Here is a 144,179-nt window from a genome sequence, read left to right as displayed (position 1 = left end):
CAATCTTTGATGTGATATCAGAGGAGTTAGTCAATGTCTCCACCAATGTTTGTCTCATGGTGTGGAGATGCTGTGGGCAGGGGGCATAGGTAGCAGTGTTTATTGATAATGCCAGGTGAAGTCTAGTGTGGAGGAGAGTAGAATTTGGGGTAAATTGCTGTCTCTACCATATTGTCCCTTTTATATTATGGCACACAAAGCAAACTTAACTGTATAGAGCGGATGCAGAATTTTAACAATAAAATCAGCCATTGGCAGATCTTTCCCAGGTATGTGGTAAATTCTCCATCACCGGGACACTTTATATCAAGACTGGACATCTTTCTAAAAGATAAGCTATGGCTCAACCAGGTGTCATTGGGCTAGATGTAGGAATTAATGCAGGAGATTCTATAGTTTGTTATGCATGAAATCAGACTAGATGATCATAGTAGTCCCTTCTGGCCTTAAAACCAACGACCCATCATTTCTGCTAAAAACAGGGCATTGTTCAATTAAGACACCAAATTTCTAAACCAGGTAGTGATGGGTGAGTCTGCAAAAAGATCCATGCACCAGCCAAGCCTGCAGAAACCTGCATTTCCACACAAAATCAGATATTCATCAAAGCAAATTGGCTAATTTAGTCTTACCTTCCATCACTCCTGCCTTTAAACATTTTCCAGTTAATCAGTCAGGGCCTGATCCAAAGCCCACAGAAGTCACTGAAAAGATTCCTATTGACATGCCTGTGCTTTGGACCAGTCCTCCATAAGCTGAGGAGAAAGGAGTCTCTTGAGGTTAAGAACCTGAGTGGAAGTCAGGAGAGATGGGTCTTATTCCTCACTCTGTAACAGGTTTCCAGTGAAGCATCTTGCCTGTACCCCATCTTTCCCTACTGGAAAATGGGGATGAAACATGTCTACTCATGTCACAGGCATGTTTTGCAAATTAATTAGCTAACCTGGTAACAGGTAATTGGCCTTTTCTTCCACTGCTTTGTCCCTTATTAGTTATTTACACCTGTGACAAGTGGGTGTAACATGAGACCAAATCAGCATGTTACTATTTTACCCCCATTCTGCTCTCCTATTATAACAATGTAAATTCTGACACCGAGTGTAAGGCCATGACAAATAAGGCCAAACAATATTTGTAGCAATGGTACTGCAAGTGTTTCTGTCCTTTGGACTATTCTTTCTTTCTGTTCTAATACAATTAGCTTGAAAAGACAGAGGGAGATTTGCTGACTTTCAAGGATCTTATGCACTGGTGGAAAATATTTCCTCTCCCATACTGAAAAGTCCTAGAGAATGAGGATATTTGAGCCCACTTCATCATGGCTCTGTGTCCCTTGCAATCTTTTATACCAGTGCAAAGTGAGTGCAAAGCAGCTGCAAAGAGCTATCATTTTGATATGGTAGCATTTTTCACTGCATAGGGGCAGCTTTCACATATGCTAGTGATGGAAGACCTTCTCCTTCCCTCCCCAGACTCACCTATCTTCCCTCCCTTGATCCACCCTCATCTCTCTTCTCCAACCCCAAAACACACCCTCTCCTTCCCTGACATGACCCTGCCAGGCAGTGCAGCTCCAGCAGAAGAGGCATCAAGGGATGGAGTTGGCAGAGCTCCCACTCCAAGTTTTACACCCTTTGGACTTTCCCCTACACATGAGCAATTCTCCAGGGAGGTTCTTTCAGCTGGTGCAAGTTCACTTGACACAGGGCAAAGTGGCCTTCGCGAAGCAGAGACTCCCTCCCTAAGAATATCAAAAAACCCGCAGTGACGCAGGTTTCTGAGCACTATTTTCTATTACCTACTCTTTTTTTTTGCTTTTAATTCGCTATTGAGCAAGAATAACCAGCCTAGTCGGCACAGTTATAGCAGCAACACTGATTAATAATGTTTGGGTTTATAGCCACATGAAAGCACTGGTAATTGTCCTAGGCACACTCTGGAAACAAGACGTGGAAATAGTAAGGGGTCTGGAAGGAAAACGGTAAGTTCCAATATTTTTTTCTCTCTGTTGAGATTTTTGGTTTGTGTCTTACAGTCGTCATTGACTTATGTGCCACTTCAGCAGGCGTTTTGATGTCATCTACTGGGAAGTGTGGCTTGATGGGCCTTTTTATCGAGTTACACAATGGTGTTATTTACAGCATTAGCAAGTATTACTCAGCATGCAGACAGCTGGAGGGCAAGGAAGAGAAAAAGGAAATCTGGCAACAAATGAGAGGTACAGCAGCGATATCTGAATAGAACCCCCTGCAAAGTTACCTGACCTGTTGAGTATGAAAGTTGGGCTAGATCCCCTCAAGTCTCCAGCCAAGGCTACACTAATGTGAGAAGCACATAATTCCTGCGGATGCACAAATGGCTGTGAGAATGAAACGGGAAGCCATTGCTTTGATTTTTGTTTCTGAGATTGTCAAAGGCAGAAAAGAGCTCTGTGCTTTGTGAGGGCCATTCTACTCCAGGTAAAGGTCACCCTGCTTTGTACCAATGCCAGTTTGAACTTCTAGTTATCTGACTGACCCGTCACATCTAATAAATACCTTGTAGCGCTTAGAGAACAAGGTGGGTGAGATAATATCTTTCATTGGACCAGCCTGTATTGGTGAAAGAGAGACATTTACAAGTGACACAGAACTCTTTGTCAGGTCTGGGAAGAGATTATTCTGTCCTTGCAAGCCAGACATTTTGTTTCTCTGTACAGACCTGATCCAGAGACCACTGAAGTCAAATGAAGGACACACGGTGAGTTCAGATCAGAGCCTGTATGTCTGATTTGAAAAGCTCAGAATCCACCCCAACATCTTGGTTGTCACAGGGGAGTGAACCAAGGATCTCGGAAACAAAGAGCACGAAGTCTATAGCGTTAGCTAAAAGGTAGATTCACAGGGTGTTGTCACACCTAACTTTTAGGTGCCCCGCGTCCAGTGGAATTCACAATCCAGATTAGGCACCCTGGCTCCCTACACAATGCACAGGGTGAGTTAGGAGCCTAAAAGAGAAATTACAGATGCTTCCACACTGAGCAGGGAACTCCCTAAACTAGCCAGTAGGAAATGCTGAGGAAACGGGGGTAGCCTAAGAAACCATACCTCTCAAAGGGACTCAGGCACCTAGCTCTGGACTGGAGGGAGGCTCCTGTCTCCACTCAGGATTCACTGCCATGAACCTTCTCCTGGAGTGAGGCACCTAAGCTAGTTCAGCCCTTTCTGAAGAAAAGCCAAGGGAGAGGTGGTAATGATCCCCCTGTTCTCCTGAATAGCCACGTGGTTAAAGCACTCACAGACGATATGGGAAACCCATGTGCAAATACTCACTTGGTGTAAATCAGACCAGGGATTGGAACTTAGGTTTCCCATGGGAGTGCCTTAACCTCTAAGCTATAGAGTAATCTTCACTGCCTTCCTGGCCCAAAATGGAAAAGCATCAACGGGCGAGACTGAGAGAACGCAGAATACCCTATAGCCCGGAACCTCTTTAGCATTCATATCTTGGGGACAAGTTCTCCATAGGAAGAAGGCATTGTGAAGAGCTTTTGAACTACCAGAACTGTAACTCGTGGAGGAGAGCAAAGACTCTCCTGGCAGCTGAATGCTCAGCCAAGACCCTTCCCATTGTCCCTAAGTGTGCCACAGTGCAAACAATATGAGTATACAGGCACAGCAAGACAGGCAAGAAGCATTAGAAGGAGTAGGGTTTAGGCAGCTATCCTGCACTACACCAGGATGAGATCACCAGCCCATTTCATTTAGACCATCAGAAGGTTACAACTTCCAAGTATCTGCCAACCTGGGCTGATTTAAGTCAGTAGCAACCTAGGGGTAAAAGGATCTTTACCCCATTTCCAAATCCTGGATCTTCTAGGGCTCCAGAAAATGCCTATTATAAAATACCTAAAATGGGTCCAACATTTTGGCTGGTTTAAGTGTGTGCCAGTCTCATTAGGCCTCCTGTCCTATGCCACTGGGCTGGGTCCGTTTGTGGATGGAAGCTCTCCAGAGGACATGCAGGCCCTGCAGGCAGTGATGTCAGCGATCCAGTCCTGAGCAGTCAGTAACGAGCCAGTGAACCAGCAGGGTGTTAAGGAACAATTTGCTTCTGGAGAAAGTTTCTTTCAAATGAGAGTTAAAAAACAATGGGTAAAATCCTGCCCCCGCCCCCTGAAGTCAATGGCAAACCTTCTCCTGACATCAGTGGTACCAGTTTTTTGCCCAGGATCCTGACATATATAGTCACTAAAGATCCCTTTTGAAGAAAAGCAGGGGTGTTACTTCAAGTATTGTGGCTGAATCCCTACCAGGGTAATTATATCCTGCATGCAGTTTCAATTAGATATGACTTTCATGTTTACTTCCTATCCCAAACTGTGGTATAGTGTTGTTGTGTGCTATTAAACAGCTATTGCATTCCACCCCAAAGAGAGCCCCATTTCAGTGGTGTCTGAAGAATTTTCTATATATTCTTATGTCTACCTGTGCTATATGAATATTAAATCATTGGTTTACACAATACCCCAGGAGTTAAGTGTGTTAGTATTATGATCCCCATTTGCAACTAAGGAAACTGAGGCAGAGAGCTAAAGTGATTTCACAGAATCATAGGACTAGAAGGGAACTCAAGAGGTCTAGTCCAGTCCCTGCACTCATGGCAGGACTAAGTATTATCTAGATCATCCCTGACAGGTGTTTGTCCAACCTGCTCTTAAAAATCCCCAATGATGGAGATTCCACAACCTCCCTAGGCAATTTATTCCAGTGCTTAACTTTATTCCAGTTAGGAAGTTTTTCCTAATGTCCCACCTAAACCTTCCTTGTTGCAATTTAAGCCCATTGCTTCTTTTCCTATCCTCAGAGGTTAAGAAGAACAACTTTTCTCCCTCCTCCTTGTAACAAGCTTTTATGTACTTGAAAACTGTTATCATGTCCCCTCTCAGTCTTCTCTTCTCCAGAGTAAACAAACCCAGTTTTTTCAATCTTGCCTTATAGGTCATGTTTTCTAGACCTTTAATTATTTTTGATGCTCTTCTTTGGACTTGCTCTAATTTGTCCACATCTTTCCTGAAATGTGGCGCCCAGAACTGGACACAGTACTCCAGTTGAGGCCTAATCAGTGCGGAGTAGAGCAGAAGAATTATTTCTTGTGTCTTGCTTACAACACTCCTGCTACTACATCCCAGGATGATGTTTGCTTTTTTTTGCAACTCTTTTGACTCATAGTTAGCTTGTGATCCACTATGACCCCCAGATCTCTTTCCGCAGTCCTCTTTCCTAGGCAGTCGTTTCCCATTTTGTGTGTGTACAACTGATTGTTCCTTCCTAAGTGCAGTACTTTGCCCAAGGCCACAAAGGGAGATGGTTTCAGAGCCAGGATTGGAAGTCAGGAGGTCCTGGTCCTGTGCTCTGCGTGGTAGAGCGCAAAGAGTGTTTGTAAAATATTAAGAAATCCTAAGAGGAAAGGTGCGTTGTAGTAGTATCTACTCTTCCGCATATCTACTCTTCTCTACTACCTTCATGTAAAAACCTACCCTCAAAAGAGTGTATTGCCATAAGAATATGACTGTGGTCAATCCTTATGGGTCTGAAAGGGCCTATCCAAAAGGACTAAAAATGTTATCTTGCTGTTTTGAAAACTATGGCATCAATTTATGTGCTCGAGTTCCCGTTCCTTGCACAGAAAAAAAAAAAAAAAAAAAAGGAGGACTTGTGGCACCATAGAGACTAACCAATTTATTTGAGCATGAGCTTTCGTGAGCTACAGCCACTTTCGTGTAGCTACAGCTACAGTATGCATCCGATGAAGTGAGCTGTAGCTCACGAAAGCTCATGCTCAAATAAATTGGTTAGTCTCTAAGGTGCCACAAGTACTCCTTTTCTTTTTGCGAATACAGACTAACATGGCTTTTACTCTGAAACCAGAAAAAAAAAATCGAAACTTCTCTGACACAGGAGACTTGGCAGCTCTTCAATAAAATGTATCTCAGTAAAGCTCCTTGTCTGTGAACATTGTAAAGTAAAATAAATGGGAATTAAAATTAATACTTCATTAAGTTTTGATGAAGATTCTGTCGTTGAGCTGTAAATCCAGGGCACTTGCTTTCTGAAGAACTGTGTTCACCTGCAGGCCTTCTTGGTTGTTGGGAGTGTTATATGATGTGCTGTAGATCAGGGGTGGCCAACCTGAGCCTGAGAAGGAGCCAGAATTTACCAATGTACATTGCCAAAGAGCCACAGTGATATGTCAGCTCCCCCCACTCCCAGCGCCTCCCACCCACCAGCAGCCCCACCTATCAGCACCTTCCCACTCCCTACCCGCACCTCCCGATCAGCTGTTTCGTGGCATGCAGGAGGCTCTGGTGGGGAGGAGCGAGGGCACGGCAGGCTCTGGGGAGGGGATGGGAAGGGGTGCAGTGGGGGCAGCGCCTGTGGCAGAGCCAGGGGTTGAGCAGTGAGCACCCCCCTGGCACATTGGAAAGTTGGCACCTGTAACTCCAGCCCCGGAGTCGGTGCTTATACAAGGAGCTGCCTATTAACTTCTGAAGAGCCGCATGTGGCTCCAGAGCCAGAGGTTGGCCACCCCTGCTATAGATGGACCTCTTTCTTAAATCTCCTGCTGTTGTTGCGTCACTCGGTACTGCACTCAGCTGCAGCACTGAGCATCTCAGAGGGCCAAATCCAGCCTTTAGTTACACCCATGCCACCCCATTTAAGTCAGTAAGAATTGTAAAGCAATGGGGAATATGGTCCATTGAGCCATGGATTGTCTATCCCAAGAGCATGTGGACGACCACAGATGCTCAAGGATGTAGTCGACAGCACCATGCAGTCTCTGCTGGTGAGAGCGGTGGGAATAGCAGGAGAGTTAAGAAAAGAAGCAGCCACAATGACCACTGACTTCACTTGGAGTTGTAGGTGCCATGCTCAGCCCAACAGGCCATTTGTTGTCTCTAAATATGAATGTAACAGCCTGATTTTGGCCTGCATTTATTCAGCTAGTCATTTACAAGTTAGCCAGGGAGGCCGGGTATTAGTGTAGCTGGGCAGAAGGGGAGCTTAAACTTTCTTTGTGTGAGAGTTGGAACTTTACACATTGGCAAAGGAGGAAGGTAGTATAGAAGGGTGGGGAAGAGGAAAATGGCTAGAGCCAGAAGCTGAGGTAAATCCATCAGCATCCTCCATTCTGCCCAGCTGTGAGCTGACTTTAGTGGGACTCTGGGCTTGCACATCCAATTGGGGCCTTAAGGCTTGCTCCTGTTCACACTGAAGACAATGGCAAAAATCCAATAGACTTAATAGGAGCAGGACTGGACCTTTGGATTTCAAGCTTTTTCTTCTGTTGTAAGTTCCTTGGCACAGGGATTCTGTGGCTGGGACATCGTGGCTGGGACAATGGGGCCGTGATCTTTACTGGAGCTTCTATACATAGCTGTAATATAAATATGAAATAATATCATCATCGTTATTAATGGAAATTGAGGACACTCAGCACTGCACAGGATGGGGCCCCAATGCAGCAAGGAGTTCCTAGACTTGGACTTGCTTCTCTTCACCATCAGAGATGAAAAGCATTGGCTTAATGAATGCTGAGAAGAGTCAGCCGGGTATAAGATTCCCTGTGCCTGCTCATTCCTTTGGAAATAATTCATTAACAAACACATCTTCACTTTGCAACAGTGGGTTTGCCATTCCCCCCTTCTTTCCTCCCCGATGATGAGTGCAAATGCCTCCGAGCGGCTAATGGATTCTGCAGCAGTCACTCCCTTTGCAAGGGTTGTGATGACAGGAAAAGAGGCTGATGAAAACTGTGACAATTCCTCCTTCCCCCAGCTGATTTGGAACAGTGAAGGCTTGTGTTCAAATGTACAAATGGTTCAGCATGCAATTTTAATATGATTATCATAAGAGGAAAAAGAAAGACCATCTGTGGAGGCTGAAAAATCTTAATGGAAGATTTAATTGACTTCATTCATCTAAGGGGAGATACATGAGTCTCAGGACCTCGAGATCGGTTAGGCAGACGCCTTTGCAGTGCTGGAATTAATGGCTCACTTGACGGTGAATGCAGTTTACCTGAGAGATCGTTGCTGTCATATCCCTCTCTGAACAGGAAAAAGCAAGGTTATAAATTACCTTTATCGCCAAGCAGGTGATAAAGGTTGGAATGTAACATTTTAACATAAGCAATGAATGGCTGCCACAAAACCCAAAGGCCTGAGAGCATAAAACAAATAACTGTGATTAAGCTGATCAAAGGCCTTTAACTTATCCAGAGTCGTAAGGACTGTATTAAAACCATTTAGGAAACGGCTTTTGTAGCACTTCTTGTCACAAGTACCTTGGCAGGTGTTCAGGGAGAGCATTAGGAACCAGGAGCAACAAGTCCACTTTAGTGAGTCCTAAAGATCCCATTTGTTTTGCATTTATTATTAATTGAAGGGAAAGTCACCAGCAAAGAAGACCCTAAGGCTTTATGTGAACATAACCCATCCAAAGACTAACTCCATGCCCAGCTATCATTCCAGCTCTAAATAGCTGCTTGAAGTCCTGACCCTCACAGCCCTTAGCCCCCCTCTCCTCCCTCCCCCGCTTCCCTGGCTTAGCCATGCTTGTCTTTTGTGCCCTCAATTTCCTTTCCAAGAGGTTTGCTTCTCTTTTTGCCCAGTTGTTGTTGGGTTTTGTGGGGGAGTTTTTGTTTTCACATTAGCCGAGGTCATTCATGGAGCTGGCTGGGAATTTGTTTGACCCAATGTTTTTGGTCAGAAAAAGCCGATTTGTCAAAACCAGAACGTTTCATGGAAAAGGCAGGTTTGGGTGAATATCTCGACTCAACTTTTTTTTGCGGGGGGAAACAGTTTAGAAATGATTGAAATGTTTCAATATTTCCAAAGGGAAAAAAATCTAGTTTTTCCATTTGAACTGGTTTTGAAATTTGAGCTAATTATAGTTTAAAAAAACCACAACAATTAAAATGGTCAAGGGAGAGGAGTTCTGGGAGAGGCTACACTACAGGGAATCAGTCACTCTCCCTGATTTCCCTGGCATGCATAGGTCCCACGCCCGTGGCACCATCCTTTAGGCCTGCTTACCCTGGTGCCCCCAGATTACTCTGTGAGCCATTGCAGAGAGGAAGGCAAGACCATAGACCCACTATTTCCCCTCCCCTCCTGTCCTCACTGGGGCTGTGTGTGCTCCCAGGAGTACACAGAGGGAGCAGTCCCATTGCTTCCCTGAGCAAAGAAACTGCAATTACGACTCCCTCTTTCATGAGTCTTAAACGTGAGTGGCCTTCCACATGTACACAAGGGGGGCATACCTCGTGCAGCCCACCTGCACCACAGGAAGAAAGGAGACACATGTAAGAGAGGTGAGTGGGTAAGCAGGAGCAGGGAATGGGCAGCTGATCCAGAGCCTCCATACCTCAGCACACCCACCCGTGCAGCTGAACCAGAGCCTCATGGGAATTGTCACAACACAGAGCCACTGCACCTGTATTCCCCCTCCATAGTCAGCAAGGGCACAAACTCTCATGCTTCCGGCTCCCCAGTTGTTGCCTCTCTAGGATGGAGACATGCACCTCCATCCCTCCTGGCCAGTGTATTTCCAATTTACACAGCTCCCTACTTGCTTTACTTTTCTCCTCAGAGGCTTTAAATAGTACGTTACCCCACAGCTCTTTCCAGGAAAGCACGTTTATTCTTAAGGTAAAAGCATGACAGAGAAAACATATTAAAAACAACAAAAGAACCTACACACATGCTAATAAGTTTACCAGAGATTACCCCAATTCCAAAAAGGTCTCTGGCCAGTGAATAGTCCTTCAGAACCCATCCAAGGTTTTTTCTGTGGTCACAAGTTCATAACAGCTGTTAGCTCAGAATAAGTATACAAACTGGCCCATGTCCTTCCCACCCTTCCCAGGTAGGATTGGGTCCTCTCTTGGACAAAAGGTCCTGTGTGGTTTCTCCAGGATATTGCCATATCTGTCACAGGAATGAATCTGCATCAGCTGTAAAACCAGTGCACAAGGGTGAGGAAACCTCCCCCTGGCTAAAGGCTAGGCAGAATATGGTCTAAAGGTATTTGTATGGTATTTTTCTACATGCTTCCAGCCCTAAAAAATGAAGCATGTTCCCAGTAGACTTTAAAGGTAGGGTTAATCGGTATTAACTCCAAAAGAAAATCTCTGTGAGAGAAGGTTTAAAAATCCCATTTGCAGTGCGAGCTTATCTGCTTTTATTTCCTACAGCACAGTCAAATAAAGTTCAAATAGAACCACAGCTGAATTGACTCATCCATTTGGGAATCACAGGCTCCAGGACCTTGTTGATTTTCTAAATTATCTACCTGTCTTGTAAGAGAACCATTATTTCAAGTTAAACAGTGTGACCATTAGTGAGGCAAATGATTTTGGTTATAAGTTCAGATTCATTTTTGAACCAAGGAAGTACTTGCTTCTTTCCACATTTTGGACCTAGCCTCCAGATCATTAGACAAAAGTTGATATATCAGGGTAACATTTGTTTCATGCATGCTAAAGTTGTGGATAAAAATTCCAGAGGAACTAGAATAAAAAGTCATTTTGAATTTGCATATGGGGAACCTACATTCCCTCTAACTGTGTATTCCACTGAGGAGTGTGTGTTACAGATGTTTCCAATCCACAGAGAATATGAGTTTGTTACAGGCCTCAGCTACAGAGCCTGGCTCTTTTGCTCAAGCTGTAGAGATTTGTGCTTGTAACTCTTAAATATCTTGATTCAATCCAAGATGGTGGTTGTCACATTTTGTCCACCTTAGCCAACACCAGGGATTGAACCAAGTACCTAGAGATCCCTTTCTGAGACCTTTCACAGATTCACATCCTCTGTGTGTTGGATACAGAGGGGGGGGGGGGCGGAAACATAATGCACAATCACCAAGGGACTGCATTTGTACCAGAGATAATGAAGCTAATCCATTACCAGAAATCCCTTAATCTTGGGCTTCCTGTGACTTGGGCTTCCCACCATAGCAGGACTCTGTTTTATGAGTGCCTTGTTTTGACACTAAGCAATCTTGACCAGGACTGCTGCTGTCACTGAAACCTTATCAAATATTCTTCTGCTTTGTGCAGGACATATAAGAAAGAGTAAAGGTCTTGAAGGAACCTATTTGTAGTGGTATAAATTGTAAGTGTAGGCCAGGCCTTTGTAGTATTGTGGTTGCACCTAGAGGCTTCAATCAGGGACCCAGAACCCTTTGTACTACGCAATTGTGATCCACCTTACACTTTTCCTTAGGTAGGGCACTTGGATCACAAGGTAGGAAGAGCCTCCATGGAGCCATTGGGGCCACTACTCCCCATCCTGAGCACGTGGGTTGGGAGTGGCCAGCATGGAATTAGCAGCACCTTGGCTCCACCACCTCTCCCATGCACCAGCCAGTGCAACTGAGCTATGACGCCACAAGAATGTATCATACCAGATATACACATGGTGCAAATTACTTCCCCATTGGAGTAAAGAAGGAACAAGAGCCTGATGGTGACTCTCAGCACCTCAGTCCAGTTCCTGGTCTGTTCCTAGAGTTTAGTCTGGAAAAGAGAAGACTGACTGGGGACATGATAACAGTTTTCAAGTATGTAAAAGATTGTTATAAAGTGGATGGTGTTAAATTATTCTTCTTATCCACTGAGGACAGGACAGGAAGCGATGGTCATATATTGCAGCATAGGAAATTTAGGGTAAACATTATGTAAAACTTTCTAGCTGTCAGGGTCATTAAGCACTGGAACAAATTACCTAAGGAGGTTGTGGGATCCCTGACATTGGAGGCTTTTAAGAGCAGGTTAGACAAACACCTGTCAGGGATGGTCTAGAAAATACTTAGTCCTGCCTCGGTGCAGGGGATTGGACTAGTTGCCCTCCAGAGGTCCCTTCCTGTCCTGTACTTCATGAAGTCAATGGACTGAGTCTCTTCAACGTTGTAGTAGCATATACCAGTGTTACTGTTGATTTCAGTGGAGTTACTCCTGATTTACTGCTGTCAGCAAGACCAGAATTTGCCCAATGGAGTTACATTCGTGTAAAATTAGAACAAGTGAGAGAAGAGGCCAATTTCCCTTTTGGGTGCTTATTTGTATGAAGGCAGTGTGGCCTCGGAGATAGAGCATTACATTAGGATTCAGGGGACTTGGCAGTGCCCTTGGGTAAGTCACGTCCCCTCCCTGTGCCTCAGTTTCCCTCATGAATAAGATGGGGGGTGATGATACTGGCCTCCTTTGTAAAGTGCTGTGAGATTTACTGATGAAAAGTGCTTGATAGGCGCTAAGTTCTGTTATCTGACCCAAAGCTATCTATCTAGTTATCCATCTATCGGTCCATTCATGTTCTTATATCATTCCCCTCCCTGAACTAAAAACATAAGCTCTCTGAGGTACACCTATCACAACATGTAATTGTAGACATTTTCAGAACCTCCTGTCTGGGAATAATGCTTTTCAACACCCAAACAAATAACAAATCCATTACAACATCTTTCAGCAACAGAGTAGCGAATGCAGTTCATGCATATGCACAGTACACATAGCTAGCATGCACTTATTACAGCAGTCTGTATACAAGCTGCCTATAAATCATTACTTTTTCAAGCTATACTTACAACATCGATTATGCTAGGCTGGGTTATTTTCTGTTGTGTGCTACCCTCTAGTGCTTCTACAAGTTAATTACAATGCAGCCTGTATATGTCTGTACTCGAGCATAGGGTACTAAAAGTGAACACTGTTGTTGAATAGTATAAAACTAAAGCCTGAGCTCATAAGAAAACCTGTTCTTTAACTACACAGTATAACAAGACTTCTCATATATTTTTTTGTTTGATTTTTGGTACAGATGTTATTCCCTAAACTCCTGTATTTGTAACTCAGGGGACCTGAAGTCTTTTCCTGTTTCTGACACTGGCCTTCTGGGTGACCTGGGGCAAGTCACTGGGTGACCTGGGGCAAGACCTGGGGCATGTCCCTCAGTATCCCCTTTGCCAAATAGGGATAATGATACTGATCTCCTCTGTGGAATACCCTGAGATCTACTGATTAGAAATGTTATTATTATTTGTTATTTTTAAATAATCATTCTACTATGATCGAAGCTAAACTGTGCTGTTTTCCTGACTTTTGCATGGGGTGGAATTGATGCCCCTTTGCACAGAACCTGAGGAAATAGGGGAGTGAGCTAGGGACTGAAAACATCCTGCCACGTTAGCATCTGAAACATCCATTCCGCTAATCCATAATATCTAATGCAGCCTCCAGCGCTGATAATAAACAGACGTTCACTGCACCTATCACAGATGCAGGGTTCTGAGCCAGTGGCTACATTCTGGAAGATAACAAGGTGGTGAGTATTTGTGAATATGTACAGTATCCAGAGAGTGCAGGGGAACGGTAATGGGCTACGCTGGAAGGCAGTCTCTCACTGATGTCAATGGGCTTTGGATCCAGCCCTCTAGGAGTTAATACTGTGGATCTCATGATGCCCAGAATGCTGACTGCCTACATCCCTCCCAGGTTATCCCCAATAATGCACTTATCTCCTTCACAGTCTGATGGCCCTCACTGTGCTCGTTGCTCCTGCATGTACCTCAACATGACATAGCTCAGACAGAAGTCCTGGGCGTGGTGCAGGAGTAACTGGGTGAAATGACACGGCCGGTGTTATGGTCTGACTAGATGATCACACTGTTCCCTTCTGGCCTCAGTTTCCCCCAGCCAGAGAAATAGCAAAGGGGGAAAGAGAAGAGAGCCATCAAACCCTCTCTGCAGCGACAGGAATGTTTATTTTCCTCACATACCATGTGAGTGTTGCTGAACTGGAGTGAGAGTCCTACATTTGACCCTGCTTTCTGTGGTGTCACTCAACTAAGCTGGCATCTGATTCCCAAGTGGAGCTGGTCAGAAAATTATGTAGGGTTTTCAGTTCAAATCTGAAACTAATTTTTGACAGTATTTTTACACCTCCTGTTTCCTGACCAACTCCCTTTATAACCTAGGCTGCAGAGAATCCTGGGAGCTGCTCTCAGGGCTGGTGCAAAGACAGAAAAGGCCACCTCCTCCTCCCTTTCCCTTGTCACTGCTCCCCTGCTGGCTGCCTCACCTCACTGGGGTGTGGCACCAGGGGCAGGCGATGGGGAGAAGGAGCCTGCTGGTGCCAGTTGCCTCACACACAGAACAAGGTCACACTTAAAACGCAGCATTGGTGCAGCTGCAGCACTGCAGTGCTTTAATGAAGATGATGATACATCGAGGGGAGAGAGCTTCTCCTGTTGGCCTAGTTAATCCACTTTCAAGAGAGGCGGTAGCTGTGTCAGTAGGAGAAGGTCTCCCGTTCACACAGCACCATGGGTGGCACGTGAGCACCCCCTACAGGAGGCTAGCCCCGCAGCCTCGCCCCTTCCACCCCTGACCCCCACCACCACTCCCAGTCCACCACAGCCCCTGTCCCAATGACCAGAAGAGTCCCAGAAGAACTGCCCTGGGCCACCGGCTGGCCCCAATATTGGCCCCAGCACCAGGCCACCGGCTGCCCCCCGTGTCGACCCCAGTGCCAGGCCACTGGCCTCCAGCCAGAGCTCAGCTCCTGCCATGGTGGGCACTGGCTTGCGGGAGAGGGAGGAGAACGGGCAGGGCCAGGGCTTGGCTTAAGGGAGGCTTAGCCTCCCCTGGCCTATTACACTCACCGCTCATGACCGGCGCTTAGGTTGGTGTAACTAGGTTACTCAAGGGTGTGAGTGACGTAGTTATACCGAAGTAATTCTGTAGTGTAGACCAGGGATCAGTCACCTCACTGCCTCAGGGTCTGTGCAGCAATAACTCATCACTCTCCTAGGCACCGGGCCATGAGGGGGCAATGTGTGTAAACAGAACTGAAAGGGGGGAACTGTGATGTGGGGGAGAGATAGGATTGTGGGGCACGAGCCAGAAGCAGAGGGGAGGCAAAGAAACTGGGGTGGAGGGGATTAGTTGCTGATCTCAAGAGGTCTGAAACCAAGCAGAAGGCCACAGTGTAGAAAGCCTTGCAGGACACCCAGATTTGATTCCTCATGGGCTTCCCTTGTTTTCCGAGGCTGAGGGGAGCAAGAACTGGGAAGGGAGAGAGTGCCTCATGGCGTTCATAGTAATACCAAGCATTTCTTTCACGGGGCTTCCTGGAGTCAAAGCTCTGCACAGACCGTGGGTATGTCTACAGTACAGGTGGAAGGCTACTTCCCCGTATGGATAGACAGACTCACACTAGCTCTGCTCAGGCCAGCATGCTAAAAATAGTAATGTGGCTGTAGCTTGGGCTAGCTGCACGACTACAAACCCACCCAACCTCATGAGTACATATTTGGGTGGCTAGCTCAAGCCATCACTGTGCTGCCACCACCATACTGTTGTTTTTAGCACCCTAGCTTGAGCAGACAATGTCTATCTACCCATGCGGGGAAGCACCTTCCCAACTGCAGGGTAGACAGGTCCATTGACCTATTAATCCTTGCGGCTTTCCTCTGATGGAGGGGGGCAAAGTATAGCTAGCCTTTTTCATACATGGGGAAGCGGAGGGGCAAAGCAACTTGTTAAAGCGCACACCAAGAGACAGTGACAGAGCCAAGATTAGAACTCCAGCCCTGGGCTTAGTCCTCCAGAGCCCACTGCAGTTTAATAAGCAGCGTGCTCAAAGATCAACCCCTCTCAGTCAGTTTGGTGCAGCTCTGGTAGCCTCAGAAATAAGTACCATGCCTTCTTCCTTGGAGGGAGGCTATCTGACTTATATAGATATAGCTTAAATACAGATTTGGAATTATAAATTTGGGGAGAATCTGCAGAGTTTGGGCAGAGAGATGAGTTGTTAAAAATAAATCCAGACATCTAGACTAACCCATTTGCAAATTCCTTATGCTTGCAATATATGCAGCTGAAGAAAACAATTATTTGTTAAAATCTTTGGATTGCTAAACCCCTCTGTAGTGATTATTCCTAATTGCCCTGGCATCTACCATAAGAAGAAAGCCAGGAAGTTGCCTGGTTCAATCCATCAACCAGCACTCGAGCAGATGTTCCTGTTTTTTAGGCCACTGGAAAGTCAATGGCCTGTTTTATTTCTTTTTTTCTCCCCCTAGGATCAAATGCCAGCAAGGACAAGATATTTCATTTACTTTTTAGTTCTAGATGGAGAAAAAAGTCTGCTGACCTGAACAATTGCATCAGGGAATGAAGCCTTTGTTTGTATTGCTCTAGCTATCCTCACGATGATGCTGGCCACAAGTTAGGCACCAGGGGAATGCTGGGCACTGATGCAGTGTCGGTTATGGACAAGAAGAACAAAGGATTTCACCTAACTCCAGTTCTGTCTTTGCTATTTAGTTGCCTTATTTGGACCCAGTCTTGCAAAGACTTATGCATGTGCTTAATTTTATAAACCGGGACTATCCCATTAAAGGCAAATGTGCTTTGTGTCCATGAGCAATGGGGCTATTCACAGAGCATAGAATTAAGCATGTGCATAAATCTTTGCAGGATCAGGGCTTTGATGGTTACAATAGTGATGGCAATTTAATAAATATCCTTTCCCACAGGGACAACAGCTGATTAGGGCCCGGTTCAAGAGAGTCTGATTTTTTTCCTAAATTACTTGGCTCAATCTATCATCTATTTATCTTTGGGTTTTAGCCTATTACCCATCATTGTAGTATCTGAGCACTTTCCATTTAATATCAATAGCAAGAGCGAACTCTTTTTGAGGTGGGGTTACTGTTTTTCACTATTTTGCTGGGGGCGAGGGAGTTGGTAAGGATGGAAGAGTGGAGGAGGGGTATCAGTAATATGAATGTCATTCTTTCACACGATGCTCTCTTTCTCAAGAGAGCTAAAATGACACTTGGTGTATTACTTGGAGCAAAAAAACTGTCCCATGGAGACAAAGCACATGTGGTCAGGAAATTCACTGACTGATGCTGGCATGGTTGAGGGGCAACTGGAGACAATCTATGAGCTAAATTTTCAAAAGAGCTCAGCTCCCATTTAAGCACCTAAATAGGAGATGGATTTTCAATAAGGCTCAGCACCAAACCTGCACCCAACACTTTGAGCTGTTTGAAAATCTGGCCCATGTCTACATCGTTTCACCTTGAGATGTCATGCAGGGCAAGGCCACTGTGGTGAGTCATCAAACAGCACGGAGCACTTAAGGATGGATTTCCATAAGGCTGGGGTGTAGAAGGGGACAATGCTGCAGCTCTTCATATTCATAGTGACAATGGACAGGATCTGGCTTCTTTCCACATGCCCTGGCAGAGAGGGATGATCCAGCCCTTTGGGCGTGAGACACAAGGTGTGTTTGACCTCATTGGAGTCAGCAGCAATCAGACCTGTGGTTCTGAGACCGAGAAGAGTCAGAGGAAGAAGAACGTTTAATACATATAAACACCTCAAAATCAAACCTTTACTGTGAAATTGCAGCAGTTCATTAGCTTTCCCTTTGCGAGTGCTGAAAACAATGACATCCCCAGTATGAAAGCCCCCGTCAGACACTGAAAAACAGCCAAAATGCTAAGGCTGGGATACTGAAGATCATCTGCTTCCCTGCCAAGCTGGGGGGAAGTTAATGAACAATGTAAGTTTCAAGCCAAGCAATTTTTACATTTAAATTTATTCATTTACTTGGCTTTGATGGTGACTTTTTCCTTTTGAGCATTAACGTTAAACTTGGAAAGGTTGACGGGGAGTCTGTAGGGTAAGAGGGAATGAAGAAGACACACACACACAGTGGGTATGTCTACACTGTAAGTAAAGGGTGAACTGTAGCATGGGTAGCCATACCCTTGTTAGATTAATCTAGCTGTCATGGATGCCAACAGTAGTGAAGATGTGGCATCTTAGGCTTCAACAGGACTAACCACCTGAGGACATACCCAGGGTCCCCTGCAGGCTTTTACTTGGATGGATAGCCTGAATGAAAGCCACGATGCCATGTTTTAACTACAATTGCTACCTGCCCTAGCTAGATTAAAGCTAGCATGAGTATGCCTACCCATGCTCCAATCCCATCTTCATTTGCAGTGTAGACATACCCAGGGACAAAGAGCAAAAGAGAGAATTCAGGTCAGCAATGCTTGATCACCATGACAAACTATTCAAGGGTTGCCGAAGTGTAACAGGAGAGAGACCCTTCAGGTTCCACAGTGCCTTTGCAGTACAGGTTCTGTCCCTGAGTCATTCCCGATTCAATGACGCACTATAATATATATCAGGCAGGTTTGGCTTGCCGGCATTGGTGGCATTGATTCTGCCTCCTGATTACACTGCCTGGAAAAGGTTCAGCCCTGCTTAAGCTGGTTTCTGCCAGTGTAGACCAGGGCAAAGGCCCCCGCTCTTAGAATTTCCACCTGGAGCAGGGATGCCATGATACTCAGTGTCCTCCATCTTTCCTTCACAGAGCGGCCTACAAATGGCCAGTGAGGAAGCCTGTTTAATTGCCTATAGTAAAAAGAACAGGAGTACTTTTGGCACCTTAGAGACTAACAAATTTATGTGAGCATAAGCTTTCATGGGCTACAGCTGCAGGATGGTACAGCCCACGAAAGCTTATGCTCAAATAAATTTGTTAGTCTCTAAGGTGCCACAAGTCCTCCTGTTCGTCTTGTGGATACAGACTAACAAGGCTGCTACTCTGAAACCTGCCTATAGTAGTAGCTGTTTGTACAATAAACATCTCCGGTTTGAGAGACTCTGTATATCATGACACCAACACAATATCAGTAAGATAAGGATGATTTAGTTGGGGGATTGATCCTGCTTTGAGCAGGTGGTTGGACTAGATGACCTCCTGAGGTCCCTTCCAACCCTGATATTCTATGATTCTATGATTGGGACACTTCTTCACACACTCCCAGGTGCTCTCTCCCTCCTGTAGCATCACCAGCCCCTGGTTCCCTTGAGCTCTCTCCCCCATCACTTGACTATTCAAGGCCCTCTTTAATTTCTCTTTCTGCTTCTCCTGGCTCCATGCGGCTTTTCTTTTATGATGTAATTTATGTCACTGCAGATTGATTCTATTATTCATCCATCAGAGCGGATTTTGGGAGGAGGGGTCGTGTGCCTTGTTTTAAATGCTGAGTATGCCCCTGAAAAGCTTTTTGGAACTAAGGGCACTTTAGGAAGATTAAAAGGTAAGTCATTATTCATTTCCGCTGCAGCTCCCAGGTTTCTTTCTCCAACCATTGATGAATTTCAATTACAAGAACTAATTCTTGTGTTTTATCTCCAGTTACCCCTTTCATCTCCCCAACAACATAATCACTGCTGGCCCACAACATACAGGTTATTATTTTTCTCTATGTGCTTCCCTCGTTAGAGTTTGCTGTAATGATGTGCGATGGGATGTCTATCTCATACAGGGGATCAAAGGGTTAATAGGAGGTTGAGAGCTCTGTTAGCCCACCTTGCTGCACCTGGAGGGTGCATCAGGCTTGATTTGTTCTCGGATGTGACCGGGGAGGAGTTAAGTCTTCTCCATAAAGGAAGGAAGTCATAGCTCTAGGGGGAAGGTCCAGGTGGGAGAGAGTTCCAGGGCCCTCACTCTGGGAAAGGAACCACAGGTGAGGAATTAGCCTCAGTGCTAAGCCCTGAGAAAGGTGCCAGGCTCCAGGAAAGTAGCCCTTGGGCTCAGTCTTCTGCAACAGGAGCAGGGAGCTGGGGGAAACCCAGAAGGAGTCAAAGCTCAAGCCCAGGACAGGTGGAGGTAGCGTGAGTTGTGTTTGCTCCGTTTCGGGTTTTCTGAGTTCTGCTGAGGGATGCTGTGAAGAAGCCCTGGCACTTCTTACTTAGAAAGAAGAATGGGCCTGCCAAGGAGCCCCAAATGGGCAAAAGATACTGTGTTGATAATTAGAGTTGGGGGCGGGGACACACTGTTTGAATGGAATACTAATACCCCAGGAGGGGTGAGGCTTTAAAGTGAGCTGGCTGGAGGGCTGAGTTACGAGAAGAAGCAGACCACCGCAGGGCCAGAATGGCAGTTGGGGGGGGAAGGGTGTACAAGAGAAGACCCTGCTATGCCACATCCAGCCATGAAAGGGCATGCTGGCTGGTGAATCATTCTTTGACATGTCAGGTTACCTATCCAGGAGGACTATTCAAGGAAAAGGACTAGAAGGAGTAGATTTGGACACCGTATGGGGAGATAATGCACTGAGACCCTGACACACCAGGGGTTGTGGGGTCCAAGAACAAACAGAGGGGATATAGAAGACATACTTGCAGCCTGGACTGGGTGGGTGTGGAGTATGGAGACCTTTTATGAGAACAAAGAAGGCAGCTGAGTCCAGGGCACTCTGCCATGAGCAAACAAAAAGGTGTAGACACTGGGCCTCTCTCTTATATTGGTTCTACAGCATTATTGACTCTGGTGGAGCTACTCTCAGAGGATTCACACTGGTATATGGGAGAGGGTCATCAGGCTCATAGATTCTGACCTGCAGCCTTAACGCTTCATAACATACATCTAGCCTCACCTAGTAGCTCTTCTCCCCCGCTGTCTTATTTTCAGCTATTGCTCTCCTTTCTCTCTCTCAAGCAGACTGTACATTGCTTAACTGCATCTTTAATCGGCATCAATAGGGCTATTGAGTTAGGAGCCAGTATGTCCCTGCGAGAAAAACCAGCTCTGCCCTTGGAAGGAAGAGCAAACAGATGCTGTCCACAGACCCAGTACTGCCAAGAAAACATAGAGTGGTTGAGAAGGGACTGCCACCTCCTCCATAACATGTGTCGCAGGGCTTCCTGCTGCAGCCCTTTCAGCTCAGTATGCCTAATACACAACTCTGTGCGTTGATTTTCTTTAATATTAGTATCCTTACAAGTGCCTATCGGTTACTGAGTGCTTTTTTTTTTAAGGTTTAACAGCAGCATAATAGATCTAGTCAACTACATAACAGCCTTAACCAGTGAGTCTGTTTTTCATAATCAAATGCTATTTCGCCAGTGCAATAATCATTTTATCAGTTTTTAAATGTTGTAAGTGTAACAGTGTCACATTTTGGAGCTCAGTCCAGACCAGTGAGGGGTTGTCACTGCCTGCCCTGGAACCCTGGGCATCTTAAATGCACTGCTACTGTGGCACCCAGCCCAGACACCAAGAGCCCAGCAGACCAACGTGCAGGTCCCTGAGTCTCTGTGTGCTGTACAGCCCCCCTCCCCCATCTCCACCAGCCTTGTTTACTAGTAACCAAGTAACCCCAACATACCCTCAGTCCCACTTCCCCAAAACCATCTGCCCTGGAACATGCAGTCCTGTCTTGGAACATTCAGAGGTATAATAAGGCCCATTGTCCCTTTAAAGAGACAGAAGCACAGCAGCTTAAGAACATAAGATCGGCCATACTGGGTCAGACCAAGGATCCATCTAGCCCAGTATCCTGTTTTCCGACAGTGGCCAATGCTAGATGCCCCAAAGGGAATGAACAGAGCAGGTAATCATCAAGTGATCCATCCTCTGTCGCTCATTCCCAGCCTCTGGCAGACAGAGTCTAGGGACACCATCCCTGCCCATCCTGGCTAATAGCCATTGAGGGACCTATCTTCCATGGATTTATCTAGTTCTTTTTTTAAACCCTGTTATAGTCTTGGCCTGCACAACATCCACTGGCAAGGAGTTTCACAGGTTGACTGTGTTGTGTACAGAAATACTTCCTTGTTGCCTTAACTGGCATTAACAATCGCTTCAATTCAAACACAGCAGCAGGTTGGTTTAGATCCAAAGTAAAACTAGTTGATTAACAAAGAGAAGTTTGTTATTCTTCCCTTCCCATGCACTTCCCATCCCCCTTCTGATTCATGTGTAAATGGTGCTTCTATATTTTTGGTCACACGTTGCTTAATTTCATTGGAGACAGATATCTAGCCTTCCCTTCTGTCTGGGAAGGAACCTGTTTCTCCCTTTGTTTGGTTACAGATTTAAAGCACAATATCAATGTTTTCATAATCCCTCATATAGTGTTAATAAATACAGTTTACAGTGATATTAAACACCAGTGTGTCGTTCGCTTTCATAAAAGACCTTACCTGATACAATTTTACAACACAGTACTATTGTATACAGTCACTTGATTCGATTTCTTATCATTGTTCAAACCCCACAAGAGGCTACCTTCCCCTACTTCCTAGGTGGATGGCTTTGTTTTCCTTTTATATAAATGTTCCTTCATTGTCTCGGCCAGATTACCAGCCAAGGAACTACACATTCTATTGTCTAGGGTGGACTGTTTGCCAAACACATGTTAAGAACATAATTCTAGCCTAGATCCATAACCCTTTGTACACACCCTGTGCATACATCATGCACAAATATTAATGACTAGAGTTTTTGGTTTTCCAGTGATATATTACATGCCACCTTTTGGCTATATATCATGACAACAGTGTGTTAGGTGTACTGAGTATGTCAGGCCATTCAAGAGCTGCTGACACAGAGTAGTAAAGCACAAATGGGCCTCTGTGTCACAAACAGCTAAACACAATCTTACTAAGGCTTGGCGATAGACAACTATCTCCTCATTGTAGTAACCCTCAGTACATAAAGGGTATGTCTCCACTGGAGATGGAAGGTGTAAATTCTGACTCGAGGAGACATACCCACACTAGCTCTGATCCAGCCATTGCACTAAAAATACAGTGTAGCTGTGGCCACGTAAGTGGTGGGAGGGCCTACCACCTGAGTACATGCCTCGCATTTCACATGGGCTTGTACTCAGGGCTGCTAGGCCCTCCTGCTGCTCACACTGCCACGGCTACAATGTCTTTTTAGCATGATAGCTCCATGACGGCTAGCCCAGGTATTTCCCCTCAAGCTGGCATGGACACCTCCAGCTCAAAGTGTTGATATATGCTTCAATAGTGTCCTGTGTTTTCATCTAGCCTCCCTCTGTTCAGGGGAATGATTTGCTTCTGTAACTTTCTGCCTACCAAGGGAGAGATTATGTCATCCTTATCCACACTAATAAACCTCTTATTGCTCAAGTACTCCCTTTGGTGGGATTAATGAGAACTTCAGTGGGACTACTCAAGGTACCAGGTACTGCTCAGTGCTGGTAGAATCTGGCCTTTGCAAAACTTAATATGTTTGTCTTTAAATACCTGCTTTGCATTAGTTATGCAGTAGTTACAAGTGCAAGTGCTCGGATTTGCTCATGAAATTCATTCTGTGGGCATAAAGCTATGGGCATTAACTTCATAGGTGAAGCTCTCACCTGCAAAGGACCAGGGAGATGTTCCTTTCAAAAATTAGCCCATAATATACTTTGAGGCCCAGATTTTCATTAAAGCAAGTCCTGAATGTGTTCATCCTTGTGCTGAAGTTGGTGAAGATAATGTTCATTTTCAAAAGCACCTAAGGGATTTAGGAGCATGAGTCCATTGAAAATCAGGGGTGCCTTTGAAATATTTCCCCTTTAAGCCTTTCAGTCCTTACCCAGTTCAATGGGAGCTGGAATCAATGGGAATTTTGCCTGTATAAGGACTGTAAGCCTGGAGTCCTATTTTATATACTAAGTTACAACTCTACAGCTTTCACTAATACCCATGATGCTCTGGGGAGTTAAAGAACAGAATTCCATAATGTAGGTCTAGATTAAACACCCACTACTTGTCTTGGTGAGCAGTTACTTACACAGCTAATCACGCTGAAGTCAATGGTCCATGATGATTAACAAGGTTTGGTTCAGGCACTTTTTATGGCACTTATTATGTATATACCCATAGCACCTACCAGCTCCAGCTGAGATCAGGGCATGCACCCATACCAAGAAGAGATAGTCCCTGCCTCAAAGAGCTTTCAGGCTAAAGAGACGAGACTGATGGAGAGTTAGATGGGAAACAGGCAGAGAGAAGTGATGTGTCCCAGATGGCACATCATGTTAGCTGGGGTCTCCTGATTCCCAGACCACTGCTCTCCTATTTTTCCCTCTTTCAGTCTTCTTTATGGGCCTGATTGTGCACCCAGAGAAGTTAATGGGAGTTTTGTCATTGGCTTCAGTGGGAGCAGCATTCAGCTCTGTCACTTCCCAAAGTCCCGGCTGCTCACGTTTCCAAAAGCGGTAGCAGTGGTTCTTATCTGTGACCTAGGGGGTTCATTTGATGTAATTTGTGTTTTCATTTTGTAACTTAGTGCCTAGCTGCCAGGCCGATAGGTGCTTCATAAATTAACAAAGTGCATACATAAATCAATTAGAGAGGTAAATAGCAGAGAGTGAGAAATGAAGCTTTAGGCAAAGGAGATTTCTTTGGCTCAGATCTGAAATGAGATGGAGAAAGTCATTATTGTCTCTAATTTTCTGGAAAACTTATTTCCCTCACCCCTCCCTCCAAACAACAGCTATTGTCCTTGGGCAGCCAAATTACAGGCCATAAAGCTGTCAAGAGGGGACAGAGGGAGAGGTAAATTTCCTTGTGCCCTGTTGCTGTGCTTTGCAATTGTTTATCTCATGGTTTGAGAAACTGTGTTGATTTTCACAGGCTTGTACTACAACTTTGCATTGCTTTTAATCCATGGCCAGCATTAGTCTGACCATTTGTATTAGTCATAGCTAGAGGTCCCCACTGAAATGAAGGCCCCCTGTGCCAGACACTCTCATTCACATAGTGAGTAACCCCAAACCCAGTCTCAAAAAGTTCCCAATGGAAATAGACAGGACAGACAAAGGGTGGGTGGAGAAACAGAGTGCAAGTGACTTACCCAGCGTCACACACAATATGTCTGTACTGCCCAGGGTTAGCAGGACTCGAATGAACAGACCCTGGGTTTGGTAACCTAGGGCTTGAGTGTCTACACTCGTTTATAAAACTCAGGTTGGGAATTGTTGAACCCTAGGTCTCAGCTTGAGGCTCCAGCATCTACATTGCATTGTGCAGGCCCAAGCCCAACCATCCATATCCCAGGCTTCCTAGCACCTTCCCAAACTGTGTCTGCTCTTGCCCTTTGTTCAGGGTGCAGGGTGTAGGAAAACTTGATTGTCCACCAAACTTGACTGGGCAGAGGATGAAGAATGTGAGCCCATGGGATTGTGGAACATTTTTGGCAGAGTGTCAGAGCATGAGTCCATTGGGGCTGTGTCTACACTGCAAAGCAACAGGGCTTGAACCCTGGGTCCCAGCTTGACTCAGACTCGTACCCTCCAACCAGTGGGGTTCTGAGACCGAGCCCTGGTTTAGTGCGATTTGTGTGTAGACAGAAATGGGGATAGATTTGAGCCTGAATTCAAACCCTGGGCTTACACTACAGTGTAGACAAAGCCACAACTGGTCTTAGATCCCCATATGCCTAATTTACAGCAAAAAATCAAAATAGATAAGAGGGCAAATCTAAAAGGCCAGTTCATGTCTTCCATTCTTCTGTGCAGGTGTTCCTCATATTGTTCCCAAACTGTGCCTGGTATATTTTTACTGGACTGAGATCTAAAAGTCTGTGTTCAATTGCAATCATGATTTCTGACCCACTATTACTGAGATTATCTCTTAAGGCAGAGGAGCTACTTAGTACCACAGATCCCTTGCGTTCAGTCACAGAAGCCGCCTAAGGGGTCTATCGTCTCTAAACCGAGCGATTATCTAAGAGAGCTAATTGCACTCTTCAGACCGACATGAGGAACAGACATATGGTTAGGAGAATGGCTCCATTCCCCCCTACCACCATCGCCACCTTTGTTCTGGCTGCTTCTTGATAAGGACAGTACTGCTGCTGTTTTCAGGTACTGAAGAAGGTTATGGAATCTGAAGGCGTCAGGGGAAAAGATTGTGCAAATAACAGCTTCCCTTGTCAGAGCCAGTGTGGACACATCATTTTAAGGTTCTTTGTGTATCAGTGAGCCAAGTTCAGTAATGGACAAGTCATTAGAAACTGGACTGGACAAAGCACTGAAAAATATACTGTAGGGGAAAAAATCTTGCATTGGCCATGAGACAAATGTAATGACCTAATAGGTCTTGAAATACAATGGTGACATCTAAAGAGTGTATTTATCTTATTGTAGTGAAATCCATCCCTGCAGAATTGTGCAGGAACAGAGTTTTTTAGAATGTTATAGCAATCTGGTCATCCATACTGTTCATTTAATGTCCTAAATGTAAGACACAGTTAGCACGATTACTTATCTGATGCCTTCCCTCTTGAGAAACCCTAAAGCACTTTATGAATGTGGGGCTTGATCCTGAATTCCATTGACTCCAGTAAGTGTTTTGGGACCACCAGTAACGCAGGATTTTTCCTTTAACATTCAACAAACATCAGACAAGGGTTAACATCAGCCCTTGCCAGCAATGTAGTTGTCACCTCTGGGGTGGACTGCAGATGTCTGGCAGGTTTAAGATAGGAAGTAAAAGACAGACAAGGTTCAGTTGAGACCTATGTGAAGTGTGTGTGTGGGGTGGAATTTAGGTGTCATACACAAAATAGAACTATGGCAATGACAATGTCACAGTTTCAGGGTAACTGCGCCTGTATCCCCTCTTCCGTAGTCCAATCCAGAAGTGCCCAGCAGGGACTCGGGTCTCCAGCTGTCACCTATCTCTGGGCAGGAACCCTTGTCCTACTCCTTTCTCATCAGAGGTTTTAAGGCTGCACAGCTCCCTGCGTTAGCTTGTGACATCTCCAGCAAGCCAGTCTGTCTAAGAGCCAGAGCCGATGCTTTGCCACACATTGCAAGTTACCACACAGCCCATTCCAAGCAAGCACATTTATTCTTACAGTCAAAGCATTACTGAGAAAACATATGAAACCTATACCAGCTTATGAGAGGTCACCCATCAGTCTTATGGGGTCCTAGTAGGCCAAAGTCTTTCCAACTCTTCTGCAAGAGTTAGGGTCCCTTTGGAGAGAAGGTCCTGTCTATTTGCAGGGTCAGAAAGAAGGCCCTGAATCAGTTGAAACACAGTTTTATGCCAAAGGCCCTTTCTCTGTCTTTTGGTCTCTGAACACCCAATATATGAATGCCTTCCCAAGGGATGATGCCTCTCTGGAGGTGTTTACAGACTGAGTGATTCACTTTTATCACACACACACACACACACACACACACACACACACACACACACACACACACACACACACACACACACACACACACACACACACTGTTTTTGCTTCCTGGAAGAGTTGTGGTAGCCCTCTCCCCCCTGGAATTGCTTACAATCTCTGACCCACAGTGAGGCATAAACTTAATACAATATGATCCCCAAAGATATTGCATGGAATTGCAATATCTGTCACAGACAGCAGGAAGCTAACAGTATTCAATAAGTATGGATATCTTTATCCATTGATCTCAAAACACTTCACAAGGAGGCATCATCACCATTTTACATATGGGGAACTGAGGCACACAGCGATACGGTGATCTGCGCAAGGCCACACAGCAGGCAAGTGATAGTGCTGGGAATAAAACCCAGGTCTGCCATCTTAGTTAAGTGCCCTCTCCCCTGAACCATACTGTCTGCCACTGTGGTAAAATGATCATCCCTATCATTCCCCACCTCTTTCATTCAGTTTCTAGAGGGAAGCCTCTGTTCCCCTTTAACGGCTTGTTCATAGAAATAAGAGACTACTAATTAGTGGCATTACTAATTCAACTTCAGTGGTAGTACCTGTGCCTTGGTACTGAAGGTTCCAACCCTCGTGATGACCCTTTCTGGAGTCTTTTACTCATGCACTTATTAGTTCACAGTGATACACTCTGTAAGTCATGCAGTAGCTTTTTGTCATTCCATTTCAAGATGCAACATGACTTGGATGAAAATATTGAATGACTGGAAGCCAGAAAGTAAATGCTTTAGGGTTTGGTCATTGGCTCAATAGCAATCTTTAACAATGTCCTTTTAAAAATCAATGAAACATCCTCAATTCCTGGAGCACAGTGCTCAGGAGAAACGCCTGCGGCCATGCAAGAAGTGTTGGGTCTGGAGGAAACTCCTTTCATCCCAGGACACCATAATGCACCATGAGGGAAGATGGGCAAACCCTCCATTGAAAAAAAGAGATGGTGGATAGAGGACAGATAAGAACAGCTCCTTGGCTGTACTGGTTTCCATCCCATTGAAGTGCATCCTAAAGGATAAGGGCCTAATCCAGAGCCCACAGAAGTTAACAGGAGTCTTTCCATTGACGTCAAAGTATTTTGGATTGAGACTTAATGAACAACAGCAACCTTCTCGTCGTTATGTATTAATTTCACTATGCTCCAGAAGTAGAACTAGCTTGGTCTATTTCAGCACTGGTTTATGTTGGTCAAGTGATTCCCTTTCAAATGTGTTTATCTCACTTTCTGTTTCTTAGATCTTGTCTACTTGGGAACATCCAGCAAAATTAATCCAAAATAATTAAAGGTGTGAATTTTAAGAGGATTAGTTAAATGTCATTAAATCCCTGTGTGGCCGCTGTTATTCAGAATTAAAGTTTATTATTAAGTTTAAGCTTAATTTTAAACTAAACTGAATTAAGGCTACTTTAATTCTGAGTAACAGTTGCCACACAGGGATTTAATGACATTTAACTACTCCCAAAGGATTGTGCATTGCTTCACAAGCGTGGCTCCAGAGATAAGAAATATTTATCAGCACTCATGGCAAGTGAATTTAATTTCAGTAAGTTTTATCTTTTATTTTGCTGTTGTGTACCTGGTACCTTGGCTAGATGGATTTTGAGGGAGATATCACAATGCCATTCCTGACAATGTAAAACCTATATCAGGAGATGAAAAACCGAAGCCTTGCTGCATAGATTAACATTTATTGCTTTATTGTAAGAGGCTATTTTCTTGGGTTGCACCGGGAGATATAGCGATAAAAATATTGAAGGAAATTACTTTATGTGTTCATCATTTATCTAACTTTGCATTGATTTGATTTATTTGGGTTTGGCCCTGGTCTTATTTCAGTGTTTGGAGGCCTTGGTTTTATTAAGTATCCATTACATGATTTTGTTTCTAGAAAAAGCAGTATGAGAAGAGCCAGAAGACAGGCAGACTAAGAACAAAAATAAAGGTTTTTAGCAAACACCTTGAACAGTCACGCAGCCTCATTAACGGCTACCTTTAAAGACTTCCTTTGGCTGAAATACATCTCAGACACCTTTGATGGTATTCCACTGAGCACTAAGGTGATAAAATGAGACGACATTTAAATTAGGAAACGGTATCCTTTGTAAAAAGCACACATAGAGAGATCCTGCCTTGTTCCCCTTGGACAACCTATAAAAAATGCTGCCAGAGAGAAGAGATAAACCTTCGTTATAATGAATTTAGAGGAATCTTTCCTGAGACTGTTGGATACAGATAAAACCTGTGGTTCCCCCTGGCTCTCTGGCTCCCCGACTGACTAGCACAAGTCAGATTGTGGCTGGCCCTTTGTAGGTAGAAGAGTGAATACAAGGAGTCTTCCCTCAACCCCGCCTTGCATCCCTGCACAAAGATATAGTCATTGCCAGAGGATGCTGTGAAGGACCAAAAGTATAACTGGGTTCAAAAAAGAACTAGATAAGGTCATGGAGCATAGACCTATCAATGGATATCAGCCAAGATGGTCAGTGATGCAACCCGTGCTCGGTTTGACCCTAAGGCTCTGACTGTCAGAAGCCAGGAGGGGATGACTGGGGTGGATCTCTCTGAAATTGCCCTGTTCTGTACACGCCCTCTGAAGGTCTGGTACTGGCCATTGTCAGAAGACAGGATACTGGGTTAAATGGACCATTGGTGTGACCCAGTATGGCCGTTCTTATGTTCTAGGAGTCCTGGTACTCCCTGAGCTCAAGGAATGGGTATCACAGATACTACCACCAGCTCTAGACTCCACATAGAAAGTGGAAATGGTGTGTGCCCCTATCCCCCCCTCCTCCCCACCTGTTCTGCACAAGCCTGCAGAGGTGGACCAGTGCAGGGGGAAACACACACTACACCATATAAACAGTGTAGGGGCAGGTCTTCCACTCTGGTGTGCACTCCCCCAGAGCTCGTGGAGGAACCCTATCTGAGTTAGCCCCAATGCATGAGCTTGGTATAAATGTAGAGGGTTACTAGATGATCCCACAACTACATCCTATAATATACCATTCTCCCCAAAGCACACTCACAGAGCCGGACACGCACGTCTTGAATGGGTTTGGAAAACATGCCTTATAATTATAGTGGTAGACTCAAGGAGCTTAATCTATTTAGTTGAACAAAGAGAAGATTAAGGGGTGACTTGATCAGTCTATAAGTATCTACACAGAGAACAGAAATTTGATAAGGGTCTCATCAGTCTAGTGGACAAGTTATAACAAGATCCAATGGCTGGAATCTGAAGCTAGACAAATTCAGACTGTAAATGGGGCACAGATTTGTAACAGTGAGGGTAATTAATCATTGGAATATTTTGCCCAGAGTTGTGGTGGATTATCCATCACTGGCAATTTTTCAAACAAGAGTTAATTCAGGGAAGTCCTATGTCCTGTTATACTGGAAATCAGATGAGATCATCATAGTGGACCTTTCTGGCATTATGATCTATGAACTCACATGGTTTTCTGACTACAGAGAAATTATCTTGGATCTTCTATCCCTAAAATCCCCTGATCCAACTCCTATTGGAGGCAGTAGTCTTTTCTATTGACTTCATTGGGACTTGGCTCTTCACATACAGTACAATGGGACAGGGTGGGTGAAAGTGAGAACATACAAGTTCCCAGTGGCTATTTCTGCCTCCAAGACAGTGCCTTGAATGGGAAATCATTACTGCTGTCCTTTATCAGCTCTGTGCTGCTGGTGTTCTGTCCTGTTCTCCGTGTTATTTCCTTGTACTAAGTTTTAGGTATTTAAAGTGCAATATCTGTTAATTAGTAGTTTAAGGGGGATTGTAAAGAAATAATTGAAAGAATCTAGTTAAGCTGATTCACGTTCTCCTTTCCTTTGGCACTTTGCAGTGTCTGTAAACTTTTCCAGCCAACTAAAATCCGGTGCCTAATTACATGATTTCTTTACACTTCCACTTACACTGTTAATTAGATGATGCTGGTATCTTTAATACCCCACACTTAGTACAAGTAATTAATGTGGAGACAACAGTGTAGTGCACGGTAGCCCAGCAATCTTCCATCTTCTCCCCGGTTATATTTTTCCATGCACAAGAACAAAACAAATGCTTTCAGACAGAACAACCTTTATTTATATTGTTCATAGCTGTCAGCAAGGGGGTCCTTGATCCAGAGGCAATCACAGACCTCATTAAAGCAAATGGCTTTGCCAAGCACCCTCCTTCAAGATCAACAGAAAGTGCTATCAAGCCCTTGTGTAGTAAAGGCAGCTGCAAACAATGGAGGTGACAGCTCAAATCACTAGGCCACATGGCAGGCAGGTCGGACCTAAGCTTTTGGGGTTTGTAAGCGCATGGGTTAGGGGATGGGGTTCCAGCCTGTATGTTGGACACAGAAAGATATGAGAAGGAGTTGTGAGCATGGCCCTGCGGCCATGTCTACACTACAGACTTTGGCTGGCATAGCTATGTCGGTTGTGGCGTGGGGCCCTTCTTAGAATACTAATGTTGTAGGAGCATAAATAAGACAATAAGAATACACGTTACTCGTATTACCAGTTTATCCTCCTAATGGAAACAATCCTGCAAGGCCCCAATCGCTCAGGGCAAATGGGCAATAATATTAAGAGAACACCGAAAAGAAGAAAGAACAAAAGTCATGTCTCCAGGAGGAGGAGTATGGGGGAGCGTCTTCTCCGACAGTCTGCACTGAGTTTAACATAAAATGACTGCCTGTCTCTCTGAACAGACTGATTTACACAGTACACAGGAAGGCAAAACAGAGCCATTCCAGTACACAGCTAAAGATACCACAGCCCCGCTGTGGGTTAACCTTTGAGGGCATCTGTAAATATCTCAATGATGAGACAATAATATTGAGAAGAAGCAATTTTAGATAGCAAATACAGGAGTGGGTTTTGATGAGTCCTCAGTTATCAAGAGTAGGGTAAACAATTCCAAATCTCCAGTCTCGTGGTGACATCTTGGATTTAGCCAACTCTATTTCATTTCTTGTTAGCTCCCTCACTGTTTGTTTTCTCTTCTTGGTGCCTCAGTTGGCTTTTTCCTATGCAGACATGTTAGTGGGCTTCCTGACAACTCTCATTTCTTTCCAGTCACTCTTCAAAGGTCCCTAATCTCTTTCACCCACTTTGGTGACTCCCCTTAGCTATCACTTCTTTCTGTCACTTCAACACCTCACAAAAGGTTACCGTGTTTGGAACACTCTTGTGAAGAACTGAATTGTTATTTGTAGCAGCCAGAGGCCCTGAGAACCTTCTGGGGCTAGGTGCGGTGCAGTCACAGTCTCTGCCCTAAAGAGCTAGCCGCTTAAGTAGACTCAACAGATGCACAGAAAGGTTAAGTGAATTGTCTAAGCTCACACAGCAGCTCAATGGCAAAGCTGGGAATAGACTTTAGCCAAGACTCCAGACTTTCAGCACAGTGTACAACCCACTGGGCCACATTGCCCTTCACTATGGTCAGCTCATTCTCTCCTGACGGCTGATACTATGCTGAAACAAGGTTTGTGGTCAGTATAAATCAGGACCACTCACGTACAGTACCATGCCCGCTAATCGTGATTAAACCCTGAGGTTCAGGTTTGTTCAAAGCCTGACAATCTAATCACCATTATATTTACTAGGATTTATAGAAAAATTAAAAAGCTAAACCTGATTTGGCCTACACTGAGTGCAAAAATGCATATCTGTGTCCTTTAACTCCATTCTTCACAACTGTCCGCAAACGCGGTGGTTCTCAACCAAGGGTATGCATAGGTCTTCCTGGAGGTATATCAACTCATCTAGGTCAGTGTTTCTCAACCTAGGGGTTACAGGACTGGTTCAGGAGCATTGCAGGGCTGGCATTAGGGGGTGGCAAGCAGGGCAGTTTTGCAGGGCCCCATGCCAGAGTGGGCCCCGCAAAGCTAAGTTACATGCTTCAGCGCTGGGCGGCTGGACTCAGGTTTCAGACTCCTGAAAGAGGAACAGTAGCCAACGGCATATCATAGCAGCTGCTGAGAACTACAGCTCTTAAATCCATGACAAAATAAATCTCGTCTGCACATCACAGTCTGCAGCAGCAACCCCCGGGATTGTACAAAAGATTAGCGACAGTGTGTGAGGCATCCAAGCCACAAACGCACAGCAAGGCATGTGGTCTGATTCCACTGCTGCTGTAGCTGGCCCCAGGGACCACTCACACAGATGCAATCAGTGACTTTCCTACTGGTCTGCCTGTTCACAGTGAATTGAGCTAGTTGCATCCTTATCCAACACTCCAGCCGGCCCCTACGGCTGGATCCAGCATCCACTGAAGTCAATAGAAAGACTTCCACTGACATCAGTGGGATTTGGATCAGGTCCTTAGGGGGGGCAAAGGGTGACTTAATATCTATCACTGTGGAGTTGGAGCCACTGGCACCTGGGTTCCCAGTATCCCTACCTCCCTGTGGAAGTGCTGGCAATGTACCTGCACTAGCATAAGCAAGGGGGTATAATAGGTGCAGCTGATTGAAACTACTGAAACAAAGATTTTTCACTTAAAATGGGCATTATTTCGGGGAAGTTCTATGGCTTGTATTGTGCAGGAGCTCAGACTCATTGATCACAGTGGTCCATTCTAGCCTTAGTATGTATCAATAAAAATCACATTTTTTCCAAGGATTTTAATGCAAGATTATCAACAATGTGGATTTTTTTTTCATTCTTTGCCATTTTTTGTTGGTCTTTTTAAATCAAAATGGTTATTGAACTTGTTGCTGGAACTTGCTGGTTTCCAATAAATGACAAATTTTGCAAACAATAAAAAATGGAACGATTTCAACCCCTGCAAAATTAAAACCATGCTGACATTTTGTGTGATGCCTTTTTAATTGGTCCCAAACTTATGGCAGGACTGTGCAGTGACAATGACAATGCCATTCCCACTGCTGTATCGGGGGATTGGAAGAATGGAAAAGATACAGAAGATTTGGGGTACTTAAAGGCAGAGGCTCTTAAACGGGGCTCACGCAGAGGCACAGAACATACTTAGTGCAGACTCTTCCTCTGAGAAAGAGAACAGACACATTTTATTTCTGACTTTGTGAGGCACATGGGAAAGGCTCAGCCATTTAGAGAAACCGGAAGAAATACAAAGTGGCTTGAACTGCGCCACCTCCACTAAGTGACCAACCCAGCTTGAAACTGGAAATGCATTGTTAAAAATGTCCTCCATTTTTTGCTGATATCCAGGAAGTGTAAAATCTTTTGGGAAGGGCTGATTGAATTTTTCCCTTTGAAACTGATATTAGCAGGGAAATGGCTTTCCTTCAGAACTGAAAACTTCCATTTTCCAAAATTTCATTTGTCCCAAATGTTTTTGCCAAAGTCAAACACCTTGAAATGTTGTGGGTTTTGTTTTCCCCCTTTTCGTTCCTTTTTCCCACTGAAGGCAATAGAACAAATCATATCTAGGTGTTTCCCTCCACACACTTTTTCTTTCTTCTTTGCAATGTTCCTTTTACCCTTCTAGCTTTTCAAAATGTCCTCAACTTTGGAAAAAGTCACAGAGGGGCAAAAAGACAAATAGAACTAGGGCCTCGCCTGCACTTTAAAGTGTTTGCTGGCATAGATATACCATTGGAGCTATACTGGCAAACTCCCCCAGTAGGGATACAGCTTAGAACTCTTTTGCTGGTATAGCTTAAACCAGTTTCCAGAACAGCCTTAATGGCAAAAGGACTTTTTTATAACTGCATCTGCATTAAGAAAAGGAGTACTTGTGGCACCTTAGAGACTAACCAATTTATTTGAGCATAAGCTTTGGTGAGCTACAGCTCACTTCATTGGATGCGTACTGTGGAAAGTGTAGAAGATCTTTTTATATACACACAAAGCATGAAAAAATACCTCCTCCCAGCCCACTCTCCTGCTGGTAATAGCTTATCTTTAGATAAAGTGATCACTTTAGATAAGCTATTACTAGCAGGAGAGTGGGGTGGGAGGAGGTATTTTTTCTTGCTTTGTGTGTATATAAAAAGATCTTCTACACTTTCCACAGTACGCATCCGATGAAGTGAGCTGTAGCTCACCAAAGCTTATGCTCAGATAAATTGGTTAGTCTCTAAGGTGCCACAAGTCCTCCTTTTCTTTTTGCGAATACAGACTAACACGGCTGCTACTCTGAAACCTGCATCTGCATTGAGACTACTGCATTACAATGTCAGTAAGGGGCTGAGGGGGAAAATCACACCCATATACTGGCAAAACTTTTTTTGTTTTAAACTTTTAAAGTTTTGTAAGCAGGGTTCATAAAGCATATTTCTGCCTGGGTGAATGCATATTGCTCACTGCAAATGCTGTTTAACTGATGGTGCATAGGGGGATGTATGGATTCCAAAGAGCCAAAGTCAAAGCACATCACCCTTCTTTTAGTATTATTCATGAAGCCCATTCAGCGCACAGTTCAAAGGACGTTTGTAAGCTGCTCTCGAACACCCGGGTCCCCTATTGTAATAAATGAGTCATTTATGTGTGGGAAATGAAAAACCTACAATGTCAGCAAGACAAGAGCACAGAGAGGAGGTTGCAACAGGATTATGGGCTCTAAATACAAGGTTAAAATTTATGAAATTTACAGAGTGGTGGGAAGGGCAAAAGAGAAGAGATGAAAGAGTGGCAAATGGAAATAACAAGAGGAATTGCCTGTAAGGAGTTGTCCTTAACTAACATCAGAGTTTATAGATGAGTGGCGCTCATCTCATTTTACACAGATACTGTGCAGTGGGCATCACCTAACCTGACACTGAACTAACTGGGAAGATTGAACTAGTAAATTTAGAGGGTAAAGTTGATCTCACAGGGAACAATTTAAAGGGCCTGGCCTAATACAGACTAATTATGTATAAAGTAAAATTGCCAATTAGTGACTTTTTTAGAAGGCAAACTGGTCTTATATGCAGTAGTTCAGAAGGCAATTTACCTAGTAAGGACTGGTTTAGAAGTTAAGACAGTCTAGTTTAATGTAATCTCTTAGGGGAAAGGACAGGACTTTTCTCTATTCTCTACTGAGCCAAGCATACTGAGAGTCGTCAGCCAGTAAAAATGTAATAAAGGAACATAACAAACTTCCAAGCCATGGAAGATATCAGCCTTCCTTAAACAACTTAGCACTCTGGCACCAGGAACGAGCTGTCTTTAGGATCGGCGGTAATTCAGTTAAATCAGGGGTGGCCACCCTGAGCCTGAGAAGGAGCCAGAATTTACCAATGTACATTGCCAAAGAGCCACAGGAATACGTCAGCAGCCCCCCATCCGCTCCCCAGAGCCTCCTGCCTGCCGGCAGCCCCCACCAATCAGCGCCTACTCCCCCCTCCCACTGCAATCAGCTGTTTCAGGTGTGCAGGAGGCTATGGGTGGGTGGGAGGGAGGGGGGAGAAGCAAAGGCATGGCAGGCTCAGGGGAAGGGGCAGAGGCCTTGCGGGAGGGGGTGGAGTGCTGGCAGGGCTTGGGGCAGAGCAGGGGATTGAGCAGTGAGCACCCCCCAGCACATTGGAAATTAGCATCTATAGCTCCAGCCCTGGGATCAGTGCCTAGGTAAGGAGCCTCATATTAACCTCTGAAGAGCCATATGTGGCTCTGGAGCCACAGTTTGGCCACCCCTGAGTTAAATTATATGTGTGGACTGTAAAGCGGCTTTCAATTCTTATCCGTTACCCCACTGCTAAACCAAAGTAAGAGCACACTGAAGTCAGTGGAGTTACCCCAGATTTACACCAGGGTATTCAGATCATAGTGATACGGGGGAATCTGTAGCTGCTCTGTTTTGTTTTCAAGCACAGCACTGAAAAATACTGCTTTGCCACCATTAACTGAAAATAGAGGGAGAACCGAAATAAAATAGGGTAGGAAATAGGGTGGCAACAGTACAGCATAACACTGAGGTGCATTGGTTAACAATTACACATACAGTAAAGAAATAAGGTGGTGGTTTATAGTTTAAAAGTTTGGTAATTGTAAGCGTGCGCTCAATGTTGGCACCTGGAGAAGGATTTCTTGCCATCTGCAAGCAATAGCTCTGCTGCCTCATGCAGTGAAGCGTGTGGATTCATATCCCTGATATATTTTTGGCCTACCTTATTTAACTGTAGACACATTTGTTGTCTCTACAAACACTGAAGCCTTTCTTGAATTTGGCACAGCACTTTGCCTCAAAAATAACATGCGGCGGTCAGTTCCACAAGTAATTCAGTGTGGAGTCAAAAGTATATGTGTTGCCTTTCCATTTAATTGTCTCTTGTATTATGAAAAAGGGTATAAAGGAAAGTGAGTAACATGCTCCATGTCCTTCATTATTCTACCACATCCCTATTCTTCATCTGCTTATATGAAAGCTTTTTCATGCATCTAATCATTTTCATTGCCCTTCTCGGCCTTTTTCTATTTCTGCTATAACCTTTTTTCAGCTGGGGGGATCAGACAAGGACTGTATTCAAGCTGAGGATGTATCTTTAGTTTATATAATGCTATGATTATACTTACGCTATTGTTCTCTAAACATTTCTTAATGTAGTCTAACAACTTGTTTGCTTTCTGGCCCACCATTGCATATTGAACAGAGATTTTCATTGAGCTGCCAACAATGATGACAAAGTCTATTCCATGAGTGGCTCCTGTTACTTTAGAATCCATCAATGTGTATGAGTAGTTCAAATTGGTCTTTGCAACGTGTCTGGCCTTATAGATCAGAATCTGGCTCTGTGAATGCAACTATTTTTATTTTAAAGCCTCAGTTCTTTGCAATGAGCATTGATCCAATCCTTCACAATTACATGAAAGTGACACCTCTGTCATTCGAACGACAATTAATCTTGTTTCAGAGTAGCAGCCGTGTTAGTCTGTATCCGCAAAAAGAAAAGGAGGACTTGTGGCACCTTAGAGATTAACAAATTTATTAGAGCATAAGCTTTCGTGAGCTACAGCTCACTTTATTGGATGCATGCAGTGGAAAATAAGGTGGGGTGATTTATATACACAGAGAACATGAGACAATGGGTGTGACCATCCACACTGTAACGAGAGTGATCAGGTAAGGTTCAAAGAAACATGGGAAAACATTAAAGAAGAAAAAGAAAAAGGAAGCAAGGAAAGAGAAAAGTACATGGAAATTGTTTAAATTCTGCCTTGCTGTGGGTCTTATGCATTTCCCATCCCTCCCTTCTTCTTCTTGGAATTAAAAATATGATTCAAAAAGTCCAGCTATTTATCTGAGCGTTTAGAAGAGGATGACCAAGGCATTAAAACATATTCAGAACTGGATGTGGACCCACTGCAGAGTGTGATATGCTCTCACCAATCTATCACAGTCAAGACAATCTGAAGCATTGGAGCAGCAGGAACTTTCACGTGGCCTTCACAGCCAGCCCTATAAGGTATGTATACATTGCAATTAGACACCTGTGGCTAGCCCATGCCAGCTGACTTGGGCTAAGGGGCTGTTTAATTGTGGTGTAGGTGTTCGGGCTTGGGCTGCAGCCCAAGTTCTGGGACCCTCCCACCTCACAGGGTCCTAGAGCCCAGGCTCCAGCCCGAGCCTAAACATCTACACTGCAATTAAAGAGCCCCTTAGCTCAAGCCCTGGAGTCAGCTGCCATTGGTTTCCAGTCACAGTGTAGACATTCTACAGAGTGTGTGTAGCAGTAATCTTGCCTAAAGGCGATGGCTAGGTTTGCATCAGAGAAGGAGCATAATCTCTTTACCAAATGAACATGGGACAAAGCTTTTCTCAGTTCTGCTCTTATTTGAATGGGTGAATGAGTCATGCAGGGCTCGGACTGTGACCATAAGTTAAAGGCATAAAAGTTATCTGAGCATTAGAGTTTGGTTCTAGAACTGGTTCTAGAACTGGTAGAAGCTCATGATAAGGTGAATTGGGTGGAGCTTATTTTATCCAATCTGGTTCACTTTCATTTTATTTCTCCTAGTTATGACTCTGATCTAAAGCTCAAAGAGGTCAATGGCAGTCTTTCCATTGACTTCAGCAGGCTTTGGATCATATCCTTGTTCTCCACCGACTTGGCTTTGTCTGCTTGTTACATTTTGCAGAATGCAAAGTCTACAAGGAAAGCAACAAAACTTTTGTTCCCCTTCCACGGGTTTTGCTCAGTTATGGAGCTAGCAAAACAACAGTAAAGCCAAGGGATTTTTCTGACATTTTTCAAATGTCACCTCCAGAGAGCATGGAAATGGAAATGGATGAACGTTTACGTGTTAACTGGAGTGGGCATTAGCAGTATGATTTTTTTTTCTGAAGGCTTCAGGGAATAGCAGCCACAGCCATACGAGTTTAGGCATAATGAAGAAAGATTGAGCAATAGAAAAAGGATGTGTCAAGTGTCTACATGTGCAAAGATCCTACATTCCCTGAACCCACGGGGGCTACTGCAGAAATGAAATTCAAGTGCAGGGTTATGGGGGTGAAAGGTAGAGAAAAGTGGCTGAGCCTCGAGTAACAAGTTTGTTTTTAAAACTCTGTTGCAAGCCTGGGATTGGTGCAGTGAGTTAATATCCTCCTGGTACCTAAGTTTGCATTCTTCTTAGGTTGCCTATGGAATAAGCATCGTAGCCTGTCCATCAAACCCTCAGCAGGGCACAATTTAGCATGGTTAGCAGCCTCAGGAAAGTCTGAAATGGCCAGTAACACATGAGGACTGAGGTCTTGGAACAGAACTAGAGGCTTGATCAAAATCCTACTGAAGTCAATGGAAAGACTCCCATTGATTTCCTTGCTGTGAAGCCATAAGGGACAATTCTGATCATCTAGTCTGACCGCTGCATAGCACAGGCCAAAAACACTCAGCCAATAATTTTTGCAGCACTCCCATAATTTCAGTAGGTATTTGATTTACATATTCATAGATTCTAAGGCCAGAAGGGACCATTGTGATCATCTAGTCTGACCTCCTGTATAGCACATCCCGGCCATAGAGCTTTCCCCAAAATAATTCCTAGAGCAGAGCTTTTAGAAAAACATCCAATCTTGATTTAAAAATTGCCAGTGATGGAGAATCCATCATGACCGTTAGTAAGTTGATCCAATGGTTAATTACTCTCACCCTTAAAATTTTACAGCTTATTTGCAGTCTGAATTTGTCTAGCTTCAACTTCCAGCCATGGGATTGTGTTAGATTGAAGAGCCCATTTTTCAATATTTTTCTCCATGTAGATACTTATAGACTATAATCAAGTCAACCCTTAACCTTCTCTTTGTTAAACTAAATTGATTGAGGTTCAACAAGGACAAGTGCAGAGTCCTGCACTTAGGAAGGAAGAATCCAATGCACCACTACAGACTAGGGACCAAATGGCTAGGCAGCAGTTCTGCAGAGAAGGACCTAGGGGTTACAGTGGACGAGAAGCTGGATATGAGTCAACAGTGTGCCCTTGTTGCCAAGAAGGCCAATGGCATTTTGGGATGTATAAGTAGGGACGTTGCCAGCAGATCAAGGGACATGATCGTTCCCTTCTCTTCGACATTGGTGAGGCCTCATCTGGAGTACTGTGTCCAGTTTTGGGCCCCACGCTACAAGAAGGATGTGGAAAAATTGGAAAACATCCAGCGGAGGGCAAAAAAATTATTAGGGGACTGGAACACATGAGGAGAGACTGAGGGAACTGGGATTGTTTAGTCTGTGGAAGAGAAGAATCGGGGGGATTTGATAGCTGCTTTCAACTACCTGAAAGGGGGTTCCAAAGAGGATGGATCTAGAATGTTCTCAGTGGTAGCAGATGACAGAACAAGGAGTAATGGTCTCAAGTTGCAGCGTGGGAGGTTTAGGTTGGATATTAGGAAAATCTTTTTCACTAGGAGGGTGATGAAACACTGGAATGCGTTACCTAGGGAGGTGGTGGAATCTCCTTCCTTAGAAGTTTTTAAGGTCAGGCTTGACAAAGCCCTGGCTGGGATGATTTAGCTGGGGATTGGTCCTGCTTTGAGCAGGGGGTTGGACTAGATGACCTCCTGAGGTCCCTTCCAACCCTGATATTCTATGATTCTATTCTATGATTCTATGATTGAGCTCCCTGAGTCTATCATTATAATACATGTTCTCTAATCCTTTAATCATTCTTGTGGCTCTTCCTTGAACCCTCTCCAATTTATCAGTATCTATCTTGAATTATGGGCACCAGAACTGCACAGAGTATTCCAGCAGTGGTCACACCAGTGCCAAATACAGAGGTAAAATAATCTCTCTCCTCCTACTTAAGATTGCCCTGTTTATGCTTCCGAGGATCACACTAGCTTAGCTCTTTTGGCCACTGCTTCAAACTGGGAACTCATAGCCAGCAGATTATCCTCCATGACCTCCAAATCTATTTCAGAGTCACTGCTTCCCAGGATAGAATCCCCCATCCTATAAATATGACCTATATTCTTTTTTCCGCGATGTACACATTTACATTTAGTCATATTAAAATGCATATTGTTTGCTTGAGACCAGTTTACTCAATGATCTATATTGCCCTGAATCAGTGACTTGTCCTCGTCATTATTTACCCCCCTCACACACAACACACCATTTTTTGGTGTCATCTACAAACTTTATCAGTATGAATATGGGGGTTACAGGGTGCCATTTTGAGGTACAATGTGTCACATTAACACCCTCCAGAAATATCAGTAGAATGGAAAGAGTGTTATCGTGACCATATGATGCAACTGCATCATCTGTTTTTTTCCCAAATACAGAACAGAAATATTTATTGAACACTTCTGCGTTTCTGCATTATTATTGAAAATTCTACCATTTTGATCTAGTAATGGATTAATACCACTGTCAGGATTCTTTTTGTTCCTAATATATTTTAAAGAATGCCATATCATTTTAAAATAGTTTCCAGTACAACACTGGATCTAGATCTTATGACTGGCCTTTATCTCTGTAAAGGATTGAAGTACGAACACCCGGTCTAACTCTATGAATGGGGAGTGGAGGAGAGGGATGAAATCTAGGTCTGAACCAAATTTTGTAGTTCAGGACCAGGTAGAGTTTTAAAATATAAATGCACTTGTAATATTTTGCCTGCAGAAGTAAATGGAATTAACATATTCCAGGCTGAATGCTTGTATTCAGGCCTCTACTGACAAGTTGACCAGTTTGGAAGCTCAGGACTGAATACCACCCCAGAATACTTCTTGAATAATACATAGACTTTGTTCACTTGTCATATTTTTAATAGATTCACAAAGGATAGGACTGGTTTGAGAATTCTTCCTCACGCCAAAATTCACTGAGTAGTTTTTTCAGCAACTAATACAGACCAGTTCTAGCCAACTGTATTCTTTATTTTCTGTGCTAAGCGTTTTGCACTGTTAAACAGCTGCTGCATTGACCTCCAGAGATGGCTGCCTTTTAATGGTGGATGGGATCCTCTCTATTGAAATGTAATGGTTCATGTTTCTGAAGGGCTTTGAGATCCTTCAGGGGGAAAGATACATTGAAAAGGTAAGTCATTAATAATCATTATGGACCAACTTCTGATACCCTTATTCATGATGAATAGCATCTTACTTCCCACGTAGTTCCCACTGACATCAATGCAAATAATAGACCAGAATTTGGCCCTGTCTTTTAAACTCTTCAGCGTGAGAGGTTTAAGGGAGAAAACAAGAGCAAGTGCTGTTTCATGCTCACTAACAAACAATCTTCAATCCCGAGGTTTCTTTCCATTCAAATGAGTCATCGCAGCATTGTAGCTTTCAGCCCTTCAGGGAGCTTCTGCCACCTGGAGTATCTGGAGCTTATTAGCTGCTCCCCAGAGCTGTGTCTGTAAATAACATCATATTCTGATTACGAGGCTCGAATTTATTTCCTTAACTGGAAAAAACAGTATAAAAAATAAAATGCACACCAATAAAATGCCAGCTAGGAGCTAATCTCCCTCGCTGTCTTTCTAATCAGTTGGTTCATTTAATGACACCAAATGTTTTTTAACTAAGGAGCATCAGGGTTTAAAATCTGTAAATCCTCCCAGGGTTGAACCTATTCAGGGTTTGTTGTGTCCGTTGTGTTTCTAAATGGGGATACGGGGGTGGCAATTTACTTTACAGGCCTGCTAGGGACACACAGATTAAGCGAGCTTTACACTTTAACTCACGTCCAAGGCTAAACCACTGCCGCCCACATCACATTCCTTCTCCTGTAAATATCCAGGTAATTAAAGGTAATCCTCACCATTAATTCTCTGGCATGTTGCTGTTGATTTGAGGGAAATGAAAGTTATTCAGGGGGAGGGTGGAATTCAGCATCAGAGGGACATGATAATGAGAGATCATTAAAGAAGGATAATGAAGCTGGTACCACTAGGGTCGGATTCTCGCTTGCCAGTTACATCTCCCTGTCCACCCTAGCCCACTGCACCCCAGGGGGATGCACTCAGGACAAACCAAGATGATTATGCCACATGACCACCATTAGCTTTGTACTTGTGGAAAGTGAGCATCTACTTACCCTTTGCATGTGCAGACCCAAAGTCTGGAAGCTCACATGGTGGTTAAGGGGAAGGGGGGGGGGGTCGTCTGACTCTCCCCTACCCCCTGCGTAGCCCAAATCACAGTCTAGTCCATCATTTCTGCTGCTGAAGCCAAGGGATGTTCTGAGTAACTTTCACCCACCAGCCCAAACAGACATAGACACTGGGCTGAACCTGACCCGATGTGTCATCTTACGTCTCATGCTAATTCCGTGTCATTTCCAGCTGTTAATAGCAGGCCTTATGATGTGTAGAGCTGGTTGGAAAATAGATGTTCCATCCCATGAAAAATGTAGAAATTTCGAAAACAAATGATCCCAAATCATGGAAATTTCTAAATCTTTCACAAAATAAAATTCTAAAAAAATAAAAAAATAAAGAAGTTTGTAGTCAATTGAAAACCAGGATGTTTTGACACTTTCAAAACGTTTTTTTAACAAAATGTCATATGAATCGATACAATTTTGTGACAAATTTTGGTTTCATGAAAGTGCCATTTGCTGAGGGGAAAACGTCTCAATGAACATTTTCTGACTAGCCCTATTTATGTGCTGAGACCTGGCTTCCTATCAAGATAAAAGGAGGCAAGAAGCTATTACAGCTTCTAATCTAAACATAGCTTTGTGTGCAAGGCTGTTTCTGGGTTATTCAGTTTGCCTCACTGCAATGCAGGCTCTGTGGAAGGATAGAAATACAGCTGTGTCTCTCTTCTTCAGACTGGACACGTGGAAATAGGCTTTTTCTATGAGGCTTAACTTCTGGCTCTTCTTTTCTCAGTTCTGACTCCGATTGAGTGAAAGGATTTGATCAGGCAAAGACTTCTTATTTTCCCTTCTGGTCTTAGATCTTCTTTGAAAACCATTGCCAAATTTTCACACTGTGACCACCAAAGATTTGAAAAATCAGCATAAGAAGAAATGAGCCTCAAAGCTTCCCAGTAATTAACCCTATCACAATTGTCCCCTTATTTATTCTTTTCACACTATCAGAGGCTCGTTCACCTGCACATCCACCAATGTGATATATGCCATCATGTGCCAGCAATGCCCCTCTGCCATGTACATTGGTCAAACTGGACAGTCTCTACGTAAAAGAATAAATGGACATAAATCAGATGTCAAGAATTATAACATTCATAAACCAGTCGGAGAACACTTCAATCTCTCTGGTCACGCGATTACAGACATGAAAGTTGCAATATTACAACAGAAAAACTTCAAATCCAGACTCCAGCAAGAGACTGTTGAATTGGAATTCATTTGCAAATTGGATACAATTAACTTAGGCTTGAATAGAGACTGGGAGAGGCTAAGTCATTATGCAAGGTAACCTATTTCCCCTTGTTTTTCCCTACCCTGCCCCCCCCCCCCCCAGACGTTCTTGTTAAACCCTGGATTTGTGCTGGAAATGGCCCACCTTGATTATCATACACATTGTAAGGAGAGTGATCACTTTAGATAAGCTATTACCAACAAGAGAGTGGGTTTGTGGGGGGGGGTGGGGAGAAAACTTGGATTTGTGCTGGAAATGGCCCACCTTGATTATCATACACATTGTAAGGAGAGTGATCACTTTAGATAAGCTATTACCAGCAGGAGAGTGGGGTGGGGGGAGAGAAAACCTTTTGTAGTGGTAAACACCCATTTTTTCATGGTCTGTGTGTATAAAAAGATCTTTTGTACTTTCCACAGTATGCATTCGATGAAGTGAGCTGTAGCTCACGAAAGCTTATGCTCAAATAAATTGGTTAGTCTCTAAGGTGCCACAGGTACTCCTTTTCTTTTTATTCATTCTTGTGTCAAAGGGAGATATTCTGAGAGGATTTGGCCAGATCCTCAGCTGGTGAAATCAGTGTAGCGCCATTGACTTCAAGGTAGGGAGTTTACCGCTGGTGAAGGGCACTTGGCTGAGACCTGTGCTGGTTTCTTTAGCAGTAAGTGATACCCGGGGGGCAGAGCTAAGGGTAAGAGATCAGCATGCTGAAAGGCCAGCGTCACATGCAGAGGCGAGTTTGTATGGTAACAGCCCAGCCTTGCCTTGCATTCCTAAACTCGTTGTCACACCAAACCAGGTCCCTCCTGAAATCTAACCCTCCTTTTCCAGTTCCTTTCACCCAGCTCTACTCGTATATATCCTTAGAAGAGATACAGCAAAGGATGCAGGCTTCCCTGTACTTCTCTACCCATATACCCCATCTCTGAGGATGACAGCTTGTCCACTGATCTAGACCTTGCCTTCTGTGCTGAGAGAACCAGCCAGGGGCCTTACCTGAGCTTTCTCACGTGGTTATTCTTCATAATTAACGAGGCCTAAATCTTACCCTGGGCTCCACCAGTCACGGTACGGGTGGTGGTAGAGAGGCCGTGCAGCAGCCAGAGTTCCCAGGAGTAAATCTAGCTGAATTGGGCAGAATTCCTCTGAGGGCTCCCACTTCCAGGCAGTTCATAACGTCATGGCAGCTACACCAACCTTGACAAAGGGTACGGCATACACCCAGTGAGCAGTGCTGGCCAGTACAGGAGAGGGAGAACCATGGCTCTTCCCCTTCCCTCAACCCCTTTCAGGCACTTCAAGTGCATCTAGGAAGGAGCAAAGATTACACTTTCCAAAGCGGTTCTGGCCAGCTCTTGAGCAGAGGTGCACATTTTTGGGGTAGGGAGAATTCCTTGAGCCTTCCTCCTCCCTGGCAGGCCCAGTCAAGGACTGGCTGGTTTGTGGTAGTGTAACAGCCACCATCTTGGCCAGCACACCAGGGTTTGAAGTGGGGCTCTCCAAAGCTACATTTACAAGCTGCTACAGTTTCTAACGCACTCTGAGTGGGACTGTAACAGGCTCTCATCCCTTCCCTGTGCATTAGGCACAGAGGGGGACCTGGAACACACACTTGACCGGGTTACATCCACATTCATGTCATTTCAAGCTGCCTGTGCCAATATCCGACACATCTTGTGTTGTACCATTTCCACAGAGGGGCCAGTGTTGAATCTGAAGCTTGTGCAGCATTGTTAACACCAAGCATTCAAATATCATGAGTCAGGCCTCAAAGGAAAATTCATGCTTGGCTTAAAAATCATCAGATTTTAAAAACACAATAAATTTGAGGTTCTTTCTATTTGCCTTTTGACTTCTTTGGGTACACGCAGATCAAATTCTCAAGCTTTTCTTTATAACTAGAGCTAGAAATTAACAAAAACAAACCAACAAAAACTGGGGGGTCTTATGAAATCACTTGAGTCCAGAAGCTGGGGCTTTAAATGACAAACTCAGCATCACACACCTCAAGATGAAATTGCAGGTTTTAACAATGCTGCTTTCAGTTCAAAACTAAGAAAGACTTGCAAGCAATCAATATCAAAATCCCATTCGCACAAAGACTTCCAGATCTCTGAAAGTATGTGACACTTGACCAGTGTCTGAGTGATACTGGTATTTAAAAGAAAATGAGTTTATAATGGAGTCGTCCACTTAAAAATAAAGTTTCAAGCCGTAAATCAGAAGGCCCAGCCTGTAGCAATGTAAAAAAACAATACATCCAAGAGAACACATTGTCTATTAATGCTATTGCTAATATTGCTCAGACATTAAATCAGAACTGACAGAGTAACTGTTTCACTTGAGCAGTTTCCATTCTTCTTTTTATCATGATAAAACAATTCCACTTTTTAACAACCTCCATCTGAATCGTATAGATTCATCATTAGGGTGACAGTGCAGAACTCTAAGATGATGTGATTCTGGCTTTTCAATGCTTTACCGAGGCAGGGTGCTAATGAATTAGAAAGTTATTAAAATTTGTTTTATAAGAGAGAGTATTTTTAATTGTATAAAAATAGTTGTAATTATCAAGCATCTTATTATCAGGTCAGTTTCTCCCTCCATAAAGTCAGTTTATGATTGTAAGCCATTCTAAATATCTCACCAGGTTTAATACAGTTGCCATTTGAAGACCATGATGCTGGATTTCTTTGCTGTAATCTAAAAAAACAAAAAACAAAAAACAATTGCAAGAAGCCACAGTTGATTTTTCAACCATCACACATAAAGCCGTCACTGGAGGACTTTCCAGAGCAAGTGTCTGTGGGACAATGGTCTCACAAAAGGCACTGGAAAGGTGCACAGGGAAAAAAACAGATTTTTATGTGGATTTCAAATTTATGAATGCAAGGATTTTACAGAGGCTCTGTTGTTACCAGTTTTATATTAACCATAAACTAAAGGTAATAAACCCTGCATAGAATAGCTCTGTGTTTACTACACCTCAGTTTCCACTGTGGCAAGCAAGAGTCCAATGGACGATTTGCTATGTTAATTGGCAATGTAATACCGCAAGGGACCTGAACGTTCACCCTCAGGCCAGCTGTGCAGGGGATCGTCTATCTGTATTCCCTCATCGCACACAGGTCGATCACGGGTTACTCCACATTGCAAAGATGACCTGGAGAACCCTGTCCTTCAGGGACCACTCATGGCTTAGGGAGAAAACCCTGCGGAGATGAACCATGATGATTTTGCACCCCGGTAAATGGACTGCTGCCAGAGTGATGTCATCACAGGTTGATCATCTCCAGGCAGAATAACTTGGAATGTGCCCTTCCCTTGCTTGTACTGTCAGTGAGTATGTGAACCACTGAGTGTCTGATGTGGTCGCAGAAGGCATGACATGCATTGCAGAGGCCAGAAGTTCCAACATGTTGATATGGACCAAAGTTTCCTGTTCTGACCACAGGCCCTGCACCCTTCATGAGTCCACATGTGCCCCCCAACCCAGAAGAGAAGCATCAGTAACCACCGACTTGGTCGGAGAGGGCCAAACAAAGGTCCTTGGGACACATTGTGCAGGGACTTCCAGCAGCACAAGGAATCTAGGACTGTGAAGGAAAGCGAATCAACCTGTCCAGAGAATGCAGGGCAGGGTGGTACACCATCCTGAGCCACACCTAAGAAGGCAAAGGTGCAGCCTGGACAACTGGACCACCTGCAGCCCAACAGGCTCAGACACATGCAGACTCTTGTGGAAGGCTGCGACTGAGGACTGATGCAGAGCTCTTGTAGTGCCTGGAAGCAGTCGGTTGGCAGGTACACCCTCAACATTATGGAATCTAACAGGGCCCCAGGAAACTTGGTTTTTTGAGTGGGAGCCAAAGTTCACTTTGCGATGTTTAAAATGAGTCCAAGACAGTCCCGCAAATGCAACCTGGTATCGACGTGGGTGAGAACCTCCTCTCTGGCACCGCCCTTCAGCAACCAGTCATTGAGGTACAGGCATATGTGGATTCCCCTCCTCCTGACCACCGCCATGCATTTGGGGAAGATTCAAAGGGAAGAAGAGAGGCCAAATGGGAGAACCATATACTGAAAATAGTGGTTCTCCTACCACAAAATAAAGAAACTTTCTATGGGTCAGTGGAATTGCCACACGAAAGTAAGCGTCCTGAAGGTCCAGAGCAGTGAACCAATCATTCTGGAACAGTGCAGAGAGGATAGCCAGTAGAGTGGCCATGCAGAATCTCATGTACTTGATCAATTTGCTGAGGCCATGAAGGTTGAGAATGGGTCTCATCCCGCCCTTGAATTTTGGTATCAGGAGGTACCAAGAGTAAAAGCTGTGGCCCTGGTGTTCTGGCAGAACCTCCTCCACTGCTCCTAACTGCAACAGAGAGCCTGGTCAATGAGCAGTGTCTTGTGAGAGGGGTCCCTGAAGAGGGACAAGGAAAGGGAATGGGAAGAGGGCATAGAAAGAAATTGAATTGCATAGCCTGATCTGATAGTTTAGGACCCAGCTGTCAGAGGAAATCGAGTCCCAAGCATCGTAAAAGCAGGCCAGCCTGTCCCCAAAGGGATGGGGGAATGGAGCTGGCAGGGTAACTACTGGACCAGTGTTCTGGACTAAGGAGTCAAAATAGGGGCTTAGCCCATGCTGAGGGAGGGTGTGTGGGCTGCCCGAAGCCTGAGCCCAACTGCTTCCTCTTGTGGGATCTTGTTCTCTGCCTAGGGTAGTCCTGCTCCTTCCGGGGGAACGGTTGTGCAGGGGAATGCTGAGGGTGATCTTGTTGTTGCTGCTGCATGCCACAGTAGCCCTGGAATCCTTGAAGGAGTGCAAAGTGTCGTCAGGCTTGTCCAAGAAAAAGACTTGGGCGTCAAAGGCAACTCCTCAATAGATTGCTGGACGTCCAGAGTGATTGCGGGGTTTTGCAACCAGGAAACCCTCACAGTTACCACCGGGACCGTTACCCTGATTGAGGTGTCTGCAACATCAAGGTGTCTGCAACGAACACCTGGAACTCTTCACTCTAGGCCTTGGGCAACTGGTCCTTGAATTTAGCTATAGCGAACCGGTTAAGGAAATCATACTTGGCCAGAAATGCATGTTGATGTGTGATCCTCATCTGTAGGGATGATGACGTGCAGATCTTCCTGCCCAGAAGATTCAACCTCTTGGAGTCTCTATCCTTACTGGGTAGACTTGAACTTACCCTGCCAGGCCCCATCATTGACCACCATTACAACCAGGGAACTTGGGGCCAGGTGGGAATAGAACCCCTCAGATTCCTGCATGGGAACAAAATAGAGCTTTCTCATGCACTTAGCCACTGGTGTTACTGAGGCTGGTGTACTTTACAGGGCTCTTGCTGGCTGGTGGCACAAACAGTCCTGGTATGCCTTAAAGTCCTCTGGGATAGAAGTTGGGGGGGGGGGCAGGGGAATGAACCCAGCAGCACAGCATTATCCAGCTATGAGGACAAATGTCTTGGCTGAGCCAAACAGGCTCTCGCTCCCAGGGAAACGTGCCCAGGAGGGAGGACTCCTGTGGCTCTATGGAGAGGAAAACCACTGATGCCTGGGCCGGGGCAAATCTGAAGCTGCCACCATTGACCTGGCAGGCGACTTTGGCTTCAAACAGGATGAAGAGCAGGGTCTCTGTGAACAAGAAGCATCCCACTGAGTCCATGGCCACTGGTATAGGTAGGGCCTGTAAGGGGCAGGACAGCAACCTCCGTCCTGGACAAAGGATGCAGACCAACCCTGGGAGCCATATTGGTCCACTGACAACCCCCAGAGCTAATCTCTGATGCGGAGCAGTAGGATGCGGAGCAGTAGGATGACAACTCCAACTTGGAATCAGAGCACCTGAGATCTCAGCAACATGGGAAGAGTGATGCTTGAGGGAGCCAATAGGCCGTCCGTTTCAACCATTGCACAGACTAAGGTGGAATCGGTGCCTCCAACGAAGGCAGTATCGTTGGTGCTGAACGCAAAGGGCCTAATGCAAAAAGCAGTGCAAATGTGTCAATGTGGATGGTGGATGGCTGGGACCATTTGCAGTGTTGAATGCGGCCCAGGGTGGGGGCAAAGAGGGTCCTAGTGCCAAGGTCTCCTGCACTGATTCCGGTACCAGGTCCATGCCCACCATGTGGACGGGAGTGTCTACGTGAGAGGCACAAAGGCTCCATTGGAGAAGGTTGCTGAAGGCACAAACCTCAGAAAGTCCTCACCCAACAGTGAGGAGAGAACAGAAGGGCAGAGCAGGTCCACCATAGGCTGGTATGCTGACGCAGTGGTTACAGTCAGTACTGGCATTGCCCTTATTGGTACCAGACTCAACAGACGCCTGGAGGCCGGAAGCAGAGTCAACTGTACGGGGTTTCTGCCCTTCCCACTGGGTACCAGGGAAAGGTCAGCGGTAGCCATGCCATCCCATGCACCAGAGCCAGTCCCATGCCGGTCTGCACTTTTCCTGGGGTAGGCAGAGGAGTCGCCCCATGACCTGGAGCAGTCCTAGTTGGTCTTATGAGACCTCTTCCTCAATGCCAACGATGGAGAACATCTCCTCTGTCTCTTCAGAGCAACGCCTGCCATGAAATGAGAGGCAGCTGTACTCTGAATCTGAAGGTGTTTTTCGACCCAAGGAGGGCCTCGGTACTGGATCAGGCTGTGTGGCCTGTTCAAGCAGGTAACGGACTGGCTGTGTAAAATCCTAAGCCGGGGTACTCAATAGGCGGACTGTCCCCTGAGCCTACACCCTGGCCTTGTGTCCCCTGAGCCCACCTCCATCTCAGCCTCATACCCCCACCCCGTAGCCCATCCCAGCCTTGTGATCCTCACTCTCCAACCCCACCCCAGTCTCATGCTCCCTGCTGCTGAGCAATTCGCAGAGCCCTCCACCCTGCCCTGATGTCCTCCCTACCCCACATCCTTCGGGGCCAGTTCCTGGAGCCCTCTCCAGCCCCCAACCCCTCCCAAACAGGCCTCTTCCCTCCAAAGTCCGCCTCCAGTCACCCACTTCTCCCACATCCTGGCCTCCTCCCATCTCCCCAGGGCTGCTATCTGGAGTCTCCTCAGTCCCTCCCAGTACCCGGAGCCTCCTTCCTGTCCCTCTGCTATCCCAGCTCCCAAAGGGGCATCACACTGCTAGCTGGATCATAGTCCAATAGCGTCACCGCCTGGCTCTGAGCAAGGCCTCACACACATACACATCCTGCTTTGCTGCCCAGATCCCAGCCCATACCCATTCCTCGCCCCCTGCCCCATCTCCGCTGTTTGGCTCAACTGGAGGCATGGAGGAAGGTGTGTTTTTGGCGGGGGGGGCGGGGGAAAGCAGCAACACCAAGTGGCTCAGGCCAGCCCCATGTGTCCCGTTTTCAGTTTAGGGAAATAAGGTCACCTACCTCTGTAGGCAGGGAGCTGGCTGATGATCATGGAGCTTTGGGGGAGGCGGGGGGGCGACTGGGGAATTAGAGGAGGGGAGCTGAGCCAATGTTCCCTCGAATTTTTTACAGACCGTGTGTGCAAAAAATTTCTTCTCTGCAAATTGCTGTGCAAATTTTTGTGTGTGCGGTGTGTCACCGTGTGCATGGGGTTTAGGATCTGTGTGCTCGCACACACACGCACAGCTTAGAGGGAACAGTGGTCTGGACTGTGACTATGCCTTGACCAAGAAATTTGGACCGTGACAAAAAATAATTTCTTACCCCTGCCCTAAGGCATGATTGATATCAGCAAGCCAGGCCAGCCCTGGGCATGTCCTAGTTAAAAGATACTATTTCTCAGGCTGGCCAGCGTAGAACCAAGCCCACCTGGAAATTAGCAGAGCCCATTTTCTTTAGTTCACTAATTCTTGTTTATTTTTTTGGAAGCCGCTGTCATAAAATGTACAATCCGATTACAATGTGCAATGGTTTCGAATGATATTGTTTCCCATTGCTGCAAAAAAGCATGGATTAATGGTGTGTGGGTTGGCTTTCTGTGTTACAGATACAGATCCCGGTGTTGCAGGTTCATTTATAAAACACATATTAAATCACTTGTTTAGTAGAGGTTTTGCAACAGAAATAGGCCATCGAGTAAACAGGACCAATTGAAAAATAGTGGGTTATTGCTTCCCTCGCATATACATGAAATGATACTATAATAAAGACGGTTCATTGTCTATGACTGTTTATCTACACTATAAGCAGAGAGGAGGAGCTGGGGCATAGTTGAAATGCTGGCCTGGGATTCCAGAGAGCTGTGTTTGATTTCTGGCTCTGCTACAGACTTCTTTTGTGACCTTGGGCAAGTCGTTTAATCCTTCTGTGCCTCGGTTCCCTACGGGTGAAATGAGGATGATAATGTTTCCTTGCAGGTTTGTCTGTTTAGATTGTAAGCTCTGTTGTGCCTTTGCTGATTTATAGGTAGTCACGTCTGAATCCATCCCTGCTGCTACAGAGCCAAGCGCAGGGTCCAAGGGGGAGACACAGCAACTCCCTTAGCCTAGGGCTGCAAAACCTTGACTGTTGCACTAACTTGCTTCAATCTCGCCATAGCTGCTGTGGGTCACTGCAGAACACCAAGGATGCACAAATGTCCTGACCATGTCCCCAGCAGCCCCTCTGGTGGGGGTGGAGAGGGGATGTGCTATTTATCCTAGCTGGGAGCCTGCTGATGAAGCCCCTTGTGCTGGGGGAATGAGTATACCGACATGAGCGGCAATCACACCTCTGACTGCAGGATAGCCGTACCCTTAAATACAAAGGGGGTCAGGTTCCCAACTGAAAGGTGTAAATTGGGCCATTGACGGCAGTACAGCCACATGAGCTGAGATTCTGGCTCAGTGGCTTAAAACTCATCTCTGGTGCAATTCCGTTGAGCTAACAGGGCTGACTCTGGGCCCTGCCCCAAACTATCCAGCTGCTTAAGTGCTTTGCTGAATCCGCACCTTGATTTGCAGGCCCCAATCCTGATCGCACAGCAGTGTGACTCCTGGTGGAGTTAATCCTGATTCACTTATGTGGTGGGGGAGAGGGCGCAAGCCAGTGACACTCTAGCACCACAATCATTGCACGCGGATGGACTTGCAGGTGCAGGAGACCCCTGGACACTTACTGGGACACAGCCTATTCAGGGGCCGCCTTGGGGAAAGAGGGCTATGCCTTCCACCTACCTCTCCCCCCAGAGTTTGATGATCCCCAATAGCCTGACTGTTCTTGTCCGAGAGGAGAGGGACGAGGGGCAGGCAGAGGTTCGGCGCACAAGCCTGAGACTTCTGCATTTCCTGCCTATGGCACAAACCCTCCAGAAGCGAGGCCAAGGCGCACAGCACAATTTAGACGTGACAAAACTACTCTGGCGGAGCAATTTTTATTTTTTTTGCGTTGGTTCAAATATGACAGATATTCTCAAACTCTGCTCGTAAGGCACAAAGCCCTGGACTCCTTTGTGAGTGATTGAATGCCCCGTGTGCAAAATTTGAACACCAGCAGCCTGGTTGCTGGTTGCTGGAAGTCAACGGGAGTTAAGTGTGTGGAACAATTTCAGAAACAGGCCCAAGAGGGCACATCATGTCCACCCCAAGGCTTGCTTGCCGCAACACCTCAATCATGTCTAAGTGGCAACGCTGTCACGATTCACATGCTCTATGGCGCAGTGTCTCGTGCTCATATAGCTAAGTAATTGAGAAGAATCTTTTCTTCCCAGTTTAATTTTCTCTATCCATAGCTCAGGGGAGCAACCAATGACTGCAGAAGTCTTTGGTTCTTTTTAATTTTAATACGATATTGCTTAAAAAAATTTCTGTTTGAGCCTAACAATGCTCTATTCTGTTAGTGGGCAGAAGAGCAAACACAAAGAAGGTATCAGAGGATCTCGGCACCTCTAGAAATTCAATTTAAAACTCATCCAATTTCAAAGTGAGGAAGGTGCTTCTTTGAGCCCTTGCCCTGACGCCTCTCTGAGGACTGCACTGCATCCTGGGAAATATATTCATGCCAAGGATAGAGGATGTCCATAGAGGATAATAGCAGCATGAGGGAGCACAGCTACGTTTCCAAATCAAAACATTTGGGATTTCCGACCAAGCGTGTAGATTTTCAGCTGGCAATTTTTGGTATTTGAATTTTCACAGAAAAGCTGAAGTTTTTCCATAGAAAAGATTGATTACAATGATTTTTTTTTATTGGCAGTTGTTTTCATTGAAATTTTCCACATGAAAAAAACCAAACATTTTTCAACCAGTGCTAGGCAATACATGGATGGTGGCCTTGTCTCCAGTATTAATGAATACCATGTGAAAAGGACTATGTTGCATTTACTAATGCCCAGTGGCTCACTGCTTAACCCACTTCTATAGAAGTGAACTTGGCAAGCATTGTTTTGGAAGTAAAAAAAAAAAAACTATACACCCCTGCCCACCACCACCACCAAACTTCCCTGAACATCTTGGGTACCTGTCAAGTTCGAGCACCTTGTCACTTGTAAAGCAGGCATGGGCATGCCTCTCAGAAGTGCGTCACACGGGAAGTCAGACAGAAACAGACAACTCATGAAGTGTGCAGAGCAGCGTAGGAGAACCTAGCCAGGACGCAGGCATGGAAGTGTACTTTGCCTGGGGAAACAGGACCATAGAGGTGAATGAGGTTCTGAGGCAACCAAACTACAAATCCCATGAGACAGTACAGTAGCATTTTCAAATTGAAATATTTCAGTTTTCACAACATTCTGGTTTTTTTACAACGATCAAACATTTCCCCCAGAAAGCAGGCACCTTCTGTGAAAATGTGTTCAGTTAAAAACCCAATTCTCTATGAAAACATTTTGATGCAACTTGTCAGTTAGCTCTAGTGACGGCTAATTTTCAGGAGGTAACACACATCCAAAAGTTGAGGCTTCATGGAAGGGTAAAGGCTGAGTCCAAGGACGCTCGTAGGCCTGACCAAAAGCCCATTGAAACACATGGAATGGCACCTGTTGACGAATCAGCCTCTCTGTGAAGCTGATCCTTGAAGGTCTCATGGTAGAAAGACAGATCAAAATTCTCAAACGTGCTCTGATTTTGGGTGCCCTCCGTTTTGGTCTGCAATTTGCAAAACCTTGGGCCTGTCTTTCAGAGGTGCTGCACACCTGCAGCTTCTAATGAAATCAACAGTGGGATACACAGTCCAAAATAAAACGAGGAAAGAAGTGCACATTTTTAACAGTGAGAGTAATGAACCATTGGAACAATTTCCCAAGGACAGTGGTGGATGCGCCATCACTGGCAATTTTTAACTCAAGAGGGGATGTTTTTTTCTAAAAAAATCTGCTCTTGGAATTATTTTGGAGCGGTTCTCTGGGCCGAGTTATACAGATTAGAATAGATGATCACAATGGACCTTTCTGGCTTTGAAATCTATAAAATGTTATAAGCTGAGAAGCCACTTTTGAAAACACTGGCCTATGCTCATGCAGTAGTTGTGTGATTAGAAAGGGCAAAGGGAATAAGCCTCTGTTTATAGAAAAACCCTCCAAAATATCCGAATTAACCGGACGGAAAGAATAGTCCCTACACCCCATGCCATCGCTGAACCAAATGTATCACCATTTTTGTTGGGAACTGCCAGTCGCTCACAGTGACCTCTGTATTCTGCAGATACATAATGGTCTTTTAAAACATGTTGTTACAGTGAAACTGCAGTAAATGTACAGACTGCAGCCCAGCGGCCATGTCATGAGCCATTCAGAAAATAAATTTCTGCTCATTTGCCTGGTTTTTATGTTGTTTAGTAGCACAGCTATTAAAACACAGTTTGGGCTCCCATCTTTATAAGCGGGCTGGAAGTGCAGTGGCCAAAATAGAGAGTAAAGCAAAAGTGACAGGACTTTTCATTTTGTAAGATGTTAAACTGAATTGTGATGAGCATCATCTCGCGGTTGCTTTGGGCAACTGCAAACTATCTGGTGTGGGGAGTCACCATGCCTGTGTTATTTATTGATAGGAGGGGAGCATCTAACGTCACCAATCAGGATTGGGGCCCCACTGCGATAGGTGCTGTACAAAAGTATAGGAAGACACAGACCTGTCATGAAGAACTTACAGTTGAGTTTAAGACAAGACATGACAAGTAATGAACAATAGGCGGGAAGGGCAAGGGAGGACAAGGCTAACAGTAAGAAGAGCACATGGTTATATTCAGTAGCTCCACACACAACTTCATGATTCCAAACTGCTTAGAAGTTTTGGGATTTTTTGCCTCTGATGCGGCCATCAGGTGCTGACTGATATCTTGCAGACATTACAGCAGAAGCAAGTAACCTTAGTCAAAGATCCACCAAGGCTTTTTCACCACCAGTACAGTAAATGAATATGACCTGAATTCCAGGTGAAAAATGTGTTTTAAAAGTCCTATAGATTTATGTTTAAAATGCTCTGCTGCCATTAAATTCCACTTTCAAATGAACCCATTTTATGGAGGTTGATGGCATTAGTGTTTATTAGCCCATGTTCCCAGGAATTCATTTTATTGAACTTAATAGGGTCTTTAATTCATAACATCTTTTTAAATACAGAAGGTAAGTTTCCACGTAGGGAGACTAGTCAAAAATAGTCATATCCCTAACATTCCAGAAGGAAGCAAATGGCTGACCCTTAGAAATCATGTAAGCCATGTAGAATACACACACAAAAAGATGATTTTTAGAATTATTGCATAGACTGCCAGGCCAATCAATATGCTGATTTGTATATACACAGTATGCACTCACTGGGCCCCATACTCTCCTCTTCCTCATAAATCAGGAATAACTCAAGTGAAGTCAATGGACATACACCAGTGTTAGTGAGAAGACAAGGTCATAGTGTCCAAGGGCAGACACAGCAATCAATGAAAAGGAATGTAGAATAGACCTATGGCCATTTTTTAAATATATAGCAGAAGTTGTTCTATGCTAAACTTTCTTACATTAACTTAAATGAAGCCTCTGCTATTGCTCCTCCTTAGGAGGCATGAGTGACTTATACAGCCTGAACATAAGCAGGAGACAATTAAAATCAGGCCCTTCAAATTTAGAATCGGCCTCTTGGAAAATGATTACATTTAGTAAGTCTTGACAGTTAGCTTGTCATTACAAGCAGGCGCTCTCTCTTTTTCCATCAGCAGGAATTAAGTTACAGGGAAACAGATGATCAGTGAACCAAAACTGTAACAAGACTTAATGGTAGAAGGTATTTGCCTTTTCTTTTTCTCTTGGGGGGGGGGGGGGGGCGTGAAGGAGGACTAATGTTCCCATTCCAGCCTTTTAAAGTATTTATTCACAAGCACATGAAACATTAACACACCACGTTCTTGAAGCAATTTAAAAAAAAAATACATTGCCTATGAAACTGTAACAGCAGCAGGAGCTGACAACTTACATTTGTTAAGAGTTATACTCTCACTTCAGAGGCAGCTGCACAAATTAAGCTTTATATCCAGGTAAGGATATACTTCGCCCACGTCTGTAAGTGTTGCAGAGTTCTAGGCTAGCAGAGGCTGTCCTACTATATAGGAGAACAGCTAGCTGGCTGGCTGGCTAGTGAATAGCCGGTGGTGAAGTATTGTAATTGTTAAAGCAGGGTCACATGCAATTTAATACACCACTTTTCAGAAGTAGAGGTGGCATTCTGTCACCGGATAACTGCCATTGGTTTTATGGTAGTCTGTGCCCCTGAAAGGGCTTTAATGAAGCAGTCTCCAATAGGCAGCTTATTACACTGAAGGTGGGTGCGACGTTGCATGTCATACTTCTAATGGCGTGGAAGTTCATGCAAGTTGAGCGGTAGGTGCCTGCTGAGAACCGTCCCTGGGCAAGCATCAGCACACCAATGAAGGCAACTCACCTATTAATAGGGGGTCACTGCTACAGTGGTCTCAAAGCCGTCACAGCTTATTGGTTAAGAGGCAGGCATACATTCTCATAAATTAAATTATAACTGTAATTTCTCTCTCCTAATCAGCAAATGTTCCAGATTAAACCATGCATAGGTTGCAAAAACTCAGCATATTAGCAAGAATAATTAAGAAATTACTATTATAAAGTCTAACATAAGTATAGCCCTATTGGATAAGATCAATTGTCCATCTAGCCTAGTATCCTGTTTTCTGACAGTGGCCAGTGCCAGCTGTGTCAGAGGGAATGAACCAAAGAGGAGAATTTGTCCAGTCCCAGCTTTTGGCAGTCAGAGGTTTAGGGACACCCAAAGCATGGGGTTTTGTCCCTGACTGTCTTAGCTAAGAGCCATTGATGAACATATCCTCCGTGAAATTATCCACTTCTTTTTTTAAACCTAGCTATACCTTTGGCTTTCACAACATCCCATGGCAACAAGCTCCACAAGTTAACTGTGTGTTAAGTAGTGTGTGTGAAGAAGTACTTCATTACATTGGTTTTAAACCTATTTTCATTGGGTGATCCTTGGTTCTTGTGGTACATGATGGGGTAAATAACACTTCCTTATTCACTTTCTTTACACCATTCATAATTTTATAGACCTCTATCATATCTGCCTTAGTCATCTCTTTCTTAAGATGAACAGTCCTGGTCTTTTTCTTCTGTCCTCATATGGAAGATGTCCCATACCTCAAATCATTTTTGTTGCCCTTCTCTGTACTTCAATTTTATTTTATTTATTTGGGGGGGCAGAGGGGAGACCAGAACTGCATGCAGTATTGAAGGTGTGGTCATTCCATGGACTTGTACACGGGTATTATGACACTGTGTCTTATTATCTCTCTTTCCTAATGGTTACTAATATTCTGTTAGTTTTTGTCTGCTGCTGCACCTGGAGCACATGGTTTCAGAGAACTATCCACAATGACTCTGAGATCTCTTTCTTGAGTAGTAACAGTCATCATTTTATATGGCTAGTCGGGATTGTGTATTCCAATGTAAATTACTTTGGATTTATCAACTTTTAAATTAATCTGCCATTTTGTTGCCCAGGCACCCAGCAACTCTTCACAGTCTGCTTTGGACTTGACAATTCTGAGTAATTTTGTATCGTCTGTAAACTGCGCCACCTCATTGTTTACTCTTTTTTTCCAGATTTACGAATACGTTGAACAGCTTTGGTACCTGTTCAGATCCTTGGGGGATACCAATATTTAGCTCTCTCCACTGTAAAAACTGACCGTTTATTCCTACCCTTCGTTTCGTCTTCTAATCCATAAGAAGGTCCAAAGAGGACCTTCCCTCTTATCCCATGACTGCCTACTTTGCTTAAGAGCCTTGAAGAGCCTCGTCAACTCTTTCTGAAAGTCTTGTGCAAATGTGCTATTTATCCGACTCATACCACCTTCAACCATCCAGTGACAGTCTTAGGACAAGTTACTTCTGTAAACTAAACTGAGATGAATATTGTATTTGTACCTAATAGCCCACCTTGTAAATACCAGGGTAATATTGACAGAGTATGTTTCCAGTGCTTCAGGACCGAGGTTTCCAAGACCTGAAACAGTCGCCTTAGAAAACCTGTTCACCACTGACCATGGAGCATCACGACAAACTGCACAGTGTGCTGCTGAAAACCCCAACTACAGCTTTACGTAATAAGGACATGAGGTTTTGGAATAGAATTGTTATGGCATAGCATTTGTTCTTCAAGAAATGTTACATAAGCAGCTAATTTTGGTTTCCCTAGCTGATTTTTTATTTGTTTATAATGAAAGCAATCCTAAATTCAGTCACTTCTTATTATAACTTGTAATACTCATTCACAGGCACTCAATTTGCTCTATTCCTACAGTAAAATAGGACCTTCGCATGTAGCACTGGTGGATCATTTACAAGAAATATACCCCGGCACGTTTGTTTTCAGAATTTTTTTTTTTTTTACTGCAGCAAGTCCTAACATTATCAGTATTTCAAAACATTCAAAGCAAAGCACCATCTGTCTAAGGTTAAAAGAAGAAAAGAAAAGGTAATATAAGCAGAAAGAATGCGATTTCCAAGTTACACACAGTATGAATATGCATTTTCATGGGAAACTATGATTTAAACTCTTATGAACATAAATATAACTCTGAAATATCAATTAAAGCATTTATGGGGCATTGGCTCCACTCTGGACAAGTGTTTCAAGTGAAATCCTTGTCATTAAAAGGAAGACAAACTCTCTGAAGCTTTCCCCAGAAATTACACAAAATAACAAGCCCCTCACTAATGTGGGGCTATGCTCTGTATGGTTCAGCAGCTCTGAATAATACATTTTGACGTATACCAACATAGCCAGCTGCAAGGATCAGCAGGACACACTCTGTGGATCCAACAGCAGTAATTCAATGGACGGCATCAACTTTTGCCTAAAGCTCAGAAAGTATTTCCTAGTCACTAATGAGCAAGAAAGACTGCTTGGTTTTAAAAACGTGCGTGCTCACAAAGCGGGTATCTTACCCCACTCAATGCATCTTTGTACAAGCTACATTAACTCGGAGTGCAATGAGTATATAAATCTAAAGCTATAAAAATGCTCTCAAATGCTTCCAGATAGGGTTTTGCTGTTTTTTTCTCCTCTTAAAAAGCTGTCTTGCAATGAGGGGGAGGAAAAAAAAAAAAAAAAAAAAAATCACTGAGCTGCAGAATTAAAAAATCAAATTTAGTGATAGATTTATTAATTTGCTATGATGTACAATCAGGTGACCATTTCTGAGCAGGAGACAGTGAAATAAAGTTTATGGCTTTAAAGTCAAATTCAAAACCAAGTATCAGTCACATTCAGGCAGCTGAAGATTAGTGGACGACATATACAGAGGCAAGGTGCTGTCTTGACTTTTCTGTGATAACGTTCCAGGGGCTTTACAGCAGTTTCCTCTTCTCAAACTCCTTCAGAGAGAGCAAAAAATAGGCATATTACTGTTGTGACAAGAGAGTTTTCCAAAAAGCTGTAAGTTTCAGTATCCTTTTAAAAACACAGGCAAAACACACTAGAAGGAGGGTACTTAGAAGAAATGCTATTCCAAGTCACCCTTGTTTGGGTCTGTTTAAAATTTCACTGAGCCAAGTGCAGGGCTTTAACCTCCCATATACAGATTCACTCAACCTCATTTTCACATTGCAACTTGGTTTTTGTTGACACTTTCTTAAACAGTGAAAATATTGACAGTCTTACATCTTCCTTTTATTATTAAATGCATCTGCCCATGTCATTATTATATTTTATATATATCTATATAAAAATCTCCACTCACGCCTTTATCTCAAGTGAAGCTGATTTTTGGAATGAAAAAGGATGGCAGAATTTTGCTGCCAAATTCTCAAAAAAGATGGTAACAGCAAACTATATATCCACTTCTCACAGTCATTTCCTAGTCAACCCTCCCCTCTACCTGCTAGCAAGATGGAAAACATGCCTCAATTTTCAATCAGAAGCCTTATACACCAACAGGGAAGTCTTAGTACCAAGTTAAAATTGGAAGATAGTGGATTCTACAGGAGAGAAGGAGGAAAATATCTCCCCCATCTCATACGTCAAAGAGAGTCCATGGCAGATGCAGGAGGGGAGGGGAAAGAGAAAAAAACCAAAACGCACCCCACTGTGAGGGGCCTGTAATATATTAACTCATCAGCCTCATCTAAAAATGATGATGTCAAGGCGCTCCTGTTGCCCCCAGCTGTGGTCTAACGTTCTTTCAGTGAATTCTTATAACAGTGCTGCATCAGAACAGCAGTTTGCATTTCAGCTCTTTAAAGAAATGACTAGAAATGGTTAAGGCTAATAATTGATTTGTCAGTCCAAAGGACGAACCAAAAACATCCAAAAAAAATTCTGTTTGGAACTAAACTGAACTCTTCAGATAAATTTCAAAATGGTCAAAACAAACTGTTTCGACTTTTTGAAAAAACTAATTTTTCCAAGCCGAAACCCATTGGAATTTGGGAATAGTTTTGCTGTCCTGAAAAATGCATTTTTTGGTGAATTTCCTATTTGCTGAAGAAGTTTCACCCAGCTTTAGTTAAGACCTCCATTTTAAAGTATACAGAAATACAGCAGAAACCGTGAAAATTTTCTAAATATCTTGCAAATATCTTGCTGTGCAACAAGAAAAGGAGTACTTGTGGCACCTTAGAGACTAACAAATTTATTTGAGCATATGCTTTCGTGAGCTACAGCTCACTTTATCGGATGCATGCAGTGGAAAATACAGCGGGGAGATTTATATACACAGAGAACATGAAACAATGGGTATTACCATACACACTGTAACGAGAGTGATCACGTAAGGTGAGCTATTACCAGCAGGAGAGCCGGGGGGGGGGGGGGGGGGGGGGGAGGATCTTTTGTAGCGATAATCAAGGTGGGCCATTTCTAGCAGTTGACAAGAACGTCTGAGGAACAGTGGGGGGATGGAGGGGGGGAATAAACATGGGGAAACATGCTGTGCAACGTAGACAGTTATCCCGAAAGAAAAGCAAAGATAGTTAAAACAAATGTTAAGTGACTGTGTATACTTTGAAAAAAATTAGGGCTAGATCCACAAAAAGGCCTTAGGTGCCTACTTGCAGCTTTAGGCAGCATAGAGATCCTCAAAACCCCTGCTCAGCTGTCACCTAATGCTGAAGATACCTAAAGTCCACAAGCATCTAAACTTCCACCATTCAAGTTCTGTAGGCATCCTACTTTTCTGCCAGTGAGCATGCATGCAGACACATCAGTCTAGAGCCCTGTTTCATACCTAAGCCCCCTGGGGAGGAAGGGGTCATCAAAATAAGCATTCCCCCACCTATCTCACCTGCAAGGCCCAAATCAGTAGGTGTGTTCTGAGCATACTCAAAACAGTTGGGAGGAGGGTGGGGGGGGGGAAAACGGGAGACTACCTTGTAACTTTCAGCCTTGTGGTTAGAGTACTCATCTGGGAGATCTAAACTCCATTGCCCACTCTGCCCGATGTGGAGAAGGCATTCCAGCTTGGGTCTCCCATCTCTCAGGTGAGTGCCCAAACCACTGGTCAATATTCATTGGGCCAGAGAAAATGAGTGATTCTATTTAATTTGTACCCAGAGGAATAGCTGCAACAGGTGAGAATGAGTCTCCAACACCAGAATACCCCATAGTCCAGTGCTTAGGGGAAATCCCTGCCCCTCTTCTCAACATTTCCAACTGCCTAGCTTAGGTAGCTCCATGTTGAGCGTGTTGGCTTTTGTGGATCCCATCTGTAGGCTCCTAACTCTCCCCATGAGTTGTACAGAGAACCTAGGCTCTAACTCAGGGCTGTGGATTCCACCAGACAAGGTGCTTAGAAGTTCAGCATCACAATTTGCTGAGTGTTGCAATGCCTAAGACCCTTTGTAGATCTATGCAGGAGAAATCAGAAAGGAGTTCAACTTCTGTATGAGGTACAGGATTGTTATGAATTGCATGCATGTGCCCAGGGATATGAATTAGCTTTTTTTTTTTTAAAGTCAAAATAATGTTCTTAAAATAACATCAGTAGATAGCTGTGGAAAAAGATAAGCTAGTCCATGCACTGTTACAAAGTTACTGAGTACCTGTAATGTAAAAAAAGTAAAGGGTGTTTTCTGATCTAGAATCAATTTAGGTTCATATGATGTTTAGCTGCTGTAAAAGAAGAGTGGTGTTAGTCTGTTACTGAGCCAAATAGTCTCTGAATTTTGCCACATGGCTTTGACAAAGGAGAACATGACACAAAGTTGCTTGTGTGAATGAAGACTCAGCTGCAACTGTTATTTAATGGCTTTTTTGTTCAGTAGAGCCGCTACATGTCAGAGATGCAGTTTTAAATAGACTTAAATGAGAAAACAGTGTATTATAACTGTTCACTGGGAAAAAGCAAAACTGACACAAAAGCAAAAGGCAGCTTTCAAATGTCTGTTGTTCTGGTTACACTGGTTAAATGCCATCATTTCAAAGCACTTCTGACATCTGTGTAACTCACCTTGTGTATAGTGCTACCCAGCTGAGCAGGAGACATACTGACAACAACGCCAGCATTTTGAAGAGCAGCAATTTTCTCTTTAGCACCACCTTTCCCCCCAGCAATGATTGCCCCAGCATGACCCATTCTTCTGCCAGGAGGAGCAGTCAGACCAGCTATGAATGACACTACAGGCTTGGCATTTGGACCCTGTGGTGAAAGAAGAAACACCTACCATGAAAGAGATGTACCACTTCTGGCCAAGTACTCAAAAGGGGAGCAAGAACTAGACACCTAGATTTGGAAAACCCCGCAGGTAAGGGACATGAAAGCATTGGCCGAGGATACTTAGAATGGCTTCTCTCAGAAGAAGTGTGCATGTAAACAGCAGTCATGAATATATAACAGTGCTTCTACAGAGGAGCCATATATGGGTCACAAAACAATTAAAATATAAAAACTTTGTTGTTGTAGCCATCTTGGTCTCAAGATATTCGAGAGACAAGGTATAGGAGGTAACATCTTTTATTGGACTGACTTCAGTTGGTGAAAAAAGACAAGCTTTGAGCTACCCAAAGGCTCTTCTTCTAGCAGACAGCACTGTAGAATTGTGACCTAAAGTTATTCTCAAGAGAGTCTTTAAACCCTAGCTTTAACTGGCTTTAACTGCCTTTTCCAAGCTTTCTAGTAATGGCTTTTTATTAATTGAGAACTAAACAAGTTTCTCTACAGTGGTAAATGCTTAAAAGAAGGTACACATTTAATAGAGTCTTTTGGAATGAATGGCACATTCTCTGAAACTTACAGAATTATTTTCCTTCAAGAACGCTGCTGCATCTTCTTCGGCATTGCCTCCAATCTCACCAATCAATATTATCCCCTCTGTTTGGGGATCCTTCAGGAAGACATCAAGACAGTCAATAAAATTAGTTCCATTGAAGGGATCTCCTCCAATCCCTGAAAGGCATTAACACACAAACATGAGTAAATGTGAACATGAACAACCGAGACAAACCAATTTAATTTCAGTCTATTATTATTTGTATTACACTAGCACCTAGAGTCCCCCAATCAAGATCTGGGCCCCTCTCTGCAAGGCACTGTAAACACAGTACTAGACAATCACCGCCTCAAGTTCTTATAATCTGAATAGATTAAAAAGTGCACAGTGGTGGGGGGAGGGGAAGGAGAGATTACTAATCCCATTTTACAGATGGGAAACTGAGGCATAGGCAGATTAAGTGACTTGCCAAAGGTCATACAAGATGCCTGTAGTAGAGCTGGGATCCTCTCAATCCCAATCAGGTTTTTAAAAACTGTGTTTTGACTTAACCAAACATGTAGTGGCAGATATTTCAAGCACAAGAATAAGGCTATGACTTCACTGCCAAGAAAGGTACGTTTTATAGTGGATGACTAATGCCAGTTAATTCACTGTCCAATCCAAGTGGAGACAAGGCACAGGTAATTTTTACCTCAATGCAGCTAGGCGAGGCGAGCCTTAGGCGGAGGGCATAGTGAACTCACCTAGCAACATAAAAACTACCTTGTAGTATTTTATGGCAAGATAACAGACTTGCATTAATCATCTCACTGTAAAAAAAAACAACAACTTTTTTGGGCAGTGAAAACATAGCCTAAAATAAAGAGCTCACCAAGTCTGGAAGCTCAATACACATAAGTCAGAGCCTTTTAAAATTTTAGGTCAACATTCATCTTTGTGTGCCAGTCTTTACAAAACAAAGAAGAATGTAATGGATGTGACAACTCCCGTTCACCCGTTGTCAGGTTTAAGGAACGTGCTCAGAATGGTCAGTGTGAGGATGCCTGCATTGCCACTGTCAGAGCTACACAGAGTCTGTGGACAAAAGAATTTCAGGCAGTCAATCTGACATTTCCAACCCAAAGAAAACCTGTCTTTACCACCTTTCTTCCCACACTGTACTTCAAAGCCAGAGATGACTAGGATAATCCGCCACTAGCAGGCATGAAATGTTTTATGAACAAATTTTAAACACTGAAAGGTAGTTCAATATAAAGGCTAAGTAAGGGTATATCTGTATTTGAGCTGTCAGGTGTGATCCCCCCGCTTGCTCTGCTCAAGCTAACATCTAAAAATAGCAATTTGTGGCTGCTGTGGCACCTTGGGCCAGCCACCCCAAGTACAAACCCATCCTAGCCCCTGCGAACGTACTCTGGCAGTTAGCCCGAGCCGCCATGGACACACTGCTATTTTTAGGCATTAGCTCAAGCAGAGCTAGTGCAGGTATCGCACCTAGCAGTTTAAAGGTAGACATGCCCTAAGGTTTGTATCATTTAAAAACAAAAAACACTCAAAGCAACTCTGATCTCTCAAAACAGTTCCTATGGCTAAGCGCCATATCTTGATTTTTATTCTAGGAACACACGTGATGTCTTTAGGGCAGGGATTGTCCTAGGTTTGTAGAGCACCCACCACAACAGGACCCAAACCTGGATAGGCCTGAAGGTGTCACTGCGTTATAATCAGAAAGTACGAATATGTGCTACATTCTCCAATAGTGTAAAAGAGTGAAACTTTTTACACCAATAGAAAATTTGGCCCAAGAAGCTATATTTTCTATGTTGTGCCTTAAAATAAAACTAAAACCACAGTAGGTTCCAGCATATTGGCAGTTTTCCATGCAAGATTGCTTTGGCCAGGCTTTTGATGAACTCAGAAAATGAGAGTTAGTTAACAGAAAGGGCTGGTTATAGTCTGCTAAATTGCAATTGTTATTGATGCAAAGTGCCTGAGTTAGGTTGGTTAAAACGGTGTAACATTTCTAACCAAAATTAAAAGGCATTCAATATTTTTCAGTAGTTTCTACAATCTAATGTGTTGTGGTTCTTACACACTGACTGGGCCTGTCTGTCTTTAACAGAAGAGGTTTGGTGGAAGAAACCCACCAACACAGAAGGACTGTCCCAATCCAACTTGCGTCGTCTGATGCACAGCTTCATACGTCAGGGTGCCAGACCTTGACACAATACCTTAAAAGGAAGAAGACAAGGTTGATAGTATTGTATGTAATGAGCTGGTTTCTGGATATGCATTGGTTCACATGTTCAGGGATATAACTTTAGAATATTCCCTGTAATCTTCAATACTTCCTAGATATCCTTGCATACACATGAAGATTCATATTCTATAGTAGTTAAGATTAGATTTGCCCTCCCCGCTTGCTTTCTGGTCGGCTTTCCTGACACTCAGTTGTGAGTTATCTAAAGTTGTCCAACAAGCCAGTAGCATTGGCCAAAACAGCACTCCTCACAGTACAGCTTTACACATGGAGCCAATTACAAAAGCAAACTGACAGTAGTTCTCAACCTTTTTAGGCTCAGGACCCATCTTGTAAATGTTGATGGCCTATCACGACCCAGTCAATAAGTTTTAATACAAAAAAATCTGGCTTATTAAATATTTTTATTTATTCTGTATATTCTATATTATGGGTAACAAAATAAGTATACTCTGTGCACCATAGTGGCGGCTCCTGCAACTCCTGTCCAGCTGGCTGAGCTTGGCTCCTTGCTCCGGGGATTGCAACCATTTGGGCAGTAGGATCATTCAAGTTCAGCCCAAGCCCCTTGATGGGGGGACAGCTGGACCAAATTTGTGGAGCAGTATTGCGCCTTGGTGCATGAGGTTGCAGTGCCAGTCACTCAAATTTTGTGCGGCAAGTCCCATGCCGTCATTATGCTAGAGGGGCAGGTAGGCCAAACCTGAGCACCACTGCGACCACTGTGGGAAGCCAAACTAAGCCCAGCTAGTCTCTCAGGACTGAAGCCACAGGAGCAGCTGCTTTGAGGTGAGCTGCAGCCTCCTCCATGGACGCAGAATGCGAACCCCCGACTTCAAGACCTAACCTCCCAGGGCTTCCCACACTACCCTTTGGTCATGACCTAAAACTGGGTTGTCAGAACGTGTCTGCGGTCAGGTGGCTGCCCCACACAGGCAGATGGAAGGTTAAAGCAGCCCTCAGGGAGGCTGCGCAAAACCCAGCCAATGGGAGTAGGGCTTGTAAAGAGCCAATCAGGGGAAGGTTTGATGGAGCAGCCAATCAGAGCCAGGGAGGTCCATAAGAAGGGCTGCTAAACAGAGCAGGGTCAGTCTCTCCCTGGAGTACAATGGAGAAGGACTGGCTGCCTTAGAGTACCACCTTAGATAGCGCAGCGCTGGGCAGGGTCAGGGGAGCAATAGGGAGCTCCACCCTGAGGAGGCCCCTGATACAAAGGGCCGAGAAGGTGCAAGGGCTACGGGGAAGTGGCCCAGGGAAACAGAAGGCGGGAGTTGGAGGAGCGGCAGCACGTGGCTGCTGGCTATAGGGTCCCTGGGTCTGAATAACCCTCAACTGGAGTATTGTGTCCAGTTCTGGGCACAACATTTCAGGAAAAAAGGACAATCTGGAGAGCCACCCTGGCCGGTGCCATTGAGCAGAGGATATCTAATAGGGAGTCTGATGGTTCCTCTAGCTTCTCTGCCTGGAGCGTGAGGTTAGAGGCAACTCTTTTCAACAGTTCCTGATAAGCCTTAGTATCATCCTGAGGAACTGGAGAGGGGGCCCACAATCGCCTCATCAGGCGAAGACGAGGAGGAAGAATCTGGTGCCATAGGGTCTGATGCATCCATTGGTGGTCCAACTGGCTGATCCCCGGGATCCATGTGAGCCTGAGGAGTTCCCTCTTCAGGAACGGCTGGCTTGGGGGGAGGGCGGGATACTGAAGCCAATGGTTTGTCCGAGGCCCCCGCCACCGACCTGAGCCTTTGTGAAGGCTGGGTAAAGCCCCATAGGTTCCACAGGTACCAGGCAGCCAGCCACTGGCCCTGGGGCCATGGAATAGTTGATGGTACTGCCAACATTGAGGGAACCACCAGTGACAGGTTTTGGCTCACCGGCAATTAATCCTGCCCGGTGCTGGAGACTGAGGCTGAGTGGTTGCTCTAAGGCGACCATGACTGAGTGGACTGGCGACCCCGTTCGCTGTGGTGCCTATCGCTGCATCTCGATGGGGAGCTCTCCGCTCAGGATTAGTCCCTTCTGCGGGTCCTCTGAGACCAATGGCATTTGGCGGATCGGCAATGGCATTCCGGCGATCTATGCCTTACACAGTTCGACCAGTACTGGGATCTGGAGCAGCACTGGAAGCTGGAGCAGGTCCGCCTCTCGGAAGACCTTCCGCCCAACCTAGGGGATCCATGTCACAGTGATGCATACCGGCGAGCTGACGGCTGACTCCGCTCCTGGGATCAACTGTCTCGGGCCCGCGACCGGTGCCAAGCCATGGGTGAAGTGCTGGGCTGGTCTCAGTGCTGTTGATGTCAGGAAGGGCGTTCCCTCTACAAGCCTTTGCCAGGTCACCAGCAAGGTGCGTCTCAAGCCCTGTGGGCAGTGCCCTTAGGCTGGAGAACGGTCAAGGCTTCGCTGAGCCTGCCTCTCTGCCTTCGAGACCTGGTGGCTCCATGCAGACGAGTGCTGGTGGGACGTCCCTCACGATAGGGAGTGGTACCGCTGAGACGGGGACCTATAAAAAGGACCCAAGGTGAGTTTACCCTTAGACTGCAGTACCACCGTAGTTGGTTTGGGCAGCACCGGTAGCGCCACGATATCCTGCACTGCCAGCAGGGCCTCGGGCGTTGACGGGACTGCTAACTGACGAAGGCCCGTGTCACTGTCAAGCATGGCAGACATGGGTTGGGGTGGGCTGGACCACTTGACCTGAGCTGGGGCCCGACTCCCAGTTGGAGGTGCTGAGCTGCCCTCCTCCCCTCTGCTTCCCCTTGCGGGATGTAGATTTTCCTCTCCTGGTCTTCTTTTGTCACTTGGCCGGTGCCGGGGAAGGGGATCGGTGACGGTCTGTCGATGGCACCCGTGGGGTGCTATGCACCGCCGCTGCGGTGCTCGGGGCAGAGTCGGACCTCAACTGCTCCTGTGCCAGAGTTGGAGCAGACTCTGTAAGGAGCACTTTGACATGGATGTTTCACTCCTTCTCCGTCCGAGGCTTGAAAGACTTGCAGATACGGCACTTGTTGCTTATATGCGACTCGCCCACACACCTTAAACACCTGTTATGTGGATCTCTGATGGGCACAGATTTTTTGCGGCGATCGCAGGGCTTAAAGCATGACCTGTCCCTAGCCCAAGTCCCGTTCACGACTAACCAAGTCAAACACACTAACACTAAGGGATAACTTAACTATGTACAACTATTTTAGAAGAAAAAGTTTGTAACACTGAACAAAGCAAAAAGGCTAGCCAAAGCAGCAGACGCTCCAGCACCATCACTGGTGGCAATAAGGAACTGAGGGTGGGGGGAGCCGGTGGCCTCCACTCCAGATGGGGCGAGAGCCAGTCCCCTACGGATACCACTGAGGGAAAAACTTCTGGCACCGGTGCATGTGGGGAGCACAAACACCTAATATGGAATGGACATGAGCAAGCACTTGAAGAAAAATTGTTCTCTAAACCTCTGAGGACAGGTCAAGAAGCAATGGGCTTAAATTGCAGCAAGGACAGTTTAGGTTGGACATTAGGAAAAACTTCAAAACTGACAGGATGGTTAAATACTGGAATAAGTTGCCTAGGGAGGTTGTGGAATCTCCATCATTGGAGATTTTTTCAGAGAAGGTTAGACAAACACCTGTCAGGAATGGTCTAGATCAGGGGTCGGCAACCTTTCAGAAGTGGTGTGCCAAGTCTTCATTTATTCACTCTAATTTAAGGTTTTGTGTGCCCGTAATACATTTTAACGTTTTTAGAAGGTCTCTCTCTATAAAGTCTATATTATAACTAAACTATTGTATGTAAAGTAAATAAGGTTTTTAAAATGTTTAAGACACTTCATTTAAAGATCTGCATTTTAATTTAATTTATCAGTTTAGTGTCATCCCTGCCCTTGCTTTTCCTTGCTGAGTTTTCCAGTGTCTGGCATGTATTTGGATACTTTAAGCTGCACATGGGTTTTTGAGTGATCAGTTGTTAACCAGCTCTGAGAGGGACAGAGGACAGATTTAATGTGTGAAAATATCTGTTCACACAGGTATGTGGATCCAAATGAAGAAAATGGTGTTTGCAATGCTTTCAGCAAGAGTTAAATTTCACAGGCAGGGACGTCCAGCAGGTCAGAATAGAGGCCCCATGATCTCTCTTGGTAGCTTCAAGTGCACTCCGCAGATCTCCAAACTTTGATGCCCACAATTCTGAGCTTTTTAACTGAATGAGCTGCATTTCAAAATATTCAACACCCATCCACTGAAATACAGACAAATCCAAGTCGCTTTTGTTGAACTTTTCAGGTTTAATTAGAAAAGAAAGCATTGGACCAAATCGCTGGAAATCTTGAAATCTGTCAGAAAATTCTGATTCCAGTTCTTGCATGTACATTCCAATCTCATTGACACTGACAGTGCAACGTGTCAATAGCTTTTTTATGTGTTGGAAGTAGCGGAAAGTCAAAGTCTGAATACCCTGAGAAAAAACTGCTAGTTTTACAACAAATGCCTTCCAGGCTTCATAAAGATCAGAAACATTTGCCCTGCACCCTGGAGATAGAGGTTGAGTTTGTTTAGGTGAGCGGTGATGTCAGTTAGAAACATGAGCTTACAAAGCCATTTGTCATCATCCAGTTTGGGGTAGTTTTGTCCCTTTTCTGACAAAAAGGCCTGTATTGCATCAAAACAGTTTACAAAGCACACCAAAACCTTGCCACAACTTAGCCACTGAATATTACTGTGAAGTGAAATGTCATTATAAGCACTGTCCATCTCGTCTAGCAGTGCTTGAAACTGTCTGAGTCAAAGCGATGAAGCAACAAGGAAATTCACAATTCGCACCACTCTATTCATCACATTATTAACCTCTGAATTAGAAATTTTAGCATACACGTTTTCTTGATGGATGATGCAGTGAAATTTGACTATTGGGCAGCCAATTTGATCTTCAAGTAACTTTACAAATCCCTTCAGTTTTCTGACCATGGCAGGAGCATCATCTGTTGTCACACAAAATATTTTTCTGACATCAACTCCTCTTTCTTCAAAAACGGTTTACAAAACTTTCCACTATATCTTCCTTCTTTGTTGTGCCATGCAGGGGTTTTAGGCAAAGTTCCTCTTGGATTTCATTGGAAGCACAGTATCTTGCAACAACTGCCAAACATGGAACATCATTTATATCCACGCTTTCATCAACTGCAACTGCTGTGTCTTTTAATGCAGTGGTCTGCTTTTCGTTAATGTTTTCTGCCATTTTGCTTACGCATCTCTCAACTGTTCTGGCAGAGACAGGCAGTTCTTTTATTCTAGATATGATCGTATCTTTATTTGGCAAATCACTGAACAAAACCTCTGAATTGCTGAGAAAAACTTTTTATATACTCCCCATCTGTATACAGCTTTTTGTTTTTTGCAATGCACTATGCAATCTTGTAACTTCCTTCTGTAGCTTGATTTTTACTTACACTTAAGCATTTAAAAACACTGCTTTGCTTCTCATATCCTGCTACTGTCTTTTTGATTCAGTCTTGTCTGCTTCGTCAAGAAAGGTTTTCTTGTGCTTCATTTCAAAATGTCGAACACCTGATGTGCGACAAACACTTTCACAACAGAAAGCACAAACAGTACTGTCCTTCTTTTGAATAAATCCAAATGTGTCTGTCCAAGAAAGCTTAAATGAATGGATATCTAACTTTGCTTTCTTAGGAGCTGACATTTTGTCAAATGTACCCCTCAACTCACAGTGGGGGAAAAAAGAAAAAAATCATGACAGACGGCACGCACAGTGTCAAATGTAGTGCGCTGTTCTATGTGGCGTGATATAAGCAGCAAATCAGGACTTAATATCTCATTGGCACTGGAAAAATTTTTAAGGGGGAGGTGCTGAGGTGCGCCCCCTCTTGCCCCTGTCTGCACCCCTCACTGCCCCAGGCTAGGGCCAGTGGGCCACAGCTGGGGGCAGCTGCAGAGCACCGGGCTGAGGCCAGGAGCAGAGCCCCTGGTTGGCAGCCGGGACACCAGGCCGGCGGCGGGCTGAGCGGGGCCAGCGGCCGGGACCCTGGCTGGCAGGGGGCTAGGGGCCGGTACCCCAGGCCAGCAGTAGGCTGAGCGGGGCTGGTGGCCGGGACCCTGGCTAGCAGGGGGCTGGTGGACAGAACCCCAGGCTGCCAGCGAGTTGAGCGGGGCCGGTGGCCTGTACCCCAGGCCAGCAGCAGAGCCCTGAGGCCAGCGGCCAGGACCCAGGCAGTGAGAGTGCCACTGAAAATTGGCATGAGTGCCATAGGTTGCTGACCCCTGGTCTAGATAATACTTAGTCCTGCCGTAAGTGCAGGGGACTGACCTATAACACCTCTAGAGGTCCCTTCCAGTCCTATGATTCTATTTACTAATTTAAATCTAGTTCTTTCAAGCCTAACTGTGTTGTTGGATGGTGGAGAGTTTCACTCAGTCCATGAAAATATGGTAATTTCTTTTTTTAATTGAGATCAAATATCCTTTAAACAGCTGGAGGTTAAATAGCAGGAAACAGGCCACTTTTTTACTGTAGTCGATGTGTCTTTAGAATGTTAATAAAATATATTACTATGAAGGATCCAAAAATCCTTCAGAAATGGGGGGGGGGGGGGGGAGGGGGAGAAGATGAGAGACCCAAGAAGCACATGGCACAAGAAGAGTCAGGGAGAGGGGGGCGGGTGCCATAAAGCTCACATTTGCACTCACGGGATTCTTAGAACGCTGCTAGCTGTGCTTCCATTGGGGGGCACAATGCGAGAGGATTAAGTACTTCATGGGCCTTGCCCTGGATTCTCTCTCTTTCAAACATTTTATGAGTATCTGACATCTCTTGCAGACATTTAGAAGAGGTTTGATTCAGAAGGGAATGCCAGACAACTTGAGAGGATACCATCAAACCAATGCTTTATGACTATTAAAAGAATGTATCTACAAAGGGCATAACTGCACTCGTCTTTGATTTTTCAATTTCAGGTTTATGGCTACTTTTGAAACCAGAGGTGTGAGCCGAATGCTAATACTTAATACTGCATCCAGCTTCTGCTTTCACCTTCGAATTTGCACTGCAGTGACACTAAATACAAGAGTTTTGAAGCTTAGCGAGCACACTCCTCTCCTTCTGGTTTTGACTCAGGATGTTCCAGCTGGCAGTTAAGAAGCACCATCTCACATGGAAAAATCTTGTGAAGAGTGACACCAGATGGTGCACAATTCTGAAGTCAAACCAAGTGTACCCTGTCTACAGTAGAAGCCCAAAAGCTCTGTGTAATAGCACCTAGTTTACATGGCGTATCGTACATTGTAGCTTTAACAAAAAAGTTTCTAGTGTTTTAAGAAGGGGAGTAGGAATCAAGACTCCAGACATCCTGGTTATGTCATTGACCCAATGTGTGATGTTGGGCATGTCGCAGCCTCATACAGTCTATCCTCCCTGCCCCCATCTGAAAATATCTACCCCAAGGGTTCTCAAACTGGGGGTTGCGAGCTGTTAGCCTCCACCCCAAACCCTGCTTTGCCTCCAGCATTTATAATAGTGTTAAATATATAAAAAAGTGGGTTTTAAATGTATAAGGGGGGGCGCACTCAGAGGCTTGCTATGTGAAAGGGGTCACCAGTACAAAAAGTTTGAGAACCACTGATGTGCCCTATTCAGATATTTATCACATACTCATCAACATGGTATATAGGTGCAGACAAATCAACATTCAGTAAGAAGCCTATTTTCCTCCCTCTTATAAGTTCCCTTCCCTCTTAAAACCTTCACAGTGTTGAGAAGATAAGTGTTTCAGAATTTGGTTCTTTATCTGAGGATTTTAATGCTTTTTATAGGCATAGTTCCTTTAAGAAAACAAAGTGGCTCACATTGCCTCAAGAATCCTTTCTAACCTCTTGCTTGCATTACTTCTGCTCAAGCAATGTCTGTGGCAAAATAAGGGGCTTCAGTCTCCAGAACTGTCAATCTGGCTCCACTGACCATTGCTAAATTCATTAATAACTTGTTACACGGTATAGCTATTGCTTAGTTATACGTCATGACATGACCTGATAAAGCAACATATTTCAGCTTCAGCATGAATATGCAAGGCTTACCAATTCTTCCTTTCTTGTGAATGTGGCCTGGCATGATACCAATTTTGCATTCTCCAGGCTAAAAGAGTAGAAATAACAAATACGTTAAAAAAAAAATCATGATGAAAATATTTTTGAAAATTCACTAAAGGTGAATTAGTCTCTAAAAAATTAGAAGAAATGTTTGTTTCAAACACTTACATTGATGACTCCAGGGCAATTTGGGCCCACTAGTCGAGTCTTATCCTGACGGATCAGTCTATGTTTAACTCGAACCATATCCTGCTGTGGAATACCTTCCGTAATGCACACAATTAAGGGGATTTCTGCATCAACAGCTTCATTAATTGCAGCAGCAGCAAATGGAGGAGGCACATATATAACAGAGGCAGTGGCACCTGTTTGTTCTTTAGCCTAACCATGCATTAACAAAAAGCATATTAGACATTCAGTAAACCTAAGAGTACATTGGGCAACTAACTCTTTACATGTATCTATTTAAATATTTATGACAAAAAATAAATCAGAAGTTTAAAAGTCTATGGTCACAGCAGGTCTGTGCATAGCAATTTCATTCAGATTAACAGGAGATATAAATGGAATAACTGCAGAACTGATTCCTAAAATAGGTTAATCTTCCAGGGAGTTTACACCACATACAGCGAAGTGTCCTCTTCAGTCCATTTATTCATTCAGTTTTTATGTTCTATTTATCAAGAGCTTAAGTCATAAAAGATATCTAAGACTCTCCATATAAAATAAAGGTAAGTTGACACCAAATGACATCTAGGCCCTTATTTTATTTATATGTACAAATCAAAAAGTGACTTTTAAAATGGAACTCCAACTTGATTCATTGGTTGTGCCCACTATTATACAGACACTGACCGCAGACCATCTTGGTTTTATTTCTCACATATTTTAAAACCAGAAATGTAACCATGACTCCACTCTCAAATTCTGTCCCTCTTCAACTCTGGATGCTAGACATGTTCTAGCGTGTTTAACTTTGACAACCTTCCCACCCCCATCTTTACTGTCTAGTAGTCAATCCATTACTATTCAATTACCTCTTTCACGGAGTTAAAGACTGGCAGGCCCAGATGAGTTTTGCCCCCCTTCCCTGGGGAAACTCCACCTACTAGTTTGGTGCCATATTCCAATGCCTGTTGGCTATGAAAGGTGCCCTATAAGAGATACACAGGAATCTTCAGATGCAAGCAAGAAAGAACACTTTTATACACCTTCAAATAAAACATTTAAAAACTGAAGGCACATTATGGAGCTGTAATTAAGAACAAATATTTGCCAGTAAGAGAAAGTAAATTAGAAGCATATGTCAAAGTCAGAGTAAAATATAAACTACAAGTTTTATGTATGCCATCTAAAAGGCTCATTTCAATGTATGCAAAATTGCAGCACATTTATCAAACATTCTAAAGAAGTGTAATATTCTAAATCAAATTATTGTTTAAAAAAGGAAACCCAACTATTCGCTATTAAAAAACTGTTGGTACTCTTAACATATTCCTGTGTTTATATAATCTATGTAGAACCAAAGCAACTTTACAGTTGTAAACTGAGGAGAAGAGAAAAGTTTTGGAATGAGATTTAGAAGAGAGGGAGTGATCTCAATCTTGAAGGGAAATAAAGAGGTGCAAAGTTTCTAGATAATTGAGGCAGCACAAATTAATAGTGAGGGCAGAGGAGCATGGGCCTGGAAAGGAGGGTGACAGGGGAAAAGTGGAGTAAATTCTTGGAGAGATCTGAAAGTCAAGAGGAAAACTGTTATATGTGGAAAAACAGTGAAAAATGAGCGAGATAAGATCTCACTCTCTGGAGAAAGGTATTAGTCTGCCCACAGCACTCTGTACCCCATGGAGTTTAGTATTGTTAAAATGAAGGAATTCATTATCAAGCAAAGGAGTTACAAAATGAACTGTAACACACACACACTAAAATAAAAAGTGGGATCAATTTAATTAACACAAAAAGGGTTTGAGATTAAGGGCCCAAAACTCAGGGCATAAATTTCTATTGAAAATGTATGAAGACAAAAAAAGCTGATGCACAAGCATGATGCATAAAAACCTTTCCTTTGAGAACTCAAACAAAATTCATTACGTTATGAACAGAAAAAACAATTCTGGGTATTCACATGGAAATGAAGGCTATAATTAGAGGTCATTTGCACTATAAATACACAATATATAATTACTGCTGAGGAAATTCTGCGCCAAAAAAATAAAATTTGCAGAATTTTATTTGTCAATAAATAAATGTGGAGGCTACAGCATGGCAGTGGGGAACCCCGGCCACTGGATGCACAGAGGTGGAAAATCATCCTGCAACCCCTCTTCACCCCCAACACACACTTCCCTGAACATGGTCTTGGCCACAAGATTGCACCCGACCCTGACCCAGCACAAGAGCTAGGCCTGCCCCAGAAACACCCCAGGGCCCTGCCCCTCTGCACCAGGAACATCAGGTGTGGGCAGGCAGGTTTAACCCAGCAGGCTCCAAGTGTAGAGGGGCTTGGTATGGGGGGATCCAAGTGTGGGGTAAGAGGGTTCTCTGTGGGGCAATCTAGGTGCAAGTGGCTCAGTTGGGGACCTGGATGCACAGGGGCTCATTGAGTGGGAAAGGGGGTGTTTCCAGATGCAGGGGGGTCCAGAGGAAGGTGTTGAGGGTCAGCGGGGTAGAAGAGGGCGAGATGGGGCTTGACAGGGCTAGGTGCTGGGGGAGCGGAGCTTGCCGAGGTGGGGGTTCAGGTGCAGCTAGTTGAGGCTCCATAGGGTAGGGGTGTGGGGGGGGCTTGTCAAGCTGGTCCAGGTGCAAGGGGGGGGTGAGGCTTGTTGAGGTGGGGATTTGATGGGCTTGCTTAAATGGGGAAGCCCCAGCTGCTGCCGCCAAGGGGACATTGCATACTGGGCTCCTGCCCCTCCCCATGATTCCCCCCATTCCCTCCCCCTTTCTCTCTTCACTATCCCCTGCCCCAACCCCCTGCCCTTACTCTCATATCCCCCTCCTCTTGCCCCATACTGCCCCCCTCTCCTATTTCCCCCATTGGCACTCACTGTTGCTCAAAAAACAGGATAGTTCCCAGCACACAGAAGAGGAACATGACCGGCACTAGTACCCAGGAGGCAGCATCCAAGTGGCACCCTCCTTCAGCTGGGCAGCTCTGCGCTCGCAGAAATGGGGGGCAGTGGCACATGACCCTGTGTGCCCCTACACACCTTGCCTGCTTGGGAGGGCAATGTCCCCCACAAAATTACATCCATGGGCATCCCGCTGCCCCCACTCCATCACCACCACCCACACCCCACCATAGCTTCCCTTTGCTTCCCCTCAGAAAATGACAAGGAAGCAAAGAAATCTGCAGGGGGACATGAATTCTGCAAACGTGCAGTGGCGCAGAATTCCCACAGAAGTAATATAATGTGACACGTGGACGTAATGAATAGCTATTTTACAGTGCACATTAAAGTTTTAAATGACCTTCAGAATACAGCATGCCTTTTTTTCTTTTCTATCAGAGCAGTTAGGCTCCAAATCACAAGATAATAGTTCATTTAGTTCTCTCCTGCCAATACATTTTCAGACAACACAGGAAAGGCCCACATTTTATATTCCAAATCAGCTTTAAACAGATCACAAACATGATAATCAAGTGCAAAAAAAACCAATATTGGCAGCTGCTGCTAATTCATCTCAATGCACTTCTGCTATCTAATGCAGTCTTTTCCTCATTCAAATGTGTAACAATGAGAGAATGTGAAAGGAGGATTAAATGAATTAAGATGACAAAAATTACAGATTCCCTGTGGAAAATAAACTCTTAATTTAAAACAAAAGGCATTGTCTCAATGATAACAGCATTTGAATGAACAAACACTAACCAGAGAAGCTAAAGAGCCCAGCTGCTGAATTTGAGCATGAACTGGATTGGAAACAGTGGGATTCCAGATTGTTATCAGAAATTGAAAATACAAAGAATAAAGTGACTACAAGAGGCAACCTCTTATTCAGAGGCCACAAAGCTTCAATTAACACATACCATGGAGGATTGGTTCCAAACAAAATAAGGATGAAAGTCAGTGGTGTCAAACAGTAACAGAATTATATACAGGATATGGTTTTGCAGCATAGCAACACACAATGCTTGAAGCAAATTGCTGCATCAATGAAAAACATTTCCCTTTATCCAGAAGATAATTCAGCATAAAAAATTCAAAGCAGAAAACAGAAAAGCTCTTTCTGCAAAGAATACGTATTTTCCTCACAGAACTTTTTGAAGAAATACCTTATATTGGATGTGGTGACAAGGCTAAATAATGCAAACAGTGATATGATAACTCAGCTTTTAAAAAGTCTGCATTTGCTAGAAGGACATATATATGCACAACAAATGAAACCAAAAATATGGAACACCTGTTAAATCTCTTGGCTACTCAATTTTTTCCATTTAAAGACGGTTATGCTAAGCATTTCATCTACACCAAAGATACGCACCTGTTTGCCAGTAAAACCCTGGCAAATAACCTTTGTATTTGTATTGATATTAAGATTTTTCCGTGTGGCTGAATAGGAACAGTGACGTACTCCATTCTGCTGCACTAAAAAAAAATTAAAAAAAATAATAAAAAGGTTAATCTCTTGTGTTTCTAGAATCTTACTTTACCCTTCTATATGGCCTTACAAATGTTACTAAACTAAGCCTTTCAACACCCCATGAATCAAACATGACTCCATTCTACAGTTATATAAGGGAAGGACAGAGTCTGAGACTCAGATTTTCAGAAAGCTTTAATTTTGGGTGCCCTACTTTAGATACGTCAGGCTGGATTTCCAGGGGTGCTGAGCACCTGTAGCTCCCATTGACTTTGTCTGGAGTGTTGGTAGGGTTGCCAATTCTCTCAGACTGGCCAGGAGTCTCCCAGAATCGATCTCCCAGTGACTACTGAAATCAATCCGCGAGATTTTAATAGGCTGCTAAAAGTCCAGGCGGCAGCTCCCAGAAGTAACCAGCACATCCCTCTGGCTCCTGGGTGCAGGGGGTCTCTGCGTGCTGCCCCCGCCCCGAGTGCCAACTCTGCAATTTCCATTGGCCAGGAACCACAGCCGATGGGAGCTGTGGGGGAGGAGCCTGCAGGAAGAGGTAACACACAGAGCCACCTGGTCACTCCTGAACCTTAGAACCGGACATGTCAGTCGCTTCCGGGAGCCACCCGAGGTAAGCACCGTCCATCCGAAGCCCACACCCCTCACCCCCTCCTATACCCCAACCCTCTCCCCTACCCCTGAGACCCCTCCTGCACCTAATCTCCCTCCCAGAGCCTGCACCTCACACTCCCTCCTGCACCCCAATTCCCTGTCCCAGGCTCAGCCTGGAGCCCTCTCCCACACTCTGAACCCCTTGCCCCACACTCCAGACCAGAGCCCGCACCCCCTCCCACACTCCAACCCCTTGACCCAGTCCAGTGAAAGTGGGTGAGGGTGGGGGCCTGGAGTAAGCAGGGTTTGGGGGAAGGAGCAGGGCAGGGATAAGGCCTCAGGGTATTTGTGTTAGACAGTTGGCAACCCTAAGTGTGGGTGCTCAGCATGTGAAGAGTCAGGGCCTGTTTCAAAAAAAAAAAAAAAAAAAAAAAAAAATACACCCCACAACAGAGGCCATGTTTTCAAAAGTGGCCTAAGACTTAACCACGGCCACAGAGTGAGGCATTTCAGAACTGGGAATAGAGCCAGCTCCTCAGTCCCAATAGCCAAGGTACCACACAGCCCCGAGTATATACATAGATTACACCTTAGCCAATATGAAACATCTAGAAGGATCACTCAAGGCTAAAGATTCAGTGAGAAGCTTTTTCCAATAATTTCCTAGCTGCTGGGGCTTAGAAACCACAAACTTAAAATCATGCTTGGACTTGTGGGGAAAAGGAAGGCCCTCCATCACCACTTTCCATCTAATTCAGCAAGAGAATGCTTGCATGTGCCTCTTCTCACTGCTTTCAACACCCTAAAGATATACAGCTAAAGAAAACCAATTAGTACAGAAATTGCATACTAAAAGGAAAGGGGACTTGCTAGCTAGGTTGGAGGCTGTGAAAAGCAATATTAACATACAAACAAATATCACTTTTCACAGCAGACTTGATAGCTGGCTGGGAGGCTGTGAAAAGTGAATTTTGCATGTTTGTTAATATCACATTTCACAGCCTCCAACCTAGCTAGCAAGTCTGCTGTGCAGTCTGCACTAGTAAGTTTGCTGTAAAAGTTGTATGTTTTGTTAATATAAATATCACTTTTCACAGCAGGCTTACTCAGCAAGCACTGTGGGGGGGAGGGGAGACCCTGGGGTCCCAGGGCCTCAGGCCCAAAGTCCTACGACCCCCAGTAAGGTGGGTCAGGAACTCACTGGCCATCTGGAGTCCAAGGTTCCCCCATTGTGCCTACATGTCTCCAGAGGCAGTGCAGAGCACCAACCCCTGCTGGCAGCATTAGCAAACACCTAGGCAGCCGTACACAGTAGCAAAAGGGAGGGGAGGAGCTGCTACTTTGCCCTCCACCACTCAGGAGGCTGTCCTGGCTGCAAGAAAAGTGACTGGTAACTGCATGCGGCACGTGGCCACATTTGGGAAACACTGGTCTAATGTCTAATAAAGCTTATGCTCAAATGAATTGGTTAGTCTCCAAGGTGCCACAAGTACTCCTTTTCTTTTTGCAAATACAGACTAACACGCTGTTACTCTGAAAACTGGTCTAATGTGTGCACTGTATCTGAAGAGTAAATGGGGAAGGTCTACTTATCCTAACCATGTCCAAAAAGTGACTGTAAAAATGGCATAATAAGGCCCCTGTTTATTGTTTAAAATCTTCTCTATACTGGGAAATACCAAGAATCCTAATCCTAACTTATTACTTATTGTTTGAATTACAGTAGTGCTAGAGGCCCCTGTAACACTTTCCCAGAGTATCCAGAGTTGTGAGCACCTGATCACCACCACCTGCCCTTAGCATGAGGAAGTCTTGTATATGCCTGCCGTGGATCAGCTCCCTGAAACCACCAGCCTCTGGCAACATAAGCAGAGCAGCTGAGCTTTCCAGGCCTGACTCACTCTGTGTCGATTAACGATAGGCACACACCAACCACCGTGTCCTCTGGAGTGCCCAGCCCCAGTTATGCAGAACGCTCGCAGAACGCTCACAGAACTTTTAGATGCTCTATTCACAAAGGAACAGTACACATCAGCTTGTAAGATTCAACTCAGGATCACCACTTCACACACAGCATATATTTTTACACAGTGAAAACAAGAATAAGTTTATCAAAGAAAAGAGATTCAAGTGATAGGGAGTGAGAATACTGGAAGCAGACGGTTGTATATAAAACAAAATTACCACGTTTTCTAGAGACTAAACTTAACTAACAAGGCATTCCCCTATTTCCTACAAAATAGCTTACTCCAAGGGCTTTCCAGCTTTTCAGCCAAGCCTGGCTGAAATCCCTTTTCATGAAGCCAACCCACTGTCAATTTACTTCCTCAGTGAGGGACACCAAGGTCTCTCTCTGCACCCCCAAATATACCTGAACAGACCTTTGATGTTCACCTGAAACTACCATTCTCCTCCGCCTTCCCAGTTGTTTACTTCTTTCTGTTAATTTCCTTCTCAAGGCTCTACAAGTTCTTCATTAGCATTTGACTTAGCATGTCATACAAGTCTACTAGCACACCACCTTCATGGTGGACCACTGTGTATAAGTGTTTCCCGCCACCTATCCTGGAGAAGGGGGTCTCCAGAAATGCTACCTTTGTGTGATCTGCTTTTAACTAAAGAGCTAGATAAGTGTCTATATACTAAAAATTATGTTAACTCCTCACATTTTCTGTACATAACTGGTACACTGATCATAATCATTGTGACACAGGCTTTCATTAGAGACCTCACATGACATTCCTTTGGTGAACCCAGGGGATCCCTGTATTCTCTGCCAGTTGGCATCCAGAGGTTCTTGGGTCACAGCCCCAATCAAGATCAAAGCCCCATTGTGATAAGCACATAGAATGTAACTATCCCTGCTGCAAAGAGTTTGCAATCTAAATAATCAGGACAGAGTTAGGATAAGAGGGAAACAGAAATGGACAAGTAAAGTGACATCCCTAATTCACAGTTGTGAAGAGTCAGGGCCAGGAACAGAACACGTGTCTTGATTTCCAAGTAAGGCCTGTATCCACACTGCCTCTCCATAGTTCTAACACCAATTCAGCTGACCAATTTATTGGGAGTTAAAGTATTCCAATGTAAGTTAAGTACACAGAGCTTTTTGTGAGTAATGACAGAATAGGTATTTTTCACTCTACTAGAAGAGGTCTGAAGCCTGGTAGCTAAACATCAGGCAATTTGTTTCTGCTGTTAAATGTATGCCTTTTGCACTAGTAAAGCTTAGCCTAGTTTTAATACAGTGCAGTGACCTAAGTGGCTATGTCCAGTGAAGACAAGACATATTTTCAGTACAGACAGCTCCAGCTGACACTGTTACTCTACTACTTTAAAAAGCTGCAGCACAGTGAGTCTTGTCAGCTTTCCTTGCTGTTATTTAGAACCTTAAAAAGAAAAGGAGTACTTGTGGCACCTTAGAGACTAACCAGTTTATTTGAGCATCTGGTTAGTCTCTAAGGTGCCACAAGTACTCCTTTTCTTTTTACGAATACAGACTAACACGGCTGTTACTCTGAAACCTGTCATTTAGAACCTTGTTCATTTCATAGGTGTCCACAAGAATCAGGAGAATTTTATTCTCTGCTGCTTGGAAAAGCTTTGAGCAACTGCAGATTCAGGATCAGGGTGTATTCATTAAGAGGAATCAAATACAGAAGTGTGGCAGGGGCACAGCAAAGACATTCCCTTGCAGCAGCTGAATTAACGGTAGCATAGCAAATCCACACTGTTATTCCAATAGCCAGGAGGCAGGCAAAAATGTAGATGAGGGTAACTCTTCCTCCTACATCCCCTTGAAATAGTCAGGAGGTTTTGGGTGAAGGCACAAATAGGAAGAGAAAAGATTGTTCCCTCTCCTCTCCAAGATCTACATAAGGTAATGGAGAGAGGCTTCCAATTTCAGACACCTACTGGTTGGAAAATGTAGCCCCTAAACAGGGTCCTCAGACAGAACACTGGTGAAACTCCAGAAGCTGGCTCCTCCTCCCTTTCCCCTTGTCCCTATCCCCACCCCTCACCCCCATCAGATAGGAACAGAGGGATTGCTACTGGATAGCCACTCAAACCCAATCTTTTGTATATTCCTTTAGCTAGGTTTAGTCCTTGGCCTATTTCATGACCAATAAGATCTCCAAGCTCTTTATTGGGTGAGGGAGATAGGACAGGGTGGATAACAATCAAAGTTTTCTGGGAACCATCTCCCCCTTCAGATTTTGTTATTTAAAATTATAATTTTCTCCTTTTAAAACTAAACCTTTTAAAAATGAAATCTGAATTTAATACATAATATGTTAAGGCCTAAATTTATTCCAATCTCTTAAAACATTCAATAAAAAAACCCTGAAACCATGAGCTTCTATCAAAAACTAACTCAACAGCTGCTTCTCTGTATAAAGAATCAGGGAATAAACCTCTAACTTTATAAATACGGCACAACAGGTCATGTACTGTATTAAGGGCTTGTTTTGTTTAATAAAAAATTGTATGCAGTTTTCTGTGTTTAAATTCCAATTACCGTACTAATACAACTTGACAGATCATGAGCAAAACATCAATTTAGTGAATAAGCAATATATCATTCACCATTTTCTAACATACTAAGAGTGTACAATTAGAATCTGAAAATATTGAGCAATACAATTGCTTAAATAAACATATACAATTATAGCCTACCCTCCTGGGTAGCAAAAAGATGTACAAGATCTCGCGTAGAGAGGCTTTATGTAGGTGCAAATCAACATGATTTAATGGTTATATCAACCAAAGGCAATGCATCTTTCTTTAGAAAAGATCTGAAGTACAAATTGAAAAGTAGATTAAAATTGAGGCTTTCCACTTGGTGATTTAAATCAATCCACTCTAAGATGAGAGGAAACATGCAGAAGCCAACTTTGGAAAAGATACACCATAACCTCTTATGTGAAGAAAAAAATAAAATGGAGTAATGATATAAAGGGAAAGAAAGTATAATAAAAGCAAGAGGGCTGTAGCAATATTTTTTAAATAGTTTATTGAATAGCAAGTTGGTGTTCCAAGTACATACAGTACCCCACTTTCCTCTTCACCTTTGCCTTGTTTTGTCAATCAGGATCAGCAGCTCTTGTTCCTCATCTCCAAGCATTCTTGTCAAGTGCATCTTCCAGACTGACACCAACCTTCCTCATGTCACAGAACCATAGAAATACAGAGCTGGAAAGGACTCTGAGAGGTCATCTAGTCCAACCACCCTGGCTGAGGCAAGACCAGGTAAAAGCAGACCGTCCCCTGACAGATATTTGTCTAACCTGTTCTGTCCAGTGCTTAACTATCCTTATAGTTTGAAGCTTTTTACTAATATCTAACCTCAATCTCCCTTGCTCCAGATTAAGCCCACCACTTCTTGTCCTACCTTCATTGCACACAGAAAACGATTGATCACAGTTCTTCCGTATAACAGCTCTCAACAGTCATCACATGTAATCAGATATCCCTCAGTTTTCTCAAGATTTAACATGGCTAGCTTTTTTTAGCTTTCCTTATAGGTCAGGTTTTCTAAACCTTTTATTTTTTTTTTTTTTGCTCACCTCTGGACTCTTTCCACATCTCTTATGCATCGTGCCCAGAATTGGGCACAGTATTCCAGCTGAGGACTCACCAGTGCTGAGTAGAGTGAGATAATTACCTCCCACATCTTACATACAACACTCCTGTGAATACACCCCTGAATATTAGACTTTTTTGCAACTGCATCACATTGTTGACTCATACTCAATTTGTGATCCACTATAATCAAGATCTTTTTCAGCTGTACTATTGCCTAGCCAGTCATTCCCCATTTTGCAGTTGTGCATTTGATTCTGCCTTCCTAAATGAAGCAGTTTGCACTTATCTTTATTGAATTTCATCTTGTTGATTTCAGACTAATTCTCTAATTTGCCAACCTAGTATTGAAGTCTAATTTTGTCCTCCAAAGCATTTGCAACCCCTTGCAGGTTTGATGTCATCTGCAAGTTTTATGAACACACACTCTACTCTATTATCCAAGTCATTCATGAAATTATTAACCAATACGGGACCCAGGACTGACCCCTGCAGGACCCCACTAGATATGCCCTCCCAGTTTGACAGAAACCACTGATACCTACTGAGTACAGACTTTCAACTAGTTGTGCACCCCCTTATAGTAATTTCATCTAGACCACATTTCTCTAGTTTGCTTACGAGACTTATGTGGGGCTGTGCCAAAAGCCTTACTGATATCAAGATATATCACTTCTAGAGCTTGCCGCCCTTGAGTAAGCCAGTAACCCTGTCAAAAAAAGAAACTTAAGTTGGCTTGGCATTATTTGTTCAGATCTGTGCTGGATATGCTTTACAATCCTATTATCCTCTACTTACTTACAAGCGGATTTAATAATTTGTTCCAGTATCTTTCCAGGTATCCAAGTCAGGCTGACCGGTCTATAATCCCCCAGGTCCTCTTTGTTCTTCCTTTAAAGACAGGTACTATAGCTGTCCTCCTCCAATCCTCAAGGACCTTCCCTTGTCCTCCATGAGTTCTCAAAGGTAACTGCTAACAGCGTTGAGATTGCTTCAGCTAGTCCCTTAAGTACCCTAGGATGACTTTAATCAGGCCCTGCCAACTTGACATTTCACTTATCTAAATATTATTTAACTTTCTCTTACTCCTAATGTATTTTAAGGCAATAAGAAGAGATTATTTAGGTTCTTTGCTAAGTATAACTCATTTTGTGTCTTAGCCTTTCTGATTTTTGTCCCTACACGCTTATGCTATTCTTTTCTGCTCCTCAGCAGTTCATTCAAGTTCCCACTTTTTGTAGGATTCCTTTTTGATTTTCCAGTCATTAAAAAACTCCTGATGGAGCCATACTGGCCTCGTATTATCCTTATCTGTCCTTTCCATCAGGATAGTTTGCAGCTGTGCCTTTAATATCATCTCCTTGAGAAACTGCTAGCTCTCCAGAACTACTTTTTTCCTTAGATTTTCTTCCCATTGGATCTGACCTACTAGTTCTTGGAGTTTCTTAAAATCTGCTTTTTTCAAGTCCAATTTTAGTATATGTGCTGCCGAAGATTTATATCAGCGGATGTCCGCAGACCATACTTGCAGATCATGGATGGATGTGGGATGGGGTGGGGGGGTGCGCAACAACCACCACCACGGCCACCCTGAGATACGGCAGTGAAGCACCTCAATAGTAGGTGCTTTAGCTATGATAGGCTGAGCTGGTCAGCCCTATATCAGATAGCCATCTTGTGTAATCATTCCCCTTCATGCCAAGAGAAAGGAAACCCCAAAATAGCTACTGTTATAGTTGTCCTATAAATACAAAAGCCTGAATATATTTAACATAGTTATCACATTATGATATATAGATATTCAAATAACTTTGTAGCTGAAACAGCAACCTTATAAGTTGCTCATATTTTTCTATAAATTATATCAATCTCCCACCCATCCCCAGCTATTCCAGGAATGTCTAGCCTTTTTTTTTTTTTTTTTTTAAAAGGTGGTGGGCTTAAAAAAAAAAAAGATTCTCATATGATTCCCCCCCCACTAGAATCCTGACTCATTTCAATTTAATCATGCAATATCTTCACTTACAATACAGTGTGTGCTTATCTACATACATACGTGAGAAGTCTCTAATGCCTCAACATTCCATATATAAGTGGTGCATAATTTCTAACCTTTGAGTTAGTTTGCCATTCATTAGCATTTTACAGAAATTATTTCACAACACCAAGATTTAAATGCTGATTCTTTACAATTAATATAATCAAGGGCAGGTTGGAAGATTATCAAGCACAAACAAAAATAAGTTTGTACCTGTCTTACAATCAAAATCAGCAACTTACGATCAAAATCATTCTTGCATCACTGTGTAGAGTAGATTTATTACTGTTTTTGTACAGAAAAATATGTTCAGCCTCAAAATCCATGTGGAAAAGGGACGAGGTTAATGTGAAATTGTACGACAGGAGATGTTGATACAGAATAAGTGTTAAGTGGAGTTGTATGATGGAGTATGTTGTTGGATGACAACCAAAATAACGAAAAGGAGTACTTGTGGCACCTTAGAGACTAACCAATTTATTTGAGCATAAGCTTTCGTGAGCTACAGCTCATCAGATGCATCCGATGAAGTGAGCTGTAGCTCACGAAAGCTTATGCTCAAATAAATTGGTTAGTCTCTAAGGTGCCACAAGTACTCCTTTTCTTTTTGCGAATACAGACTAACACGGCTGTTACTCTGAAACCAAAATAACATATGCTGTTCGGGTGCAGATACAGAGGCTTGGACTCCTGGACAAAAAGTTTCACCAAGCCCTCCCATTTGGAACTTTCGGTGTTTAAATTTGTCAAATGGCAGTTTGTTTTTTAAAATATTATTTTTAAAAGTGTTGTTCCTAACAGAGTAGCTGTTAACCAGTACATACTAAATATCTTCCCCAAAATCCCTTAAAAGAAACAAAAAAACCTTCGGTGATGGTCTTTCTTCCTGACGCCTTGTCGAAGTTTTGTAAAGGGAGCAGAAAGGGATGTTTGGTTCAGCAAGAGTAGAAACCAACTTAGCCTCCAATCTGTAATTTAAAGCACACAGGCAGATAGCTGCACCTGCATGGAGTTCCAAAGAATTCAGGGAGCCTAGTCGTCCATATGCTATCAGTTGTAGGATAGAAGCCTGACAACTAAAGGACCAATTCTTCAATGGATTCCAAATGAGCAGATCCCTGTGCAGATCTCCACTGACTTCAATCTGTCCATTCAGTGCTCACTACAGGATCTGTGTCTAACTTATTACACAGGGATACAGCGAAACTTGCTACACACAGCACTGCCAACTGCAAAGTAAACAAACTAAAGGCAAAGAGAATGTTTTCATGAATCTCTTTCAGTTATAGTAATCTTAGGTGTTACTCGTAACTATTATAACCACACAAAGTTTTCAGGCAGAATTGAGATTTTCAAGTTTAAATAAACTTCATAATGTTTTAGTTGTTAGTAGGGCCCCACCATACCAAATTTGTGGCCATGAAAAATACATCATGGACCGTGAAATCTGGTCTCCCTGCGATATCTGGTCTTTTGTGTGCTTTTACCCTATACTATACAGATTTCACAGGGGAGATCAGCATTTCTCAAATTGGGGGTCTTGACCCAAAAAGGAGTTGCGGGGTATGGAGGGAGAGGCGTGTTGCAAGGTTGTTTTAAGGGGGTCCAGTATTGCCATCCTTACTTCTGCGCTGCCTTCAGAGCCGGACAGCCAAAGAGCAGCAGCAGCTGGCCATGCGCCCAGCTCAGAAGGTAGTGCCCCACCCGCGGCAGTGCAGAAATAAGGGTGGCAATACCATACCATACCATGCCATCCTTACTTCTGCGCTGCTGCTGGAAGCGCCTCTCCCTTCAAAACTAGGATCCCGGCCAGCAGCAGTCACTGCTCTCTGGCTGCCTAGCTCTGAAGGCAGCGCCATCGTCAGCAGCAGCGCAGAAGTAAGGGTAGCAGTGCTGCAACCTCCACTGCATGCATCCGATGAAGTGAGCTGTAGCTCACGAAAGCTTATGCTCAAATAAATTTGTTAGTCTCTAAGGTGCCACAAGTACTTCTTTTCTTTTTGGGGATACAGTCTAACAAGGCTGCTACTCTGAAACCTACAAATAACCTTGAGACTCCCTCACAACTCCTTTTTGGGTCAGGACCCCTACAATTACAACACCATGATATTTCAGATTTAAATAGTTGAAATCATGATATTTATGATTTTTAAAATCTTATGACCGTGAAATTAACCAAAATGGACCATGAATTTGGACATTAAAGAAATACCATTTGTTCTTATCCTTTCTAGAAACCCCCCCATTTGTTCAATGCTGGCCTTATGACATACAGGACTTTCAGCTAACAGAGAAAAGGAAAATTAAAGGTATTTTAAGAAAGAACAACAGATGACCATCTCTGATTTTGCTGGCTGGCACAGCTCCACCCAGCACCGCCAACAGTTGGACCTGAGTGTTCACGCTTTGCTCATCTTTTACAGTACTATAAGACAATGATGTCCTACAAAGGAGATTTTCTAAAGTACAAGTTTACTGAACTTCGTAACTTCTCACAGATTTCTCCCTCTCTTTTTAAAAAATACAGGCCGTCAGCAACAGGTGTTAAGCGCAAGAAGGAAAAGTTTGCAGAACCATCGCACACAACCTTGTCTTTTAGCAAAACTTCGTAGATGTTCCAAAAAAAACCCCTCACCTGTACCCTCGAAAGGGCCCAGGGAGGGTTGCACACTGCCTGACAGAGCAGGGACACGGGGCTTTAAATACCTTTCCGGACCCGAAAGAGAGTTCTGCGCGGCTCCCGAGCGTGGCCGCTTTCCCCAGCAGAAGCTGGGCAGAGATGCCCCCAGAGAACAGAGATGCCCCCACCCAGCGCGCCGCTCGAAGAGGAGACTGAAAAGCAGGGCAGCCACGAGAGCACTGGACTGGGACGCAGGAGCACTGGGCTCTCCCCCCCCCCCCCCATCCACCCCGCGAAGGGCACGAGTGACCCCAGCTTCCCCGGCAAAGCGCTTGGCGCTGCACGGCTGAAACCCGCCCCGGCGCAAGGGCCGGGACCGGCTACGAACCGGGAGGTCGCGCTTGCGGCGGAGCGAATCGCGCCCTCCCGTTACCCCGGGCGGCAGCTACACAGCGGGCGATCCCCGGCCCGGGGGGACCCAGGAGGAGCCCGGCAAAGAGCAGCAGCAGCGGGCAGCACCCGCCCGAGGCACCGAGCCGGGGGCGGGCGCCGGGGGGGGCAGCCCAGCCCCGCGGGGCCCGCAGACACCAAGCCCCGCCCGGGGAGGAGCAGGGACATTGGGGTGTCTCCCAGCCCCCGGCCAGACCGGTGTAAGCCCCCACCGCACCCCACGCCCCGGGGGGCCCTTGAGGCCTCCCCCCAGCCCCGGCGCCCAGCCCGACCTAGCGCCCGCGCGGGAGGCGGCCCGGCCCGGCACTCACAGAGCAGGAGGCGGCCCAGGAGGCGGGAAGCGCCGCTGCAGTGAGACATCGTCTCCTTCCCCAATGACACCGGGGCCCGGCGGGCGGCTGCGGTCGCGCCCGCGCGCGCAGGCAGGCGGCCAGCGAGAACGCCGGAGGCCAAACCGCCCCTACACCCGGCTCTGCCTGGGCAGCCCCGCCCTGCCACTGGGATATGGGGCCCGGCGCTGGCCCGGCCACCAATCCCACATCCGGCCCTGCGCGGCGGCTCCGCAGCGGGCGGGCAGGGGTCCTCGCGAGCTGAGGGCAGGACCCCGCCACGCAGGGGCTTGTGGGGATTGTAGTTCAGTGGTAGAGGGAGGGAGGGGAGGAGGGAAGAGACGGCTGAGGGGGAGGGGGAGGGGAAGATGTGAGGGCGAAGGGCCAAAGGAGAAGAGGGCAGAGGCGGGATTGTCATCCCAGACTCAGACCAAATCAGGGGAAAGGCTCCTTTCACCATCCGTTCAGCCCCACCCCTCATGGCTCCATTTCGGACTCAGCCCGACACGGTGTGGCACAGCCTGGCCCTGAGCCAGCGAAACTCTTCAGCACTTGCCAACGCGTGATCATCTGAGTAGCCCCATTCCAGCCAAGTTCAAGTGCTTGGCTGGATCAGATTAGGGTTGCCAACCCTCCAGGAATGGGCCCGGAGTCTCTCAGAATTGGCACCCATCTCCCGGCGACTACTGCCAGCGACCCGGGAGATTTGAATAGGCTATTTTTTAAAAAAATGACATTGCATCGTGTTGGGGGGGGGGGGGGGTCGTCCCCGGGATAGGTTCAATCAGAGTTGGCAACCCTAGATCAGATCTGGACACCAGAGTGCCCAGTATCTTGCTGGCTTGAGTCCTTAGTTTGGACTGATCTCTAAGAGTTTCTCTATACGGTGCCAGACTTTGCAAACCATAATTTTATGAAAATAAAAACCAATAATAATTTACCTAAACAAAGGAAAGACAATGAAAACTGGCGCACAGATAGCGTGACCAGATGTCCCGATTTTCTAGGGACTGTCCCGATTTTTGGGTCTTTCTCTTATATGGGCTCCTATTACCCCCACTCCTGTCTGGATTTTTCACATTTGCTGTCTGGTTATCCTACCCACGGAACTCCCAATTTCCCTGTTTGAATTTAACAAAAATAATTTAAAAAATACTGGCCAAACAATAAAACCCAGTGTTCCCTATTAAAAGGCATACTGATTACTGACAACAGATCAGCAGAAAGCAAAGTGAAAAGAGGTCTTCACATAAAACTTTTAGCGAGCAAAGGTTATGCATTTATTTATTTGCATTGTAGTAGTGCATTATGGCCCCAGTCAGGAATCAGGGTCCAGCGTGCTAGGCACTATACAAATATACAAGAACAAAAAACAGTCTCTGCCCCATAGAACAAAGTAAATATAAAACAAGAGACAACAGCTGGATACAACAGATAGATTCAACAGTGAGATTATTATCATCAGCATAATCAGCAACAGTCACAACACACAAGTAGCATAATCATTGTCAACATGGGAGATTAAATGATTTTGAAATGAATTGAAAAATAATTGCTAATCATAGTCCTTGTATATCGTGAAGTTTACTGATTTGGCTGACTTTCGGGGTGAGCAAATATGTTTGGATAAATTAAGTAATCACCTGAATCTTCAACCAAAATTCAAACTGAATTTTTGCGGAGGATTCCTAAAGGTTGAGGGTTTTCTCCCAAGTTTCATGCATCTCTGCACTTCTTTTGGCCAGTACTGAAAGAGGAAATGCTTAAATAACCACAAGGAAGGCTGTTCTTGTGAGATTTGCCTCCCAGTTTTTGCACACTGAAGCAGTTTGAGTAATGTTTGGATGAGCTTCTAAACTTCTAGGTTCTCCTCAAAACCTCTAAACCTTTGAATGTTCAGTCATCCATCACTTGTTGACATACCTGCCAGATTCTCAGCTGGAGTAAATACAGTGTATGCCCATTTATCCAAATGGCCTGAGAGACATTCAAAACTTTTGGATAACTGGGCTTTCAGATCTACAGAAGTGCTATTTTCAGCTGCAATGTCACTGATATAGAAATACAGGGAACAAAGAGAGTAGTGCTGATGTTTGCTTAATGCTTTGTACTTTATTGAAGAGTAAAAAATCAGCTGAAATGGTATTAGGTCTCAGTAATTTAAGGTAACGGGTCAAAACTGGTATACAAATACAAAGCCGCTGATTAAGGCTAACAGGCAGAAAGAAGCTAATAGGGAAGTTAATAGTGGGTGATTAACATCAGACTGGGGGGGGGGAGGAGACACACTAGATTCATATAAATAGGATTTTCGGATAAAGGGAATTAGGATAACTGGAATTATACTTTAGTTCAACTGAAGTCAATGGATCTGTACCGATGAATACCAGATGAGGATCTGATTCAGAATCTTTCTAGGTAGTGAGGATGAGATTTTCAAAGGTACCTAAATGATTTAGCAGCACAAATCCCATAAGTTTTCAGTGGGACATGTATGCCTATATTACATAGGCAGTTTTGAAAATCCCATCCACAGACTATATAGATGAAGTTTACACCAGTGATGACTACATTCTTGTGTTGAAAAATTACAGTTGAACTACAGCTTGGAGGAATTTGCTCCCACCCACAACTGATTTTCCAAGTTTACCAGTTTGACAGAATAATTTATAAGTTGGCAAGAACAATGATCAGTCACAGGGGTCTGACAACTGCTCCCTTAGTACAAATTGAGAAAGTGTATGTGTAAGCACCCTTTTTAAGGTCAAAATAAACATACTGGTTTTATACCAGCACATCTCAAATTAATCCATTCACTTAATGCCAGTGTTACTAAGATCAGAATTCAGACTAACAGCCGTGTTAGTCTGTATTCGCAAAAAGAAAAGGAGTACTTGTGACACCTTAGAGACTAACCAATTTATTTGAGCATAAGCTTTCGTGAGCTACAGCTCACTTCAGCTGTAGCTCACGAAAGCTTATGCTCAAATAAATTGGTTAGTCTCTAAGGTGCCACAAGTACTCCTTTTCTTTTTAAGATCAGAATGAAGTCTTAAATGCTATATTAAGCCTTCAGATGCTCAATTTCTGATGAAGTTATATTTTGCCCTGGGATTACATGCCCCACCATTTCACATTAGCTTTAGAAGTACATTGCCTGCCATGAGCTTTATGCCAGGGTCCATTTGATAACCTAATTTTCTTCAATATGTGGCTTTCACTGAGACTCATGGAATGATTATGCAGTTTTAGTTGAGTAGCCATTGTATTATTATCAGCATATGTAGCTGATCTTTCCTATTAGCCATTTCTATACAAACTGCCCAGCCATGAGAAAGCCATTCAAAAGGAGAAAATGAAGACAGAAAATGAAGTGGAGAACAGGAAAGAATGAAATTAGGAGAATAAAGAAAACCAAAAGGGAGAATAAACAAACAGCTGTTCTCAAGAGATTTCCCTCATTTTGATTCATGTATTGGAGCCAAATTCAAATCTACACCATTGTTAGGGGTTGGATAAGAATCCAGTCCCTGAATTCTAACTTTGGTAGTATCCAGATCTAGAGAATGAGTACACTTGTAGATTATATAATGGTGCCTTTTATCCTATTAAGATATTTGGTCTCCAAAAGAATGCCATCTGTGAATACGTTGCAGGGTTTCATAATTGAAAGGACATCCATGCATGAAGAAAGCAGTATGGAAAAAATAAGACATGTTCCGTTTTGGAGTATTTCTGGAGCACAGTCAGGGTTTCGTTTCGACTCCCAACCCCAGAGGCTGAAATTGGCCTTTAGCCATTCAAAACCTGAACGTTGGTTCTGGATGCGAAAGTTCGTTTCAGGCTCCTCATATACATGGAGGTTTTTAATCATCATTACATCAGAAAAGATTAAGGTACAGAAGCCTGGCCGTCCCCAGCTAGAAAATATATAATTAGGCATATATGTGTGGAGGCTGAAAAAATTCCATGTTTTTAAGACAATAGACTAGCTCACACCAGAGAACACTGTGACTCACCCCACTTAAATTTACTGCTTTGGTAAACTTCCAGGAAATAACTTGTTCTGTCTGGGTAGGAATAATATAGAAATTACCAACACCCTCATGAACTGGTATGGGATCAGGACACTTCTAGGTACACAACAAAGCAAATGCACCCTCACAAAATACAGCAGAAAGACTACATGATCTGTCATAGATTTCAAGGCCAGAAGGGACCCTTGTGACCATTTGACTGACCTCCTGTATAACACAGGCCATAGAACCTCCCCAAAATAATTCCTAGAGAAGAGCTTTTAGAAAAACATCCAATCCTGGTTTTAAAATTGCCAGTGATGGAGAACCCACCATGGCCCTTGGTAAATTGTTCCAGTCATCAATTACTCTCACTATTAAAAATGTACACCTTATTTCCAGTCTTGGTCAGGCAGCCAGGTGCCAGGCAGCCAGGTGCTACTGTGACACAAGTAATAAAAATAACATTGGGTGGTACAAAATCCATGAGGAACAGTGTGATTGCTTCAAATGACAGCAGGACTGGGAGTCAACAGCTCTTGAGTTCCATTCCTGATTCTGCCACTAACTTCTGTCTCTCCTTGGGGCTAGTAATTTAGTTCAAAAGCTGCAGTTTAAAACTAGGCACCTAAATCCATATGTAGACTCCTAAATAATAGATCTATGTATAAAATATGGATAATAAAAAGGGTTGTGAAGCTAAAATTATGTTTGTAAAGTGCTGTGAGATCTTCCGATGGAAGATGTGATAGAGGAAGACAGTATTATTATGACTAAAATAAAGAAGACAGCATGACACACTGTATTGTTCTGAAGTCTCAGTTTTCTTTTTATTTATTTCATGAACATGCACTTGACGTCACCAGTGCTGAAACAGTCCTCAACACCTTTCTCCAGCCCAGGACAAAGTGATGAATGATATGTCGGTCTCCTTTGCACCCCTTCCTGATTTTGGCTTCTGGTTTTCCAGAATAGCTCCCTGAAGCAATGCAAAACCCATTCTTTATTTTCAGATTCTTCTTACAATAGCGGTTAAAGTGTTGTTATGGCTAGAAAAGTGAGCACGTAAAAATGGTACCTTTTTACTCTACTTCCTTTTTTGGCTCTGTAGAGTGAGTCTGGACAAACACTTCAAGTAATTTTCTGCTCAAGTTTAAGGTTGAATAGCTGGTGGTTTACAAAAAATATTTCTATCTGTAAACTGAGCAAATTGGTTCTGGGAGACAATAAACATGGAATCAATCCCACCAGGTCATTTTCACACAGCGTTCTTTCCGAATAGATTCACATTTTAAAGCACTACAGCTTTTCGATTGCTGCTTACTTGTTTCTGCTGCCTTTATGCATTGTGTGGTTTTGCATTTTGTGCTGAGCTTTTTGGACTTTGGGTCTGATTCTGCTCCCTATGAACAGGGCTCATTGACTTCAGTTTAGTCACTCTGAATTGACACCAACATAAATGAGAAGAGACTCGGGTGCTTTGGTTCCAGTTTTAAAATCTAATTGGGCTTATTTCTTACGTATTGTAAATTACATTTTTGTTTATTTTGGTTAGGGTGCCCAAAGGGCTTCAGGCCTGCACGGTCATTAGTTAAAGGTAGAATCACAGAAATGTCGTGTTGGAAGAGTCCTTGAGAGGTCATGTAGTCCAGCCCCCTGCCCTGAAGCAGGACCAAGTAAACCTAAACCATCGCTGACAGGTTTTTATCTAATCTCTTCTTAACACCCTCCAATACCAGTGATTCCACAATCTCCCTTGGAAGCCTATTCCAGAGTTTAACTACCCATATAGTTAGAAAGTTTTTCCTAATATCTAACCCAAATCTCCCTTACTGCAGAGTAAGCTGATTACTTCTTGTCCTACCACCATCCTCTTTATAACAGCTCTTAACTTATTTGAAGACTGTTATCAGGTCCACCCTTAATCTTCTTTTCTCAAGACTAACCTTGCCCAGTTTTTTTTTAGCCTTTCTTCCTAGGTCAGGTTTTCTAAACCTTTTATCATTATTATTTTCAAAGCTTGTTACATTCACCATGAATAAGTGATTACATAGTTGAGTAACACCTCGAGATTGTGGGGCACCCATATACTATGCTGACAAGTAGAGCTGGCTGAAAATGTTTCCCATGAAACAGTTTTGTGTCTGAAAATGCAGATTTGACAGAATTGGAATGTTCCGCAGGAATGAAACAATTCTGTTGAAACTCTTGATGGAAACCAAACAATCTGGTCAGCCTGCCTGGTTTCCTGCCATCCTTCCTTCTCACTGCCTGCCTGCCAGTAAACTGGCGCAAAACCAGGATGGCCGGGTTCCCAGCTCCTTTGGTTGCCTGAGTGGGCGGCAGGGCCGGCTTCAGGCACCAGCTTTCCAAGCAGGTGCTTGGGGCGGCCATGAGAATGGGGCGGCAGTCCGTGTTCCGTGGCCGCAATTCGGCGGCAGTCCCGCCGCTCTTCCTGCCATGGCGGCAATTCGGCAGCGACTGCTTGCGGCGGCAAAATAGGTAGAGCTGCCCCTGGTGGGCGGGGGCAGCTCCCTGGGTGGCATACCAGGTGGACAGGGTGACCAGATGGCTTGCCAGCTGGCCAGCTCACCAGCTTCCTGTTTTTTAAAATGTATTTTATATTACCTTATTTTTATGTTTTTTTAAAAATTTTATAGTGATATTTTCATTTTATTTTCATGTCATTTATATTATTTTTTATTTTATGTTGTTATTTTATTGTTTTATTTTTATATTTCATATATTATACCAATTACTATAGGAAATTATCCATTATCAAACCAGTTACCAAAGCAAATCCCAGTTATGACTTAGAACAGCATTTACAAATGAAAAATTAGAATACCAGTCGAGCAGATCAAATTCCAATTACCAAACCAATCAGAATAACAATGCCATGACATAATAGCTGAAACCTTTATTTATATTATATTACAGAGTCATGGTATAAATCCTTAGACAAATGGGATACAGAAAATAGACCAGATTCTGCTGTCACTGGCGCCTGTGTAAATCCATTGTAACGTCACAGATTTACTCTTGATATATCTCATTGTAACTGAGATCAGAGTCAGTTCAACCATACGTAGTACTAAGACATGGAGAACTGTTCCTAATGTGAGCTTCATGAAGATTCAGTTCTCTCTGGCTACTCATGCTCTAAGGCAGCAGCAGATCTCAAAGTTCATGAGAGACACAGACTTCATTTAACCATATACATGCCCACAGGGCCTGATGTGTTAATTTTGATGGAATAAGTGGGCCCATATAATCAAAGGTGTTAACATGACCCTACCGCTGTACAGCACAAAACAGTTAAGCATGATTCAGGTGTTTGAGCACAGAGACTCAGCCTGCTTAGTCCCATGGCAAAAATTAGAAAATTCATGCCAAAATTTGGAAATGTATTGATTACGATGTACAAGAGAAAAGGGAAACAAAACATAAGGCATTTTGAAACTCAAATTTAATAATTATGCAAAACCAACTCAATTGAAACTTACAGTCTCATTTTCAGAGAGAGGATATCAAGGTCTCTTATTCAGTCAAACAATTCAGTAGGGGAGAAAAGGTTAGTTCTGCGGCTGAATTTTGCATTGACTGCTGTGAATGGTGGTTACTTTTCCTGCTTTTGACATGACAGACCAGACAGACACAAGAAGGAGAAGAGATATGTTACTCACAGTGGGGGAAATACAGCTTTTGTGGAGGTTCTTGGGAGACAAAGTGGCTAGTCAGTCATGGATGGCTGTTCTGGGCTGCCAGGTTGGCCACAACAGCTGTTGCTCTGGACTCTGGCTCACTTTCCCATTCTAGGATGCAATCTAGCTAGTCTGCTCAGGCCCTCTCCTTTACTGGTCCTCTTAAGGGTGGGCAGTGCCCTCTGATATCATAGTGCTGGTGCTGTGTGCAATTGCTCTCAGAACTAGGTGAAAAGACCAGGCCAAGCAAGAGAGAGAGAGGGAGAGAGAGGACAGGAGGAAAACAATGGCGGGCAGAAGGAACACACAAGGGAAAAGACGACAAAGCAGTATGTGTCACATGTATCAGCCTGGAGTCCTTGCTGGTCTAGCAGTGATGGGCAAGCATCCTCACCTGTTTGCTGATCAGGATATCCCAATGATCAAGGCTCACCAACACAGGACAGTCTGTGGTGCAAAGCAGAGGCCTGTCAGCCGTTCCCCAGGGAATCCTACACAGCTAGTTCCATACATGCCATTTTAATCCTCAAAGTCCCTCTTTATAAGGACCCCAAAAAAGCAATGGTGAATGGGCAGAATAGCCCATCCCCTCATTATTTTGTCTGCCAATTAGGCCTAATTTATGGCACATCAATTTTGGTCCAATAATTTCCTGTTCAAGTCTCTTCTAATTTACCTGTCGTGATCTTAGCATGGTATCAGTAAACCTTTTGATATGGAGTAATCCCTGTCTCCATTTTGCACCATTTTCTATCGACATTCATTGTTATCGGTGATTGTAACTTTTATGAACTTTCACCCACTTTCCGACAGGTGAGCTCACAATTGGAGTAGGCCTAGTAGCCAGGTCTCGTTTATTACAGCAGGTCCATTCGTGCCTTTTTGGAATATAAGGTTTACCTGAATTGTAAATTCTTATCTCTAGATTGTAAAATCTGCAGGCCAGGGACCTTCCCTTCACACAGCACCTGTCTGTTATGCATCATGCACACTGAGTGCTGTACAAAGGCTACAGAGCAGCAGTTTTCAACATTTTCCATGCTCTGACCTCATGTTTCAACAGGAAAAAAAAAATGTTGGCACCCCACTTCTACCTAACGACGAAGAAAGGGAGGCTGATCATGATCTCAAAGGATCTGTTCACAAACCTCCCCCCAGAAGTGGTGACCCCTAAGTTGGGAACCCATCATATAAAGGAATAATGAGCTTGTGGTCAGGGTGCTAGACTGGGATTTATGCAATTTGGAGTTCACCCCTAATTCTGTCAGAGACTTCCTGTGCGACGTTGGGCAAGTCACCATGGGCCAGATTTTCAAAGGTGTTTAGGCACCTTCAGATGCAGAAACATGCCTAGTAGGATTTTCAGGCTAAGGGCCTAACTCCCAGTAGTGGTAGTGGGACTTACATGGCTGCACCTGCATAGGCCTTTTGAAAATCCTAATAGGTGCCTATTTGCCTCTTTAGGCACTCAAATGCCTTTGAAAATCTGGCCCTTAATCACTCTGTGGCTCCGTTTTCTCCCTGTAAAATAGTACTTTCCTTCTCCTACCCTTTGTCTGTCTGATCTGTTTCGATTGTAAGCTCTTTGGGTTGAGGACCATTTCTCGCTATGAGTTTACACAGTACCTAGCACAGGGAGGCCCTAATCTCGGTTGCATCTGCTGGATGCTACTGTAATGCAAACAGATAATAACAACAGCAAGATCCATGAGATGTTGGGATGAGGACAGGAGACATGCTCCACATATTAAAAGGGATATTTAAAAAAAAATTAGCAGATTTAGTTCATGTCCGTGGCCATATATGCAATACAGTTTGCAGAGCAGCAAAGGCAAAACAGCCTTTGTAGAAACCTGAGATTTCAGCCCACGGAAAGGCTATGTGCCTCCTATTTGGAACCCCAAATGAGTTTGTCTCCTAGCATTGGCCATGGCAAAGAGACCTCTATTCCATCTATAACACATTGTTCTGTGCATTCCAGGCCTGCGGTCCTCCTACTGTAGCATTAGGAGTCCTTTGATGAATGCATAAGCCAGCGTTAGGGTCTAATTTTAGCAGATTTTACAGAGAACAATTCCAACCTTTTTAGGGATTGCCTGAGACTGAGGCCCAGATACTCAGCTGGTATAAACCAGAAAGTAATTAATAATAAATAATAACTTAGATCTTCTAGAGCACTTTTCTTCACTAGATCTCAAAATGCTTCATCATCACTTCCTTGAATTCTCTGGAGCTTCACCCAGTTACACCAGCTGAGGATCTGACCCTGAATCACAGTTTTATATGAGAAGATTAAATAAATATGGATTTTGTTATCCCGCTAGTACCCATCATCCTTGTATCTGGGTGCCTCACACATTAAGAACAAACAAATGATCAAGTCATCCATATGGATGGTCTAATTGAAATACTGACCCTTCCTCACCATAAATATCCATCCTACACTGCTGCTAGTTCAAGGCTTGGGTGAACAGATAAGACTTGAACTAGCCAACCTAAGGCTCTGGTGCAACAGCAAGGGAAGCAGGCGTTTCAGAGGCAAGGACCATTTCAGAGCACCATGCTGCCACCTTTCATCAAGGCGGAAGCTTGAAGGGCCAACAGTTTGAGCAACCCATTAACACTCCCTCTAATAAATCCCAGGCCATTAAGACAAATCCCAGGTTAAATGTAAAAACCTGCAGATGTGTGCATGCATCAAACAGGATAAACTCCAGAGCACCGCTTTGGTAAAGGAGAGCTAATGCCCTTTATAAAGAAATAACTTTCAGAAAGTCTTGCTTGTGATTTTCTCTGTTTTACTGACAGATGGTAGGCAAGAATAAAACCTCAACATCTCAGTCCTTTGAGAATGGCCCAGAGGGGCTGAAACATCAGCTTTGTTCTCATCTGCCATGTGTAAATAACACAGAGAAAATCAGAAGTAAGGATTCCTTTTAAGGGGATTAGCTATCTGTACTCTTGCAGTGCCCCCGTGGTTTAACCAGCTTGATTTTTCCTACAGCAATATGCTGTGGGCAGAATGACAAAGCTATGGTTGCTTGCTGAAGAATAAGCTGGAACCAGACTTACTATGGCTACAGAGATAGCTAGCAATCCCATGGATGTATTTAGATGCCACTGTATGGAGCACAGTATAAAACCAGAGAAAGAGCTTGATAATGCTCGTGACTTGACCATTGTTCCCTGTCTATTGTGACGGGGCGAGGCCAGATGTCTATAGAAAAGTAGTGAGAGACAGATATATTAGCTCCAGACTAAACAAATCCCTGGTACCAGGATAAGTGAAATGGCAACTGCTCCAGGTCAATTAAGACACCTGGGGCCAATTAAGAACTTTCCAGAAGGAAGGGAGAAGGCTAGGTTGATTGGGACACCTGAAGCCAATCAGGGGCTGGCTGAAACTAGTTAAAAGCCTCCCAGTCAGTCAGGTGGGTGTGCATGTTAGGAGCTATGGGAGGAAGTTGTGCTGTTGGAGAGGCTGAGTAGTACACACCGTATCAGGCACAAGGAAGGAGGCCCTGAGGTAAAGGTGAAGTGGAGCTTGAGGAAGTGAGGGCTGCTGGTGGGGGGAAGTAGCCCAGGGAATTGTACATGTCATGTTTCTAAAAGGTCAGCTACCATAGCTGATACTAATAGGGTCCCTGGGCTGAAGCCTGGAGTAGAGGGTGGGCCTGGGCTCCTCCTCCTGCACCTTTGCGCCCTGATTAATCACTGAGACTGGGAGACAACAGAGACTGTGCAAGGAAGGATAACTTCTCACCTCCCTCACTGGCTTATGATGAAAATGGCTCAGTAGACTGTGACCCTTATCTCTAGAGAGTGAGCCTCTGAGGCTAGCGAAATCTGCCAGGAAATGCGGGACCCACGGAGGCAAGGACAGAGCTTTGTCACACTATATAATCCAAGTTATAGTTATCAATGGGCAAATGTCTAAAGACTTGTACTCATTTCCATCTGGATGATTATCCAAAGCTTATATTCATTAATTACGCTGCTGCTGTTATTATTAAGCAAGAGAGAGGTACATTGAGTGATATCAGAATATGAAAAGAAGGATCCATAGTACTTCCGTGGTGCCCTCCACTTCTCAGCATTCTTTACAAATGGTGAGCCAGATCTTTAGATGGTGAAATTTGGCATAACTCCATTGACTTAATTGTAGCTATGCTGAACTTACACAGGTTGATGATCCAGCCCATTATCTAATTAACAGTTCCCAAGTGAAAAGGGTTATAAGTGTCTGTCTGTTAGTACAGGTAATAAACCTTTATGAGGGATTTATAGTTTTCTCAGAAAACCAACCCCTTCTCCCCCGCCCCACCTCCCTGCAAAATAAAATAGCTGGAAATTAAAAGTTATGGTTAAATTTAAGAAAAAGATGCCGGTAAGAAAATGAACTCAGGTCTCGGTTTTTAGGAGTGATCCTATGGTCACTCAGGGTTGTCAGGTGCACTTCCAAAATGCATACAAAGAATGTGTGCAGAATCCTCAAGAATATTTTTGTAGGTTTCTAATTAAATGCAAATAAAGCTGCCGGTACAACTAGGTCTACAGCTGATGTAGCGGTGGGCTGTGTCAGTATAAATATTCATTTGCACTCTGAGGCCTCACTTCTGCAAATGCTTAAAACACATGTGCACGGGAATGACTTTACTCATGTAAATAGTCCCACTGGGTTCACTAGGACTCCATTCACCTAAAGTCACCCGTGCATAAGTGCTTGCAGGATTGGTGCCTTCCATATCTCTAGTTCTCCACTGTGGTAACTGCATTGAGACTATAGTGCAGATTTAGAATTCTCTCCAGGCTTTATACAGGAGATGTTATTGATGCTTAATTCCAGGCTTTGAAAGGTTTTTGAAAATCTAATCCTGTGTTAATGTGCTGAAAGATATCTCAGTACGTGCCAAACTCTAGGGAAAAAACCTCCTTTCTCTTAAGACCCCTGGGAATTCTTTCTGCTGTGATACAGATGGCAGTTTAATCGGGTCAAAGACTTTGAGTTTGCTTTTTTTTTTTAACATTCACTTTATTCCTCAGCCATTTGAGTTTATTGCATTCTATGGAAATGTTTACCTAAGTCCAGCAGCAATTTTGCATCCAACATAGGTTTCCCTATCAGTTTAGAGTAGCAGTTATCATCACAGCAAGGACACAACATGCCTGAGCCAAAACACATTGCAAAACAAGCTGCAGCAGCTAGTCCCCAGGCTGAAGTGGCAATGCAGCCATCACGCACTGTCCATGAGCATTACTCATTCTGAGATGTGACAGTGTGGAGTTAGCCCCAGACAGCAGGAGAGCCCCATTCTCCCCCACCTACTGATTCCCCTCATTTAACAGTGTGGTGATGTACGGTAGGGAGGGGTGGCCATTCCCTAGTATAGTATATTCAGAACAGGAAAGACAGCATATGTTAGCTTTGTCTAATTTTCTCTAATTGGAGCCTAACTTTTGCCATACCACATCTGGCCAAGGCAGGGGACATGGGAGGGTGGGTGTGACTGTATCCCCACCCTGCCTTTGGAGAAGCTAGTACAAATTCCAGTGCTAATTTATAACTTCAGTGACACAATATGCCGTAGTGAAGTTAAGCATGTGGAAGTGTTTGCAGGATTGGGGCCTTAGTGCTGTCAGTGCATACAGTTCCTGCTGTGTACAAACTCTCATTAGCACTGGTTTTGCATTCACACTTTTCCAAGTGTTGGCAGCATCTGATTGAGGGGTTTTTCCGATCCAGGCATCAGGTCCAAGCTTATCTCTCAAGGTGCTAATCAAAGTACTTTTACAGTTTTTTACTTTCCTAGAAACCTTAGCAGAAGATTCCCTGCCTTTCCATTGCCAGCTCTGTGATTGAGCTTTTGAAGCACCTCTGCTGGGTTTGAGTTTTTGTCAAGAAGCAAGCTTGTTATGTTAAGCCAGGATAGCAAGGGACCTCCATGGTACTGTCACCTTCTTAAATTGATAGTCTGTTTGGTCCCTTTGGGTCTGTCTACACTGCAGCTGAGAGCAAGCCTTGCAGGCTGGGTAAACACACTCACACTAGCTTTGGGATGGGCTTGTTCTTGGGTGGCTATCCCAGGCCACCATGTCCACACTGCTATTTTTAGCATGCTAGCTTGAGCAGAGCTAGTGTATGTCTGGTTGGGAGAAGTTTGGAGGCTGACTTCCAGCTGCCGTGTAAACACACCCGTGTTGTTGATGTTATGACAGTACTTCTCTCTAGTGCTCTCACTCTTAGGAATGACCCTTTAGAGCACTAGACCCCTTCACAGCACTTTGTCCTAAGGGAATGGAGCCTTCTTGCTCCTCATTAGCTACCCTTTCCTGTCCCCACCCCAATTAATAATCTTTCTGTGCTGTCAAGGAATCTTGTGAGGCTAAACTCATGGCACACTGATGCAATAGCTCCCCACTTGCTGTGGATAACCCTGGGCTGACTGGTACAGATGGGCACTGTGCCCATTCTGAGGTAAGATCCATGGAGCAAACTCATTGGCTACCCTCCTGAATTCTTGTGTCCCCTCTGTTGCCTTAGGGATCTCCCATGGGGGGAGAGAGGGACCAAGCTGGATCCTTTAAGGTTCACTCCACAAATGAAAAAAAAGAAAAAACTGTCTTGGGGAGGTGGGCAGAGTCCCTGGGGGCTGCTGAAGCTTTTGATTGTCTTCCCCACATCCTAGCCAATCAGCCTGATGGGCCGTCCTCTCCTGGCTGACAATTCTATTGCTTCCTGTATAGCCCCACAAAAGACCTCACCGAGCCATAGACTCCATCTACTGAGCAGGGGTGGGTTTGGTCGCCACATAGACACTTCATGGCCACCCCAGATAGGGGATTACACCTCTCTCCGGATATTGGTAACTCTGTTTGGGCACAGAATAAGACCAGAACCCTCAGACTGAATCAAACAGGAGAGGAATGCTCTCATCACATCAGCCAAGGAAGCAGGAGTGCTGCTTATCCAAACCAGGCAGAGGATGGGAGGGAAGAAGTGCCCCTCTGCTTCTAGGTGTGTGAGAGGGAGCTCCATGTCCCCCTCTTCCTCATGACCTTAACCCCTGTCTATACGCCACAGTGACCAAATACAAATACCCTAGATAGATCACAGCCAATGGCTGGCTTCACTCCAGGAAGTACAATCCGGCCCATCATTGCTGTTCCCATATTGTTCTCCAGCAGGATGGATGACATGGAGCTACGCAACTGCTTTCCATCCTCTGTTTTTCTCTAATGATTTTCTCTCAGTTGGGGGCTCAGTTTGAGGCAGGGCTGGCTCTGTCACTTAGCAGGGCTTATCAGAGCTGACTTGATTTATTCAGACAATTTCACCAGGGATGCTTCAGTCACTCAGGCTGTTAAAGAAGATCTTGACATTTGATGGGCTTTGGTAGCAGTTCAGTGGTCTGGAGCAAGAAGAGTCTTACATATTCCATTGATGTTCTCATCTTAGTCAGTCAAGCGCAAGGGTCCAGTTTATGAAAAAATGCAGGTGGCAGGCCCTGGGACACCCCAGGAAATGTTCCCTTTGGGAATCCGTGGGACCCAGCATTCCAGGCAACCAAGTTGTTGGGCCAGTCCCATACAGAAGAAGCAGAATTTTCAGGGCTCAACATGGGACAGGATCAGGGAAGAAAGCAACAGGTCAGGGCAAATTCAGTCCTGAATTACACCCCACATTGCCCCAGTGGGAAATGAACTAGCATCCACATGAGCTTTCATCCATTTCTAGAACCAGTGTTAAAATAAACTAGGAGAAGGCAGCATGGTTCAGTCTCCAGAAAGCTGGGCTGGGACTCAGGGGTTGGGGTGTGTTCTCAGCTCTTTCATGGACCTGCTGTGTGAGGGGGCAAGTCACTTCCCTCCATTTCCCTTCCTACCTGTTGTCTGTCTAATCAATTTAGATGGTGCTGTCTTTGAGGCAGGGTGTGTGTCTTGCTATGTGTTTGTACAGTGCCTAGTACAATGGCCCCTGATCTCAACTGAGGTTTCTAGGAGCTACTGTAGTGCAAATGATAACTGAAACAGGATGCAGAGCTCTCACCACACTATCCAAGGAGAAGGAAAGGGTGCTGATGGGGAGCACTGCTTATCCAGGCCAGAGAAAAGAGTGAACTCTTTCTCTGTTTTTAGGGGAAACAGGGTGAGCTATTCTTCCCCACCCCCTCGCCCCCGCACCTACTCCCTCTTACTTTACGCCCTGTCTAGATCTGAACCTTTCTTAATGTTCAGCTATGCAGAGCTCTCCTACTCCCAGTTCTGGGCTTTGACTCGGATCAGAACCAGGACTGGCAAAATGCCACAGAAGAAACTGAACCAATGGTATTTCAGTCCAGGGACTGAAAACGAAAGTGTCTGAAAAGCCTCTCCATGTGAGATGTCCTGGTCACTGCTACAGAGGTGAGAAGATCAGTTATGGTCCTGGGGCTTGAAAATCCCACTTTTCCAGCAGGGTGAATGCCACTGAATAACAATTGGCTCCTGTTAAAATAAATAAATAAATCCAGCACCCTTCTCCTGCTGGCCATGTGGAGTTTTAAGGCTTTGGGATGGTGAGATGCAGATTAGCACCAGAACATCTGGAGGTTTATGGAACCCTGAACTTGCAGCACCAGGTCTTTAAACCTGGTGCAATTCCTCACCGCTGCATTGACCTCAATGGCCTGAACCTTTTGAAGTTCCTCTGTCAGTGTCATATCCCATATGAAGTGATCACTTTTCCTTTAGGGTTTGGTTCTTTCATTTGAGGCTATAAAATAAAGTAACCAAAATTGGGCAAGAAGGAGAGAAGTAAACACATTGGACAAGATGATCTCAGTTTACCCAATTACAGCCAGGCCTATTAACATCTCTGTTCAGGTTGTGACTTCTTGTTCCTAGGTATTGGCTGACAAATGGTACCTTCTCATTAACCATGCAAAGGAGCAGCCACAGCCACAAAGGGAGCTTTGTGCCCAATCCCCTGCCTTCCTATCCCCACATCATTCTCATCACCTGTGCTTCAGTTTATAAAGGCCTTGAACTATGTTCCCTCCAGTGCATATAATTCAGCAAATCCTCAGTGCACTGCCTGGCTGGATGGGAGTGGGAGGACAATTAGCAGTGTGGATAATGGGATCTGGTAAACAACCTGTGTTTGCTACACACATTAGTTAATAGCTAACCAAAGGGCTCTTTTACTGCCTATATGTGCTGTACTATGGATAACATTTCATACCCCTCCCAGCTTTATGTGGTGTTTACACTTCGATCCTCAGGGAAGGAGGGATTTTTGGTGGCTGCAGAAGAATTAGGAGAGCTTCAAAACTCCGTTCCTAAGCAAGCTGTCTTGAGAGAAACAAGCAAACCTTTCCTCCCTCCCTCGCATCCACCCCCACACAAAGTGGGCAGTGACCATGTATCTTAAATCATTAAATTGCTGGGAGAAACACAATAGAGGTACTTGGACGGGACGCATGGGCCTGGTCTCATAAAAATGTTGTTTCTCCAGCAGGGCCGGCTCTAGGGTTTTTGGCAACCCAAGCAAAAAATTTGCCACCCCAAGCTCTGAGAGCACAACTGCCCAAGCGTGCAAAAAAAAAAAAAAAAAGGGATGGCCGGAATGGCGCCCCTGGAATTGTGGCGCCCCTGGAATTGTGCCGCCCCAAGCATGTGCGTGCTTTGCTGGTGCCTAGAGCCGGTCCTGTTCTCCAGCTCTTCCTGTGTTAGACAAAAGAACAGGGGCTGTGACCACATCTAAAACCAGTGCTCAGAGTGAGTCAGAGGTGAGCCACTCAGCAGGAGCTCCATAGGAGCCACATGGAGTTCAGAGTCAGCGAGAACTGAGCTCCCGCAGCGGGAGTAGTAGGCACTGAACCAGGGTGCCGAGCTCAGCGTGAGCAGCTCCCACGCCGCTTTCCCCAGCAGGAGCTGAGCTCTCGCACTTCCCTGGAAGTAAAACAACCCTCCTGTCCTGCAGCAGTTTCTGCAAGTGTCTGGGAGTCAGGACCTTTAACTGAAGTTCCCAGCTCAGCCCCTGATTTGCTGAGTAACGAACTGAAATCAAAGGGGAGTCTGGAGTGTTTGGCAGCAATCTCAGTTTGAGCCCCCAAAATAAGCGGGGGCTGGGGGAGGGGAAATTACAGAATGTAAAAAGTTCAAAAGGGAATTTTTAAAGTGATCATTTAAAGAAATATATCCCTGATTGGGAACCGCCCTGTTATGCACATTATTAGTGGATGTAATAGCAGGAAACTCTTCCTGTCATGCCCCTTCTCCCTCCTATAGTTTGTTACATTCACTCATTGTGATTTTAGAACTTAAGGGGCTTGATTCTCATTTACATGCTAAGGCCCCTTTATACCACATTGGTTGTACACTGACACACTCTTAAAAGCTCCTTTACACATTCTGGGGTGTAATCCAGACTAGTGAGGGGCTGCGTCACCAGCTGCCCTGCAACCTGGAGTGCCTCCCAATGCTTTGCTGTTGTAGCTCCCAACATGGATCACTCACAATCAGCCTGCCAGCATGCAGGTCATACCCTGCGTGTCTATGTATAGCCAGAGCCCTGGTCCAGCAACTCTGACCCCAGCAGCCTGTCAGCAAGACACCAGCCACACTCTGGCTTGCAGCAGCCTTGGTTACTACCTGTGGGGTGGCTGCAGCACACTCCCAGTCCCGAATTTTCCCCCAAAACATGTATTCTGAACTGTCCAGCCCTCTCCTGGCCCACCCCATGGCCAACATTTCACTACTTTAACTGGAGTTACCCAAACAGTTCAGTTTAACCATCTCACTAGATTAGTTTTGATTAAAAAATACAACAAGGTTATTTAACAACAAAGAGAGGGATTTTAAGTTAGTATAAGTGTATGGCATTAAAGTCAGAAATGGTTACAAAAGAAATAAAGATAAAATGCTTTCTAGTAACTAAATTTATCTAGACTTGGTTCAAAGTGAAATCCTTACCACATGTTCCCAGCAACATAGCTGAGCAAATTCTCAAGCCAGGATCTGCCCTCAAAGTCTAAAGGGCTGGTTCCTTTGTCTTCTTAGGTGAGAGAGAAATACCTGGGGTGTTTTTGCCCCTCACTTTCATAGTCTAGTCACCCTTTCAAATGCATTTTCCTGAGGGTTATCCCAGATAAAGTTCTTTCCAGCTGTGAGGATGGAGACACAGTGTCTAGTGGTGAAAGAGGTTCCATGTTGTTAAAATGCAGATCGATCTGTTTCTGCTCCCCTCCATTGCCAAAGAATGGCCACTTGACCAGTGATTGCCAATTAACTTTGATGACACCTGGCTGGAGGTGTCAGCTTGTCCTTTGTCTTTGAGGAACAGGTTTACCCCATTCCCAGACTTGTCTGGTAAATATATTTCAGTCATAATTTCAGCTTATGTTCATAACTTTACATATAATGCTGCTACACACATTTCACCATGATATGACTGACCGGTGAGTTAAGAGTTTTCAGACGATACCTCACAAGGCATGTTTCATACAAAGATTTTTGCAACAGCGTGTAGGATGTAAATACAGGGGTGCATTGGGTCACAAAGGGGCTTGAGTCTCATTTACATACCAAGGCCCCTTACACCACTCTGGCTGTATATTTACACCCTCTTAAAAGCCTCTTTACATGGCCAGAGAAAATAAGCACCAGGCTCTGAAGTTTTCAGAGCAGAGAATGATGTTTACCTTTGTGTTTGTATAGCACCAACCACAGTGGGGCCTTGATATTCATAATATTAGTAATGATTAATAAGTAATAAATAATAGTGAGAAATGAAAACAGGAATAGAGGTACCAAATGCAGTGGGAAAGCAACGGGGTAGGGCTGTTAAGGTGGACAGCACAGTGTGAAGAGAAGGGAGTCAAATGTGGAGGAGAAGGAAGAGCTACTCATGGAGACCAGTACTTCTCCACGTCGACAGAGTTGCATTCCCATGACACTATGCACTGTGGGGGGCTCCTATGTTTCCACACATCAAATTCTATGATACCATGGAAAAGCAGGAGCAGCAGCTCTGTCATTTGGGGAAGACTGAACCCTGGCGGGGGGAAGTGATAGGAAAAGATAGTTTGAGAGGCTTGTGACAAATTCACATTGAGAGACAGGAGGGAAATTGCCATGCTGAGCACACTTCCTAAGAGAATACCAATGTGGGAGCGCAGTTCAAAGGGTAGCTCCTGTCCCATTCCCTTAATACCTTAGTGATTCTTCTGCCAAAGAGGTCAAAATAAGCTCACTGCTTCCAACATGCCAAGAAGCAGGCTGAGTAGCATGAGTAATGACTTGCCTGGAGCTGTACTTAAATGTCAGAGAGCCAGATGCTCTGCCCCGCTCCAGCAGCTTTGCACAGCCCCAGCAGCACAAACCAGCCAGAAAGGCTATCTGGATATTCCTACAGCATAAAGAGAATATCCAGATGGAGCAGAACCACCACAGCCAGTTCCACACGAATCCATCCTGGCCCCAGTACAGGGGGTGTGGCTGAGAGAAAGGGGGCATGACCATAGAATCCTTGCATTGGTGTGATCCCCAGCTGCCAAACCAGCTCCTTGGGGCTGTGAACAGATGGGAACAACTTTGAGCAGCCTTAAGGATGCTCTAAATTATGCTGGTGGCCAGCCCCAGGATCTGGGTGGTGGAAAGATGGTTTAAATGCCACCTTTTGGCCCCCTCCCCCAAGACGCATCAAGAACAGAACAGCCTGTCCTTGGATTTGGCCGAGAGGCTGTATCCATTCAGTATACATGACCACATTCTAAACTTGATTTACAACCTATGCAACCCTATCAATGTCAAAAAAGGGTTCTGTGTAGTACAAATCAGATGGGACACTGGTCCCCGGTCATGTCAAGGGCAGATTAGCTCATTTGCTGAACCTGAGATGGCAAATGCCAGCTCATTACTTGCAGGTGAATTGCAAAACTCAAAGCAAACCAGAAGTACAGTAACTCTACTGGGGCTATTCAGCATATATTTCTGGTCCAGAAATATATGCTGAATAGCCCCAGTAAGCAGGCTCTTGGGGGCCAGGCCGTGCAGAAACATAGCTGACTTTTAAAACTGTCTCCTTTTAATCTGGATATTTTACGAGACAGTCTATATGGAAATTGAACCAAGATGACACACAGAGATAATGCAAGCAGTGAATATCCCAGCAGTGTGAAACACATCAGTTTCACCCTGGAGGCCTCATGGTAATGCTGGCTTCAATGCACCCAGTCTTACTTCTCCTCCCTTGGAGATTCACTTAGTTGAATCTACTGGTTTTGCCTGGATTTTCATGCATCAGCTCACCATTTCTCATGGCTTTGATGGATCTTTCTGAGCTGAGCCTCATTCACTATCATTTATGGGGTGTGACATTAGTTGTCTGTGAGTATTCAAACCCACCAGGTATTTGTGAAAGTGTTCTGGCACCCCACAGTTGAATGCAACTGCTTCTCAACTGCATGTGTTGAATGTTTCCATGTATAAGCAGCCCTGCAAAGTGGATCCAGTGCGGAAGTTTTGCCTTCTCCTCATTGGATGGAACCTTTATGGGGAAAACAACAAAACTCAATCCCCTGAATAAAAGTGTAGATGCACCCCTTATGGAAACTTAACTTTTCACCACAAAATCAGCCTTGTGTGACAAAATGACAGTTTTCTGTGTGCAAACAAAGAACCTTTTGCATTTGCAAAAATATTCAAAACAACAAAAAATGCTTTGCTTCCTTTCAGAGTAGCAGCCGTGATGGTCTGTATTCACAAAAAGAAAGGGAGTACTAGTGGCACCTTGGAGACTAACCGATTTATTTGAGCATAAGCTTTTGTGAGCTACATACATCGCGAGATGCATCCGATGAAGTGAGCTGTAGCTCACGAAAGCTTATGCTCAAATAAATTGGTTAGTCTCTAAGGTGCCACTAGTACTCCTTTTCTTTTTGCTTCCTTTGTAATGCTAAGATGAGATTTTTTTTTCCTCTCAGAACTCCGTAATATGCCACCCAGAAATTTGATCCTGCAAAACTCAGTCCTACCGTTAATGTACCTATGGAATTCTTGGCTCCAGAATTGGGCCCTAAAACTGAATACATGTATAGTTTCTCTAAGTTAAATACATTGGGCTAAATTCTGATCTCAGTTAAAGCCAGAGCAATGTCACTGAAATTACTCTAAATATACCAGCTGAGCTTATGTGACCTCCACGGCAATTACTCTGGATTTATAGCCATATAACTGCAGTCAAATTCCAGCCCATTGTTTGTTTTGTAGTGTGTCAAACTAATTTGAGCCCTCATTATGTGTAACATTTTTCTTCCCCCTTACTGGCAGATAACTCAATAGGAGAAAGTCTATTGGGATTTATATAAATGTAATCAGGTTCTTTAGAAATTACTCTAAAACTGTATCAAGTTTAATAGCTCATAAAATCTATGGAAAAAAGTTCATCCTCTTATAGATCAGAATAGCAAAGCTATCATTCTCTATTTTATTCTGTGGGATGGTTTTAAAAAACGTCTATGCAAATGATATTTTCTATTACATATATGAGTTGAACTCCTGGCTCCATTGAAGACCATGGCAAAACTCCCACTGACTTTAATGGGGCCAGGATATCACACACAGGATTTTTCCATAAGAGAAAATTCCTTTCAATAACCTTTCCAAAACCAACTGAAGTTGCTTTTGGTATTTATATTTCCCATTACTGAATACAAAATTAATACAGAGGGCAGTTAGAGAAACCAATATATCTCAAATGAAACAGTCTAGATGACTTCAGACCAGTTTGCTTATATTTAAATCAATCCACATTTGAAAAGAGCTGTCTTATTATTTTACCCTAGTCTTTATGTTTGGTATCCAAAGCACTGGTGTATTAAGCTTTTACTTTCTAGTCAGTGAGTCATTCAGATAACACTGGCACTAGTGAAAACCCACAGAATTAGATGAATCACTGGTCATTTTAAAATCAAGATTGGATATTTTTCTAAAAGATAAGCTCTAATTCAAACAAAAATTAATTCAGGGAAGTCCTATGGCCTGTTTTATACAGGAGTTCAGAGTAGATGATCACAGTGCAGCCTTCTGGCTTCATAATCTATGAATTTATAAACAATTATTTCTCTTATCCCTTCTATTCTTGTTTACTGAAATACCATTAAGTTCCACTAGATGTCAGTATTACTTCCCTATTTGAATGAACTCAAGTCATAATAACAGGTTTCAGAGTAGCATAATGTTTCAAGACTGATACAGCCTTCAACCTGCTAAAATACAAATGTGTGTGGCCTTCACAATAGGGGCTAGAGATCAAAAGTGAAGGACATTTAGTCAAAAAGAGTAGAGAAAAAGCATGAAAAAAGGCTTCCAGGGCGGGGCTGTTTCTTATTATGAAGACATCTTATAGTTCAGCACAAAAGAGGAAGAGAAACTAGGACCAAATTATTCCCGGAGTAACTCTGTTGATTATTTTAAACTGTAGCATGAAGCAAGGGAGGAGTCCGGGATCTGGGAAGGCTTCTAGGCAGAAGCTTTACAGTGATTCCGAGAGAGAGGCAGAGTAACTTTAGGGATATTCTGTTTCCAGATACTGAACTCTTCTATATACCACGCCCCTCACCGTAGTATCTGAGCGCTTTCTATTAATGCATTAAGCAACATGACTAACATCTGTTTTCCTTAATAAGTTCCTTGTTCAGTGTTCGAAGAAACTAACTTTTTCTCAAAAAGAAAAGGAGGACTTGTGGCACCTTAGAGACTAACAAATTTATTTGAGCGTAAGCTTTTGTGAGCTACAGCTCACTTCATCGGATGCATATTTTTCTGCGATTCTTTACCATTGTCACATGCTGTTTATTCTATTACCGTCATGACTCATGGTTTATGGCACTAAACTCATGGGCATCTGTTTCCTCTTGCTGATATAGACATGAAGCACACCGGAAGTTTTGTGCAGCATAATTAGGTCAGCCTCAGATTTACATTCTTTTATATAGAGCGGGTTTATTATGTTGCTAAAATTCTTCCAAGATCCATTCTAAACCTTTGCCTCCTTTTAACATCCAGAAGCAAAGATGCAAAAAAGCAGCAACAGGATTTTGCAAATGCATTTGATGTGGCTCCTCTTTGCCTGGTTTGAAGGTCAGTGGTCCATTCTTCTTCTTTTCTCAGGCTACTTTGAGTTCCAAGGCTCACAAAAGATAGCAATGTAAATATTCTTATATTTTCCCTTGTTCTAGAATCCAGCAGGCAGATTGTTATCACTCAGACACCTGCTTCTGTGACGGTGCTTCCAGGAGAGACTGTCACCATTCAGTGCAAGGCATCCAGCTCCATGGGTGATGATATGGAATTATATCAGTTCAAATCAATACGAGCTCCCAATCTCCTTATTCATACTGCAAACAACCGTTTCACTGGGGTCCCGGATCGATTCAGTGGTCGATACAGCGGCACTGACTTCACATTCACCTTTGGTGGGGTGCAGGCTGATGATGAAGGTGAATACTACTGTGGACAGCAGTACAGCACCCCATTCACGGTGATACAATGCAATACAATTGGTTAAACCACCAACAAGCTCACGGTGTGAAAGGTGGGAAGTATCTTTGCCTGTGACTATACCAGTTTATAGGGAAATTTTAACTAGAGAATAATTATTATAGAAGAATTTTATGGGTCTTTTGGAGATTAGTGCCCCATACAGTCGTTTTGGTGAAAAATAACTTTTTCAGTACCTAAATTACCCATTAGCAGAAGGAAAGACTGAGATTCACTTCCCTGCATATCATCAGAGAATTTATGTGAGGCCAGATGGAGAAGTCCCCAGCTCCCATTTTGACAGCCCAATAAGTGGACAGTAGAATTGGTTTAAAAAATTGGGGGGGGAGGGGGTTTCCAATGCAATTTCAATGAAAATTTCATCAGAAATCCTTCAGTATCCCAGGATATATTGACCATTCACACTGTGGCTGGTGTTCCAAACCCTGCCATAAATGGATGTCAGTTTATCAGAATACTTTGGTATTCTAGAACCAGAACCAGATTTCTACTTAATTAGTGCCATGAACATCACTCCATAAACATGAGCATATTTCTCTTGTTAGTGCTACTCCTACTTCAGGACACTGAGACTTGTATGCATCTGTGCCCTCTTAATAATAAAGCCCTGATGAAGCACCCAGGAAGCCTGTTGAATATAGTTGAGCCCAGCCTCAGATTTACATGTGTGACCACAAATACGTCTTACATTTTTTCCCCAGTAATTATAAACCGTGGCTGCATTTTAGCTATTTGTGTTGAGAAATTAATCTAGAAGGAAAATGATTTTGCAAATGTATTTGAGTTAACTCCTCTTTTCCTTCTTGGAAGGTCAGCTGTGCAGATTTCTAGGTTCTTCATCTTTAAATCAGTCCCCTCAAAATAATGTTCATTAAAAATCTGTTCCTAGAATCCAGTGTGCAGATTGTTATCGCTCAGACACCTGCTTGTGACAGTGCTTCCAGGAGAGAGAGTCACCCTTCAGCGCAAGGCTTCATGTTCCATGAGGGATGATCTGAATTTATATTTGTTGAAATCAGGACAGACTCCCAAACTCCTCAAACATGATGCAACTGTTTGATTCAGTGTTAGATACAGGGGCACTGACTTCACATTCACTATTAGTAGGGTTCAGGCTGATGATGCAGGTGAATACTACTGTGGACAGGACTATGACACCCTGCTCACAGTGAGACAATTCAACACAAAAACTTCTTCACTGTCACAACCCTTTTGCAGTGAAGCAGAAGGATACAGCTGTGCATGTTTCTAGATTAATATACTTGGAAAGTTTCATTTGAGGATAATAATTACAATGTCACACTTCCATTGTAATCAGGTTTATGGATTTGTTCCTCTTACAGACATTTTTGGATAAAATTAATTGTGTTCCACCTGCCAAGCCCACAATCACACAGTCCCATGACTTTCTATAAATGGAATCTGATTGCCTTCCCCCCCCCCACAAAAAAATAAATCTCAATGCATTTTTCAGGAACACCTCAAATGAATTCTCTGTCTATACCATCACCATTACGATGTGCAGGCTGAAGATGCGGGAGAATACTATTGTGAACATGACTAGGGTTCTGATTTCACACAGTGATACAGTTCAATACAAAAACCCGTTCATGCCAGAGCACACTGGGTGTGAAGCCAATGAGGGCAGTTGGGGACGCTTATGATTCAGTTGGTTTAGAATATTTAAACTGGGAGTAGGTTTAGAAAGCAAACGACCATTCATCTTAGAGCATGTGCTTGGCAAAACTCCTCTCCCCTGGAAACAGCACAGCAATGCTACAGACCTATTCACTACAATACCTGAGGTACACACACAGAGCTCACTATATTGTCACAGGTCCATTAGTGCCCTTTAATAACAACAGTAGTATGTAGGCTTTTCATAGCTGTACATCTACAAAACACAGCACACTAATAATTTTTACCCCAGTCCCATGTTCTAACCTTAAAAGTTCTTAATGTTATTGTGAACATTTGTGGTTTTTCTTTCATTACATCAGCCCAGGTTAGGCAATTCTAACAGGCAGAAATCTATTTTAAAACACAATTAACAATATAAATGACCAGCTCGCCACATAATTTTAATCTTATGGGGTACATTCTGTATGAGCCATTCTCATGGGTATGCAACAGCTTCCATACCAGGAGAGACTAAATAGACTGGGACTGTTCATCTTGGAAAAGAGATGACCAAGGGGTGGAATATGAAGGGGGTCTATTAAATCATGTCTGGTGTGGAAAAAGTGAATAGGGAAGTGTCATTTACCCCTTCCCATAACACAAGAACTAGCGGTCACCTGATGAAATTAATAGGCAGCCATTTTAAAACAAACAAAAGGAAGTACTTCACACAACACCCTGCCAGGGGATGTTGTGAAGGCTAAAAGTACAAATGGTTTCAAAACAGAATTAGATAAATTCCTGGATCCATCAATGACTATTAGCCAAGACGGTCAGGAATGCAACCCCATGCTCCAAGTGTCTATAGAGCTTCAATTGCAGGAAGCTGGGACTGGAAGACAGATGATGGATCACTCAATAATTGCCCTGTTCTGTTCATTCCCTCTGCAGCATCTGGTATTGGCCCTCTCAGAATACAGGATACTGGGCTAGATGGACTATTGGTCTGACCCAGTATGACCGTTGTTATGTTCTTCCAATATATATTGCAATATTTCTCTTGCAGTGTATGTCACTGCCGATTGTGTAGTGCAAATACATTAAAAAGACACACTGCACTAGATGATATTTTCCTACAGCGCTTAATTCTCTTTCTAGCAGCCTACTTTCAAACAGATTTTGTCCATATTCATCATCAAGAATTGTTTCAACTCAGTTTCCTCACTGGCTTCTAACTGCAGATAGTTCTGAGCCTGCAAAAGGGAATTCCCCCTTTAGTCCCAGGAGAGATGCAGGTGTCTGCTTCCTGAAAGACCCTTCTGTCTCTTCTCACTTTCCCTGTTTCAGATCTCTTCTCTACCCCGCATATCACCCCATGACCCAGCCACTGTCACTGGACCATATCTCCACTAGAAACCTCATGAGTTGCTTTCTGTCAGTCATTTGGCGCTGCTTCTTCCAACTCTGGGTGCTGCTGATTCAGTGCATTGGGGACACACAGGCTGAAAGAACAGGTGGGAGAGAGATCAAGAACCCAGAGGATTCAGAAACACTGAGTTCAGTCATGTAAAACTGCATCTAGTGTGCCTGGTTAGAACCAACTTCCCTCCTGCACACTCCTCATTACAGGGATTTTTCATTGTCCAGACAGCATCCATACTGGTGCTGAGCTGCTGAAAATTCTAGACTGATGAAAAGTTCTCCATGCCACCTACACGACTCACTGTGCCCTGCACTAGGGAATCACTCTTCTGACTGATGGGAAAATGATCACCTGCATCCTTGCTTTTGAAATGTACTGGACTGGACTCTCGATGGAGCCTGTCTGTGCTGCTCCTTCATGAGTTTAATCTGACTCCCTGCCTAGGGGTTTGCACTGGCACCATGCACTGCCATATGTGAGCTCCTTCCACATTAATTAATAGGTTAACAGTTAGGCATAGTGAGGTCCTTTTCAGAGTTTATGGAGTCTTTGGCTCCCGTCTAGTTCCCTGACTACAGGAAGGGATGCTTCATTGCAGAAATGAAGAGATTCTAGTTGTGGAGGAACAGCTTTATCAAAGAGGAAGGTCTTGCTGAGGGACCTAAAGGTGATCAGCTCTGGCATTAATCTACTCTCTCCTGGAAGTTCATTCCACAGCCAGATCTCTTTGAGTGAGTCACTTCTCTACCTTGCTCCTGGTTTTGTTCTCTCAAGCTGTGTTGGTAGTTTGTAGATGAAGATACAGTCTCTCTCGCAGCTGTGTAAATAGCCATTTTTTTTGTTTTGGTGGCCAAACAAACAAACACAAAAATTGGGGTTGACCTGAAATAACTAACTTGTAGATGATTAATAAATCACTGGACCAACACTGCAAGCCACAAAGCCTGAGTTAGGTGCCCAGGCCCCTAAACAATGAATGGGGAAAGACAAGTGCTTAAGAATGCGATCCACAAAAACAGCACATTAAACAGGGAGCTAGCAATGGGAGTTGCCCATCTGCCCACCCTCTCAGGGAAATAGGCACCTAAATCCAAGCTGCAGAGAGGTGCTTATTACAGCGATTCACAGCTGAAAACCCCTCTCCTGGAGTCAGGTGACGTAGGCATCTAAATGCTGGACTACAGAATTTCTCCCTTTCTCTCTTTCTGTCCCCCCTCCTCCCCATGAGTAATTATTTACCCAAAGTGGAATGGCTTCAACAGGAAAGACTGAGGGTGAATATCCCATAGCTTTGTGGTTAGAGCACTCTCCAGAGATAAGGGAAACCCCTGGTGTCTTCTTCTCAAGCAGAGGGGGGCACCTCCTCCTCCTCCAGACAGATTTTGATTGGGACCTTCTGATCACACCTACCAGATCAGGCCCCATGAATGGAGACAAGTGTAGCACCTATCCCTCCCTGATTTGTGGATCACACTGGGATTTAGGCAGGAGATCCCTGCCCAGACCCCTACAGTGAGGCAGCAGTGCACATGCCCAGAAACTTAGGGAACTTTTACAGTGAAGATTTAGGCACTGCATGAATTTTGCCTCACAGTAGCACTTGAACTGGGATTTAGGCTCCTAAGTACCTTTGTGGAGCTGGGCCTCTGGGCCTCAGTTCCCCATCTGTAAAATGGAAGTAATAGCACTGCCCTACCTCACAGGGGTCTTTTGATCATAGACACAGTAAAGAGTGTGAGCCACTCACATACCATGTTTCAGAGTAGCAGCCATGTTAGTCTGTATCCGCAAAAAGAAAAGGGGGACTTGTGGCACCTTAGAGACTAACAAATTTATTTGAGCATAAGCTTTCATGAGCTACAGCTCACTTCATCGGATGCATTCAGTGGAAAATACAGTGGGGAGATTTTATATACACAGAGAACAGGAAACAATGGGTGTTACCATACACACTGTAACGAGAGTGATCAGGTAAGGTGAGCTATTACCAGCAGGAGAGAGAAGAAAAAACAAAACAATCTTTTGTAGTGATTGTTTCATGTTCTCTGGGTATATAAAATCTCCCCACTGTATTTTCCACTGCATGCATCCGATGAAATGAGCTGTAGCTCATGAAAGCTTATGCTCAAATAAATTTGTTAGTCTCTAAGGTGCCACAAGTACTCCTTTTCTTTGCACAAACCATGGATTCTGCTTAGACCTAGATAATCTACTTATTAAATTGAACATTGTCTCAGGTACCACTAGAGGGAAGTATATGAATACTGATCTTTCCCACAGTCATATTTGGCTAATATGTGGGCTGATCAGTAATAGGAATAAAGGCTGTGATTAGAATACTACATCCAAATCAAATCAAAAGTGATCTGTGCTATGAAATACAGATCACAGTTATTATATCGATCCATTATTTTGCATATTCACAAACCAACTGCCATTCCCCCATTCTCCTGAGCCCCTATAAATACTTCACCTTCCCCTGTAGACTCACATTGCCAGAATCTATTTGTGAAGATTCTCTAACATGATATTTCTTACTCACGGTATCTGGTTGCTGCTGCTCTGGGTTCGGGGTAAGGAAAAAGCTGCTGAATTATTAATATATAAAAAAACCTGGCCTCATTAGCTAAAATTATTTCCTGTCCCTTTTCCCAATAAATGTAGCTGATCCTTTGCATGAATGTATCAGTGAGATTAATAGAATTCCCTTCTATATTCTACCTGTATTTTTCCATTCTCTCTCTATATGCCTCGTTTCCAGTGGGCAGATTGTCATGACCCAGACTCCAGAATCTCTGTCAGTATCTCCAGGAGACAGAGTCACCATCAACTGCAAAGCCAGCTCCAGCATTGGTGGTGCCACAGCCTGGTACCAGCAGAAATCAGGGCAAGTTTCGAAGCGCCTTATCTACAGCACTTCCAGCCGTCCCTCTGGGATCCCAGGCTGGTTCAGCGGCAGTGGGTCGCGCACTGACTACACAGTCACAATCAGCCGGGTTGAAGTAAATGATGCTGGAGATTATTACTGCCAGCAGCATAGCAGCTCCCCTCTCACACAGTGATACAGAGAGGCACAAAAACCTCCCTGCAGCTGTTTAAGTTGTACAGAAACTGGGGCTTTTGATTATTTATTTAAGTGCTAGGGTTCTTTAAAAATCACCGTTACCAAAGGTGTGCGGGGTGGGACTGGTAGGGTGGAAAAAGGGAGGAGCCTTTTAAAATCTAATTCAACCAGAGGTGAAACATTTTAGTTTTAGCTTCATATCCTATCCAGGTCCCCGCATATTCAGTGCCCATTCACAACCCCCCCGCCCGCCCCCCACCCAGTTCCAGTGACACCAAGCAGCTGAAAGTTTGAAACAAAAATCTCTTGAGCCCCTATCCAGAGCACAGCACCCAGCCTAAGTAGCCAGGCCAAGGGCTGGAAAAATTCATGGGAAAAAACAATCCCCTGAGTGTGGGGATTGGCTGTGGAGCCTTTCCACTAGGGCTGTGTTGGCAAATGAGGGTAGACTCTGGATGCTCTGCATGGCAGTGGATCCCCTGGACCCTCTCCTTCCCCCACCTGCCCACATTCCCTTTCACTTGCCCCCTGGAGCAGCAGAACTGCATCAGATTCACTGCCCAGAGCAGAGGCGGGATGGTGCCTTAGAGTTACAACGAGTATTTTGATTCTGATCTCAGTCTGCACGTGTTTGGCACCAAGACGTGGAATTACATATTCATCTGGGGCAGGGGCAGCCTCCACCCAAACACTGAGCTGAGCTGAGGCCCTTCTCTCCTCCAAATATCACATTGGAGCAGAGACACATGTTTAATGCACATGGGTTTGGAGAACCCCTATAGAGGACACATCTGCTTAAGCTCCCCCATGTAGGACAGAGATTCTCCCGTGAGTTAGAAATAGTCCTCATTTTATGAACTAAGAGTGACCTTGGCAGCTGCTCAGCTCCTTCTGCCACAGACGCATCCTTAAAAGGTGACTTTCTGATTTTTAGGCATGATCTGAAGACATACAAAGGGGAAACAGGACTTAGGTTCAAATGTGGAACACCCTCAAGTTACAGTGTACTGTTATAGCAGAAAGAACAGGAGGACTTGCGACACCTTAGCGACGAACACATTTATTTGAGCATAAGCTTTTGTGGGCTACAGCTCACTTCATCGGATGCATAGAATGGAACATATAGTAAGAAGATATATATATATACATACAGAGAAGGTGGAAGTCGCCACACAAACTGTAAGAGGCTAATTAATTAAGACGAGCTATTATCAGCAGGAGAAAAAAACTTTTGTAGGGATAATCAAGATGGCCCATTTAGACAGTTGACAAGAAGGTGTGAGGATACTAAACATGGGGAAATTGATTCAATATGTGTAATGACCCAGCCACTCCCAGTCTCTATTCAAGTTAATAGTATCTCGTTTGCATATTAATTCAAGCAATTAATTAATTAATTATTTCCCTTTGCTAGAGGAAGGTTTAGTCCTGTTTTTTTTGTAACGTTGAACTAAGCCTAGAGGGAGTTCCTCTGTGTTTGTGAATGTTTTGTTACCCTGTAAAGTTATCTTCCATCCTGATTTTACAGAGGTGATTCTTTTACCTTTTCTTTAAATAAAATTCTTCTTTTAAGAATCTGATTGGGATTTTAAGTGTCCTAAAAACCCAAGAGTCTAGTTTACCTATTTGGTTGGTATATTATTCTCAAGCCTTCCCAGGAAAGGGGGTGAAGGAGCTTGGGGGGATATTTTAGGGAACAGGAACTCTAAGTGTCCTTTCCCTGATTCTTTGTCTAAATCACTTGGTGGTGGCAGCATACTGTTCAAGGACAAGGTGGAGTTTGTGCCTTGGGGAAGTTTTTAACCTAAGCTGGTAAAAATAAGCGTAGGGGGTCTTTCATGCGGGTCCCCACATCTGTACTCCAGAGTTCAGAGTGGGGAAGGAACCCTACAACAGAAAAGCTTCAAAAACAGACTCCAATGAGAAACTGCTGAGCTTGAATTAATATGCAAACTAAATACTCCTGTTCTTTTTGCGGATACGGACTAACACGGCTGCTACTCTGAAATCTGTTATAGCAGAGCAACGCAGAAAACTGCGTCTTTTCAACTAGTGCTGGTTATTTATGTCCTGTGCTTGTGCCCTCTATGGGAGTTTTACCATTGGCACAGCTCTTCACTGAGCAATGGGATTTGATCCAATGGGTGCAGACCATAAACCAGTTTAGAAAGGGGCTCAGGCTCCCATAGACTGAGTTTTGTATAAGAGAAGCACAATGAAGAGCTGAGAGAACGTGAATCCAAAATCAGCCAAATCACGTTCTTTGTGATGACAAGCACAATGAAGGTGAGATGGCTCTAGTAATGCAGGTGCAAATATGCACCTTCTCATCTTGCTAACTTGACAACTGATTATTACAAGCCCTCCTGTCTTGACTCAGGCAAATTTCCCATTCAAACAGTGTCAGAACTGCAGGATCAGGTCCTCTGTGAGTAAAGCCACTTATTCTCATGCACCAACTTGCATGCATCTCTCACAGATTCAGTTATAATGTCTGTGGGGGTAGAGATCTGGGCAAAATCCTGGCCCCACTGCAGTCAATGAGAGTTTTGCCATTGACTTCAATAGATCCAGGATTTCACCCCATGTTTATGTGCAGCGTTTGCACATTTTTGTGCAGTACCCAGCACGACAGAGTCCTGCTCCTTGACGGCAGCTCCTAGGTGCGACCACGATACAAATAATAAAGAATTATAATGTCTTTCCAATTATTCTGTAAAGCACTTAGCATACTTTGGGTGCTGTTAAATGAATCAATATCAAGCTCTTCAGCTGAAGCTCATGAAAGCTTATGCTCAAATAAATGTGTTAGTCTGTAAGGTGACACAAGTCCTCCTTTTATTTTTGCGGATACAGACTAACACAGCTGCTACACTGAAACCTATCAATCTCTGTGTATATGTAGGTCCTTCACGGTGTCAATCACCATGGTATCTGTGCACTTTCCATCTCAATATATATCTCTGTCTACACAGTATCTGTAATCCCATAGGCCACAAGAAAAAGAGGTTAATTTTTGTCTGTTTTGGGAGGCAGACTCTGCAATCATTGGCACTCACAAAATTTCTATCTTGTTGTATAAATCTTCTTAATTTATGGTGTGATTTCAGGATTTCAGGATGTGAAAATCAAATGATAGAATAAGATCAAATTATAGAAAATCCCCAGTTATCACAGAGACAGCCCTCGCTCTTCATACTTTCGATTGCATTGAAATCCCCACATGAATTTTTGTGGCTTTATCAATATATTCCAGCATTATAGAGATAGTTACCTATCAAATGAATTTAAGAACATGTGGACATAGCTTTCATTATGGTTTCTTATGCATAGTGCTAGTGAGGAAACATACCTCTGTTTCCCCTTCATAATATAGCCATGACGCACACAGGAAGCCAGTTGAGCATCATTAAGTCCAGCCTCAGATTTACATATCTTTCCACGCATGATATTTAAGACGTTCTAAAAGCCATCCCACTAGTTGGAAACCTTTGTGAATTTTAACAGCAACAGAGAAAAAAAATCAGGAAAGACCATGATTTTGCAAATATATTTGACCTGGTTTCTCTTTTCCATGTTTGAAGGTAGGTCGCACAGCCATTGTTTTTGAACTCTAATGCAGAAGTTTCTAAAAGAGATTCACTAAAATGCTTCTTATTTCTCCCCTTTCCAGAATCCAGCGGGCAGATTGTTATCACTCAGACACCTGCTTCTGTGACGGTGCTTCCAGGAGAGACGGTCACCATTCAGTGCAAGGCGTCCAGCTCCATGAGTGATGATATGAGCTTATTTCTGTTTAAATCGGGACAAAATCCCAAGCTCCTCATACATGATGCAAACAGCCGCTTCACAGGAGTCCCGGATCGATTCAGTGGTAGTTACAGTGGCACTGACTTCACATTCACCATTAGTAATGTGCAGGCTGAAGATGGAGGAGTCTACTATTGTGGACAAGATAACAGCACTCCTCTCACAGTGATACAGTTCGGTACAAAAACCTCTTCGGTGCCACTGCACACACCATGTAGTGTAAAGCAGAAGGAAGCAGCTGTGTACCTATCAATCTGGCTTGAAAGTAACCTTTAAAATGTTATTGTTTAACTGGACTCTCAGGTGTCTTACATTCAGTCCTGTTACAGTATTTGCGGTAACTTTTTTATCTTTCAGTAACTCAGCTGGCAGGGTCAGGAACGCTCAAGGCAGTAGCTGAAATGCACAAGCCAATCCCTCTGTTACACAATCCACTCAGTGCCCTATAAGCAGGACCTCAGTGGCTTTTTTAAGAAGCATAATTTTCAATCAATTTTTCAGAAGCACCCCAATCAATTCCCTCTGCACATGTACACCCGTGTAACACATTCCTTACACACAAACCCTCCTGTACCATTAATATTGTCTGCACCATCTCACCACTGAACTTCCTTGGACATTCCCTCCAAGCTGCTGGACAATCCACCAAAGCACAGAACCACATTATTCCACTGCATGGGGCTGTACAACTGCAGGGCCAATGCGTGGCGGGTGGGGGGGGGAGAGGGGGCTGGGAAAGAGGCAGGATTCAGAGGCAGGAGCCTTCATTACATAACTCCATTGGCTATCAACCCTGCTGAGGTTTTTTGCTGTTGTCCCACTCCCTTTGAGAGCTACGGGGTTGGGATTGCAGCATCAGCTGATAGGCTGCAGAGCTGTGTACACCCTGCCTGTCCTTTGGGAGCTAGATTCCCTCCCTTGCCCAGCTTGCAACAGTTTGTGTTGAAGTCTGAAAAATTACAAAAGGGTTCTCACCTTGTTTTATGATGGCAGCACCTAGAGGCCCCACTGTGCTAGGTGCTGTACATGCAGATAGTAAAGTAAGAGCCAGTCCTGCCCCAAACAGTTGATAATCCCAATCTACTCAACCGACAAAGGAACCGTTGTGATCCGTGTTATACGGATGGGAACTAATTCATGGAGAAATTCATAGCTTTTAAATCCAGAAGGGACAGTAGATCAAATGATTCACCCTATGAGTCTGTGGCAGAGCTGAGACTTGAATCCTGATCTCCTGAGTCCCAACCCCAGCCATATCCATAAGACCATCCTTCTTCCGACACTGGATTGACAATAAAGTGACTAATACTGATCAATTAACCTAATAATCTGAGCTGCTTTGGTCTCAGCCCTTATGAAATTGGTCACACATGGCTTTTTGTTTATTGATGAATGAGCTTCCCCTGTTGGACACTGACCAGGTTGCTGGACTGGGGCTCACACACTAGAACCCAATCAGGAATCAGAGAAATGTAGAAAGAAAAGGAGTACTTGTGGCACCTTAGAGACTAACCAATTTATTTGAGCATGAGCTTTCGTGAGCTACAGCTCACTTCATCGGATGCATACTGTGGAAATTGCAGAATATCATTATTATATACACAGACACCATGAAACAATACCTCCTCCCACCCCACTCTCCTTCTGGTAATAGCTTATCTAAAGTGATCATCGAGATGGGCCATTTCCAGCACAAATCCAGGTTTTCTCACCCTCCGCCCCACCACAGACAAACTCACTCTCTTGCTGGTAATAGCCCATCCAAAGTGACCACTCTCTTCACAATGTGTATGATAATCAAGGTGGGCCATTTCCTGCAGAAATCCAGGTTCTCTCACCCCCTCACCCCTGTGAGGGAACTCCGAAGGTCATGTACTCTAGTCACCTGCACTGAGGCAGGCCTAAGGATTATCAAGACCATCCCTGACTGGTGCTTGGCTAACCTGTTCTTAACAAGTTCCAATGAGGGAGAACCTACAACCTGCCTAGGTAATTTGTTCCAGCGCTTACCTACCCTGACCACTGGGAAGTTTTTCCCAGGGGTCTTCCCTTGGTCTAGATAGGCTCCAGTATTGTCTCTTTCTTTGCTCTCTGGCACACTTCCTGGGCAAAGGCTCCATCTGTTCCCCCTTTCATGTGAGTGGGACCTCACAGCCCAGCTGCCTTATGCCTCCAAGACCAGTGCTGAGCCTTCAACACACCCCACTTCAAAACACATGGGATTTTGCCTGAGTCAGGACTGCGGGATTGGGTTCTATGAAGGTAACGCGTCTTTTTCTCAAGTACAAATATCAATGGATCTTTCCCATGCTAAACTGCAAGCTCTCCTGGTCCAGACCCAGGTCTTTCTATCTATTCTGTAAAGCTCCTAACATATATTTGAGTGTTATAAAATAATAACCAATAATCAAATTCTATCCACATACATGTTCTCACCTGGCACCCAGCACCATGTTATCTGAACACCCCCCACTGATGATAAAGATACACTTATCTCTCCGTCACACTGCGTGAGCAAAATGACTTGTACACAAACAACAGCTGTGGACAAGGCTCTGTTCTGGGTTAGGGAGTCCTGGATTCTCTTTCTGGCTCTACTGCAGACCTGCAGTGGGACCTTGGACAAGCACTACTCATTTCACAGTCATTTAATTCTCTTCGGAAAAATAAATAATCAGAACTTGTAACTTTTATTTTCCTAACTGAAGCAAGCAAATTGTAGGAAATCCCTAATCAGTAAACGTCAGTCTATTCTTACTGTGTATACATTAGAAAATTCCAGTAAACGTCTCTGGATTTCTCAGAGTGTTTTAGTATTAAAGAGCTAGAGTCACCTAATCTGCTGGATTATTTCCATTTAATTGGGAATGTGTACACACGTCTCCTGTTAACATATCTCATGCTTAATGAGAAAGATTGACGTGCATCTGTTTCCTCCTGATAATAAAGCCCTAAAGCACACAGGAAGCTGTTAGGTATAATTTAGCCCATTCTCTCATTTACATATTTTTCCATAGGTGACAGTTAATAAATTCTAAAATTCTTCCCAGTGGCTATAAACCAGTGCTGCATTTTAACAATTAGTGTCAAAGAAACTGATCTAGAAGGAACATGATTTTACAAATGCATTTGCTCTGGCTGCTGTTCTCTGTGTTTGGAGGTAGGTAACACAGCTCTCTTCATTCATTGAACTTCTCACCACTTGTTTTGATAAGAGATTCAGGGAAAGGGTTTTTATTTCTCTCTTTTCCTAGAATCCAGCGGGCAGATTGTTATCACTCAGACACCTGCTTCTGTGACGGTGCTTCCAGGAGAGACGGTCACCATTCAGTGCAAGGCGTCCAGCTCCATGAGTAATGATATGCAATTACATCTGTTTAAATCGGGACAAATTCCCAAGCTTCTTATATATAATGGAGCCACCCGTTTCACCGGGGTCCCCGATTGATTCAGTGGTCGATACAGTGGCACCGACTTCACATTCACCATTAGTGGGGTGCAGGCTGATGATGAAGGTGAATACTACTGTCAGCAGGACTACACAACCCCGCTCACAGTGATACAACTCAATGCAAAAACCTCCTTCGTGCTGCAGCCTTCTTGGTGTGAAGCAGAAGGAAACAGCTGCAGTGGTATCTAAACGAATGGAGGTTAAAAATTTCTAATGAGAATCATCCCCACAGTGTTAGCTTCTCATTGGACTTTCAGATGATTGGTTTTATTCCTCTAAAATTCTTCCTGAAATCAGTTTCTGTATTAGCAGGGGCAGTCGCTGTATGGGAAGTAATTGAGGTACACCAGCCAACCCCATTATCACCCAGTCACTTTAATAGAACCCGATGGCCTTCCCCCCCCCCCCCTTTAAAAAATGTCCAGTGAATTTTTCAGAAAATAAACAATAACTTCCCTACACGGACACATTTCCTAGATCCTCTGCACACACGAACAATCCTCCGTTGTTATTGTTTTTTCAACCATGAATATTATCACTGCATTACCATAGGCTGTCTAAACACTTATGGTGGTGTGTAGAGGGGTGAGCTGGGGTTGCAGCCCTATTGCAGTCCTTGAGCTGGACAAAAATGTTTGACTGAAATGTTTGTGGTTTTCTTGGCAAAAATGCAGATTCAGTGATGTTCCTTAATCACTGATTTGAAACCTTTACCTCAGAATGAACTTCCAAGGGAAATGATTATTCAGCTTAGCGCAGGTGTCTGCTAAAATGATCTTTGCTAATAACTGAACTGCGGACGAACATAACCCTCAGTGCTTTAACAGAGATACACAGGCACGTCATCTACCTGACCGCAGTACTCGCTTAGTGCGCCTTGAGTATAACAATAATTTTAGCCCTTAGACAGCACTTTACAGCTTCAAAGTAGAGTACAAGCATTTACTCACTCGCTTCTACCCTGGATCCCAATTTTAACCCTCTGAAATGTTGCCCTTTAAAAATCTTCATGTTATCATGAAGGATGGGGTTTTTTTGATTCATTGCAGCAGCATTACATGGGGCCCTTCCTTGAACACTGGAGCAGACAGAAACCTATTTTTCAACATGAGTTCCAAGATAAATGATCAATGTTGATCAAACTTTTGATGTTGTATGAGCATAGTGTGAACCACTGTAGCAACTGCATGTTGCAATGTATCTCTTCCAGTCACTGGCAGGTTGTGAACTTTAAATCAGCAGTGTAATGTATCCTTCCTGGTGTAACATTTTTCTACCTGGTTCTTTCTCTTCCCAACATGTCAAGTCTCAAACTAGTTTTGTTCCTGCCCGTTTTCAAGGGTTCTTTCCGCTGCCAAGATCAGTTTCCTCACTGACTCCTCACTGCAGACAGTACTGAGCCCACAAAAGGAAATTCCCCTCTAATCCCAGGAGCGCGCACAGGTGGCTCAGACTATGTCTGCTGCCTGAGAGACCTCTCCTTTCTCTCCTCATTTTCCTTCTCTCATATCGCTGTCCTTTCCCACTTCTGACTCAGACCCTCTGTCCAGAACCTTTAGATACTTTGTATTGATTTTACATGGTGATCATTACCCTCCTACTGTCACTGGGCATTGACACCTCTACACATCTCAGCTGGAACCTTTAAAAACTGTGCTCAGCATTGCTACTCTCAGAGCAGTGACTGATTCTGTGCATTGGAACCAGAGGAGTTAGGGCCGGATTCAAAGTAAAAAAAAATCAAACCCAAAACCAAACCCAAAATAATTAAAAATAATAATCATTTTTGTCAAAAAAAACCAACCACAAATTGCCACATAGAGATTCTAAGCTGTTGTTGTTTTAATTTTACTGTAATCTGGCCCAATTTCAATTCTTCCGTTCTCAGCCATCTCTTCCAATGCACATTCTGAGTGGCAGGTGTCCTATAAATATGAGTGATTTAAAAATCTGAAATAATTAAGCTGAACCCAATTATCACCACTAGAAGGCACCATGGAAACATTAATTCCCCCAGCAGTACAATGTGTACATGGCTAGACACCAACGGGTAGTAGACACATTACAGGCATCATACAGCCAAATCAGATCAAAGGCGATATGCATCATGAAACACAAAGAGCGACGGTTAGATCGATCCATTGCTTTGCATTATGTGACAGCATTAAACATGTAGTGTAGGATATACCAAAGCACTCAGCCCTGGCCTAACTGCTCTGTTTGACATCAATGGGAGTTTTCCCACTGAATTCAATGGGAGCAGAGTTAGGCCCATGTGGGCACTTTTGACAACTCCAACCTTAACTTTGATTTCAGGGGGTGTGTCTGTGACACCTGATTTCACCATAGAAATGTTGCCACCGGATCCCATCTTAACACTCACCAAGCACAAGATGACAAGAGCTTTTAAATTCATTTGCCTATGTTCATCACAGACTTTGCGAGGTGGGGGCTGGTAAATATCACTAGGTGGTATGGGAAGGTGGACTGGTGGAAAAGATGAGTTCATTCACTGCTGGATTTCACTTTTGTGCTTGTAAATGAAAATGTCCCTGCTATGTTAAAGAGACAAGGTGAGTGAGGGAATTACTTTTATTGGACCAACTTCTGTTGGTGAGAGTGACAAGTTTGTCTCTCTAATATCCTGGGTGGGGACCGACATGGCACGAACAAGGCTGCATACCTGCGTTTTTAGACAAACAAACTCACCTGAGAAGGGAAGAGAGCAAAGCATAATATGAGAGAAGGAAATGCAGCTCCTGTCTCTGCTGTTACAGTTCAGCTATTGGTACGTGCCAGGCACAGACAGGCCAATCAGCACAGAGAGCTGGCTTGAATTAAAGCAGCTCCCAGACTGCTCTAACCTGTGCTGGGGCCATGCAGCGTGGAGGAGTTACCTCTTTCCTGGCAGCCCCAACTCTGCCGTACCCAACAGAAGTTACATGCAACTCAGAGTCTGTCCCCTGGGGGTCTAATTCTCCCCAACTTTTCATCCTCTGTCCTGGTTTACACCAGTGCAGCGTGTGTGCCAAACACTGATCTGCACATTCAGTAGAGATTTCTACACATCATCACTCACTTTGCACAGGTGTAAATGACAGCACAGGGGCAAAGCAGAGGAGAGGCTCCAAGGGTGAAGTTTATCTTAACATTCAATACAAGACTAATGTTTGTGAGACTTCACAATAAACCCTGGGGTTTCTAGTGACGTATGTGTATGAGTGAAGCACAATATACTTAGAGCAGAAACAGCTGGCATGTGATTCTGATCTCAGATCCACTTGTGCTTTGCATGTGCCAATGCACTGGAACTCCACATGCATCTGAGGCCAAAGCAGTGTCTGCCCAGAAGGGTAGCTGTGCCAGGATCCTTCCCTCTTCCAAAAGTGCATCAGGTTAGATACACCCATTCAATGCACTTGGGCTTCAAGATCCCACATGCAGAACATAGTTGCACCTATCAGCTCGAAACATTCCTCTTTCTCCTGACTAAGGAACAATCTTTCCAGGTGCTGAAGAACAAATACTGACCCAAGTGACCTGTGCTGTTGAAGAGTGAATTGATGACAGAGCACCTGAAACACAAATTTGGTTTCAAACATTCAGAAGCTTTACAATGAACATCTACATCACTGCTGTGAGTCCACGAAGCATTGAGTCTTTAAGAATATTTTAGGCTTATTCCTGTATCACTGATGTCAACAGAGATTTCATCATTGGGTTCTGCAGGAGCTGGTCCTTACTGTGCGATGAAACTGGATCTAATGAGCATACAGTAGAAGCCAGTTAGAACTGGATCAGGCATCCATAAGTTGGGGACTTTCATAGAAGGAAATATAGTCTAAAGCTGAACTAATGATCAGCTTAAAAGAGTTAATGATCTACATACTCATGCTACAGAAGGAGGGTCGGATGATGGCTAAGAAAATGTATCAGCAAATATGGTCATTCAGACTGTGCTGATTCAAAAGTTCGATTAATACATGCTCTGCTATCTTGAGTTGGGAAAAACGTATTGAAATCACTGGGATATTTGCCTAAGTCCCAGCTGGAGGACGGGACCCTTTCTAAGCAGAGCAACTATTTTCCATGCCCATCCTTTGTGCAGTAGATTGGAAACTGTTCAAGGCATGGCTCATCTCTTCCTATTTGTTCTGTAAAAACAATCTGGCTGTCTAGGCTCTTCTATGGCACCTTTCTCACGGTATCTGAGCCCCTTCAGAAATGTTGCACTGCATATGAAGATAAACATTAAGCCCATTAAGCTCAATTTAAGTCTCTCTGTTAACGTCCCAGGGCAATGGGGGCGTCCCATCCTCCTTGATGACCAGGAATAATGTCTTGTGTGCGAGAAGATGCCAGTTTTTGTCTTGAGGACACAATGTACATTCTGTTCCTGTTAAGTGATTCTATTTGGAAAACTAAATCACCAGAACTTGGATGTTTTATTTGTCCACTTTAAAGTATCAAGGCCAAGATTTTTGACAGAATCATTGGGGTATATCAAAAATCTTCCTGTTGGATATGGGGACTTCTCATGGTATTTGAATATTAAACATTCAGAGTCACCAAATCTAATAAATGATTCCCATTTATACAGGAACATGCACACAGGCCTCCTCTTAAAGTTACTCATCCTTGGTGATGCTGACAGTGACATGCATCTGTTTCCTCTGGCTAAAACAGCCATGAAGTAGACAGGAAGCCTCAAACAGAATTCTACCCCCCCCCCTCAGATTTACATATATTTCCATACATAACCATTAAAAAGAGCTATAGTTCGGCTGTGTAGTTATAAACCTCTGCTGCAATTTAATAATATTGGGCAGTGCCACAAATAAAGAAGCAAGATGATTTTACAAATGTATTTGATTTGGCTCCTCTTTTCTGTGTTTGAAGGTGGGTGGCACAGACATCTTATTATCCGAACTTTAAGGCTGTTATTTCAAAACTAGATTCACTAAAAGGCTTTTGCTTTCTCACACTTATGTAGAATCCAGTGGGCAGATTGTTATCACTCAGACACCTGCTTCTGTGACGGTGCTTCCAGGAGAGACGGTCACCATTGAGTGCAAGGCGTCCAGCTCCATGAGTGACGATATGCATTTATATCTGTTTAAATCGGGACAAAATCCTAAGCTCCTCATAAATGATGCCGCCAACCGTTTCACTGGGGTCCCTGATCGGTTCAGTGGTAGATACAGAGGCGCTCACTTCATATTCACCATTACTGGCGTGCATGTGGAAGATGCAGGAGAATACTACTGTGGACAAAGCTACCGCCGTCCTCTCACAGTGATACAGTTCAATACTAAAACCTGTTCAGAGCCCCAGCAAACACATGGTGAAGCGGAAGGAAGTGGTGGTGGCTGTCTCTAACCCAGCTGTAATGTAACAAATGATTGAAGTTAGATTTTTTTATTCATTCAGCTTGTTTGGAAAACCTTCTTTGGTGGGAGAACTGGCAGGGACAGAATACATTGAGATACACATGGTGCTTTGAGATACACATGGTGCTTATTCCATACCACACCATTTCCTACCAGTGAGAACATTTTGGCCCAAATTTTCAGTGGTGTTTTTTAATGCCCAGCTGTCCACAGTTTTAGGTTTATTTGTAACCTCACATTCATTCCAAAGCTACACCTTACACCAATCTCACAAATGTACCTACAATTTTTGGGGAGCACATCATGGATGTGAAACTGACAGAAAGAACACTTAGAGTTTAGACACTTTCGGGGGCGAGCGGAGGATTCTGATCGCAGATCAGGCATGTTCTTCCTGCCCCAAGACACTGGAACTTTATATACACATCTCAGGCAGAAGCAGCCCCAAATGTACATTGACGCACATACATGCTTTACTGCACAGGAGCTCAAAGATCCCAAGCATAGAAAACAGCTGCTCTTTGGAGTTAGACATATTCTTCCTTTTAATGACGAAGGGCTCAATCTTTCCAGATGCTGAGCACCTCCTACTGGATGCCCACAGACCACACTGAATCAGTGGGCCGGGGCATTTAAGAGCGAAATGAGCCCAGCATGGACTATAACGGGCTTGGAGGTTGCAGTTTCTGCCCTCATTTGGGATTAATTTAATTCTAACTATGGAAATAAAGCATGTGGTGCTTTTACAGCGGCAAGCAACTTGGATGTTATTTCTGATTAAAAGAATGAAAATCTCAGCTGACATGGAAATTCCAAGGAATCCCTAGTTCCCATACCACAGATCGTGCTTCCAATCCCTACACAGGGAGGTTTAGAATATTCTGTCCTATTTTTAGTGGACTAATCTGAATATATCAGCACTCTGCAGCCAGAGTTGTTTCTCTCTCAAGCATTCCCATCTATGACTCAATCTGATGTTAGGAGACACACTGAAGTCTTGATGCACTGGGACTACTCATGTGCTTAAAGCTAAGTGTGTTACCAGGCTGTACTGGATGAGGGTCAGATGAAGAATACGAACTTTCTAATGATTTCAATAGGATTAAAGTTAAGGATGGGTATACATACTTCGCTGGATTGGGGTCAGAGTGCTCAGTACCTGAGCCAGCTCTTCTTATGGCTTCTCATGCTTGATGCTACTGAAACTCACATGAACCTCCTTCCTCTTGACTATATAGCCATGACGCAATCAAAAAGCCTGCAGAGCATAATTCAGATCAGTCTGAGATTTGCATACTGCTCCAAATGAGAGGTAATACATCCCAAATCCTTCTAATACAACGAAATCCAGGACTGACAATTACTGACTAGCTCATTTCTTCATGCAGAGGCAAATCCAGCCTACATCACCCATCCACGTTGTTTCTCCAGCCAGTTGGCTGAAACCCAGTGGTTGCAGTTTGCACAGTGTAAGTGACTCAGAAGTTACCATCCAGTTTTAGTTGCCTAGGGTTACAACCTTTGGTGTTTTGCTTCGCTCCTAGGATTCACATTAACCTACAACTCCAAGTAATCCTGAGAAAAGAACCTGTGGGAATTCCCTGCTTTTTTGGTGTAAGATAAATATAAACGAATAGGAACAAAGAATGGAGGCCATACCTACAGGATGGGGAAGTCTACCCCAGGAAGTGGATCTGGCGCCGACTACACATTCACAATCAGCAGGGTTGAGAAGGCAGATGCTGGAGAGTCTTATGGCCAGCAGCACAACTTCCCCCTCACACCGTGATAAAGAGCAGCACAAAACCTCCCTGCAGTTGTTTCAGTTTTGTAGAATTTGGGACTTTTGATTATTTATTTAAGTGCCAGGGTTCTTCAAGAGACACTGTTACCATCTGGTGGCGCTAGAAGGGTGGGGAAGGGGAGGAACCTTTTAAAATCTAATTCAATCAGGGGAGAAACATTTTATTTTTAGCTCCATATCCTATCCAGGGCCCCTGTGTATTCAGTGCCCATTCACAACTCCCACCCAACCTCTAGTTCCAGTGACACCAGGCTGCTGAATATCTGAAACAAAAAAAATCTGGAGCCCCTCTCCAGAGCACAGCATGCAGCCTAAGTAGCCAGGCCAGGGGCTGCACAAATGCATGCGAGAAAACAGTCCCCTGAATTTGCTGTGGAGCCTTTCCATCGGGGCTGCTTTGGCAAATGAGGGTAGACTCTGGATGCTCTGCATGGCAGTGGATCCCCAGGACCCTCCCCTTCTCCCACCTGCCCACATTCCCTTTCACTTGCCCCCTGGAGCAGCAAAACTGCACCAGATTCACTGTCCAGAGCAGAGGCGGGATGGTGCCTTAGAACTACAGCGTGTATTTTGATTCCAATCACAGTCCGCACGTGTTTGGCACCAAGACGTGGAACTACATATTCATCTGAGGCAGGAGCAGCCTCCACGCAAATATCAAGCTGTGCCAAGACCCCTCTCTCCTCCAAATACCACACTGGAGCAGAGACACATGTCTAATGCACATGGGTTTGGAGAACCCTTAAACAGGACACATCTGAGCTCCTTCTGCCAGAGGAGCATCCTTAAAAAGTGACCTGGTGATTTTTAGGCATGATTTGAAGATGTATAAAGTGGAAACTGGACTTAGGTTGAAATGTGGAACATCTTCAAGCTACAGTGTACTCTAAACACCTACCTGGCTGTTAGGAGAGTAACACACAGGACTGCCTCTTTTCAACTAGTATTGGTTATTTATGTCCTGATTTTGTGCCCTGTCTGGGAGTTTTACCATTGGCTTTGTTAGGAAAAGGAACAGGTGCTTACTGACCAGTGGAAGTTGCTCCAATGGGTGCAGAGCACAAACCAATATAGAGAGGGGATCAGGCGGCCATAGACTGGTTACTTATAAGAGAAGCAACCCACAAGAGCTGAGAGAATCTGAACCCAAAATCAGTCAAATCACGTTCTTTGTGATGACAAGCATAATAAGGATGTGATAGCTACAGTAATGCATGTGCAAAAATGCACCTTCTTGTCTTGTTTACTTCAGAACTGCTTATTACAAGCCCTCCTGTCTTGATTCAGGCAACTTTCCCATTTAAACAGTGTCAGAACTGCAGGATCAGGTCCTCTGAAAGTAAAGCCACTTTTTCTCATGCACCAACTTGCATGCATCTCTCACAGATTCAGTTATAATGTCCATGGGGTAAGAGAGAGAAGCAAAATCCTGGCCCCACTGCAGTCAATGAGAGCTTTGTCATTTACTTCAATAGAGCCAGGATTTCACCCCATGTTTGTGTACAGTGTTTGTACACTATTGTGCAGCGACCAACACAACAGAGTCCTGCTCCTTGACGGCAGCTCCTAGGTGCTATCACAATAGAAACAATAAAGAATAATAATGTCTTTCTAATAATACTGTAAAGCACTTAGCAGACTCTGGATGCTGTCACATGAATCAATATCAATCTCTCTCTACATCTAGGTCCTTCCATGGTGCCAATCACCATTGTATCTGTGCACCTCTCATCTAAATATACGTCTGTGTCTACACATTATCTATAATGCCCTACGGCATATGATCTACACAAGAACAACTATTGATTTTCATCTATTTTGTGAGGCAGACTCTGCACTCATTTGCTCGGATATCATTTCTATTTTGTAACATACATCTTAATTTATGGTGTGACCTCAGGATTCAGATGATTCTGATGTAAACCGTCACATTATCGAACAAGATCAAATTATAGAAACCCTCAGTTATCACGCAGACAGCGCTCGCTCTTCCTACGTTCGATTGCATTGAAATCCCCACGTGACTTTTTGTGGCTTTATGAAAACATTTCAGTATTATAGAGATAGAGAGAGATTATCTATTAACTGAATTAAGAACATGTGGACACATCTCTCATTACAGTTTCTTATGTGTGATGCTAGTGAGGAAACATACCTCTGTTTCCCCTGGATAATATAGCTATGGTGTACACAGGAAGCCAGTTGAGCATCATTAAGTGCAGCCTCAGATTTACATATCTTTCCATGTGTGATATTTAGGACGTTCTACAAGTCATCACACTACGTATAAAAATTTTAACAGCAAAGGAGAAAAAACTCAAGACAGACCATGGTTTTGCAACTGTATCTGATTTGGCTTCTCTTTTCCATGTTTGAAGGTAGGTCGCACAGCCATCTTCTTTTCTGAACTCTAAAGCAGAACCTTCAAAAAGAGATTCACTCATAGGCTGCTTATTTCTCCCTTTTCCAGAATCCAGCGGGCAGATTGTTATCACTCAGACACCTGCTTCTGTGACGGTGCTTCCAGGAGAGACGGTCACCATGCAGTGCAAGGCGTCCAGCTTCATGAGTAATGGTATGAGCTTATACCAGTTTAAATCGGGACAAAATCCCAAGCTCCTCATTTATGATGGCTCTAGCCGCTTCACAGGAGTCCCAGATCGATTCAGTGGTAGATACAGTGGCACTGACTTCACATTCACCATTAGTAACGTGCAGGCTGAAGATGGAGGAGACTATTGTCATGGACAAGATTACAGCCTTCCTCTCACAGTGATTCAGATCAATACAAAAATCTCTTTGGTGCCACTGCACACACCATGTAGTGTAAAGCAGAAGGAAGCAGCTGTGTATGTATCAGTATGGCTGGAAAGTAACCTTTAAAATGTTATTGTTTAACTGGACTCTCAGATGTTTTAGATTCAGCCCTGTTACAGTATTTGTGTGTGAAGTTATTTTTCAGTAACTCAGCTGTCTGGGTCAGGAGTTCTCAAGGCAGTAGCTGAAATGCACAAGCCAATCCCTCTGTTACACAATCCACGCAGTGCCCTATAAACAGGACCTCAATGCCTTTTTTAAGAAACATAATTTTCAATGAATTTTTCAGAAGCACCCCAATCAATTCCCTCTGCACATGTACACCCGTGTAACACATTCCTTATACACAAACCCTCCTGAGCCATTAATATTGTCTATACCACCTCATCACTGAATTTCCTTGGAGATTCCCTCCGAGCTGCTGGAAAATCCCCCAAAGCATAAAACCACATTATTCCACCGCATGGGGCTGCAGGGCCAGTGCGTGTGTGTATGGGGGTGGCTGGGAAAGAATTGTGATTCAGAGGTGGGAACCTTCAGTACATGACTCCATTGGCTACCAACCCTCTAGAGGTTTTGTGTTGTTGTCCCACTCCCTTTGAGAGCCATGGGGCTGGGATTGCAGCACCAGCAGATGGGCTGCAGAGCTGTGCACACCCTGCCTGCCCTTTGGGAGCTCGATTCCCTCCCTTGCCCAGCTTGCATCAGTTCGTGCTGAAGTCTGAAAAATTACAAAAGGGTTCTCACCTTGTTTTATGATGGCAGCACCTAGAGGCCCCACTGTGCAAGGTGCTGAACATGCAGATAGTAAAGTAACAGCCAGTCAGAGAATTTTTCAGAATCATCATAATAATTTCCATCTGTGCCCACACCTGGGTTCCAGATCCCTTTCACACAGCACCAATCCTCTTATTAACATTTTCTGAACCATGGATATTATCACTGCTTTCCTCTCAGATGACATGGGCTCAGGGCTTTGGAAGGCCCCACAAAAATGTTTCTGTGTGATTCCACTGCATGGAGATGGTCAACTGCAGAGCAGGTGTTTACATGAAGGAATTGGAACTAGATTGGTCTGGAACTAGACCTGTGATAACATGAATTCACTGTAGATGGTGTGTGCTGGGGTTGCAGCCCTTTTTACAGCCCCAGGGCTGAAATATCACTTGTAGATTGTCCAGGGGTCTCTGCCCACCCTGACTGTAAGGTTATTTCAACAACCCGATTTCACTTGAGCTTCTGACTTAAGTTGGGGGTGGGGTGGGCGTTTAAAGTGCCCCCTGCACTCTTTTGGCAGGGGGAAATCCTCTGCACAGCCATGGCAATTCTCTGCACAGAACAAGATTCTCTGCACAGAACAAGATTAGCAAATAGAATCATAGATACTAAGGTCAGAAGGGACCATTATGATCATCTAGTCTGACCTCCTGCACAACGCAGGCCACAGAATCTCACCCACCCACTCCTGCGAAAAACCTCACCTATGTCTGAGCTACTGAAGTCCTCAAATTGTGGTTTAAAGACTTCAAGGAGCAGAGAATCCTCCTATGCCCCATGCTACCGAGGAAGGCGAAAAACCCCCAGGGCCTCTTCCAATCTGCCCTGGAGGAAAATTCCTTCCCAACCCCAAATATGGCGATCAGCTAAACCCTGAGCATATGGGCAAGATTCACCAGCCAGATAGTACAGAAAATCCTTTCCTGGGTAACTGAGATCCCACCCCATCTAAAATGTCTCTTGGTAACAGAATTTCATCTCCGAAACGAGGTGCCAGTGGGCTTTCTGTCCTGTGAGCTAAACCCTGACATCCGATTATAGGGATCACTCACTGTAAGGAAACAGACAGTGATTCAAATTCACGCCAGGAGGTTTATTGGGAATCCTTCCCTCAGTATGTAGGGTTCATTGTAACTCCTTCACTAGCTAGCTGGGCACATAGCAATTACACTGAGCCACGCCCTAACTGCTGTTCCTCTGGGCTTGTCTCACCGGCTCTTTCCCACTGTTTGGTAGATTCACTGTCACAACTTCCCGTAAACTAAATTAGGGCTCCTTGCACCAGGGAATCACCTTCAACACTGTGTTTGGAGAGTGCCTAGCACAATGAGGGGCCTGTCCTGATTGGAGCTTCTAGTTGTTATCGTACCACAAACAATAGCAATACTAATGCTTTAGGAACCGAGACCCAGTGTCTCACTAGGACATGTACTGTGGTAATCCCATGCTGCATTTACTTCATGGGAGGTAAATAACACTTGTCACGGATAGGACAGTTAATAATGTCTGAAGTTATTGGGATTCACAGACGTCTGCTTCCTTTTGAAAGTACAGGTATGAAGTACACAGGAAGTCAGCTGAGCGTAACGAGGCCAGCTGCAGATTTACATATCTTTCCATAAAGAGATTTCAGTGTATTTTTTAAATAATGCTGAGTGGCTAGCAGCCTTGGATTCATTTGAACCATCACTGAAGACACAACAGAGACGCAGAATGGTTTTACACGTGTATCTGATCTGGCTCTTTTGCCTCTTGGGTGAAGGTAAGTGGTACATTTTAAAAGATTAATATTTTAACTCTGCTGTTTCAAAAGGATATTCACTAAAAGCTTCTAATTTCTCCCATTTCTAGGCTCAGAAGGACTCATTGTGATAACTCAGACACCCCTGGTCTCCGCATTTCTAGGAGAGCCCGTCAGTTTTCAATGCAAGGCTGACAGTAACGTTAATGATGAAATGAATGTATATCTGTTCAGATCAGGAGAAGTTCCCAAGCCCATCATGTATCATGCAACCAACCACTTCCCAGGGGTCCCAGATCGGTTTCGTGGTAGTGGAAGAGGGACTGATTTCACGTTCTCCATTAGTCATTTTCATGCTGAGGATGCCGGAGAATATTTTTGTGGACATGACTATGGCTATGATCTCACATAGTAATACGGTCCAATACAAAAACCTCTTAAACTGCAGAGCCCTCTTCATGCACATGAGACCAGATGGGGATGTTTCTTATTCAGCGAATAATGAAACACTAACTTGAGAATACATTTCTAAAGGAAATGAGCATGCATCTGAGAGCAGGTGTCAGCTAACATTCTCAGTCTAGTAAATGAACTGCAGCAGGAGAGACCATTCAGTGCAGTAGCAAAGTTTCACATGCACCTACCACCCATATCATGTCCCTTCCCTTAGTGCCCTTTAATAATCCTTGGGCCTTATCTAGCACTTTTGAGCTTCAAAACACAGTAGAAACAACTGCATCTAATACTGCAACTCAATCCCAGTTCTAACCCCCTGAAGTGATGCCCTTTAAGGCTCTTAATGTTATTCTGAATTATTTTATTCTTTCCATTCGTACAGCAACATCACGTGAGCGCCCTTGCTAGAAAACAAACCCGCAGAACCTGGTTTTCAAAAATGATTTGCGATATAAATGATCAATTCTCTACACACATTTTTAATACTTCTGATCTCCTATGGAGCATTGTAGTTACTGCCCATTGCAATCTCTCCCAGCGTATATATTGGAAAGATGCACTACAATGCTTCATATTTCCCTGCCTCGCTGCTTCTCTCTCTCATGAGCCAAGCCTTAGACAGGTTTTCTCCATATTCATTCACAAGAGTGATCCATCAGCTTCCTCACTGATCCTTAAATAGGCATTCCCCTTCAGTCCCAGGAGCGTGGCTCAGGTGGCCCAGACTGTGGGTGTTACCAGAAAGACACCTGCAATCTCTCCTCTCTTTCCCTCTCTCATACCCTCCCTCCCCACCCCCCTTTCCTTTCCTTACCCACCCTCACTCCTTCAATAGACTTTACAAGTGGAGTCTTAAGCTGTTGCTGTCACTGAGCTATGTTTCCCGTGGAAACCCCAGCTGGCATCTTTAAAAACAATGTCTCTGTCACTGAGCACTGCTGCTTCTGGCAGCGTCACTGATTCTGTGCCCTTGGGGACAAGCAGACATGAGGCCTGATTTGCCAGAGAGCTCAGGTCAGATTTCAAGGGCTCAGAAGCCCCACGTGGAAAGAAGGAAGGTAGCTGGCTATAGAGTGACATTTTGTCAGGAGCTTCATGAATCCAGGACCCTTAGCAAAACTGACTTTCCAAGTTTGAATCTGCAAACCCATCCTCATTATCCCTGCCAGGAGCTCACAGGTAACTTTTCAAAAGTGCCTAAGAGAATTTGGCACCTAAATAACTTTGAAGATCTGGACCTTAGAACACAAATTCCCATTGAAAGTCAGCTCCTGGGTATGTCTACACTGCAATAAAAACCTGCAACATGGCTGCGGCTCTCCTGGGTCAACTGACTTGGGCTCCTGGGGCTCTGTCTGCGAGGCTAAAAAGTGCAGTGTGGCTGTTCAGGCTCAGGGTGGAGCCCAACTCTGAAACCCTGCAAAGGGGTTAGGTCTTTAGAGTCTGGGCTACAAGCCAGAGCCTGGGCTACAAGCCCGGCCCAAAGGTCTAAACTGCAATTCTAATGCCACAGCCCAAACC

The 144,179-nt window shown here is 44.1% G+C and overlaps 1 protein-coding gene and 2 gene segments (V, D, J or C); 2 read left to right on the top strand and 1 right to left on the bottom strand.

The window, feature by feature from the left end:
- Nucleotides 1-60,646: 60,646 nt before the first annotated feature.
- Nucleotides 60,647-92,283, bottom strand: SUCLG1 (succinate-CoA ligase GDP/ADP-forming subunit alpha). Its single transcript, XM_037898316.2, has 9 exons — nt 92,026-92,283; nt 80,322-80,425; nt 76,877-76,993; nt 76,008-76,220; nt 75,828-75,885; nt 67,640-67,723; nt 65,517-65,668; nt 64,733-64,921; nt 60,647-61,661 (listed from the first exon to the last, which is right to left on the bottom strand). Exons 1-9 carry the CDS (start codon nt 92,072-92,074, stop codon nt 61,635-61,637), a joined length of 993 nt encoding a protein of 330 aa, XP_037754244.1. The 5' UTR covers nt 92,075-92,283; the 3' UTR covers nt 60,647-61,634.
- Nucleotides 92,284-115,705: 23,422 nt separating this feature from the next.
- On the top strand, nt 115,706-118,012 carry LOC119566005. The segment is given in 2 exon segments: nt 115,706-115,885; nt 115,984-118,012. Coding segments are annotated over 2 exon segments (396 nt in total).
- A 16,390-nt stretch (nt 118,013-134,402) lies between these two features.
- LOC122465518 lies at nt 134,403-135,125 on the top strand. The segment is given in 2 exon segments: nt 134,403-134,572; nt 134,667-135,125. Coding segments are annotated over 2 exon segments (435 nt in total).
- The last annotated feature ends 9,054 nt before the right edge of the window (nt 135,126-144,179 follow it).

This window comes from Chelonia mydas, chromosome 4, assembly GCF_015237465.2.
Source record: "Chelonia mydas isolate rCheMyd1 chromosome 4, rCheMyd1.pri.v2, whole genome shotgun sequence".
NCBI classification, from domain to species: domain Eukaryota; kingdom Metazoa; phylum Chordata; order Testudines; family Cheloniidae; genus Chelonia; species Chelonia mydas.
The sequence above is the reverse complement of the archived record's forward strand: the minus strand, read 5'-3'. Positions and strand labels throughout refer to the sequence as shown.

Coding starts and splice junctions, on each gene's coding strand:
- SUCLG1 (XM_037898316.2), bottom strand. CDS start 92,074: ATGTCTCACTGCAGCGGCGCTTCCCGCCTCCTGGGCCGCCTCCTGCTC. Junction 67,724..75,827: donor TCACAAGAAAGGAAGAATTG/GTAAGCCTTGCA, acceptor CTTCCTTTTAAG/GTATTGTGTCAAGGTCTGGC. Junction 61,662..64,732: donor TGGGTAGCACTATACACAAG/GTGAGTTACACA, acceptor CTCTCTCTGAAG/GAGTTTGAGAAGAGGAAACT.